The sequence below is a fragment of the Hemiscyllium ocellatum genome, chromosome 12, assembly GCF_020745735.1.
Source record: "Hemiscyllium ocellatum isolate sHemOce1 chromosome 12, sHemOce1.pat.X.cur, whole genome shotgun sequence".
Lineage (NCBI taxonomy): Eukaryota > Metazoa > Chordata > Chondrichthyes > Orectolobiformes > Hemiscylliidae > Hemiscyllium > Hemiscyllium ocellatum.
Genome location: NC_083412.1, coordinates 81,472,787 through 81,605,564, shown reverse-complemented (window position 1 = coordinate 81,605,564; position 132,778 = coordinate 81,472,787). Strand labels below are relative to the sequence as shown.

General features: G+C 40.6%; 1 protein-coding gene across 1 annotated transcript; it reads right to left on the bottom strand.

The window, feature by feature from the left end:
• Positions 1–11,262: 11,262 nt before the first annotated feature.
• sim2 (SIM bHLH transcription factor 2) lies at positions 11,263–109,380 on the bottom strand. The gene is made up of 11 exons (XM_060833207.1): positions 108,866–109,380; positions 69,817–69,899; positions 69,395–69,484; positions 60,238–60,346; positions 39,833–39,918; positions 35,104–35,303; positions 29,791–29,897; positions 28,012–28,159; positions 19,431–19,596; positions 14,465–14,873; positions 11,263–12,000 (listed from the first exon to the last, which is right to left on the bottom strand). The coding sequence occupies exons 1-11, from the start codon at positions 109,038–109,040 to the stop codon at positions 11,276–11,278; spliced, it is 2,298 nt and encodes a 765-aa protein (XP_060689190.1). The 5' UTR covers positions 109,041–109,380; the 3' UTR covers positions 11,263–11,275.
• Positions 109,381–132,778: the final 23,398 nt, after the last annotated feature.

Below are 132,778 nucleotides of genomic sequence, written 5' to 3'. Positions count from 1 at the left end.
GCTGGGTGTCTGAGATGGGCATTTTGTTATAGCTAATTGATTTACTCTATATTTATCTTTTCCAGGCCAGACCCTTGATTGTACTCCTGGGAATGGTATTACATATTTTTATCCCACTTATGGGTTAATGTTCTGATGTCCTGTTGTGCTCACTCACTTTGCAAGCTACTGCCAAAGTTACAGCTGCCATATTGCTCCAATAGACCCTGTCTTCGTGCAGCATACAGTCCTATACTTGCCTTCTCTTCTGCCTTTCACAAGCAATACATATACATTTAGCCATTTGCTGGAACTCTGTAAAAATCTTTCTCCCTTTTGGTTTGTCTTTTAAGGCAAAGGAAGCCACAACAACATCTAGGCATTTTGGTGACTGCTTAGATCTATACCCAGAAGGTTCTGTTACTAATAGAGCCAAACTAATACTGGAAACCTGAAACAAAATGCGGGAGAAACCCAATGGGTCTGGCAACATCTGTGGAGAGAGAAACAGAGTTAGCATTTTGAGCCTTTTGCTGCAAATACAACAGAATAATACAAACATTTCAGATTCAGGTGACGTTCCAGGTCCTGATGGCAAAGGAGAGTGGTCAGTTTTGTTATTTGGTCATGTTGCCAAGCGTAATGATCCTATGCAAAGTGGAGCCTTCAGAATGTACCTGTAGCATTCCCTTTGACAGCATATCCCAAACCTAGGCTCTCCTGAGAAGATATATCTTGATAAGGAAATATTGAACATTCCAGTTCAGTTCAGACTATCTCAGTATGATATGGAGACTTGACATGAGCTAACCACGACAGTGTTTGGTATTTGGTCCTGCCACATGACCTTCAGAAGCTTCTGAAGGTAGCTTAAGTAAAAGTGGTTGACCATCTTGGCATTAAGCTGACGTATGTTCCAAATCTTGTAAAATTACATTAGAATGGACAGGACTATTTCTCTATAACCTTTCAGCTTGGTGTGCATACTTACTCCTGATTGTTCCTAGATTAATATTCAAAATATGGCAAATGTTAAACTTGCTTTATAATTCTTCCATGTGTCTCAGTTTCAATGGACAGCTTGAGAGAGTGTGCTGCCGAGATAAATAAACTTGCACTGAGCTGATGAAGTCTGCTCAAAGATTGAATTCCTCAGGAAAGGGTTTTCTTGGAATAGGCTGGACATCAATTTTCTGCGTGCTGATCATAAGACCAAAGCTTTTGCATACATTCGATAACAAGTCCCTGCTACATTGCATGTCCAGCTCTGAACAGGCAACTAGTACACGATCATCAGCAAACAGGAAACAATTAAGGGCAGCATGGTGGCTCAATGGTTAACACTGCTGCCTCACAACATCAGGAACCCAGTTCGATTTCATCTTCTGGAGACTGTGTGGAGTTTGCACATTCTCCCCGTGTCTGTGCAGACTTCCTCCAGGTAGTCCAGTTTCATTCCACAGTCCATAGATGTACAGGTTAAGTGGATTGGCCATGCTAAATTGCCCACAGTGCCCAGGGATGTGCAGGCAAGATGGATTAGATATGGGAAATGCAGAGTTACAGGGATAGGGTAGGGGTGTGTGATGCTCTTTGGACGGTGTGTGCGGGCTTGATGGGACGAGTGGGATTCTATAAAGCTTATATCATTGGAAATCTTGGTAAACTTATTACTTTAGGATTCCTCATCTCTGGTCTGCTCTTACAGCCATATTGTGTATATGGCTAGTCCAGTTAAATTTTGAGTCAATGGTAAACCCCAGTGATGGTTATGACATTGAATGTCCAGGTGCAATGTTTGATTCTCTCTTATTTAAGGTATTCTTCTGCAACATGAACATTACCTATGACTCCGTCATTCCTGATGACGGGATTTTGCCCAAAACGTCAATTTTTCTGCTCCCCGGATGCTGCCTGACCTGCTGTGCTTTTCCAGCACCACTCTAATCTAGCCTCTTATCTCCAGCATCTGCGATCCTCACTTTTGCCGATTACCTATGACTTGTCAGCCTCAGCTTGGATATTATCCAGATCTTCCTGCATTTGAACATTGATTGCTTCAGTATCTCAGGAGTCGTGAATGGTGCTGAACATTGTGCATGGAGGTAGGCACCTGGCAAGTAGGCTGAAGATGGTTGTGCTTAGGACACTATCCTGAGGAACTCATGCAGAAATGTCTTGGAACTGAAATGACTGACATTGAATAACTGTAAGCATCGTTTATGTGCTGAGTTATGAAATCACCTAGCTCTGTCTAAATCTTGCTGTTATTGCTGTTTGGTATGCAAGTAGCCCTGTGCTATAGCTTCATCAGGTTGACACATCATTTTTTGGAATACCTTGTGCTGCTCTTGGCATGCCCTCCTGTATTCTTTATTGAACAGGACTGATCCCCTGGCTTGATGATGGAGGGATATGCCAGGCTGCAGATAGTATTGATGTACAAATCTGCTCTGTTTGTGATCAACTTCATTTCATTCTGTTCAAAATCTATCCCATTTAATATGGTGATACTTCCAAATAATACTACACCTCTTCCTATGCTCCTCCTGTAAAAACTACTCCTAATTCCTCTGCCGCATCTGCTCCCAGGAGGAACAAATCGATTCGAGGACATCCCAAATGGCCTCTTGCTTCATGGACCGCAATTTTCCCTCCCTCGTGATCGACAATACCCTCCAGCATATTTCCTCCACACCTCCGCCCTTGAACCCCCATCACGCCAACTGCAACAAGGGTAGAATATCCTGGTTCTCACTTTCCACTCCACCAATCTCCGGATGCAACACATCATCCTCCACCATTTCCACCACCTACAGTCAGACTCTACCACCAGAGATATATTTCCCTCTCCACCCCTATCAGCATTCTGCAGAGACCATTCCCTGCACGACACCTTCGTTAGGCCCACACACCCCACCAATCTACTGTCCAGTCCCATCACCTTCCTATGTCACCACAAGAGGTGCAAAACCTGCATCCACCCTTCACCTCCATCCAAAGCCCCAAAGGATCCTTCCACGTTCGGCAGACATTTTCCTGCACGTCCAAACACCTCACCTACTGTGTCCATTGTTCTCAATGTGGTCTCCTCTATATTGAGGAGACAGGACGCTAACTTGTGGAACTGTTCAGAGAACATCTCCGGGACACACGCACCAAACAAACCCACCGTCCTGTGGCAGACCATTTCAACTCCCCCTCCCACTCCACCAAGGACATGCAAGTCCTGGGCCTCCTCCACTGCCAAATCCAAGCCACCTGATGCTTGGAGGATGAATGCCTCATCTTCCGTCTTGGGACCCTCCAACCATACAGCATCATTGTCCATTTCACCAGTTTCCTCATCTCCCCTCTCCCCACCTTATCCCAGATCCAACCCTCCAACTAGGCACCACCCTCTTGAACTGTCCTACCTGTCCATCTTCCTTGCCATCTAAAAATTCCACCCTCCACTCCAACCTATCACCATTACGCCCACCTTCATCTACCTATCGCTTTCCAAGCTATCTTCCCCCATCTCTGCCCCTTCCGACTTATCTCTCCACCCCCCTGTTCCCCCACCCCCACCAGATTCCTGATGATAGGCTTATGCCTGAAACATCAACTCTCCTGCTCCTCGAATGCTGCCTGACTTGCTGTGCCTTTCCAGTGCCACCCTTTTTGACTCCATGCACCTTGATGTAAAGTATCCTCAATGTGAAGAACCACAAGAGCTATCTGGTGGTCACTCCTGCTGATAGTGCCAGATATATCTGCAGCAGACAGATTGGTAAGGATGGGGTTAAGTACGCTTTTCCCTCTTGCTGGTTCTCACACTACTGGCTGCAGACTGAGTCTAGCAGTTCTGTTCTTCAGGACTCGACCAGCTTGGTCCGTCATCCAGGGTACATTCTGCAGCCTACTTAGCCTCAGTGTTTCCTTCAAGTGGGTTTCCACATGTAAGAGTATTGATTCATCAGCTGAGGACAGGTTTGGGGGTTATGGTATGCTGTAATCAGCTGTAGGTTTCCTTGCCCATGTTTGATGCAATGACACGAGAATTCATGGGTTCCAGTAGCAATGCTGCAGACTCCCTCAAAAATATAATAATCGCAGAATCTCCGACTGTACATATCTCGAGAGCTACCAAAGGTCAGAAACTGATTAGGATTGGCATAAACATTGTGGCTATGACAGCAGGTCAGAGGCTCAGAACATTTCAGCGAGTCACTCACCTCCTGACTCTCCAAAGCCCGTCCACCATCTACAAATCAGGAATGTGATGGAACAGTGAACAATCTCTCCTCATCCCAGTCCTAAATGGCCTACCCCATATCGTTAAATTGTGACCCCTTATTCTGGGCTCTTCTGTCGCTGTGATTATTCTGTAGCAGCCTGCAACTGCTCAAATGAAATGAAAATCATTAAGAAGGGAGGCCAGAAATACACGCCCAGCAATTGAAATAAACAGGGCATCAAAACTGCCCAAAAAGCAAAGAATACCGGGAATGTCTGACCTAAGACAGACACAAGTGACAAATTCTGCCTGGGGACAGGTCCTTGCAAGATCTAAGCCAGGTCATTGAAACTAGAGAGGCACCAGTACACATTAGGAACTGTGAAAAGGCAACTCAACCCTTCCTGACAAACAAATATCGGGCAGACATGCCTTAATAGGACAAATACCAGGTGTATATTCTGGGATGAAACCAGACTTCCAGGCCCAAAAGCAGACAGATCAAAGGGGTTGCTATTATGCAAGCCATTGGAAGCCATTAGCAGCATTTCAAGGTGATAAAGCCAATTTATTTGATAACACTGATTGGTTAAGTTCTCAGAAAGTCCCAGAAGGTAGTGAGGACGGTATAAAATCTAGCCCGGCAGGACTCGGGGCACCCCACTCCCCAGCCTATCTGGAGTTATGTTGGGATACAGCAGTGACTACAGCAATACACCCTCTGACCAGAGAGATAATAATCCTGTGAAGAGAGGAACACACTGAACAAATTGCCATTTAGCAGAAGTCACAAGTATCTGGGAAGTATTTTAAGTTTCCAAAGAAACAAAGGTTTAGCTCTTAACCATTGTTGACTTCAAATAAAATTGCTGGTTCATTGACTGCAGACTCAAGCTATGTAGTCTTTATCTAATATATGCTAAGGTGTCTGGGTAAATTAACATTCTGTACATTGGTTGAGGAGTCTATGGTATCTTTGATTCACCCTGTTCCAGCCAACAATTCCTTCTGCATTTACTCTGTCTACTCATAGTCTTATAGGCAAAAATAAGTGCTATAGATGCTGGAAACCAGAGTCTAGATTAGAGTGGTGCTGGAAAAGTACAGCAGGTCAGGTGGCATCTGAGGAGCAGGAAAATCGATGTTTCAGGCAAAAGCCCTTCATCAGAAATGGAGGCTCATAGAGTCACATTGCATACATAGAAATGTTTAATTTGGTTCTATCACTTGTTCAGTGTTCCGACTGAACATGGTCTTCCATATGAATTCTTCCCCTGTCACTATTGTTATGAAGTTGAAGAAGTATACTGTACCTTTAAGAGAGAGTGAAAATTGTTTTGCATTGACAGCTTGCAGGCACCTGTCATGTGACTGACTAGCAGTCTCAGAGTGTACTGAAAAATTTAAAATATGTAACATTTGGCTGTGAAACAAATGTCTGACGTTTGGTTGCTATGTTGATAACCATTCAAATTTAAATTATGCCCCAGGATACTAAAACCAGAATTAATTTGAATTTATTGTTTTGCCAACATCAAACCATTGAGATGATCTGATGCTGGGGTATAAAGAAGCAGACATTTTGAGAGTTAGCCAGAGAGAGAGATCAACTGCCATCAACACATTCTCTATCAATGGTATCTTTTTCATATGAAACAACTTTGTAGCAAAGGACTGAAGCCAGAGGAAGACAGACACTGATGACACTGATGACAACAGCCACAGTGTAGTTTTGAAGTTATGTTGATGTAATTTTAATATGGATTTTTATCAGAACTGTATATTGTTACACGGTAGGAGGTAGACAACAAACATTGAAGAGAAAGGAGGCTCAGAGTTGTAAGTAGTTGTTGTTTAATGTTCATTTTTAGAGTTAAAAAATGAATTGATACTTGTTCCTTAAATAGTGGAATTTCGGAGTTCTCTGTCACTTATACTTTTACAGATTGTGGGGCAAGGTGAGCTTTTCTGGGTGTTTGGTTTAATTAGCAGAAGGGTTCACCGCTGTGTTGTAAAAGCCTTTTGTCCTATTTGATTCTATTAGGACATTCTGACAAGTGTGGATTATGGAATCATGGACTATAAGGTAAAATAACAAAGATGAATGGATAACATGCCTTGAATCGTATTTCTTTCTGAATATATTTTTGACAGAAATGATCAAGAGAGGCTACATATGTTCTGTAACAGGAGATCTGGAAGCTATGGGCTCTCATGAATTGAATTTTTCTCCTTTGGCTGATGAATCAGTATTCCTCCATACTCGACATCGTTTGAGGAAACTCTAAGGGCAGCAAGGCATCTGAATGTGCTCTGGTAGGGGATTTTAATGTACACCACCAAAAGCAGCTTAGCAGTACTACTGACTGAGCTGGTTACCTCCAAAGGACTTAGCTTCTACACTGGGTCTGGGTCAGGTGGTGAGAGAAACAACAAAAAGAAAGAAACGTACATTATCTCATCCTTGCCAATCTTCCATGACAGTATCAGTAAGAATGACCAATGCTCTGGGCCTTGTGGAGACAATGTCCTGCCTTCATATTGAGAATATCCTCTGTCATGTTCTGTGGTGCTATCACCATGATAAATGAGACAGGCCTAAAGCAGACTTAGCAACTGAAGACTGGGCATTGTGATGATATTGTGGCTTTAAGAATTATACTTTGTCCTGGGTTTTTTTTGAAGAGAGGATTTAAGGCAAAGGTGGGAGCAGTCTACCAGAGCCACGAGAGTAAACAGCTTGTGAGGTTTTGGGTCTTTTTCACATAGAAGCAGCCTGAATGGATGTGGTCAAACTCACAGAACCAGGATCTTTAGTATCAGTTTTCAGCAGTTGCTGTTGGGGTCTTGAAGAAGTGGAAGCTATTTTTCCCCTCTCAGTTACAGCCAAAAGCTAGGGGTTCTCTTCCTGCTGCTGGAGTTGCATTTGAGATAATCTGGTTTCTCTATCTGCCTTTTGCCAAGGGTATGTTTATATTGGAACACTTAGTTAGTAGTAGTTACTGCATCTATTATTCAGTTAAGTTTTCCAATAGAGTGAAGTTATTCCAATTCCTTCTTTCTTTTGTTGTATTTTAACTACAATACATGAGTAAAGTGTGTTTTGCTTTAAATCTGATAGTTCGGCCAATTGAATTGCATTTGGAATGCAACACCTTGTATTTACTTTTACACTGAGGAAAAGTTAGGATCTAGGATATCTTCTTAATACATTTTGACAGAGTTTGGTCTGATCCATAACAGCATCCAGAAGCACGGTGGGCCATTTACAACAGATTTGTACGCCAGCACAATCTGCAACCTTATGGACCTGCATAGCCCCCACTCAACCATTACTATCAAGCCATGGGATCAACCCTGGTTCAATGCAGAATGCAGGAGGGCAAGTCAGGAGCTGCACCAGACATACCTAAATATAAGATGTCAATCTGGTGAAGCTGCCAAACAGAACTACTTAAATACCAAACAACATATGCAACAAAGTGATAGACAGAGCTAAGCAATCCTATAGCTAATGAATCAGATCTAAACTCTGTAGTTCTGTCATATCCAGGCATGAATGATGGTGGACAACTGCTGCAAATGCTTCAGCTTTCAGCCAGAAATGCTGCATGGATGATCCATCTTGGCCTTCTTCAGTCATCCCCAGTATTACAGATATCAGTCTTCAACCAATTCAATTCACTCCACATGATATCAAGAAACAGTTGGAAGTACTGGAAGCTGCAAAGAGCTATGGGCCCTTACAATATTCCAGCAAAAGAACTGATGACTTGTGCTGCAGAACGTGCTGCCTCCCTCACCAAGCTCATCCAGTATGGTTACAACACTGGCATCTACCCACTATATCCTATACACAAAAAGGACAAATCCAATTACTGCCCCTTAAGCTACTTTCAACCAAAAGTGGTGGAATGTACCATCAATAGTGCTATCAAGCAGCACCTGCTCAGCAATAACCTGCTCAGTGACGCCCAGTTTGGGTTCCGCCTGGGTCACTCTGCTCCTGACATAATTACAGCCTTGGTTTAAACATGGACAAAAGAGCTGAATTCCAGAGGGGAGAATGACATCAAGGCAGCATTCTATCAAGTGTGGTATCAAGGAGCCCTTTCAAAAATGTAATCAATGGGTATCAGGGGGGCAAACTCTTTGGTTGTTGGTGTCATATCTGTTGTGGAAGATAGTTGTGGTTGTTGGAGGTCAGCTCAACTCCAGAACATCTTGCAAGAGTTCCTCAGGATAGTGCCCTAGGCCCAACCATCTTCAAGTGCTGTGTCAATAACTTTCCCTCCATCATAAGTCCAGAAGTAGGGATGTTTGCTGATGATTGCACCATGTTCAGCAGCATTTGAACTCCTCAGGTAGGATTACACCCGAAACGTTGACTTCTCCACCTCCTGATGCTCCTGGCTTGCTGTGTTCTTCTAGCCTCCTGCTTGTCTTCCTCAGATACTGAAGCAGTCACGCTCAAATGTAACAGGATATGGACAATGTCCAGGCTTTGGCTGACAAGTGTTAAGTAACTTTCACACCACACAAATGCCAGGCAATGACTATGTCCAATAAGAGACAATACAATCACTACTGCTTGATATTCAAAGGTGCTGTCATCATTGAACTCCCCCATTATCGACATTCTGGGGGTTACCATTGACTAGATACTGAATAGACTCAACACATAAACAATGTGGTTACAAGAGCAGGTCAGAAGCTAGGAATACTGCAGCGAGTAATTCACTTCCTGTCTGTCCACCATCCACAAGGCACAAGTCAGAAGTGTGGTGGAATGCTCCCCACTTGTCTTAATGAGTACAGCTCAAACAATACTTGAAGCTTAACAACATCTAGGACAAAGCAGCCCATGTTATTGTCACCACAACCACAAATATCCACTCCCTCCATCACCATCGTTCAGTAGCATCAGTGTACACGATCTACAAGATGCATTACAGAAAGGCCTGAAGATCCTCAGAGAGTACTTTCCAAAACTCACAACCACTTCCAGCTAGAAGGACAATGGCAGCAGATACATGGGAACACCATCACATTCAAGTTCCCCTCCAAGCCACTCACCATCGGGACTTGGAAATATATCGCTGTTCCTCCACTGTTGCTCAGTGAAAATCCTGTAATTCCCTCCCTCAGGGGATGGGGGTCAAACTACAGCATGTGGACTGCAACAGTTCAAGAAGACAGCTCACCATCACCTTCTGAAGGGTAACTAGGGATCGGCAATAATTGCTGGCCAGCCAGTGATGCCCATGTCCCACAAGTGAATAATAATTTTTAAAAACTCACCTTTACAGCCCTTTATGTTCATAAATTCCACAGATTGACTACAGTCTAAGAGAAGAAATTCCTCCTCAGCTCTGTTTTAAATGTGTAGCTCCTTATTCTGAGATTCTGCCTCTGGACCTAGACTCCCCCAAAGGGACACAACCTTTCAGCATCTACCCTGTCAAGTCTTGAGTGTTTCAAAAAGGTCATCTCTCACTATCCTAAACTCCAGTGAGCACAAGCCAAACCCATTCAACCTCTCCTCATAAGAAAATCCCTCTATAACTGGAATCAACCTAGTAAGCCTTCTCTGCACTGCCTCTAATGCCAATACATCTTCCCTTAGATAAGAGGACCAAAACTGTTCACATGTTCCAGCTCAGGTCTGTCTCGTGCCTTGTATACTTTTAGCAAGACCTTCCTATTTTCATACTCCATTCCATTTGAAATAAAGGCCAACAGTCTATTTGTCTTCCCTTTTTACCTGCTGAATGTGTAAGTAAGTTTTTATTTTAACAATTGATAGTCTTTTTCTATTTAAAACCAATGGAAGGAAGGTCAAGAGGTAATTATAGGAAAGAGCAAGTGCTATTTGCGTCACTTGTAGACAAATCCAGTTCAGTATGCTCAGGTTAAGAATTTTAATTATTTATACATAAGTATTAATAACTTAGTGGTCCCGAGTGACCAGAACAAAAATGACTATTTAACATTGCTATTTCACTTTTAAAATGTTCTGAGATGATTATCCACATTCCTGAATTAAATTGTTGGTGTGAATTGACATTAGCAAGGCAAATATTTGATAGCTAAAACTAAGCTTACCTTTTGTCATAAGTAGGGAAGTTAACTTGATCAGTACATGTTTAATTCTCATTTATTTATTGGAATTAACATGAAAATTCAGGGTTCTCTCTTCTTCTGTTCAGTCTGTGAATAAGTCCTTATCATTTATTTTTGAGTAATACTTGTGGAAAATACATCTGTATTTTAGACAGACAGCACATGTGCTGTATGTTTTTTTTAGGTTTTGGTCTACTGGAGACTTCACTGTGAAACTGCTCAGATGTGATATGGGTTAGCAGTGATCATTTAGCACAGCATCCTCAGCAAGTATTTTTCATACCTTGCACATACAAAGTTATTTTGTCAGGTTTATGATTTAGAAACAATTTAGCTTGACAAAGCAACTTGGATCTCATTGAATTTTGCAGAAGGAGCAGTTTGTTATTTAAAATTCTCAGTTATAACTACTGAGTAATGCATAGGTTGCGTTTATCAACTTGTACAAACTGCTGAGCAATAAAGAACCTTGCTTTTGATAATTCAAACCATTTAATAGATAATGTTATTCCTTCATGAATCTGAAATAAAACCTTACAATGCAGGCAAGAAATAATTTTCTGTTTGGCATTGATAATGTCCATTATATATAAGTCAATAAGATAATAGATTTTAGTGGGGGAAAGCATATTGTCAATAATGCAAGTGAGAAGTAATGCAACATTCTGTGAATGGTTCCATGTGCACACATTGCAGATATTGCACAAGTGATAACGATTTGTGTTTTTGACTTCTTGAGAAGATGAAGCTTCAGACTTTAAACTCCAGAAACAAAGAAAGACATCAGCAACTCAAGACACTAGAAAATGATTTTTGAACTTCAGAATGTGTTGTACATGAGTTTCCAATATAGCTGCAAGTCTGGAATATTGTTGTACCCTGAAATGCAACAGAAGTTCTTGTTTAGTTACTTAGTAACAAATGCGCTCTGTATCGACATGAATAAATCCCATGTCACCTCCCATTTGTTATTATGACAGATGTTCCTATGTAATGAGGAAGGACAGGTTCTTGGTGCATATCTGGTGAAGAGTTCAATGCTGGACTTGGGTTTCTGTAGCCAAAAGAATTCTTCTCATCAGCAGCATATCCTCGATGTTCCATGATATAGCCTGTAACAGCACAAGGTGATCCTTGGAAAGTGTGCTTTGCAAAGAACTGGCCGTAACTTAAGGATCCAAGCTGGGTTTGTCCTGAAGTCCCCATGCACAATGGCTCCTGCTGTTCACGTACTCTCCCTTCATTCAGTTTTGTTGTGCCCCGAACATTATTCACGCTGTCTGGGCTGGCTTTGTGAGGATTTCCACGTTCATACTGGAGCTCTTTCATACAAATCCTCCTAGTTTGTTCATATGGTGTTTGGACTGGTAAAAGCTGTTGGTTTACCCTTGCCACTGACTTGGCTGCATCACAGTCTGATTTAGCTAACAAAGAATTATTCAAAGAGGGTGAAAAACACTTCCCATCATTGCATAATTTCTCCTGAGAATTGTGTTTGAACAGTACCTTACACTCTTCCTTGACAACATGCTGTGTGGCCTGCAGTACTTCGATTTTGTTTTGCTTTACAGGATTAATGTAAGGTTCTTCCTTATATTTGTTGTTTGGTCTTGATGATGCACAATTTGAGAAGGTGGCAGATGTTCCTCCTTCACAATGCCGACTGTTAGTTAATGCACCTAAATGAAAAAGAAAGTATTAAGAAAGTGTTAAGCACAATGTGATGGGAATGCAATAGATGTTGAATGAGTACTAAATTGGTGACTGCTGTTTCTAATTAGCTTAGTTTGTTTGGTCAACGTTCAATTATTTTCAGCCTCCCATTTCGGTGCTAGCAAATCAATATTTCAAGAGTCCTAATAAGAATTCCACTTAATTTTGCAAAATGAGACGAGTGTTTGATTTATTATTAAAACAGAAACTGTACCATATGTTGTCTCTGGTATTTTGGAACACTGGGAATAATAAAGGGAACTACCATGCCCATTTAATTTTTATAGACAAATGTACCTTCCATCACTGTTTAGCCTAGCTTGTGAATTCCATTGACATATATAGGATAACAGATGATCTACAATCAGTTATAAGCTAGTAATTAAGCTGAGATGTTCTGACAATTGAAAGGAATGATGACTTTAGTAATCCATGTCAATACACGAGATTGAAAAGCAGCTATGGTATCAATTATTAGGCTTAAATTAGGCTACTGGTTTTGCAAAGTGATAGATAACATAAACAATCAGTTAACAAAGGTTATCAATTTAAATGTTTGTTGCATAATTTTTTAAAAGTGCTGTAATAGCTTGTTCTGCCACAAGGAGCTCAAGGGATTTTAAAAATATTTAAAATAAGTATCAAAATACTTTAAATAAATTAAATATTAAAACATTTCAAACAAATATTTTATGCATAAAATATTTTGGGAAAATTGCTTCATTTCTGAAAAGTGTCAGTTAGTTGTTAACATTAATAATACCAGAGAATGTCAGTGACACACAACACTCTGTTTAATGGCAAAGTACTTGGGCTATGCCCAGCAAGTCCGAGAATAGAGATTAATTATTGTAACTTTCTTTTACATTTGAATGGGAAGACTAAAATAGCCACTTGTAATTCTAGCAGTTATCACTTAACATTGTGTACAGTTATACAGTGGGATAATCAACAGCAGACAGCTAATTCAAATCATGACATAAACTATTTTTAAACTATATTTTGAATATAAACAGGGCTAGAACAGTAAGATGTATTTTAAACTGATATTTTGTTAAATGTTGTGCGTGAGCTATTGGGAGAAGTTGAATAGACTGGAGCTATTTTCTCAGAGTGTCGGAGGCTGAGGCGTGACCTGGTAGAGGTTTATAAAATCATGAGGGGCATGGATAGGATAAGTAGACAAGATCTATTCCGCAGGTTGGGGGAGTCCAAAACTTGAGGGCAGAGGTTTAGCTTGAGAAGGGAAAGATTTTAAAAAAAACTAAAGTGACAACTTTTTCATGCAGAGAATGGTGCTTGTATAGAATGAGCTGCCAGAGGAAATGGTGGAGGCTGGTACAATTACAGCATTTAAAAGGCATTTGGATGGGTATATGAGTAGGAAAAGTTTAGAGGGATATGGGCCAAGTGCTGGCAAATGGGACTAGATTTATATTAGGACAGCTGGTCGGCATGGATAAGTTAGACTACTGTGCTTTTCCAGCACCACACTCTCGACTTTAATCTCCAGCATCTGCAGTCCTCACTTTCGCTGAGTTGGACCGAAGGGTCTGTTTCTGTGCTGTATATCTTTATGACTCTATGGTGAGCAATTAGAGTTTTATTTAGGAATGTAGATAATCAGACATAAATTAACAGGAACATTTTGATTGTGAATCTTTTTTGACATTTCATTATCTGAACGTTTTAATGTTTTCCTTTAAAGCATTCTATTTTAATGATGTACAATGTGGCTTTAAAATAACACCATTTAATAACTTATAGAAACTGTGCTTAAGACTTTCATGAAAGCAAACTACTGACAGGAATTGGGCAGTGTAGCGACTCAGCAATTAGCACTGCAAAAGGGACCTGGGTTCAATTCCACCCTCGGGCAACTTTTTTTTATGGAATTTGCAAATTCTTCCCATGTCTGCATGGGTTTCCTCCGGGTGCTCCAGTTTCTTTCCACAGTCCAAAGTCCAAAGATGTGCAGTTTAGGTGAATTGGCCATGAGAAATACAGGGGTAGGATGGGTCTGGTTGGCATGCTGTTCAGAGGGTCAGTGTGGACTCAATGAGCCAAATAGTCTGCTTGCACACTGTCGGGATTCTAAATACAATATGCTCTGTCAGATAAGAGATTACAAAAAGGGTCCATTCACCTATGTATAATCCCTTGGCATTGTTCAAAGAGCAGAGTGGAATTCTCTTTGATGTCCGGATCAGTAATCTCTCTCAACTAGCACCACTAAAAATGAATTAACTTATTACACACTGCATTTGCTATTTGTGGGATCCAGCTATATATAAAAAAACTATATTAAAGCATTGCTATATTTGGCTGTACATCAGTGATTGCACCTAAAAGAAACGACTTGACAGCAAATGAAAACTCTGTGTAAAATATACATTCTTAAGTGGCTGTTAGTGGAACAGCATAACTTACACTGATAATTCTGTCCAGAGCTGTACTGGGATTCACTGATAAGATGATCTTGTAGATTCTTCGAGGGAGACTGACTGTGAACTGATGATGAGCTTGTCAGATGCCAGCAGTTATCACTAGTTGCCTGAAATGCACCCACATAGAACCTTGCTGTTTCACAAGGTGACCTTTGACTTTGAGCTATCCGACGAGGCGTCATCTGTTTTTTGCTGGCAAGCACTTGGGGGTCCAATGGGAAGTGTCCATAGGTATAGGTGAGGGGGTGTCCATGTGACGAGGTATAAAGCAGTTCATTGTTCTCCTGGTGAGAAGTGTCTTCCTGGGGTGATACAACGTTCAGCATACGGCTTCCTCCCCAACTACTAGTGTGGCCACAATCAGCTTTCTCAGTGTGGAATGAATTATATTGCTGAAAATATGAAGGAAAGAAAAGGAATGTCAATTTTAAAGGGGGTCAAAAGAGGAATTTAATTTCATTTTATAACCTCCTCTAAAGCTGTATAAAAAAAAGAGGATGCATACAGTTTTGTCAATATTTATATCATCCACATTCTCATTTCCATGAAGTTGATTATATTAGATTTTCTAGAGAATATTTTTAAATGGTTCCCAGAATATTAGCCAATCTTTGTAAATTCTAATACCTATGGGAGCTCATTTCCTTTCCCAAGTCCTGATGAAATCAGAGACATTTATAATTTTTCAACATTAGTACCACACAGAAGAAAGCTTTCTTTTCATTTGTGCAAGGATCCAACAAATCATTGACATAAATCAGCTCTGAGCTCTGCTAAAAAAAGACTTTAAAACCAGTTTCTGTGATTCTAATTATTTTACTTGATTTTAGAAAGCACAAAGGGAGTCTTCATGAAATTTTAACAAATGTCCTTATTCTCCTTGCAATTCCTTCTCATTGAATCATCCTTCTACATTACATCTTTTCATCTGATTTTTATTTCTTTAAAGCAGTCGGCAATCTGTTGCTATGTCATTTAATGTTAAACGTGTTGCCAATGGGAAACAGCCAACACTCAATTCAAAGGATGTATGGCGCTTAGCACAGTTCAACTCTCAAAACCTTCTCATTTGTATCCTTATGCAAAAATAGGCTTCTAGAGTATTCACAAAGTTGATTTAATTTTTAATTTTTTTATTGATACAATTTGATACTGTTATTCTGAGTAAGAAACATTAAGTCACATTTTGCTTCACTTGACTTCCACAGATATTTTAGGCCAAAACTTTGGTCCAAACATAGGGATGACCCCACAGTTGACAGAGGAGACATTACATTAAGCCTTATTGCCTGTATGCTGGGTCCAATAATTCTATAGGCAACATTAATATAACAGTTTAACTTGTTATTTATTTCATTGTTTTTTGGGCCTTGGCTGAGCACAAATTGGTTGTTGCTTATAATTATATTATAGCAGTGACTGTACTTCAGAAGGATATAAAGGGGTAGTGGTAGCATGGCAGTATTGTGGCGGACGAGCAAGCCAGAGCATTAATGATGACCAGATAACCACTATCAGTTGTCTCTCCTCACAATTTAGTTTTTGGAGTCCAGGACTGAAAAGTTGGGGTTGTTCTTGCTATTTTTTTGGATGCCTTTGGAGATCCAAAATGATGTCCATGATGTGCACTCACACTTAGGGTGAATTGGAACAAATGCCATGTTGGTAAGGACATTAGCACATACTCAGTGAATAGCTGTTGGAACTACCTGGGTCAGACAGGTTATGTTATTAATCAGCATGCAATGCTGATGTGTTGCCAGTGTCATCCTGGAGCTCAAAGCTCAAATAAACATCTTCTGTAACCTCAGACAGCTGAACACACATTCTACAGGAGGAAACTCCCCACCAAGTGCTATTGAAAGCAATCATTGACTACTTATATGTTAGCTGCCTGATTGATTTCTTCCGGCTGTTGCTACCATTCGAAAAATATTTGTGCTTTTGATAATTTTTAAAGTTGCTAAATCTGACAAGGATTGGTGTGACAAGTGTAAAAGGACATTTCACTAACTGTAAGTTTTTATGCAAACCAGTTGCCCCCAGACATGGCTGAATTATTTGACATTCTCATCGGTATAAAACATTATTTAGAGAATTTTTGTTTGTTTCAGTGACTGGGGAAGTAGTTACAGATCAATGTCAAGGTTAACAATCCATTCAATGGCTCCAGATACCACAGATTGAATGGCTGTGATCTCACTGGATTCTTCCTCATCCTCAATATCCTATTATTCTTCCATCACTACCTGAGTATCTTAAAGGAGAAACACATAAGGGTAAGATTAGGTTGTGGGATTGAGGTGCATAGTAGTAAAGATGGGGAAGAGTTGCAGACTTGCATCATCTACCACTTGTCAGTCTGAAGCGTGTGTGAAATGAACAAGGTTAGGATGAAAGAAATGAGCGAGGTATGAGGATGCTGTTATTCTTGATGGTCTCAGACCTTCCATAAGTCACATCAGAGTAGGGGAATGCACTGTCTCTTTCATAGGGTTTATGACATGCAGTCATTCCTGAATCTCCTGCTGCCACTGTTTCTATGTCATCTTGAACTGGAACGAAGAGGAAAGGGTGTCAGTGATTGTGGTGAAACATTTTAGGTGATGTGATGGCTATGATTGAATAGTTGGTTTCTAGTTGTACACAAGCTGTGAGAAATAGGTGTGAGGCTTGCAACAGTGCTGAGTCTATAAAGGTGAATGGAAAAATATGAATGTCAGGATTGAGCCCTGATGATTGGAAATGTTGGGAGGTGAGTGATGGAGTGGGAGCAAGGCAGTGGTGAATTGAGAAGTAGCAGAGGATTGTGGTGTATCTGGAAAGATACGTCATTTGAGAATGCATCTACTAACTTTAGTCACTGAACTTCTGGCTGTACTGTATCCAGCTCCCTTGACTTGATTCCTAACATTGATTTTGACATATATGTGTTCTTATTGCCTTTGGACAATTTATCTGGCCTGTGGGCGCAAAGTATTTGTCCATTCCACCTCCTTTACCAAGACCTCTAATTGCAAGGTCCATGAAGCTTTGAGCCAATGCTTTCTCATGACATTTTTTCAATGTCTCTTCAGTCAGATTCATTTATCACATGAGTGCCAATGCTTGGTGCAACCACAGTCTTATTTGCCCTTTCTAAGGTGTAAGCTAACTTTAAACAATGCAGGCTAACTTTAACTAGTGCTGGTTAATCATGATATTGAGCCCTGCTAACATACCCAGTGAATTAGTATTGTGGTTAACACTGGCTAGATGCAGTAATCACTGAAATGGGAGGCAGCATGACATTGGCATACTTCTTGGAATGCAATCAATAAGTTGGTTAATCATGCTTTCTGCTCATTTTCATGGGTTATTGACTTTAGTCTCCTCTAATGTTTTTGAAGCCTGATGAATTATTCCAATATGTAAAATTACTCACTATAAGATGACTTATGACATTATTCAAAGATTGTCATGTTATGCGGCTCTATTCAACTTACACAGTTTAACTGTTTTCTGTATTGCTTCCATCAATGTTAATTCACTGGTCCAATACAGTACCAAGTTGTAGAAGGATAATATAGTACAGGAGACCTTCAGCCACCATATCTGTGTTTGCCAACTAGCCTGACTTACCTGGTTTTCCTATAGCCTCGCATATGTTTCCCCTTCAAGTTGCTTATGCAATTTCATTTGAAAGTTATTACTGAATCAGCTTACACCATCCTTTCTGGTGGTACTTTCCAGATCATAACAGCTCACTAGTTAAAAAACAAACACCAGGAGTTTCACACTCTCCAGGTTTTACTTGGAAGTTTTCAGATGCAACACGAGTGGAGTGCTGCTAACTGCCTCCAGGACTGAGAAGAACAAATATCACCCAGGGTTCAAGTTCCTTTATACTATCCAATGAACTACATTGCAAAATGTAGTGCCTGCTCTTTCGATTAAAAAAAATCCAGTCTCTAATCTAATCTCTCTGTGGTTCAAAAGCCTGCAGCCTGCCAGTACACATTAGTAGACACCAGTAGACGATGGATATTTAGATGAAATAGAGTAGGACATTTGCTGTGAATGAGTTTACAGTCTTCTGGCAAGGAGCATAAAAATGGCAATAAATATCAGAAACTTAAAATGATCAGTTTGAAGAGTTACTGAAAAAGAACTAGGCTACTTTTCAGTTCAGTTCTCCAACCATTAAGTGTTTAATTTTACATTAAGTGGAAGTCCAATGTATGACTATAAATTGGAAATAGGTTTTCATTAAGAGATGCATATACAGTGCTCCCCTTATTTGACTCTCCGGAATTATTACTGAGCTGAAAAGCAATGAGGATTTAAAAGTAAACATGTAGCCCAAATCTTGCAGTTGCCATTTCCATCTCTAAATTCATGTTTGAATATGTAATAAAGAATTCAGTATGTGCTGGTTTGGATACCTTATGCTACTGTAAAACAGCACTGTGCATGGCAATAGCCCTTTGTGTATCATGTTCTAATATGTCAGATGTAGGTTTGGGCTTATTACTCTCCACAGTTCTTGCCCTCGGCCAGGCTGTCAGTGAGAAGTCGAAAATACAAGCCAAGTGCATCCCCATAGGGAGTAAGTAAAAGTCAAATGAGTCATCCTGGATGATTTTTGTACACTTCCTATTGCTTTAATCAAGAAAGGCTTTGCCAGAGAGGCCCACAATCAGCTCATCTGCTTTTTTTCATCACATCCTTCAATTTGCACCACACCACATTCCAGTGGGATATACTGCTAGGAAATGGGCCAGAGTAACTCATGGTGACCCTTCCTATAAGAAAACATCTGCCCTCTGTTTCAGGCTTCTCCTTCACAACTATGCTGTGAATACATGCAGACATTAATTTTCATACTTTATGCATAGCAAGCTCAATTCTTCAACATCCTACCATATCTGCACAAATGGGTCGGGGTCATAATATTCCATAATATGCACCTGCGGATAAGGAGATGTCTTTAGTTTTGATTTCAACTTGGCAATTTTGGGCTTCAGTTGCTTTTGGCTTTCATGTGAGGTAGGCAGCAGCATCTTATATGGGAATGAGGACTTGGTGGCTGTAGTCTGGTCCAGTGACAGTTGTAGCTCTTTGTATTCAATGTCCCTGCAACATAAGATTCAATAGCATTCTAATGTGTGGTGATAATTTTAAAACAGCATTAAATATTAGATTATCCAAAATAATCTTAAAAATCCAGTGACCATTTAATGCAAATTCATCGACTTTGTTTTTGAAAATAGCTCATGAAGGAAATTAAATCCACAAGTGTTCAAACAGCAGTATTAACTGTAAGTAATTGCCAGCTGTATATCCGCTTAATATCCCAATCTGTCTCTTTGTCAGGCACCAGCTGATAGACTTGTCGTGGTCATTTCCTTTTGACCAGGACTGCCTGTCAGACATCTGGAATGTGCCTGGTGTACTATTGATTTCATCAGATCACGAGTGCTCACAAAGCCCGTTTTTGCATATTAAAAAAAATTAAACTGAAAATTTATTGCACTTTGATGTTCAGCAGGAACTGCCTGTTGAGAAGATGACTTGTTTTATTTCCTGCTGCGTAAAATCACAAGACTGTGAATTCATAGAAGATAAAGCTTGATGAGTTGTATTATCTTATCAAGAAAAGCTTTTAATGGTTTTGTTTTACACTCATTATTTGTGATTCCACTTGATTTAAAATATTACATTTTGTTAAATGCAGTTTCATTTGCAGGAGTGGGAAATAACAACTTATCATGAAACATAATCTAACAACATTTCTCAAACACTAGGTACAACATTTAATTGGTATAGTTAATGAAAAGATAAGTAATACAGCTGCATAATAATAGTACTGTAGCCTGTTCAGACATACTATGACACATGCTATGGAGCTGGTGGGATGAGTCCAGGCCTTTCAGTGCAGGCATGCTGCAGTGGCCCAGTGAAACTCAGCAAAAGCTGGAAAAACAGCATCTCATTTACTTCTTGGGAACCCCCGCAGCATCAGGACTCAATATTAAGTTCAATAGTTTTCACGCCTGAACACCTTCTTCCCTGTCTTTTACCCAACCCTATACTCCATCCCTGTCATCACATGAGCTGTTTTCAGCATAGCCAACCCATTTTCACCCACTTATGGTTCCCATCATCAGTTTTTCTTTCTCCCTAGTACAATATCATCCAGCCTTTTGTCTCCCTGACTGTTGTCCTCTCTCTCTCCCTCCCCTCTGGGCTCCATCTCTGTCTATCCTTCATTCCTTACTCCCACCCTCCCATCTTGTCCTCAGCATATATGCCACCTTTTCTTAGCTACTGTCAGTTCTGAAGAAGGGTGACTGGACTCAAAAAACATTAACTCTGCTTTCTCTAAACAGATGATATCAGAACTGCTGAGTTTCTACAGCAATTTCTGATTTTATTTTATCTGCATAGAGTTGCAGGTGAGCAGAAAACTACCTTGGAGCTATTAGGTATATTATTATAATATTCAACCTGGTCTTTACCTATAGTGTTACCGAACTATTCTGCTTTAACAGCCAGTGCATTGGTTTCCTCAATGATCAACAACCCACTAGGGTCACTGAAACAAGTATATTGCTTCTGTGGAACTGGCAGGCTGGGAGGGCTTTGAATAGAAGATCTCCAGCCAAGTCTATACACAGCAGTCCTTCTCAAAAGATCATTTTTTAAATTCATTCATTCATGGATTATTGGCATCGGTGATTGGGCCAGTATTTATTCCCATTCCTAGTTCTCCTTGAGAAGATGATGGTGAGCTGCTTTTGTGAACCATTGCAATCCGCGTGTTGTAGGTAGACTCACCATGTTGTTAGCAAGAGAATTCCAGGATTTGACGTAGCAACAGTGAAGGAATGGTGATACATTTGCAAGTCAGGATGGTAAATGGCTTGGAAGGGAATTTACAGGTTGTGATGTTTCCATGCATCTGCTGCTCTTGTCCTTCCAGATAATAGTCATCATGTGTTTGGAAGGTGCTATCGAAGGAGCCTTGGTGAATGTCACCGGCTGGTCATTGCTAACTTCTTGGAACCTAATTAGTTGACTTGTCTTGTGCTTCATTCAACACTTCTCTGCTGTCATTCTTTAACAGAGTGGAGTAACTTGTGCAATTCAACCTTGTATCTCTGATGAAAAACAGGAGCTGCAAAAGCAGCATCGACCACTAAGTGTCAGCAGCACCAAGAACAACATCAATAGCTGTCACTGCCTTCTGATCATTGTGTGTTGAAAAGTGACTTGGGATATCTTGAGAACATCCATGGTTTGATTTGGTGCTACATAGATACAAGTGTCTAGTCCATCATTCTTTTTTACTTCTTGCTTTCAGAATCAGTAGGTGTAGGTCTAGGGAGCAGAGCCACACAATGGAACTCTGGTTTAGATTAGATTAGTTTAGATTAGATTCTCTACAGTGTGGAAACGGGCCCTTCGGCCCAACCAGTCCACACCAACCCTCCGAAGAGTAACCCACCCAGGCCCATTTCGCTCTGACTAATGCACCTAACACTATGGGCAATTTAGCATGGCCAATTCACCTGACCTGCGCATCTTTGTGACTGTGGGAGGAAACCAGAGCACCCGGAGGAAACCCATGCAGTCACAGGGAGAATGTGCAAAGTCCACACAGACAGTCGCCCAAAGCTGTCCTACACGAGGGACGTTTATGTACAGTGAGCTTCATGTATCCACAAGACAAGCCCCTGAACACACTAGAGATAGCGGAAAGCAGCATTTCCATTGTCTTGATAGTTGGGAGTTACTCAGGTTCATTAAAATATCACAGATCATTCTGCTGTAACTTTGTAGGACATCGAAGATCCCACATCTAAGTACCAGAGTTAAAGGTTTCAGAACATTGAGACATCACTGTGAAGGCTCCATCACTGATGGCTCCAGAGCTTCTACATGATCCAAGATAGCCAGCAGTTTCAGAACCAAAATATTGGAGTGCAGGTTGTGGAATATCTTGCTATAACCTATCAAATTATAAAAGCTGATAAATGAAGTAGCATTACAGCTGCTAATAATTTTGGTCCCAAAAGATCCATCACCTAAACACTGCTTGTGAGATCAGGACCCATACCTTCATTAATCTTACCTTCTCAATGTTTTTTCTGCCCCTCGCATGTCACTGTCTGTCACTGAAGCTATCTTGCTTCACCCGGTATGCTCTCCTCAAGTTCAACTTTTGAATGCCTCGGTTGGATGGTTTATTTCCAAGGTACACTTGAATGATGCAACATTCCAAGAGGCATATCATTGATCCTGATGGAAGGAGAAAATCTTCTTTTGTCACCCAGATGGTCTTCAAATATCCTAGTGACATGGACCTGAAGTTCAAAGTGTGCTTCACTGTCAGTGACCACATAATTCAGTCTGGTGGAAACTAAAAGGGGGATATGTGTGATTCTAAATGAGGGGCGAGTCACCTCTACTGTCCTATCTTGTGACTTCTCTTCAAACCATCCTTTCTGTATTTGGAGATCCAACTTCTCAAAAGTGCAGCTTATACAGTTCACTTCCTGTTCCCTTTCCTCCTGAAGTACTCTTGTGGCAGAAGCGGAGCAACTTTGTTTTTCATTCATGAGATTTGGCCATCACAGGCTGGGCCACAATTTCCTGTCTATCATTAATTGCCCTTGAGAAGGTCTTGGTGAGCTGTCTTCTTCAACCATTGCGTTTCATGTGATACAGACACACCAACAATACTGTTAGGGAGGAAGTTCCAGAATTCTGAACCAGCAACAATGAAGAAGTGATTATTCAGTGTCAAGTCGGGCCAGTATATGGCTTGGAGGGGAATTTGCAAGTTGTGGTGTTCCCATTTATCTGTTGCTCTTGTCTTTCTAAATGGTTAAGGTTGTAGATTTAGAACGGCTGCCTAAGAAATTTTGTAGAGTTGTTCCTGTGTGTCTTTTTGATGGCTTACTGTGCAGCTACTATGCACTGTGTTGGAGGGAATGAACGTTGATGATGTCAGATGGCACACTATCAAGCTGTTTATTCTGTCATAGGTTACAATGACTGTTGTTAGAGTTGCACTCATCCAAGCAACTGGAGAATAGTCCATCACACTCCTGACTTGTGCCTTGTAAATGGTGGACAGGCTTTGAGGAGTCAGGATGTGAATTATTCTCCTCAGAATATTTAACATCTGACCTGCCCTTATAGCCACAGTATTTACATGGTTGGTCCAGTTCAGTTCCTAATCAATGGTAACTGCCAGAATTGCAGAATGCAGTTATTGCATTATTCAGCAATGGTAATGACATTGAATGTTGAGGAACAATGTTTAGATTCTCTTGGTGGAACTAGCATTAAGCTGCGGGTGTTATTATTATTGTGTCTAGCAAAACCTTTATATCATAGCGCTAAACTTAAGTGTTGGGAAGATGTGAAAGTGCATCATGAAAGTGCTATATCTGAAGAAACAGAGTTCTACAGTTGAGGGTTTTAACTGAGTTTTACTAGCAATAGGAGATGACACACAATGAAAAGTTCAGTCGAATAGACAACTGTAAAAACCTAGTTAGACATTATAACAACTGGTCACTGGTAGAGAACAGTCCATAAGTTTAATAGATAGAGTGTTACATCAAATAGTTATGAAGTTACCCCATGGACCCTTACCTTGCCAGTCTATCATTCATAAAAAGACAGACCTTATGTTTATATAGCACCATTCACAACTCAAGACAATGAAGTGCAGACACTATTGTAATTCACATGAGCAGCCACCTCCTTCCAAAGATTGTGATCCACCTTTGACTTGATTGAATCATTGTTCAGGAGGGGAAGAAGCCAAACAGCATGGAAACAATTGTACTACATTTGCTCCAGCATATTTTGTGTGGCAATTCTTTGAAATGTGTGGCCTGAGGCTACCATAACTTGCTCAGTGATATTTTTCATGTTTTCGGGAAAAAAGTCTCCATTTTAATTCCGCTGTTTCCATAATTTCTGTTGTCCTTTCTGGGGTGGGTCATTTCTTTGGCTTTATTATAATACCAGCATTTCTTTGCTTTTAGATTTCCAGCACAATTGTTTGAAGGAAAGGCCATTATTATGTTGTCATGATACTACATATGTAATGGGACTCGAGTGGATTACTGTTTATTTCATGGTGATATGTACATCAGAGAGATACCTCCATTTCCGAAGCTCAACAGATATATCAATAACCTGACTAAAATTGCTCAGGTAATGTTGACTCCATTTTGAATCTAACTGATACTACCCAAGCTTTCTTTCTCGGAAAACAATTTCAATCAGTGTAGATTGAATTTTAATCCTTAATATTAAAAGATGAATTTCTAATCCACTTATATTATCCAACTCAACCATGTCTCTACTACCATCTTACCACCAACTCAGTGCAAGTTATCACTCTGTGAACGAATATTTTACATCCAAATAGAACCAGATGTTAACTAACATTGAGTTCAACTAATGTTTTACCTTATGTTTCCCTCAATACCTTTTGCATTGAACAGTCTGTGCCACCACTGAACATCAAGCTCTTAGTTCCTGGACTGTCACTGAACTCATCTCCTCTGGAGATCTCCATTCCATAACTTCCCATCTCACACTTCCCATAGCCCATTTCTAATTGCTTACCAAAATTCGCAAATGGGACTGCCCCAGTTTGTTCATATCCCACTCAACTAGTTCTTCCTATCTTGACTCTACATTTCTCTCTTTATTCAGTCTCTCCACTTACAAGAATGATTCTACAATTTCCAGTTTTCTGGCCCTAGCTACCTCCTCTTCAGCATGGATATGCAACCTCTCCATGCATCCATCCATCCTCAAAAAGGGATTTCAACAGCTCTGATCCACCCTCCTTCACCTGGCTGAGCTTGTTCTCACTTTCAGCAAATTTTCCTTTAACTCATATCACTTCCTTCAAGTCAAAGACTGTGGATACCCTTATGGTTTCCAGTTATGCCTGTCTCCTTGTGGGGTATGTGGAATATTCCTGAGACTCCTATACACAACTCTTTCTTTGATACATCGGTGTTGCTCCAAGCTATAATTCGTAATTAGAATAATCTGTCAGTTTTACTTTCAATTTCTATCCTTCTCTCACCTTCTCCTGGCCCAACTCTGAATTTTCCCTTCCCTTTCTTGTTTCCATTTCTGAGATAGATTACCCACCAATATCCATTACAAACCCACTGATTCCCACAGTTACCTTGACTATTCATCCTCACATCTGGCTTCCAGCAAGATTCCATTGCATTTCCCAGTTTCTCCAGCTTCATCATGTGTTCTGATGATGCTACCATCCGCTGGGGTCCTCCAACATAATCTCCTTTATCCTCAACTGAGGATTCCTCACCACTGTCGCTGACAGGTCCCTCACCTATGTCCCACCTATTTCCCGCATTTCTGTCCACATCTCCTCCCCTCACTTCCATAATAATTATAGGGTTCTCCTTCTCCTCGTTTACCATCCTACCAGTCTCCGCATTCAAAGAATTATCCTCACTCATTTCCGCCCCTTCCAGTGGGATGCCAGCACCAAACACATCTTTCCCTCTCTCCACTGTCAGCGTTCTCCAGAGACCTTTCTATTTGCAACACCCTCGTCACCCCTTCATCCCTCCAAACACTTCTTCAACACCCGTGCAATTGCATAATGTATAACACTTGATCATTCACCTCCTCATTGTCCAATGCCCCAAACACACATTCAAGGTGGTACAGTGCTTTACTTGTACTTCTTCCAAGGTAGTCTCCTGTACTTGCTGCTCACATTGCGGTCTCCTTTACGTTACACCAGGTTATAGTCCAACGGGTTTAATTGGAAGCACTAGCTTTCCGAGCACTGCTCCTTCAGCAGGTGGTTGTTGTTGTGGAGTACACAATTGTAAGACACAGAATTTATAGCAAACATTTACAGTGTGATGTAACTGAAATCATACATTGAAAAATACCTTGATTGTTTGTTAAGTCTCTCATCTGTTAGAATGACCATGTTAGTTTCACTTCTTTCATATGTAAATCACAAAACTCTTTTAAATATAAAAAAGGCTTTGTGATTTACATATGAAAGAAGTGAAGCTATCACGGTCATTCTAACAGATGAGAGACTTAACAAACAATCAAGGTATTTTTCAATGTATAATTTCAGTTACATCACACTGTGAACTTTTGCTATAAATTCTGTGTCTTGCAATTGTGTCCTCCACAACCACCTGCTGAAGGAGCAGTGATCGGAAAGCTAGTGCTTCCAATTAAACCTGTTGGACTATAATCTGGTGTTGTGTGATTTTTAACTTCGTATACCCCAGTCCAACACCGGCATTTCCAAATCCTTTACGTTATTGAGACTAAATGGAGACTGGTTGACTGCTTAGTAGAACACTTCCATTCTGTCCAGAGGAATAACCCCCACCTTCCAGTTTCAATTAACCATCTTGGTTTGCATCTTGCACCTACTACAGCAGATTTTCCAAAGCAAATTCCATTTCCGAGCAGTTCTGAGGCTTTTGATGCTTAAGGACCTAAACTTGTGCCCTTTCTCCTGCTAGACTCCTAGGTAGAGGTCAGCGAGCCAGTAAAAATACTTAACAGAGCTAGAGGTTAGAAAATTGGGCAAGGAAAGGGTTTGGATTTCTCTTATGTGCAGAAATCGTGTCACACTGAAGGCATACCAAATTCATACAATCATACAATGTTCATACAAGCTGGCAGCATAGGAGGAGATCATTTGGTCCACTATGTCTATTCCAGCTATTTGGAAGAGCTATTCAATTCATCCACTTCTCAATCTTTCTCTATGGCATGAAAATTGTTTGTTTATCTGTAAAGTGTTATTTGTCCAATTCTCTTTTGGAAGTTATTATTGAAGCTGCTCAACATTCTACACTGTAAGGAGAACAAACCTGATTTCCACAGTCTGTCTAGGATCTACAATCTACTCTAAGATTAAAACAGATGGTTTTCAGTAAAATGCCGCACCACTGATCATTTTTACCTGATGTTTTAGGATATGCTGATTGGAAATGCCTGTTTCCTTTTTCAAAAATTACATAATAGTATCGATTGATGTTATATGTCCAGAACGGAATTAAGAATTATAAAGACATTTAACAAGATTACATGAAAAACACTGCAGAACCTGGAAATCTGAAACAAACGCAGAGAAGTCTGGGGAAACAGAGCAAGTCTGGCAGCATCCGCGGAGGGAGAAACAGAGTTAACATTTCAAGTCTGGTATAATTTCTTCTGAATGTCTCACCCCACAGATGCTGCCAGACCTGCTGAATTTCTCCAGCATTCTCCATGTACGTTCAACAACAATAACTGGTGCTTTACAATGATGGGGCAAGTAAAAATATCAACAGATAGGTTAGGAAGGAATTCATGACAGAATCATCTAACAGGAAATTGTATATTGAGTGAATTTGATTGACCGTTTCAAGTTCTGGATTTTCTTACACATCTTACTTCTTTCATATGCTATTACAACTTTTTGTCAATGAACACATGTATGTGTATACTTACGTTAGGACATAATTGACGCTCACAATGCAATGGGGTCTGGATGAACGACTATTATGAACAATGGTAGCATAGCTCTGAACCCACACCCAGCCTCCATGTTTAGACAGCAGTCTGTAGTACTTTGTTGTGACTTGTCCTTTGACCAGCACTTCCAGAATAATTAAAAACAAAATTACTTGGTATTTTTCCAGCATTATTTCAGATAAATATTAAAACATTTTGCAACATTTCCTCAAATTGCACATTTTCAAACATATAACTACTTGAAACCATATTATTAATTTAAAAAATACTGTTACCAGTGTTAACTGATTTATGCTTTATATATTCATCAATCTTTCTTCTGTCAGTACATTGTGGGGTGGCATGGTGGCTCAGTGTTTAGCACTGCTGCCTCACAGCACCAGGGATGCAGGCTCAATTCCAGCCTTAGGCAACTGTCTGTGTAGAATTTGTACACTCTCCCTGTATCTGCTTGGGTTTCTTTCCACACTCCAAAGATATGCAGGCTATTTGGATCAGCCATGGGGTTACAGGCATAGGGTAGGAGTCTGGATGAGATGCTCTTTGGAGTATCAGTACAGACTTGATCGGCTGAATGGCCGGCTTCCACACTGCAGAGATTCTATGATTTAACAGAAATGCTAATCTTTCTAAAATAAAGTCACCCATTATTTAAAAGAACTCGTCCTTATCCGAGAAACATTTATAGCGTTGGTTTAAATACTCATGATTTGCTGTCTATTCTAATGCAATCATTTACAAGAGGGTGGTTTGCATGCCACAGAGGGTGTTTCGCGTGTGAAATAAACTTTCTGTGGAAGTGGTAGATGCAGGTATAATTACAACATTAAAAGACATTTCAATGGATATATGAATAGGAAAGGTTTGGAGGGATATGGGCTATGAGCAGACAGAAGGGACTAGTTTAGTTTGGGATTATAATCGGCATGGACTGGTTGGACTGAAGGGGTTGTATGATTCTAAGACCCCAAAATTGTGGAATTCCTTAACTGAATTAGGTTTTCTCAGTCCCACTGTTACATTCAAGAAGGCTCAGGAGGCAGAAGTGTTAACAGAGGGAGTTTTATTGTGGAGGTGTTCACTCTACAGGCAGCAAAATTAGAGGAGAGAGAGCTGTTTGTTCTCCTAAATTGCTGATAATGCAATAATTATGTCACATGATTAGACTCTTAAAGTGAGTCTACCATACAATCACAAATACACACCATCTACAAACTTCAGACTTTTAAATTGTAAGTTGAGCCAGTTCCAAAAACTACTTGCTGATTTGCCTCATACATTGTATTTTTTTCCAATGAGCTATTCTGTGTTATGAGGCTTAGCTTATTCTTTTGGTTTCTCACCAAAAGATAATTGGATTGGGGAGGAACTTGATATGTTTAGCATATGTTTTACGACACATGCCTGAAATGTTTTTTTTCATTACTTTATTTTCAGAACATATACTGTGAGAGTCATGATTATTTTGTTCAGACTTCATTTCTTAATGACAACGAACAATAATATGCCCAACATATCCACATTGCTAACTACTTCTGTTCTTGAAGAGTAATAATGTTGAATATCGATAGCTATGCCATGATTACTGTCAACAATTGAGTGATAATCCACAGTCAAATCGTCCTATCAGTTACAAATCTAGAAGCATAGACTAGATTAAATTAAGTAGTTTAACTGATATGCCATGTGTAATAATTGATCTGCATGAAGTGTTCTTGAATGAGTACCATTTCAGGTGAGCAGCTTGTTACTCACAGAGGTGATGTGCATATCTTAAATGGAAAACATCACACCCATGCACGTGATGATACAATGTCCTTTCTATCAGATCCTGAGGTTCATATCCAGTTAACTCCGCAACCCTGTTAATAAAGGCAAATAAAATTGGAAATTACTTGCAATGATGAAAGTAATGGTGTAGTGGTATAATCATTAGACTAACAATCCAGGCTAATATTCAGTGGCATAGGTTCAGATCCCGCCAGGATTGAGATTGAAATTTGAATTCAGTACAAAGCAGCAATAACGTGAATGGCAGCTATTGCAACCATTGTACAAACTTATCTGCTTCATTCATTTCCTTTTGGAGAAACAAATATGCTGTCTTTACCTGGCCTGATATGTGATTCCAGACATTGGACAACATATTGACACTTAACAGCCCTCTGTACAATTATGGCTGGCCAATACATGCTAGACTAGCCGGTGATGCCCATATCCCATGAATGAATTTTAAAAATGAAATAAAGTTGGCTGTTTCATATGGGCCAAGATTTTGAATTTACAGAAATAAAGTAGATAAAAGAAATGTATTGTTCAACAATTGGAGCAATTTATGATGGGAATTAGAATATTGTGTATCTTTTTTGGTGTCTTATTTCTTGAAGTGGTTTAGATTATAGTAGAAAAGAAACATGGACGAAACCAGATTTTTGTGGTTGGGGTCTTAGTGAGAAACAGCAGAGGAAAGTTTTGTTTCATTAGAGCAGAAAAAGAGCAAATCTGCTCAAAGTTCCCAAGAAATAGGACTAAGTGGTTAGCTTTTCTAAGAAGTTGCCTCCAGTGCTATGGAATAGATCCATTGTATGGGAATCCATGGACTTTTGCAATTACCACCATTAATAAACATAGTGTGTGATTCATATAAAGTTTTAATGTCATTCACTGTAAGTTTGGTTCTTGGATTCTAGGTTCATGAGAGATATGAGTTTTTCTGTGTGTCTGAAGTTAATAACTAACTTGTAAGTATTTCTGGCCATAGGTATTTCTTTTAAAACAGTTTTTGGAGCCTAGTTTTAGAATTAATGGATGTTACTATCAATCAAGAGAAAATAGCTCCAATTTTGAAAGTCAGGAGAGGATTTTTTTTTCAGCTTAAGGTAAACACTGATAGTTTAGAGGGATGTTTTACTGAGAAATTTGAGCAGTTCTTCAAAGGCCTTGGATTAAGATGTCAGTATAGACCAGATCTACCAATAAGGGACTGCTATAATGAAACCAGATTGCCCTACAGTAAAGAGTTAATGATAATTCCACCAGATGTATTGGGATACAACCCTGAAGATATTACTTAAAGATGCATAACATTTAGGTTCAGATTTATCATAACGCTAAGTAGAAGTTATCAGAAGTTCCAGACTATAGTTAAAGTCACAAGTGTCTTAAAACTACTAGGTGTTAGAGACAGGGATGAAGACAGTGCAGTGAGTGCTGTATGGCTGGTGTTTTGGGGTATTATGCAAGGTGTATATTGGGTAGTGTACAAAAGCTGTTGTTTTTCTTTTCAATTTATAAAGGATCCTTTGGGGGATTAATAGTATCATGCTTTACTGTGTGTTTAAAAATCTTTGAACTTGTGTTATAAGTAGATAGTTTAATTTATTCTATTTTACCTTCATTTTTCTGTTAATAAGCTTGTTATATCATTAAAAAAAACATGCTTATATTTCAGTGAAAGACCACTACACTAAAATCAAACCAAAATAAAGTATAATCTATCAAACCAAGTTTCAGTCTGATCTTGTCATATAATGACATCACCTAAGATCATTACAACAGCAAACACTTCAATAAAAGGCCATTATCCTCAATACACCCACTCTCTTAACACAGATCTCTTATATTTTTCTTTCTATCGAAGTGTATCCAACTGATCCAGCTGCAAAGATGATTTTGAATATCTTATTATTACAAATCTAGAGTTTGCATAATTGACAATGTTCTATGAATGGTGAACCTGATGTGTACTGCGAGCAAAAGGTGTTTATTGACAGGACCAATTGTGGTCTGGCCTGGCACTCTACACAAGGGAGTGTTATCACTGGGCTAGTAATACAGGGTATCACAGCTACAGAAGCTTCCATTGTCAAGGAAGCTCTGCCTACCGAGTCAGTATGGGTGGAAATTAGAAACAGCAAGGGAGCAGTCACCTCTTTAGGGGTTTACTACAGGCCCCCCAATAGCAGCAGGGAGATGGAAGAAAGCATAGGTCGGCAGATTTTGGAAAAGTGTGGACGTAGTAGGGTTGTTGTAATGGGTTACTTTAACTTTCTCAATATTGATTGGAACCTCCTTCGAGCAGAAGATTTGAATGGAGCTGTTTTTGTGTGTTCAGGAAGGTTTCCTAACTCAGTACGTTGACAGGCCGACGAGGGGAGAGGCCATTCTAGACTTAGTGCTCGGAAACGGGCCGGGGCAGGTATCAGATCTTGTGGTGGGAGAGCATTTTGGTGATAGTGACCACAACTGCCTCACATTCTACATAGCTATGCAGAAGGAGAGGATTAGGCCAAATGGGAGGATATTTAACTGGGGAAGAGGAAACTATGATGCAATTAGACTTGAGTTAGGAAGCATGGACTGGGAGCAATTGTTCCACGGTAAAGGCACTATAGACATGTTTAAGGAACAGTTGTTGCAAGTGATGAATAAATATGTCCCTCTGAGACAGGCAAGAAGTGGTAAGATAAACGAACCTTGGTTGACGAGAGCGGTGGAGCTTCTCGTCAAAAGGAAGAAGGTAGCTTACATAAGGTGGAGGAAGCTAGGGTCAAGCTCAGCTCTACAGGATTACAGGCAGGCAAGGAAGGAGCTTAAAAATGGTCTGAGGAGAGCCAGGAGGGGGCACGAGAAAGGCTTGGCAGAACGGATTAGGGAGAACACAAAGGCATTTTATACTTATGTGAGGAATAAGAGAATGGTCAAAGAAAAAGTAGGGCCGATCAGGGATAGCATAGGGAATTTGTGTGTGGAGTCTGAGGTGGTAGGGGAAGCCCGAAATGAGTTTTTTTGCTTCTGTCTTTGTACTGAATGAAACCTTTGAAGAGCAGGTGTGTATGCTGAAATGGATAGAGATAGAGGAAGCTGATGTGCTGAAAATTTTATCAAACATTAAGATTGACAAGTCGGCAGGCCCGGACCACATTTGTCCTCGGCTGCTTTGGGAAAAGGGAAATGTAATTGCTTCACCACTTGTGAAGATCTTTCATCCTCGGTCTCCACTGGAGTCGTACCTGAGGACTGGAGAGAGGCAAATGTAATTCCTCTCTTCAAGAAAGGAAATAGGGAAATCCCCAGCAATTACAGACCAGTAAGTCTAACGTCTGTCGTCTGCAAAGTGTTAGAAAGGATTCTGAGGGATAGGATTTATGACCATCTGGAAGAGCATGCCTTGATTAAATGCAGTCAGCACGGCTTTGAGAGGGGCAGGTCATGCCTCACAAACCTTATCGAGTTATTTGAGGATGTGACTAGAAAAGTTGATGAGGGTCGAGCTGTGGATGTGGTGTATATGGACTTCAGCAAGACATTTGATAAGGTTCCCCATGGTAGGCTCATTCAGAAGGTCAGGAGGAATGGGATTCAGGGGAACATAGCTGTCTGGATACAGAATTGGCTGGCCAACAGAAGATAGTGAGTGGTAGTAGAAGGAAAGTATTCTGCCTGGAAGTCAGTGGTGAGTGGTGTTCCACAGGGTTCTGTCCTTGGGCCTCTACTGTTTGTAATTTTTATTAATGACTTGGATGAGGGGATTGAAGGATGTGTCGGCAAATTTGCAGATGACACAAAGGTTGGTGGTGTTTCTGACAGTATAGAGGGCTGCAGCGGGACATTGACAGGATGCAGAGATGGGCTGAGAGGTGGCAGATGGAGTTCAACCTGGATAAATGCGAGGTGATGCATTTTGGAAGGCCGAATTTGAAAGGTGAGTACAGGATTAAGGATAGGATTCTTGGCAGTGTGGAGGAACAGAGGTATCTTGGGGTACAAATACATAGATCCCCTTAAAATGGACACCCAAGTGGACAGGGTTGTTAAGAAAGCATATGGTGTTTTGGCTTTCATTAACAGGGGGATTGAGTTTAAAAGTCGTGAGATCTTGTTGCAGCTCTATAAAACTTTGGTTAGACCGCACTTGGAATACTGCGTCCAGTTCTGGTCGCCCTACTATAAGAAAGATGTGGATGCTTTGGAGAGGGTTCAGAGGAGGTTTACCAGGATGCTGCCTGGACTAAAGGGCTTATCTTATGAGGAGAGGTTGACTGAGCTAAGACTTTTTTCATTGGAGAAAAGGAGAAGAAGAGGGGACCTAATTGAGGTATACAAGATAGTGAGAGGCATTGATAGAGTCAATAGCCAGAGACTATTTCCCAGGGCAGAAATGACCAACATGAGGGGTCATAGTTTTAAGCTGGTTGGAGGAAAGTATAGAGGGGATATCAGAGGTGGGTTCTTTACACAGAGAGTTGTGAGAGCATGGAATGCGTTGCCAGCAGCAGTTGTGGAGGCAGAGTCATTGGGGACATTTAAGAGACTCCTGGACATGCACATGGCCACAGAAATTTGAAGGTGCATACATGAGGATCAGTGGTCGGCACAGCATCGTGGGCTGAAGGGCCTGCTCTGTGCTGTACTGTTCTATGTTCTATTAATCCAGCCATGTGTTTTAGGGACATTGATTCAAATTGCACTGCCTGGAATTTGAATCAACGGGAAAATCTGAAATTAAAAATCTAGCCTAATAGTGACCAGGTAATTGCTATTAAAAGACTATCAGTTTCATTAAAGTCCTTTAGGGAAGGAAATCTGTAAACCTTATCTGGTCTGGCCTACATGTGACTGCAGCCCCACAGTAATGTGGGTTACTCTTAACTGTCCTCTGAAGCTCAAGGGCAATAAATGCTGGCCCCCAGACAACATCCAATCAATAAAGGAAACAAATTCTCAGGCTAAACCTATCAGCCAGGTCTGAGCAATTGATTTGCTGTTATGTTTCTTTTGGAGGACCTAAAACCTTTCTCAACAATTATCTTTTTCTCCTTGCATCAGTTTCCTTTAGTTGAGGGTAAGCTGGTCTCCGAAAATGCAATCTTCAGTTAGAGGCAAAATCTCAATAACCTTGTTTAATCTTCCCTTCTCCTGTGTAATTTAAAGGAAAGCATTAGAAACCAGGGACTCACTGAAGTGAAACCCCTTGGCACCTGTGCGATGGAAATTCTAACCCTTTAAGTGCTCAATCTCTGAAACTATCAGTTGCTGTTAAATCATTTTACCAGTTAAAGTTCTTACCTTGCGTCTAGGAAAATTAATTTGAGATCCAGACTGGCTCTGAACATGAACATGTTGCTGTGAAGTTTGATTTCTGTGATAGCACTGGGTGGTAATGAATGTCCCACTGCCACTAGTCCCACAATCTGGTAACAGCCATCATAGAGAGTGACATCAAATACATACTGCCGGATTTTCAAATAGCCACTGCAGTGGATTACCTATGGAGAAGGATAATTTCAGTTGATTTATGCATGGTGAAAATATTTTCTAAACACACAGAAGAGGCTAAGCAAATAAAACTGCTCAAGGAAGCTAAAAGTGAGAACTTTATTAAAGAATATTAAACTGTACACTTACTTTCACACTAACTTGTCCCACAATCTATTTAACAACAGAAAACTGCCAAAAAAAAGGGCAGTCCAGGTGCTGAAGTGCATTGTCGTGCCAATATGGTTCAGTACGGACAGAACGCAATGTACATTTACAATTATAATTGCCAGCCATGTCTTTGGGAGGAGATTTCTGTTCAACATTTGAGTTTACGATGATCTGTAGCAGGGAGATGGAGAGATACCAAAAAGACAGATATCTAACTCATGATCTTTATGTTGTTATTAGTGAAAAAATGTTGGTCCCTCCTACCGATTACTAGGGATTTCACTTATTTTGATCAACAGAAATTAGAAAAAAATTAAAAATGGATAAATGGTAAGCAAAAAGAATTTAGTGCATTAAATAATTTTCAGCTTACTTGTTGAATTAGGCTTTTAAAATATCTGATGCACCTTTGACTTAATGCAATTAAAAGTTGCTTGGGAAAGCCAGGCAAATGATTGGATGATACCTGCTGACTGACAGTTGCTGAGCTGCTCATGGTAGGGGAATGTCATGCTAAGGTCAGCAACCTGGTCAGGATCAATAATGTTGAACAGAAGTTAAATAGACACTTCGGAGTTCTGCCTTCTGAGAACAGAAGAAGATTAGCAGAAACTCTGCAGAAAATGGATTACATTGGCTCCATGGTAATGAACTTGCATTTATATGCTATTTTAACGCAGCTCTCAAATCATTTCAAAGTGTGTCATATAGAATGAATTATATTGTGTAGTTACTCTTGCTTTATGCCTAAAATAGATTGCACATGATCTGTGAAAGGAATAGACTTGATGGCTCAATGGCCTTCTCTCTTCCTTTCTTGTTTTATTCCATATTATTCTCAGATGTAATTGAACTTTTAAGGTAACATTTGTGCCTCATAGGTGCCAGGTGATGACCATCTCCATTAAGAGGGAATCTAGCAATCACCTCTCGATTTTCATTGGCACTACCATTGCTCAAAATCCTACTATAATCCTGGGTTACCATTGACTAGAACAGAACAGAACTGAACCAACCACATCAATGCTATAGCTACACAGCTTTTCACAGTCTAGGAATTGTGTGGTGAATAACACATCTCCTGTCTCCCCTGTGGCTTTCTATCATTGACAAGGCACAAGTCAGGAGTGTGATGGAATACTCTCCACTTCCCTGAATGAGTGGAGCTCCAATACTCAAGAGATTTAAAATCATCCAGGACAAAAAAAAACATGCTTGTTGGCACTCCATTCACCACCTTCACCATTCACTCTGTGCATCAGGATGTGTAGGAACAGCAGTGTACACCATCTACAAAATGCACTGCAGTTGACTCACCATAGCTACTCTGACACCAACTTCCCAACCCATAATCACTGCTATCTGGAAAGGCAAGAGCAGTACATGGGAACACCATCTCATGCAAGTTCTTTTCTAAGCCATTCACCATCCTTCAGTTTGACCAGCTCAAAATCATGGAACTTCCAAACAGAACTGTGGGTGTTTCTACACTCCAGGACTGCAGTGTTCCAAGGAGGCAGATCTCCATCATCTTCTCTGGTAGAATTCATATCCTGTGAATGAATTGTTTTAAAATATGCAGGGATTTTTGCATAAAATCAAATATTTAACCAAATGATCATCTTAGAATTGTCTGATTCTCAGTTAAGTTAATCTATTTTCTGAATAGCACAAGTCTAATGTCACATCTGATTTATTCTTTTGCGGCTTCCTGTTTCACCTCCACATACCTTTGAGACAGTATGTCCACAATAATTCCTTCTTAGTTATGTTAATTTTCTCCCTTCACTGTTTATTAATTTTCCTTCAAAATAACTTTGATTGGTCTTCTTTGTTATCTGTCAGTTTTCTTTATTTGTTTGTTCATCATGTTCTGTTTGGACATTGAGGTCAGCATGTTCCTGAGGAAAGATTTCTAGAATAGGTTTGAATTGCTTTCCTTGTAAATCAGACTTCCTGACTGACTTATTTTGCAGGATTCCACCTTCCTGCTATGGATGGAATGCTGACATTGAAAAATTAACTTACCCAAAAAGAAAAGTCAATAAAAGAGAACAATCCTTTAAGATACAAAAACTTCATTGTAACAGGAAGTCTAAGCCTGTACTATGGTGTAGTATAAAAACAATTTAAGTTGTCAGATGGTTTCCATTTAGCTATTGATATTCAAATGTATTTGTTTGAACTGTCAATTATTCCTATTCATAAGGGGAACTTTCCAAGATCCCTGTTGGCTCTGTTGTTTAATGCACTGCCTAAAGTGAAATTGAACCACACAAAGGATCAGTTTCTATCCTGACATTTACTGAGTTAACTAATTCAACTTGGGTGTTGGCAGGCATACTACAATCGGCATTCATTGCCTTTGCCTAAATTAGCCACAATACCAATTATTGATTGGCATTCAGTGATCCTTGATGGAAATTGTTTGTGGTCACAAAACAAAACTGCCACAGGCCATGTGGAGCTCTGCAACTTGAGGTTCAGTAAAAGTTATAGTCAGGTCCAATGCATAGCATCACTTCGTTTTGCAGCCCTATTTTGCATGCTGCAGTTACTCATCTCTGGCCACAAATAAAATTTGATGATAACATAAACTGAGTCATTGCCTGTTTCAATTCTATTCTCTCATTGAAGTTCAACCCAAAAGGCAGAGATGAAATTATAAACTACAAAAGCATAAAGCACATATCTCCCTTGTTATTGAATTTCTATGTTATTTTGAATAACATATAGAAATGTTATGATTTTGTTTTTTACTAACAGGAACATCATAGCAGTATCCATTGGCAGCTGTCTGTCATTGAGCTGCATAATATAACAAGCTGTGATCTTGGCATTTGTGTATTGACTGTTGCAAATATCACTGACCAACTTTATTAAACATATTTATGAAAAAGTCTGGGCAGATGGCATATGCTGGAGATTCCATCCATTCTGTAGCTAGAATAAAGACTGATGAACATGAGGAATGTAATAATTTTATCTCACAGCCATTATAGTGAACCATGAAAAAGAGTGCAAAGTCAAATTAAGTGACAGAGATCAAAGGTCTGACAAGTTCCATATTGGTAGGAAAAAAATTTTTTGGAAGTTAAGTTTTTTTTTAATACTTTCAAGGTAGGTGAGCAGCAATTTACTAAATTAAACAGATGTATGAAAACATCTTCATAATCTTTGCTGAAGTTGTGTCTGATAGGATATTCCATCACCATTAATCCTGTCAAGAATGGAAGAATGGTTCCCCTTAGATTAACCTTCAAGCTTCTATGTACTCATCCTTTCAGTGAATAGCCCAGGTTCTTAATTTTTCTTCTTATCAATAGTGATCAGTATGTTGTCATTAAATTTCATTGATATAGGTAAAAATCAGTATCAAGATTCAAAATGTGCTAAGCTTTCTGACTTCAGCAACAATATAACTGATGGAGGGGAGGCTGGAGAAATAATCCTTTTACATGTGTGAGGCTGGTGTGGTAATTCAGAAGGCTTTCTGGCATTTTCCTCTGATTTTCTGTTTCTTATTAACTTCCGAAGAGTCAAACATTTGCCATCATTTAAACTCAATAGTCCAACTTCACCTAAGTGGCAATTCTGCATGCATTCCCCATCCAGTCACTTTGAGAAGAGGAACCTTACAGCTGGACACAATCCTTTCCATACTTTCATTTTCAGACTGAATGGTAACAAGGTATATGACCCAAAGCTGATCTTCCACGGGCTCAAGATACTGGGTAAACAGCTAAAACCGTGCTGAGAAAAGAATCAAACCTGGGGCTTTCAATGGCTCAAGGTCACCTAAAAGGAGATATCACTCCACTGAAACATCCAGAGAGAAAATGGAGAAAAGTATCAGATTACATTACTGACCATGGCATTTACAATTCTTAAAATTCAACTGAAGGGTAAATTCACAATGAATATTCTTACTTATTTTGTATTAGCAGTTGTGCCTTCAAATGCTCTAGAAATTGTGAGACTTCTCTGCCTTTGTGTCTCTTTCCTCTTCTGAGACTCCTTAAATCTAACCCTTTATCATTCCTAATATCTTCTGATGTGACCCAATATAAAATGTTATTTACTGATGTTCATGTGATATGCCTCAGAGCATTTGAATACATGGAAAGCACCATACAAATGCAAGTTTATTGCTGTTGTAGCTTAAAGTACTAAGCAAAAATATTGTGATAATTCATTGCCTTATTCCTTGAAAAAAAATTTGTCCTTCTGGAGCTGCAGCATAAGACAGCCAAATTGTCATCTCAATTATCCCAAAAGGAAGACTCATATACTTATAAATTAGGCTATGAGAAGTCTGAGTGTCAGAATTCGAGTACAATTTTTTCAATGATTGTTTATGTTTTCTTACCTTGTAACCACCACAAGTCAAACCTGCATTTCTTTTGGCCAGAACACATTTCATCCGTAGAAAGAAAGAACGCTCAATTTCATATTCTGAAAAGAACATCAAACAATGTTATTGTACCTGAGCTCTAATAACCTCATAAACCATGCTGTGTTATTATAAAGATGCCCAGGATTATTGTAGCCAAGTGAAAAAAAAACCAAACTGTCTTTTAACATAATTTTCATTACTTGTTCTGGGATGTGACTGATGGCCAGATTTATTGCCCATTCTTAGTTCTGCTGAGAAGTGCTGCTGGGCTTCTTCTTGAAATATGCAACTGAAAAGAGTCTTCCTAGAGAAGGTATTCAAAATTGGGTTGCTCAGGGATTATATTCCACCTTTGGGAGAAACATTTTGATTTATTCTTTGATGTTGTAAATACACATTATGTTTTATTAGGTTCTGAATGCTTTACATATCTAAAATTAGATTAAATATTTTAAAAATTAAAACATTAGAACCACAAACCAAATAGAACGTAGCTGGAGTGTACGACTATGGTGTGTTGTGTGAAGGCTGAGTATTTGATATGTGCAGGAGATTGTGTCCATTCAGTAACTAGAAAAAGAAACTGTACTTATGTGGAAGGTGGTAATTTTATTTCATCGCCCTTACAGTGAACCATGGAACTGGGTACTGCAGGGATTGTAACAAGGGTGGCCAGGTGGACCTAGTAGAATATTAGTCCCCTGATTCGGACTATAAATCTGGAGCAATCAGGGACCCTTGGCTGACAGGAAAAAAACATATCTGTCCGACATCCTTACACTCTGAAAGCTGACTCTGAGGGAGCTGGGTCAATGTCACAGACTTTCCACATGTAAACAAAGGGCGCCTTGGTGACTGGATACTGGCATCTTTGGAGTTAGATTAGATTAGATTCCCTATAGTATGGAAACAGGCCCTTCAGTCCAACAAGTCCACACCGACCCTCCAAACAGCAACCCACCCAGACACATTCCCTATCCTATACATACCCCTGACTAATGCACCTAACACTATAGACAAATAAGCATGGCCAATTCACTTGACCTGCACATCTTTGGATTATGGGAGGAAACTGGAGTACCTGGAGGAAACCCACACAGACACAGGAAGAATGTGCAAACTCCATACAGTCACCTGATGTGGGAATCGAGCACGGGTCCCTGGCACTGTGAGGCTGTGGTGCTAACCACTGAGCCACCGTACTACCTTGTTACTTGAGGTACAAAGGGTCAATTAATTGATAGAGATTATTGAATTGAGCATGTTCAAAGGTTTGGTGCATTTTAGTAGGAGAGAAATTTGTTGGAAGTAAGTTTTTAAAAATTATTTCATGGCATGTCAGCATCACTGTCAAGGCAGGATTAGGTCCCTACCCCTAAATGCTCCTGAACTGAACTGGGAGGTGGTTAGTTCTGGATACAGAGTCAAAGAAACTGGTGACCATTCACGCTGATGAAAATGAACAGTTCTCAGTCATGCATTACTCACCAGGTAATCACCACTTTTAAATAGTTCACTAGAAGTTTATATTTAGCAAAGAAGAAATTATTTCAAAATCCTTTCACTGACTGGCGTAACTTCTCACAGCTTCAGGTTTATAGGTATGTAATAGGAAATTATTATCTTTGCTTTAATGGTGATTATTTTTTAAATGTTCTAGTTGATGTGCTAGAAGTAACTCATCACCACAGCACGGATCATGTTTTTCATTTTAGGTTATTGCTTTTTCAATTGGAAAACAAAACAAAATCTTGGCTTTTCAAAAAGAGGAAAGAAGAGATATCTGACACAAATTGGGTAGCTCAACAAAGATGTGATGGGTTTACTGATCTTAATTTTATATTGTGCCATTCTAGGATTGTTTTTGCTAAAATGAATTTCAAGGATTTAGCATATTTTCATCTCTTTTTTTCTTCTCCAAGGTCTTGGTCTCTGATTTTGGCAAGAATGGTGTTTTCTGAGCTATATTTTTTAGAATTTACATTACAGTTCTTTGTTTCTTTAACAAATTTGCTGTTGATTTATTTGTTGTTCTTTCTCACATCATGATAGTTTACCAATGATGTCAAACTATTCATATCATCAACTTCCCTATAGCTGCTGTGCAAATGGGTAACAAATGGCTGGCAAACAGTAATTCTGACGTAAGACCGTACGTCGTTTACAGCCCGACTGACCAAATTCCTTCAGGAAGGAGCAAGGAGTCTGATTATCAGCAAATGCAAGATATTCAGATATCTAGAATGCCTTGATTGGCAGTCACTTTGTTTTTAATTTTGTTCTTATTGGTTCGAAGACTACACCTTGATCCTCTGACTTGTGGCTCCAAATGGTTGTTAGCTCTTACTAAAGCTGCACTATTTGAATTTTCTGGTTCTTGTGTTTAAAGATGACCTTGTGTTTTTATCAATTTTTCTGTTCCCCATTTCAATTTCTAAGCAAATTCATATTTGTATTCCTGAGGTCGATTATTTTTATTTAGATAATTTCCTCTGGAGTTTGCATGTGAGAGATGTTAATGTAAATATGATAAAGGCTGAGAGAGGGAATTGGACAATTAATATTTAAATTACTTCAGCAAAATGTGTATTTACCTGCATCCTAATTAGATGTACTTTTTCTTGATTTCAATCAAAAATACAATTAGCATTACAGATGTTTAATGTTTGTCTTTGCTGATACAATCACAAGTGTACGTCAGGGCAAACAATCATATTTACGTCAGCATTACATCATTGACAATATTAAGTTTAAATCTGAATGACACATGGAAGTCATCAAAATATGGCATGGTAGGATTAAAAATAATCAAAACTGGTGAAGGATGATTTTTGTGATAGTAATATTTAACTGATATTCCTGTCCCGTTAGTAATGTCAACCAGTGACATTTTGTTCTATTTGAGTAGGACATTGTATTTTCTAACTGCACAGGCTTATTCCAATTTCATTATTAGTAATCCATTCTATTTTGTATTTTTATTTAGAGGGAAATTACTTAGCAATTGGCTCTCATGATAATTATATTTACATCTACACAGTTAATGAAAATGGCAGAAAATACAGCCGAGTCGGTAAACGCTCAGTAAGTTGCATTTAATGAAAGTTGAAACTGCATTGCAAGTTGTTTTTGTGTTACAATAGTAGTTTATTAAATTAGAGTGTAATGTGTAAAATCAGAGTGAGAGTAATGTTAGGAGCTAAGTAGGCCATTCAGCCCATTGAGCCTATGATTATGGCTGATCAAACACTTCAGTGTCTTTTATCCACACTATCCCTATAACTATTTACACCATTGATAACCAAAACTGTATCAACTGTTATTTTAAATATGTTCAAAGACTGAAACTTTCACAACATTCTGGGAAGAGCATTACAAATATTTACTGCCTTCTGGGTGAAGAAATGTCTCATTATCTCTGTCCTAATGACTTCCCACTTATTTTACAGAATTCTGTAAATACTCCTGTAATTACTTTGTAAGTTTGAATGAGATCACCTCTCATTCTTCAACACTGTAGAGAAGACAGGCCCAGTTTCTCAATCACTCTTCATAGGACAGTCATGCCATCCTGGGAACAAGTCTGGTGAACTTTTGTTGCACTCCCTCTCTGGCATTATATGTTTCGTGAGGTAGAGACCAAAACGGTATGCAGTACTCCAGGTGCAATCTAAATAGGCTCACCTACAATTGAAGCAAGACTTCACTACTCCTGTATTCAAATCCTCTTTTAATAACATTTAATTAGCCTTCGTAACAGATTACTGCATCTGCGTGTTAGCTCTCAGCCACTCATTGGTCAGAACACTAACATCTCTCACTTTTTAAGAAATATTTGGCACATAGTGGATAACTTCACATTTTTTCGCACTTTATTTCATTCGTCATGATCCTGCCAACTCACTAAACCTGTTGAAATCCTCCTGAAAACATTTTATATCTTCTTCCCAACAAGCATTCCTGCTTAGCTTTGTAATAGTTACAAATTTAGAAATGTTATATTTGGTCCCCTCATGACGTTATAGAGATTTATAAAATCATGAAGGACATGGATAGAGTAAATAAACTAGGTCTTTTCCTTGGGGTGGGGGAGTCCAGAACTAGAGGGCATAGGTTTAGGGTGAGAGGGGAAAGATATAAAAGAGGCATACTTTTTCACAAAGAGGGTAGTATGTCTATTGAGTGAGCTGCCAGAGAAAGTGGTGGAGCCTGATACAATTGTAACATTTAAAAGACATCTGGATGGGTATATGAATAGGAAGGGTTTGGAGCAAAACGGGTCAGGTGCTGGCAAGTGGGATTAGATTAGGTTGGGATATCTGGTTAGCGTGGATGAGTTGGACCGAAGGGCCTGTTTCCGTGCTGTACATCTCTATTGCTCTATGACTCTATGAATGACTTCCCACTATATTTCAAAAACAAATAGGAAATCCTGTTAGGTAACTGCTTTTAACTAATGGCCTATGATGTACCATCAAAAGCAGTAATCAGGGTACTGGAGTATCACATTTTAAGTTGAAGTATCAAGTACATTAATTTTACTAAACTATAGAAGCAAAAGAAGTCAATGTTCAAAAACATAGTTTAGTATTTAAAAGAGGGCCTTTTGCCTGTCATCATGATACTAATAAAAGGTTAAATTATGAGGACAAATTGAATAATTTTACTTGTTTGCCTTTAAATTTAGAAAGCTGACTGATGATTAAACTGAGAACTGAAAAATTATAGAAATACTTGTGTAGGTTTGCTCGCTGAGCTGGATGTTTCGTTTTCAGAAGGTTCATCACCATACTAGGTAACATCATTAGTGAGCCTCCGGATGAAGCACTGGTGGTATGGCCCGCTTTCTACTTATACGTTTAGTTTTCCTTGGGTTGGTGACATCATTTCCTGTGGTGATGTCATTTCCTGCTCTTTTTCTCAGTGGGTGGTAAATGAGATCCAATTCAATGTGTTAATAGAGTTCCAGTTGGAATGCCACACTTCTAGGAATTTTCGTGTGTGCCTCTGTTTGGCTTGTCCAAGGATGGGTGTGTGTCCCAGTCGAAATACTTCATATGGTGAAAATGAACAAACTAGATTTTATCAGGGGGTGATATCCAATACAAAGATTATAATCTCAAAGTTGGTGATAAGCCAGTTATGAGTGAAATCAAGAATCATTTTTGACCACAAAAGGTTAATATAAATGTTGGATACTTTGGTAAAAGATTGCAGATGCTGGAACTGAAATGGTTCATAATGAGATTTTTTTTATTGCATAAGTGTATAAAGAATATGGAACAAACATAGGCAAAAAGGAATTAAATATGGATCAACCAACCATACGATGTGATGATAACACAGGTTTGAGTGGTTGAATAGTCTGCATGTGTTTCTGATATGATTCCAACACTTTGAACTGAGCTTCCTTTCCATAAATAAATTTAAAAGTTTCTTAACGTTAAGTTATCTAACACAAAAGCAAAATACTGCAGATGTTGGAAATCTGAAATAGAAACAAAAAATGTTGGGAATATTCAGCAAGTCAGGCTGTGTCTGTGGAGAGAAAAACATGTTTAATGTTTAAGGTTGATGATCTTTCATCAGAACTGGGAAGGTAGTAAACAAGTCAAAAGGTGCAAGTGGGCGGCACGGTGGCACAGTGGTTAGCACTGCTGCCTCACAGCACCAGAGACCCAGGTTCAGTTCCCGACTCAGGGAGTTTGCAAGTTCTCCCCGTGTCTGCGTGGGTTTCCTCCGGGTGCTCCGGTTTTTTCCCACAGTCCAAAGATGTGCGAATCAGGTGAATTGGCCATGCTAAATTGCCCGTAGTGTTAGGTAAGGGGTAAATGTAGGGGTATGGGTGCGTTGCGCTTCAGCGGGTCGGTGTGGACTTGTTGGGCCGAAGGGCCTGTTTCCACGATGTAAGTAATCTAATCTAAAAGTCTAACGTGTGTATTCCTGTGACGAGTAAAGCAACAAAACATATGTGCAGAAGAAATATGAATGGCAAGATGGTGAAAGCAGCACAAAAAGCAGAAGAAAACATGAAAGTAAAATCAAAATGGGGTCAAAGGTTATGGTCTCAAATTATTGAACTCATTGCTTGAAAGATTGTAAAATACCTAATTGAAAGATAAAGTATATTACTTGCATTTGTAATGAACTTCATTGGAGCATTGCAGAAATCCATGGATTGAAGAGGTCATTATGATAGGAAGTTTGAGAATTAAAATGACAGGCCTGGATTCTTATGTTTTGTTTTTCTCTTCTTTTCTCTTTCTGCTGCCAACTGTTCATGACTGTGCCACGCACACTTCTTTTAGACTTTATATTTTTGCCGGTTTCGCTACCTGCACTGCCAACTAATTTGTCATTAATCACTCCTGTCTCCCACTCTATCTTAGGCCTTCTGTTTTGTCCATATCCCACCCTCCTCTTTTCACTTGCTTAAGATTTATTACAGTTCAAACTCTTCACAACTCTGATGAAAGGTTACTAAATTAAAAAGACTAACTGTTTTCCTTTTCACTGACCTGATCTACTACTTCCAGCATTTTCTGTTTTAACTTCTATTTTGTTTCCTGTAAAAACAGATTTTCTTAAAAAATCTCTCTTTTCAAGAATTTCAAGACCCTTTCCAGAGATATTCATACTAACACCAAATTCAGACTAAACCAGTTCTTTGAATATTCCATGAAGTTAGAAGTGTGTGTACACTTTTCAATCTCTTTAATGCTAATCTTTTTCATCACCTTTTTGACTGTGTCTATTCCTGAGGTTTTAGTTCCATTAACTTAGTGTGACTGTACTATTTTCATTACTATTAACACGAAGATTTGACCTGCAACAATATCATTGTTATAAAATGCCATCAGGTGATTGCCAGCATAAGTGCCATATAACGTATGAAAAATAACTTCAATGCGATTACAGTTTATTGTGCTTTTGTTGTGTTATAAATTTCATGCCTCAGAGATCATAAATATGGCAAGAAAATCAAAAGTTCCAATTTATAAGCATCAAAATCCAAGCTGTGCCCTGCTTATTCTGCTTTCATGGAATCATAAGATCCCTACAGTGTGAAAGCAGGCCATTCAACACATCGAGTTGACACTGACCCCCTGAACAGCACCCCACCCAGACCCACACCCCAACCCTATAATTCTGCATTTCCCATCACTAACCCACCAGTCTGCACATTCCTGGACACTCTGGGCAATATAGCATAGCCAATCCACCGAACCTGTACATTTTTACTGAAATAAAATCAAGATATTGTATTGGACATAACGATGGCTCCAATGTAGCCTAAGTTGGCTAAATGTCTTACAGGCCAATTTGTAAACTTGCATATAAGGCAGCACAAATTTATCTGTAAGTGTTCAACTTGACTGACACTATTAAGCTCCATTGAATAATAATAGTCTAATCAGTGGGACTTCTGCCAGTTACAAGAGCATTTGAAAAGCTTGAAATTTCATTGTGCTGAAATTTTGATTTTCCAATGCAAAGAGTTGTCTATCGCCAAGTGCAGGCTGACACTGTGTAACATCCCAGACTCTGCGTTGAGCAATACATTAAAGCTTGAGACAGCTGCTGCAGGGGCACAGTGGGGTAAGGCCACTGAATTAAACTATGATAAATCCCTCAAGTTATATGCTTGATGTGCATTGAACATTGTAAATATTGAATGAAATTGTATATGAGTACCATATAATATTGAATGAAAGTGATTTGTTTGGCATTTTATGTAAAATGGTCACGTAATGCATTTTTATGACTTTTATGAATAAATAATTATTTTTTAAAAAATGTACAATGTATTTATGTACAATGAAATAGTAAGCCAGTACTTTATAAGAAGATTTGCAATTTTATACTGTGGACCACGTACATTTTTTATTAAATATTGTTTATATAAACAGTATTTTTCTAAATTTTGAGGCAAGATGTATGTTGAATAAATAAGACAAATCTAGGCTGTATATAATCTGATGCAAAAGGCCAAAAAGGATTTGAAGGGATGCTAGATAAGTATCAGAGAATAAAAGGAATATTCTTTTAAGGTGAGATGAAATGGAGCTGGAGATGACTGGAAGCATAAATACCAGTGAGACTGAATGACCTGTTTCTATACAATACTCCGTATGTAATTATATTCATTCAATATCTACCTGACACAAGCAACTTGCAATTTGGTTACTTGGCTCATTCATAAAAGAATGTTAGAACATAGAACATATAGAACATAGAACAATACAACACAGAACAGGCCCTTCGGCCCACGATGTTGTGCCGAACATTTGTCCTAGCTTAAGCACCTATCCATGTACCTATCCAATTGCCGCTAAAGGTCACCAATGATTCTGATTCTGCCACTCCCACAGGCAGCGCATTCCATGCCCCCACCACTCTCTGGGTAAAGAACCTACCCCTGACATCCCCCCATACCTTCCACCCTTCACCTTAAATTTATGCCCCCTTGTAACACTCTGTTGTACCCAAGGAAAAAGTCTCTGACTGTCTACTCTATTTATTCCCCTGATTATCTTATAAACCTCTATTAAGTCATCCCTCATCCTTTGCCGTTCCAATGTGAAAAGGCCTAGCACTCTCAACCTATCCTCGTACGAGGTAAAAACAATGACTGCAGATGCTGGAAACCAGATTCTGGATCAGTGGTGCTGGAAGAGCACAGCAGTTCAGGCAGCATCCAAAGTGCAGCAAAATCGACGTTTCGGGCAAAAGCCCTTCATCAGGAATAAAGGCAGTGAGCCTGAAGCGTGGAGAGATAAGCTGGAGGACTGGTAAATCTCCTCTGCACCCTCTCCAAAGCTTCCACATCTTTCCTAAAGTGAGGTGACCAGAACTGCACACAGTACTCCAAATGTGGCCTTACCAAGGTACTGTACAGTTGCAACATCACCTCATGACTCTTGAATTCAATCCCTCTGCTAATGAACGCTAATACATCATAGGCCTTCTTACAAGCTCTATCCACCTGAGTGGCAACTTTCAAAGAGCTATGAACATAGACCCCAAGATCCCTCTGCTCCTCCACCTTACTAAGAACCCTACCGTTAACCCTGTATTCCGCATTCTTATTTGTCCTTCCAAAATGGACAACCTCACACTTGACAGGATTGAACTCCATCTGCCACTCCTCAGCCCAGCTCTGCATCATATTTAAGTCCCTTTGCAACCGACAACAGTCCTCCTCACTATCCACAACTCTACCAATCTTCGTATCGTTTGCAAATTTACTGACCCACCCTTCGACTCCCTCTTCCAAGTCATTAATAAAAATTACAAACAGCAGGGGACCCAGAACTGATCCCTGCGGAACTCCATTTGTAACTGGGCTCCAGGCTGAATATTTACCATCTACCACCGCTTTCTTACTTCGACCGGTTAGCCAGTTCTCTATCCAACTGGCCAAATTTCCCACTATCCCATGCCTCCTGACTTTCTGCATAAGCCTACCATGGGGAACCTTATCAAATGCCTTACTAAAATCCATGTACACTACATCCACTGCTCTACCCTCATCCACATGTCTGGTCACCTCCTCAAAGAATTCAATAAGACTTGTAAGGCAAGACCTACCCCTCACAAATCCGTGCTGCCTGTCCCTAATCATTCAGTGTCTTTCCAGATACTCATAAATCCTATCCCTCAGTACCCTTTCCATTACTTTGCCAACCACTGAAGTAAGACTAACTGGCCTGTAATTCCCGGGGTTATCCCTATTCCCATTTTTGAACAGGGGCACAACATTCGCCACTCTCCAGTCCCCTGGTACCACCCCCGTTGACAGTGAAGACAAAAAGATCATTGCCAATGGCTCTGCAATTTCCTCTCTTACTTCCCACATAATCCAAGGATATATCCCGTCAGGCTCGGGGGACTTGTCTATCCTCAAGTTTTTCAAAATGCCCAACACATCTTCCTTCCCATCAAGTATCTCCTCTAGCTTACCATCCGTTTCATACTCTCCTCTTCAACAATATGGTCCCTCTCATTTGTAAATACTGAAGAAAAGTACTCATTCAAGACCTCTCCTATCTCTTCCGACTCAATACACAGTTTCCCAATACTGTCCTTGATCGGACCTACCCTCGTTCTCATCATTCTCATGTTTCTCACATACGCATAAAAGGCCTTGGAGTTATCCTTGATCCTACCCGCCAAAGATTTTTCATGCCCTCTCTTTGCTCTCCTAATCCCTTTCTTCAGCTCTTTCCTGGCTATCCAGTATCTCTCCAACGCTCTGTCTGAACCTTGTTTCCTCAACCTTATGTAAGCCTCCTTCTTCCTCTTTACTAGACATTCAACCTCCCTCGTCAACCAAGGTTCCCTCACACGACCATCTCTTTCCTGCCTGACAGGTACATACATTTCAAGGACACGTCGTATCTGTTCCTTGAAAAGGTTCCACATTTCAACGACATTCTTGCCTGACAGCCTATGCTCCCAACTTATGCTCCTCAGATCCTGTCTTGCAGCAATGTAGCTACCCTTCCCCCAGTTGTAAAACCTATCCTGTTGCATGCACCTATCTCTCTCCATAACCAAGGTGAAAGTCACAGAATTGTGGTCACTATCACCAAAATGCTCACCCACTAACAAGCCCATCACTTGTCCCGGTTCCTTATCAAGTACCAAATTCAATATGGCCTCCCCTCTGGTCGGACAATCTACATACTGAGTTAGAAAAGCTTCCTGGACACACTGCACAAACACCGCCCCGTCCAATCTACTTGATCTAAAGAGCTTCCAAACAATATTTGGGAAGTTGAAATTGCCCATGACTACTACCCTGTGACTTCTGCACCTTTCCAAAACCTGTTTCCCAATCTGTTTCTCCACATCTCTGCTGCTATTGGGGGGCCTATAGTAAACACCCAACAAGGTGACTGCTCCTTTCCTATTTCTGACTTCAGCCCATACTACCTCCAAAGGCAGATCTCCCTCGAACTGCCTTTCTGCAGCCATTATACCATTTCTAATTACCAATGCCACATCCCCTCCTTTTTTACCACCCTCCCTAATCTTACTGAAACATCTGTAACCAGGAACCTCCAACAACCATTCCTGTCCCTCATCTATCCACGTTTCTGTGATGGCCACAACATCGTAGTCCCAGGTACCAATCCACGCCTTAAGTTCACCCACCTTATTTCTGATACTCCTGGCGTTGAAGTATATACACTTGAACCGATCTCTGTGTCTGCAAGTATTCCCTGTCAGTGCTACCTTCTCCACAGCCTCCCTACATTCTTGGACATCCTGAAAAACAGCTAACCTACTTGCTGGACTACAAGTCCGGATCCCATCCCCCTGCCAAATTAGTTAAAGCCCCCCCAAAGAGTGCTAGCAAACCTACCTCCCAGGATATTGGGGCCCTTCTGGTTCAGGTGCAACCCGTCCTGCTTGTACAGGTCCCACCTTCCCCAGAATGCAGTCCAATTGTCCAAATACCTGAAGCCCTCCCTCCTACGCCATCCTTGCAGCCACGTGTTCAACTGCATTCTCTTCCTATTCCTTGCCTCACTGTCACGTGGCACCGGCAACAACCCAGAGATGACGACTCTGTCTGTCCTAGCTTTTAGATTCCAACCTAACTCCTGAATGACCTCCCCACCCCTCTTCCTACCTATGTCATTGGTGGCAATGTGCACCATGACTTCTGGCTGCACACCCTCCCCCTTAAGGATTCTGAAGACACGGTCTGAGACGTCTCGGACCATAGATGTTGTTCATCTATGTTATGTATGACATGAATGTTGCCAAGGTGCAAGTATACCATTTCCTTGTTTAACATAAAGCCTCTTTTATAGAGTCATAGAGATGTACAGCACAGAAACCGACCCTTCGGTCCACCTCGCCTATGCCGACCAGATATCGCAACCCAATCTAGTCCCACCTGCCAGTACCTGGCCCAAATCCCTCCAAACCCTTCCTATTCATGTACTCATCCAGATGCCTTTTAAATGTTGCAATTGTACTAGCCTCCACCACTTCCTCTGGCAGCTCATTCCATACACATACCACCCTCCGAGTGAAAAAGTTGCCTCTTAGGTCTCTTTTATATCTTTCCCCTCTCACCCTAAACCTATGCTCTCGAGTTCTGGATTCTCCCACCCCAAGGAAAAGACTTTGTCTATTTACCCTATCCATGCCCTTCATGATTTTATAAACATCTATAAAGTCACCCCTCAGCCTCCGACACTCCAGGGGAAAACAGCCCAAGCCTATTCAACCTCTCCCTAAAGCTCAAATCCTCCAACCCTGGCAACATCCTTGTAAATCTTTTCTGAACCCTTTCATGTTTCACAACATCTTTCTAATAGGAAGGAGACCAGAATTGCATGCAATATTCAACAGTGGCCTAACCAATGTCCTGTACAGCCACAACATAACCTCCCAACTCTTGTACTCAATACTCTGACCAATAAAAGAAAGCTTACCAAACGCCTTCTTCACTATTCTATCTGCGACTCCACTTTCAATGAATTATGAACCTGCATTCCAAGGTCTCTTTGTTCAGCAACACTCCCTAGGACCTTACCATTAAGCATATAAATCCTGCTAAGATTTCCTTTCCCAAAATGCAGCACCTCGCACTTAGCTGAATTAAACTCCATCTGCCACTCCTCAGCCCATTGACCCATCTGATCAAGATCCCATTGTAATCTGAGGTAACCTTCTTCACTGTCCACTACACCTCCAAATTTGGTGTCATTAGCAAACTTATTAACTATACCTCTTATGCTCACATCCAAATCATTTATATAAATGATGAAAAGTAGTGGACCAGCACCGATCCTTGTGGCACTCCACTGGTCACAGGCCTCCAGTCTGAAAAACAACTTTCCACCACCACCCTCTGTCTTCTACCTTTGAGCCAGTTCTGTATCCAAATGGTGACATGGGCATCAAATTTGAGGGAGCTATACATTAGAGTTCTTTTGTTTTCTTAAGGCCTGCAAGTAACTGATTTTGTATGAGTTATATCTGTTTCTCTTAAATTTTATTCATGTCAGAATCATTTAGATTCCAATTTAACTTGGAAGAACACTAAAACACCATGGATGATTGAAATTAAAAATTGGAACAGAAAGTGCTGGAGAAACTCAGCAGGAATGGCAACATCTACAGAGAGAGAGAGAAAGAGAGAGAGAGAGAGAGAGACAGAAAGAAAGAGTTTATGATGTCCAATATGACTTCTTCAGAGGGTGGAAATGTGATAGGTTTTATACCATAGAAAAAGGTAGAAGGATTGAGTGGAACAGAAGGTAACATCATGAGAAGGTTAGAGGGTTAGAGATCACAGATGCCACAGAACAAAAAGCAAAGGGAATGGTAATGGTCTCCTCTACCTCCACTGTGGTGAGACACGATCTACAATTGTGTGTAACTCATTTCCTACACTTTTGCCTTTGTCTCCCAGGACAATAATATAGTTCCCTTTGTCCTCACTTTTCACCCAATCAGCACCCTAATTCAAAGCAGTCTGAGAGAGTTCCACCCGCGATCAAAGGATCATCTTTCATTTTTTCTGCCACTTTCAACAGGATACCATCTTCCTCCTCTTTCTCTGTCAGTCTTCCAAAGGGACATCCTAGTTCACTCTGATACCAACACATTATCCCCCTCCTTTTCCCATTTAACACTTGCCTTTCAACCTTCTATGACCTCTCTGTCCAAAAGCCCAAACATTCCTCCCAAATGAAGCAATGATTTACTTGTACTTCTTTAATCCAGTCTACTGTATTCACTGCTTACAACGTAGTCGCCTCTCCAATGGCAAGACCAAATACAGAATTAGTGACTGTTTTGTGGAACACCTCCACTCTACCTGCAACAATGACTTCAACCCTTCCAGTTGCTTGCCATTTTTATACATCATCTTGCCTGAATGCTAACATTTATATGATATATTTGTTGCAGTGTTTCTATGCAGCCCAACATAGGCTGGAGAAACACTTCATTTGTCAGTGAGGCACTTATAGCCTTTTGGACACAATATTGCATTCAACAACTTTAGAGACCATGAACTCAATCTCCATTTTATTTTTCCTATTACACACCCCAATCCTCACAAGAGTCTGATTTTCTTGGTTTTTGCTTCCAGCAGACCTGATCTATGTTCTTCTATTACCATCTACCCTAGACCTATCTCCCTTCTCTACAATCTTCACCACTCCTTTTGACTTTTGGCATGAGATGCCATTGATCTCTAATCTACCTCAATCTCTTCCATTCTGTTTCACTTGTTGCTTCCTACCCTTCTCCACAGTATACATCCCATCATGTTTTCACCTCTTCCTTGTAATTTTTAAAGAATAACCATTTCGGACTAGAAATTTTAACTCTGTTTTTCTCTCCACAGATGCTGCCAGACCTGCTGAGTTTCTCCAGCAATGTCTGTTTTTATTTGAATATAACTTTGTCTTTAGTCTCTCACATATCAGCCTCCATCCAATCTGCTTGTTTGAATAAAGTTATCTAAGTTGGCACAGGGTACAGCCTTTATGGGTTTGTTGGCTCATATTTAACCAAGACTTCACAAAGTTATTATTTTCAATGTTGCACAATTACAGTTAGATATGTTTAATCTCTTTAGTCTTTTCTGTTCTCCACTGCTTACGTAGAGCTGACTTGTGGAAGCACAGCTACATCAAAGAGTAAACTTACTGTTGCTTGTTTATTCAACTGTGTTTTTCTTATGGTCAATGATGGGGACTGCAATAAAACTTTAAATTAGACCCACAATGCCACAATATTAATATATTGGAATAAGCAGATACATGTGTTTATTGGTTGAGTTACCTAAGGGGACATTTTGTTGTTAATTTGATTGATTCTAATTGGCACTAAAAAGAGAAGGAACAGGTGCTGAAGATTGGCTCTGTTCACTGACCAAATTTGTTAACTGTTTCTGGCATTTTACTGTTTGGACTCCAATTGGAGACTTGTTACTCAAATGCTCAGGTCAATTTGACCCAGTTCTCACTTTCTCTTGCACCTTTTCCACAAGTATTTTCCCTTCTTTTCAAAGAACTTCTGTGAGAAAAACAATCAAAGTTGCTGCTGCATTAGGATTCAAAGTGACGAGAGCTGTGCTCCTTACTGAGTACATTTGTAAATCTAGGCGAAAGTGAGGACTGCAAATGCTGGAGATTAGAGTTGAGAGCATGGTGCTGGAAAAGCACAGCAGGTCAGGTAGCATCCGAGGAGCAGGAGAATCGATGTTTCAGGTAAAAGCCCTTCATCAGGAATGAGGCTGTGAGCTGAGGGGGTAGTGAGATAAATGGGAAGGGGTGAGGCCGGGGGCAAGGTAGCTGAGAGTGCACTAGCATTTCCCATAACCACAACTGCAAATGTGAAAAAGAGGACAATACTCAGGTTTGGTCTGATAAGTGGCAAGTAACATATATGCCACACAAGTACTGAGCAATAGTCACCTACAACCACAAAGAATCTAAACATCTCCCCTTGATGTTCAATGGCATTACCATCACTGAATCCCCCATTCTCAACAATCTTACTATTGACCAGAAACTGAACTAGACCAGCCATATCAATATTGTGCCTTCAAGCTCAGGTCAGATATTAGACTCCTTGTCATCCAAATGCCTATTGACCATCTATAAAGCACATCAGGCATGTGATGGAATACACTCTGTCATAAGATGCATCCTCACCACTGGTCATCATGTTGTATGAGCTATCGAGTACATTTGATTCTACCATTTTTTTGGGTAGAGGTTGATAGGGTCTTGTTGCTTTAGTGTGCTAAAGGAAAACTGCTCAGTATTCTGAGAAGAAGATCCTGTTTTAAACAAAATATTGTGCAAGTTACATTAACCTGAGTGACATCATTATAAAGTTTATAAGAAAAACCCAAATGGTAGGTCTTACTCCTTTGAGATTCTAAGCTGTTCTCCCGGCAAGTCTGTATGTATCATAATAGTGCAAGGTGCTTAAGGAACTCCTCAGTATTAACCCTTTCAGAACCCTCTGCCCTTAAAAAGAATCTCCCCCAAGTTGTTTTATTTTCAATATTAATATTGTACATTTGTTCATATAGTTGCATTTACCACTACTCCCTCTGAAGTCTCTGGCTTCAGAATCTGTGCAGTCTAAATGTTTCACTATTCTCCCAGAACGTGCTCTCTTCACACTTGGAATCTTGTACATCTGTGTTGAAGATTGTTGATTTTGATAGTGTTCCTTACAATGGGAGGGTTGAAAGTTCCTTTAGACTGGAGGATGCCTGATTACTTGGATTCCCTTCGCAAACTACTGCTGTCCTGTTGAAACTGGCACCTTATTTTTTGTTATATCCTGGATCACCAAATCAGACGATTTCTCCTTCACTGTGTCCTGAATCTGTGGACTTTGGTTAATCCATCTCAAGGGTGACTTCCACAGAATTGTATGCACAACATCTTCAACTGCCATGGAGGAAACCAGGCAATGGGACACTTGGGGCAGCAGTGCCCTAACTATGTTGCTGCTATTCCACAGCTTCTGTTTCAGGCCTAGTGCCCCTGACAAGCCAGTACGCTGTTGTTCCTGAGTTTGCTTGTACATTGGTTTGAAGTTATTAATTGCCAATGCCATGCGATCATCTCCTGCCTAGTGTTGAACAGATGTCTTGTCTTTGGCAGTCTTCCAAGCGGTTGAGATGAGAAGGGACTTCCTCACTTATAGAATGGCGAATCTTCGGAATTCTCTTCACAGTCATTAAGTATAAGTTTTAAATTAGAGACTGACAGATTTTTAGTTTCTAATTACATCAAGTGATATGGAGATAGTGTGGAAAATGGAATTGAGGTAAATGCTCAGCCATGATATGGAATGGTGGAGCAGCCTTGAGGGGCTAGATGTCCTAGTCCTGCTCCTACATTTCTATGATTCTGTGCTGCATCTCCATGCCCTAGATGGCCCAAATAATCAGTACGTTCTTTTCATGCTGAATAAATTGGTATCCCTTTTTTCCTGATGAAGAGCTTTTGCCCGAAACGTCGATTTTTCCTGCTCCTCAGATGTTGCCTGGCCTGCTGTGCTTTTCCAGCACCACTCTAATCTTGGTCCAAGTCTTAATGAGTGTAAGATGAAAGCTTCAACCTTGTGTCTCCTTTAAGCAATATTTTAAGAAAAGGCAGTAAGACAGAATTGTACAGAGATCTGAGTGTAGTGGACTATGGTGAGATTTGTGGCAGAATGGGATAAGAGGTCTAGGAAGGCTGCCCTCAACACTGGAACTAATTTGCTGCATCTTTTATGCTTTTCACAAGTGACTTGGTGAGTTTCTTATTCAGTAAGTGGTGACTTGTCACTTAAGGGGGATTATTGTTTGCTAAACGCCTCATTGACAGCACAACTTGCCTCATTATTATCCAGCTTCCTATAATACCAAACTTGCTAAATAAGCTAAACATTGAGAAAACTTGACATCAGTGTGGGTACCTGTTGAATTCAGCTTGCCACTTGCTTCAAAGTACCTTGTTTTTGGACACAGAGCATCAACATCTCAGAACACACTCCATGTGTATCCGTTACATGCTCCTGTCATCCACTGACATTAGCTTCCGATATGTGCCAGCCTCAAAGAACCATCATAACACATCACAATCCCTTCAGTGTGGAAACAGGCCATTTGGCACAACAAGTCCATACCGACCCTCTGAACAGTAACCAATCCAGAGCCAGTTCCAGAACCCTATTACTTTCCATTTACCCCTAACTAATACACCTAACCTGCACTATAGAATACTTCTGTAATTCAATGCTGCATCTCGGGCTACACTGGAAACTGTCTTTATAATGTTGGAACAAGGACACAGTGCATTCAGGGGGCACACAACCAGCCCAGTGATTGAATCAGGCTGCATCTCTGGGCTCTGCACATGCTGTCATAACACACACATACTCGAAGCCTACCTGAATGTTTGCAACAGCCCTGCCTTACTTTTTACACTTTGCCCCCTCAGGCAAAAATACAAGGTTCATATTACTTCTGTCTTGCCTTGCCTTGTCATATTCACTCACAGGAATCACTGACTAGGCCAGCATTTATTGCCTATCACTAATTGCCCAGAGGGCAGTTAAGAGTCAACCACATTGCTGTGAGTCTGGAGTGACATGTAGGCCAGACAGAGCAAGGACAATAGTTTCCTTCCCTCAAGGACATTAATGAACCAGATGTTTTTTCCCACCAGCAGCAGCAATGACTTCCTGGTCATCACTGGATTCTTAATTCCAGATTTTTATTGAATTCAAATTCCATCCTCTGCCATAGCAGGATTTGAACTTGGGTCCCCAGGACATTACCTGGGTCTGTGGGTTAACAGCTCATCGATAATACCACTAGGCCATTGCCCCCCACTGTGTAGCATGGACACAAAGGAAAGAAGCTTGTCATGGTTGTCAGCAGGCTTCAGTAAAGTGAAGGGAGATAGCTTTTGCACAGGGAGTCTCAGCACAAGTCAAAGACAGCCTCTGATTTCAATCTAAGGACTTGGACACTGTTAGTCTGTGACTCAGAGCAGTCACAGTCAGAAGGGTCTCCATGTAAGAATTGACAGGCTGAATGTCAGACAGCCCACCACTACTGTGACTCTCTCTTATTGTGAGCTGTTTTCCTCCTGGAATGAGAGACAGGGAGGTACTAATAGTGATGAAAGTGTGAGACAGATGTGTTAGTGTTGATGTAGGTGGGACGGAACCCTGATCAAATGAATAGACAGCACAGAGGGCATACAGGATGAGTATTATCAGAGGTTAGATTGTGTGGCAGTGAGTAAGAGATGTTGCAGCCATCATGAGAGTGGTGGAGCATGAGCCTTGGTGGGAGAAGGCAGAGACAAAGTAAGTGTGAGGTATCAGAGAGAATATAGTGGCATTTATGTTGGTGGAGTAGAGAAGATCATTGATCATATTCCTAAATTGCTGCACTTTCCTCCAGATGGCTGGGACTGGATGGGAACCTTGACCAGACTGGCATGATTTGAAGTCATTGCCTGAAATCTCAAATCTTACATCAGCCTTGAAAGCTCCAAAACTTGCAGTGTTCACATCCTTTTGTAACAAAGTAGCCCAGATTTTCTAGTAGGAAAAATACTTTCAGATTTCCCTCTTAAATAGCATAGATTATGTAATTTGGAAGAGCAGTAAACTCCTCACTGTGAGGAAGTTAGTCTTTCCATTCTTGAAGCATTCCTAGGTCAAGTCAAATGCAGGCTGATGCAGTAAACCTCCTTGTTGACAAAACCCCAACAATGTTGCTCATTTTCCCTGACTTGCACCCAGTGAAAAATCAAAATCAACACAATATTAGAAGAAAGTTTGCAATCTCACATGCAGCATTAGCAGAAATATAAAATAGCCAATTTGATTTGAATTGTGCTAAGTCATAAGTGGTATAGACCACAGAACAGTGCCAAAACTATTCTGAATCTTATTACCTGACAGCTATCTGGTTACCTTATTCTGACAATATGGGCCGAATTTGAATCTTAGGCTCAGATTTGAAAGATGTTATCTATCATTCTGAAATGTGTTGTATGGATATGTTTGCCTTCGCATGAAGCACATTTTCATGTGTGGAACTTTTATTCAATTTTTTAAATCAATTTTCTCAGCTTACAAATGCCTGAATTACTAAGGCATACTTTCCTTGTATATTTGATCTTTCAGAAGTGTCCAAAAATGCTTCATGTACAATTACTTTGAAACACAAAGGCTGTAATGTGTGGGAAAATAACGATTACTTACAAAATTGTTAATTTATGCAAATAACACTTGGATCTATACCTGGGGAAATTTCCTGACCACACCATGAGGAAAGCTCTCTGCTCTGCTTTGAGGAGTTTCACAAGGTCTTCAATTTATGTCGACAGCATTCAGGGGGCAGCAAGCCTATTAAAGCAGTCTGCACTCAGAATTATGCTGGAGTATCCACTTTGTTCGTGTGCCGATGTTTTGTAAGAGATTTAAAGTCACAAGTTTCTCAGACAAGAAAGCTACTGATTGAACCAAAGTAATTTATTCTGACAATAAGACCTCCTGATGGAAATTCATAAACATTTTTGATATTGTTGTAAAAAGAGAGCCTACTGAGTTTCAAGATGGTCGATCAAAGTTCAGCAATACCAGGTGCTAGTAAAAGTTTGAATATGGTACTAAAAAGGGAACACATGTTTGTTAAGCTTTGATTATATTGTTCCTACCAGTCTCTTTGATTTCTCTTAAAGCATTTGCAGAGTCTTTGATAAATAGATTAGAATCATGAGCAGCTGAAAACTGTGATTGTACCTCACCCTGTTTCGGCATTGATTTTAATTAAATACAGTTTATAGAGATTGTTGATGAGATGATACCTTGCAGTAGATGAGGATGGAGAGGCTGGTGAGCTGTGAGGACAGCTGTCATCTCATCGTGATCAGAGGGATGAATGTATTCATAAATGCTGTTTCCTGTTAGTTCCACCTGGTAATGAAAATATGCCAGACCTTATTAAACACACATAACAATATGTTGCATGTAATGCCCATCACTCTACCTACTTTAATTATAAAATAAAAATGGAAACCAGATGAACAAGCAGGTAAACTTTCTGAGGTCATTTACCCATCCTGGGGTCAGTCCCATTATTGACTATTTTTTGGACAGTAGCAGGACATCTGTCCAAAGTGGATAGATTTCCAGTTTAGCACATGTCCCTTCGGGACTTGACTCTAATTTCTATGACAACAATGCACAAGCAAAGTCCTGCGGATGCTGAAAATAGAACATAGAACATGGAACATTACAGCGCAATACAGGCCCTTCGTCCCTCAATGTTGTCCCGCCCTGTGAAACCAATCTGAAGCCCATCTAACCTACACTATTCCATTCTTGTCCATATCCCTATCCAATAAGCATTTAAATGCCTGTGCGTTCCACTCCCCAACTACTCTCTGAGGAAAAAAAAACTTCTGACATTTGAAGCTATGCCCCCTCGTGCTAGCCATCACCATCACCATTCTAGGCTCTCACTGTCCAACTGATCTAACCCTCTGATTATCTTTATGTCTCAATTAAGTCACCTTTCAACCTTCTTCTCTCTGATGAAAACAGCTTCAAATCCCTCAACCTTTCCTCGTAAGACCATCCCTCCAAACCAGGCAACATCCTAGTAAATCTCCTCCAAAGCCTTTCCAAAGCTTCTACATCCTTTCTATAATGTGGTGACCAGAACTGTACGCAATATTTCAAGTATGGCCGCACCAGAGTTTTGTACAGCTGCAACATGACCACATGGTTCAGAAACTTGATCCCTTTACTACTAAAAGTGAACACACTGTATGCCTTCTTAACAGCCCTATCAACCTGGGTGGCAACTTTCAAGGATCTATGCACCCGGACACCGAAATCTCTCTGCTCATTGACACTACCAAGAATCTTACCATTCGTCCGGTACTCTACACTCCTGTTACTCCTTCCGAAGTGAATCACTTCACACTTTTCTGCATTAAATTCCCTTTGCTACCTCTCAGCCCAGCTCTAAAGCTTATCTATGACCCTCTGTAACCTGAAACATCCTTTGGCACTGTCCACAACTCCACCAACCTCAGTGTCAGCCACAAATATACCAACCCATCCTTCTACACCCTCATTCAGGTCCTTGCGGTACACCACTAGTAACTGAACACCAGGATGAACATTTCCCATCAATCACCACAATCTGTCTTCTTTCAGCTAGCCAATTTTTGATCCAAACCACTAAATCACCCTTAATCCCGTACCTCCGTATTTTGTGCAGGAGTATTCCATGGGGAACCTTATCAAATGCCTGACTGAAATCAAAAGAAAAATGCTGGAAAACCTCAGCAGGTTAAAAAGCATTTTTGACAAGAACAGACATTCTGAAGAAAAATCACCCAAACTGAAGTGATTATTTTCTCTCTGCAAATGCAGTCTAACCTGTTGACTTCTTCCAGCATATTCTGCTGGCTGTTTGTAATTTCTCTTTAATAGCATCAGTGGGGCACAGAATGAGTTTCCTGACAGGCATTCTAGTGGGGGTGAGCCAGGAGCCGAAGAAGGTGAACAACAGGTCAGTTTAAATTGTTTTCTTCACTTGCCCTGTGAGTTAGGAAAAGTAGAATTTCTCCTCCAGGCTCAGTAGAAAGCATAGTCCATTCCTGTCACACTCTTATTGTCCCTAATCCAATGGCAGTAAAGCTGATGATGGTACGTGAATTGCAACAGCAGAGATCAGTTAGCTGAGCACACACAGAGAATGGAACCTTAAACTTTCAGCCAATTTCATAATCCATATTCATTATTTAGGGAACTTAAAACAATCCTTTTAATGAAGTTGAATGTATAATTCTCTTTCAAAATTATATATAGTTTCAAGTCTAGGATGGATCAGTTCCATACTGGGCATAATTACAATTAGCAATTCTGAAGAAAGGTCACTGGACTTGAAATGTTAACTTTGATTTCTCTTCACAGATGCTGCCAGACATGCTGAGCCTTTCCAGCAACTTCTGTTTTTGTTTATAATTTCTATCAGGCTTTGAAAAATATAAAATAGGTATGAGCCGAAGAAGGTTTGAATAGCAAATACAGGGTATTTCATCATAATGGATATTATAAAAATAAATCTATTAAGCTTATTCCATTTTTCTCATTAGATTATTTCAACCAATGGATATATGGGACTGTTACAATTTAGGGCTTATAACATGCTCAAGCAATCACAGAGTAATGTGTAAGACATTAAAATCTCAGCTTGTGTCACAATTTCTACAATTCATAGAAATAGCTCATTATATTCAGTTCAGCTAACACTATACTTATTTTAAATAATTGATGTAAACAACTTGTTTCCAAATATGTTTCATAGCATGGGAGTTGATCTAATAAATGGCCAAAGTTTGCAATCATAAGAAGATTAAATAGTTTTCCTGATATACTCATTTACCAGTCAATTTAACACATTCATTAACATATATTAAAATTATAATCTATAAAAATATATCTTCAAATTTAAAATATCTCACAATTTTACAGTCGGCTCAAAATCTTCTTGGAGCTATAACTTACTGTATAATATAAAGAGCTCTTTAGCTAATTTGTTGGCAAAACTTTCATCCATACCTTTGCCACCTCCATTATTTCAATCTTGTCAAGGCGGACCTCCCACTCTCCATAAATTTTAGATAGTCAACTGCTCATATCTGATGCAGCAGCAAATCCCATTCACTGATCTCACCAAGCCCATTGGTTCCCAGTCTCCAGCATGTCAAATTCAAACTTCATATACTAATGTTTAAATATCTGCACGCCCTCACCCTTTCATGTGACTGTAATTTTCATCAAATCTACCACACTCTGAGAATTCCATGTTCATGCAATTTTGGCTGCTTGTGTATCTATTATTTCCTTTGCTCCTGCATTAATAGTTGTGCCTGGAGAGTTTTAGACCCTAAGTTCAGGAATTAATGCAATAAATCACTTCTCTCCTTCCCCTCTAAATCTGATGTATTTGAGCAAGGTTTAGTGATGCCTCCTAATACCACCTTTGACTCAACATCAGTGTCTGGTTATGTCTCTGTGATAAACCTTTGGCTCAACAATGTGTCTCAACCATCTCAGATGAACATCTCTGATACAGCAGTAAATTTCTATTCCCAGAAGAATCATTATATTCTACTTTTGAGCAAGGTTACTTGAACAATAAATGTTCTGTGCCCTGAACGTGCATCACGATTAATAAAGCCTCTAAATAGGTTCAGTAGCTTTCTCTTGAAGTGAAAGAATATAATTTATCAAGGCCTCTTACAAATCAAAATAAATTGTCTTCCAGCTAACACATAAAGTTTGGTTTGATGATCTCCACAGTGATCAATAACTCCAAAAACAGGTTTTAAGTCCTAGTTAATAGCAGAAAGACTAACATTTCAAAATGACATATTTACTAAAACAAATAACTAAAAAAATTAATATTAACTAGACACTATCCTTGTAGGCAACTTGAAGTGTTTTATATCATAGAATATTTTTCCTTTCTTAGCCCAACGAATAAAAAATGTACTTTGAATTTATTTGTGTCCATTCAGTTTTCCCAGAACAATAAAAAAATATTTTTTTAGCTTTCAAGATTTTTGCCCTGTTCTTTCTTTACCAAACCTGGTAACTTGCAATCTTAAAATTTTATTTTGTATGAGATTTTCTGTTCTCGGATATATCCAGCCAGCTCAAAATAGGCAACTCTCAACCTCATTTTAACTCCCTGCAAATTTGTTTTTTAAATCTCCCTCCATAAGGCTCGTTTTGGTCTCTAGCAGCTCTCGCTCCTCTGATTCAAAAACAAAACAAACTGTCTCTGTTATTTGGTAGTATTCTAGCAAATATTGCAACCTGATCTTAAAATGGCTTCCACTACATCCATGGTAATATGAATCACCTGCATCCCACAATAGTTAGCCAACCTTGAGAGCCAAATGATCTTTCATCTTGAACTAAATTGACACTTTAAAGTGCAACTGTTCACAATTAGAAGTTCTCAACAGTTTTCTGGGACTTTGGAAAGTCAACTTCCACTGGTAACAGATAGCTTTCTGCCATTGTTTCTAAGCTTAAATGCATTGCACCTTCACTCAGTAAAACAATCTAAGCCTTTGATGGATTTCTAACAATCAAAACACCTAGGTATACTGTCAGGTAGACTTCAGAAGAGATAATACGATACACTTAGTTCCAAAATCATAACAATCTCATAAACAATTATAAACAAACTTTCAAATAATCATGTTATAATGTTTGGCAGATTGATATTGTTCAGAAGGTGACTGACAAGCAGCTTGTCATAATGCATTTACATCGAAATGGTGGATCCCCCAGGTTTAGAATTTAATCAGGCAAGTGTGTTGCACTGGGCCACCTAGACTATGGTTGAAGCTCTAATAATAATAAGTAAAATCATGAAAAATTTGTAATATATGGAATTTCAGTTAATTTCTGAAACATAAGTTCTAAGACAACATCATCTTCCAAATGAATAAATGTGCAGAGTATTAGAAATGTTGAAGTGTCAGCTCTCAGTTTCCAATGTGTTTACATTTCCCATTTTGCTGAGTAATGATTTTCAGTGAATGCCTTCCCTAGATAAATCCCCTGGAGTACCAAGATGGCTTTGCTCCCACATCCATCTATCGTCATTCACAATGTCTTCTGTCTGCTGACCACATAAAATTGCTGTCTGCTTTAGGGAAGTCTGTAACCTGATCTCAAAAATGACTTACCCTGCACTCTTCCCCATGGTCTCATGAAAGCTAATGGCCTTTCATCCAGGTAACACAACTATTCTTGACCACAACTCTCAACTTCAAGCTAACTGGGCCAATTATAGTGCAACTGTTTACACTTTAATAATTTCAGCACTTTTTGGAGACTTTGGGACTTTCGTCATTGTTAATACATAGACTGCTGTCATTCTCTTCAAATATAAATACCTTGCACCTCTTTCCCAGTGAAATAATCTAGGCTTTTCTTTAACCTTGGGAATCAAACCAGCCAAACTTCCTGTCACGTAGACTGAAGAAGAGGTTACATTACCTCCTCCCTTTCACCTTTAATTTCAGCTCATGGTCATGAAACACTGCAATCTAATAAACCTCTAAACTCTAACAATACCTTTTTTGTCTTATCTCAGTGCTGATATTTCTTGTTGCTCTAGCATTTTGGTGAAATGATTTGGAAGTTAACTATCCTTAGTGGGAACAATGCTTATTACTTTTTTTTCTGCAAGGCTGAAACTCTATTTTAAAATGTGTTCTTTATTCCCATGTCAGCGAAATTAGTTTCTCAGTGTCTAGAACATCACACCTTTTAAACATTTTACACCCTCGGGTCAGATCATCCTTAATCTTTTATAATCAAGGGGCTACCAAGCAAGACCTTGAAAACTGTCTCACAATGTAACTACCTAAGCTGTGGTATCGTTCTGGTCAATGGGCTGTGGTCATCCTTCAGACGAATATATCCTTCTGAGATGCACTCTATCAAAAGCTGAAAGCAGTTGTCCAGGTGGGGCCTATCAATGGTCTGTACAATGATTTTTGTGTATTAACTGGGATGAGAAGGGACGATATGGGGAACGATTTTAATGAATTCTGAGGGTGCGAAAATAATATGATGCGCTATAATTCAAATTTGCATGGGAACATGCCATCGGAAAGCGAATGATGAAACATGCGCGTTCCATTCCACCAGAGAGGGCCAGGTTATGTGAGTGAGGAACAAGTGCAAGTGTGACCGTCTGGCTGAAGACGGTTAGATTTCTCCCAGACAGAGGGGCTGAGAAAGGGTTGCGTTTGGAACTAAATTAACATCTGAAAAGTAAAGGAACACTTTGATCCTTCATTTCAAAATTTGAGGGTCAGAATAGAGATTGGGTAGGTCGCGGCTTAGCACCTAGTGTACAAATTGTTTTGTTCAGCGGGTCAACTGATCAGATTAGGAACCAACTTGTTTTTTAACGCGTAAAAATAATGAAGCCACAAGGACCGCGAAGGGGAAAACAATCTATATGCACTTCTGTAACTACATTGTACGTTTATAAGATATAACCTCGTAGGGTTCTTTTTGTAAAATATCAAGACACCGTTGGAGCGTGTAAACCGGCAGTGTGTTTAATGGTAAGTGAGCAGTACATCTAATGCAAAACATGCCATACTTGAGCGAAATTTGCACCATCTCAGAAATTTAGCGAAAGCTCACAATTAGGTCTAGTTAGGTGAACAGTGTGTTCCATCACATCATGGCCCTCAACGAGTTCATTCATATAATTTATAACCAACCCGAATAAATCTCAGTTCGTGTTCTGGGACCCATGCTTTAATTGGTTAATCTTAAAGGCTATTTTCATGCCCTTTTCCTCAAAGATTGAGGGTGAGATAAATGCAGACAATACCTGCCAGTGCGAGAAGGTGGGCGGGGGGGGGGGGGGAGGTGGAGGGGAGGGAAATTGATAACATGGGGATTGACAAAGCTAGAGACGGGGACTTCTTTCAAGGACAAAGCTGAATTAACGTTTTCCTTTCGTAAAAAAAAGGCCACATTCTCAAATTGCGGCGGTTCCAATTAACTTCCTCCTCACAGCGATCCGTTCCCCAACAAAAAGGGCAACTTGCATTTATATGGCACCGCCCAACTAGTAAACTGTCCAAAGCGCTTTGCAGAACATTACAAATAAAATTGATATCAGAAAATATGAGGGCAGATGACCAAAGCGGGTCTTAAATGATAGTAGAAAGATAGGCGGAGGTGAACCGAGTTTTGAGGGAAATCCAGAGAAAGAAAGTTGCTATCTTTCGATATTTTCTATTTTTCTTCTTTATGTCTCCTTTTCTTTTTCACACTGTCAACAATAACAAAAAAAAGCTTTTATGAGACATCACGGCGCTAGAAATTGACTTCTAACCATTGAACGATGTATAAGATAAGCCATCTGCTTCTCCACATTAACCTTTTTCCTTTTTGTCTGCTGCAATCTCTCAAACCAGTTGAAGGCTTCAGCCTTTTCCCTGGCGTTGTGATTTATTATCTTCTTAAGTGTGCTACAGTCACCTATCCTTGTCGGTTATCAAGCATTCAGCTACCCTAATCCCATGTACCAGTATTTGGCCGAAACCCTTGCACATTGTGGCATTTCAAGTATTCACCTAAATACTTCTTAAATGTTGTGGTGGTTTGCAGCTCCCCCACACTGTTGAGCAGTAAGCTTCAGGCACTCACCAACCTTTGGTTTAAAAAGAAAGCCTTCCTGAAATCGGATAAAAGCAAATTACTGCGGATGCTGGAATCTAAAACCAACAGAGAAAATGCTGGAAAATCTCAGCAGGTCTAGCAGCATCTGTAAGGAGTGAAAAGAACTGACGTTTCGAGTCTAATTGACCCTTGATCAAAGCTTTGACCAAAGGTCAATTAGACTCGAAACGTCAGCTCTTTTCTCTCCTTACAGATGCTGCCAGACCTGCTGAGATTTTCCAGCATTTTCTCTGTTGGCTTCCTGAAATCGTCTGTAAACCTTAATGCAGTGCCCCTTGGTTATGGACTCCTTGACCAAGGAGAAAGATCTAAACCCATCTAATCCTATTTCTGTTTCTCAATATTTCCTCCAACCAATCATTCCAATCCACTCCCCCCAACCCTTTCTCTGCTGTAAGGGAAACAGCCCCACCCTATCTTCAAACCCAAAGATTCAAAGATCCTTAGACAGCAGCTTCCAAACCTACGACCACATCTAACTAGAAGGACAGAGGCAGCAAATAAAGCACCATCGGCAAATTCCCCTCCAAGTCCCTCACCATCCTAACTTGAAATATATCTCTGTTCCTTCACCGTTGCTGAGTCAAAATTCTGGAATTCCCTCTCTACGGGATTGTGGGTCAACCCACAGCAGGTGGACTGCAGTGGTTCACAAAGGCAACTCACCTCCACCTTCTCAAGGGCATCTGGGGACAATAAATGCCGACCTAGTCAGCAAAACCCACTTCCTACCAGGGGTTTAAAAAAAAACGCTGCAGCCCAGGCAACCACCCAATGAAATAAAACTTTAAAATCTGCCAAAAATTGATATTGTTGGAAGAACTGAGCAGATCTGGCAGCATCTGTGGAGAAGAAACGGAGTTAAAGTGATCCTTCTTGATGAATCTCCTCTCCAGGTTGATCACACCCTTCCGATAGAGTGGCGGCCAGAACTGCACACAATACTCCAGCCGTGGCCCAACAGCAGTGCCTCAACTTTAAAGACAAGTTTCCCATATACTTTCTTAACTACCTTATCCTCCTGCTCTACTGACTTATACCAACTTTCCTCTGATGTTATAGCATCATAAAGTCATACAGCATGGAAACAGACCCTTCGGTCCAATCTGTCCATGCCGAACATAATCCCAAACTGGTCCCACAGTCTACACTTGGCCCATATCCCTCTAAACATTACTTATTCATGTACTTATCCAAATATCTTTTCAGCTGTGCCCGCATCAATTTCTCTGGCAACTCATCCCACACAAGAATCACTCTCTGTGTTAAAAAAAAAGTTGTCCTTCATTTCCTTTTTAAATCTTCTCTCGCCTTAAAAATATGCACGCTAGTCTTGAAATTCCCTACCCTATGGAAAAGTTACCTGACATTCACCTTATTTATACCGCTCATGATTTTAAAACAGAACCCCCAATGCTCCAGTGAAAAAGTTCTAGTTCAGCCAGCCTCCCCGTGGATCTCAAACCTTCTGTACTTCCCTATTGTTCACCTTACTCCCCTGTCTCACAAAAAAAGGTGGTTAATACGCTGACCCAAAACGATTTTCCACTTGCGGTTTGAACTTCTTTCAAAGTTCTTAATAAAAGCATGAATAGTGTCGTTGGAGGTCATGGAGTCATTACAGTCACAGATAGAGGCCACTCGACCTATCGAGTCCATGCTGGGCGTGTGTACTATACATTTCAAAGAGGTTCTGAAGATTTGACTCCTTACCTGAGACAAGCCCAAATGGACGGATGCAGTTTCCGAAATGTACATGATTTTACCGTCGGACGCGACTACAAAAACAAATCCGTCTAGAGTCTGAAAACGGAACAGAATAAAAAAAGAATATCCGTAAGTCCGTCTATTTTACGATAGTGGTAATTACTTCCGTTACTGCAACGGTACACAATTCCCTGAACTTTACGTTCACCAGGTTAACCAGACGTTGCAGTAATCCAAAACATTTCATTGCAGGAAAAAGGGATTTGAAACGAGAGAGGAGGGAACGCTGTATTGAATGGAGTTTGGGGGAGGGCGGGGGAGGCTGTGAACAAGCGATAGTGAAAACGATCTCTCCGTTACTCTGCTGCACGTCTAACCGCATCATTCTCTACCTAGACTCGGTATGCGTCTGCGTTAAGTTCCATTACCTGAAGTAAGTGGGATCCCAATTCTCTGGCCATATTGTCCAAAGGACTTAGGCGACTGGACTGTCCCCAGGCGTCTCCCAGACCTGAATAAGAAACACCAAGTACATGAGCAGATCCCAGAACCATGTCAGTTATTAACTGCTGATACGAACGATCGACTGCATTAACTTGACAACAAGACGATGGCTGATCTCTGACAATAACCAGTAAATTCCTCTCCGTCTTGAATGTAACAATTGTTTCTCCACCGGTTTATATTGTTTGCTGACCCCCCCCCCCCCCCCCTTCCAGCAGAACATTGGGTTTCGTTCTCTCCACAGTTTCTTTCCATTCCCAAACCACTGTCACTTTGCGGCTGTCTCTGAGCCTGCGGTACTGTGGCGAGGTTTGCGTTATATGTTTGTTGGTGTGGTCGCCGTGTGCACTATGTGTTCTCCCGGTGATTAGCATTCCTTGTTGGCAATGACTCAAGGGTAGCACTCACCTTTCAGAAGCTTGTGAATTCAAGTCTCTTTCCGGACACTTGGGCCAGAATATAACTTAAATTGACATTTCTATGCGGTTTTAGGAGACCATAAGACCATAAAACATAGGAGTGGAAGTAAGGCCATTCGGCCTATCGAGTCCATTCCGCCATTCAATCATGGCTGATGGGCATTTCAACTCCACTTACCCGCATTCTCCCTGTAGCCCTTAATTCCTCGAGACAACAAGAATCTATCAATCTCGGCCTTGAAGACATTTAGGGTCCCGGCCTCCACTGCACTCAGTGGCAATGAATTCCACAGGCCCACCACTCTCTGGCTGAACAAATGGAGGGAGTGTGCTGCATTGTCTGAGGCAAAAATGCCTCGTTGGTGTCGTCGGAAAGGTTCCTGTCACCGTATTCCGAATGATAGCACAGCAATTATTCCGTGGTGGCTGTGTTTTTATCCCTCAATCACTTTCACAGCAAATTATCTGATCGTTACCACACCGTTGTTTGAGAAAGCGTGTGGTGCAAACTCGCTGACTAGTTTCTTTAATTTACAACAAGTAAACTTATTTTGTGATAGAGGTGGTGACAGGCGCTACGCAAGGGCAAGTTTTTGTGAGTGCCGTATATATTTGATGGTGTGGAGGAGCTGGTGTTGGACTGAGGTGGACAAAGTTAAAAATCACGCAACAGGTTATAGTCCAACGGGTGGATTTGGAAGCACTAGTTTTCGGAGCGTCGCCCCTTCATCAGGTCATCTTCTTCTTCAGGAGCAGCGCTCCGAAAGCGAGTGCTTCCAAATCAACCTGCTGGACGATAACCTGGTGTGTGATTTTTAATTCCGCATCTGTTTGAGTTGGTGCCCTGCCTTACGCATTGCTGTGCACGCATGCATTTAAGCTTTTAGTACATATGTTGTATTTGTGTGAATATGGGTAGAAGCGATGTAACAAGCTGAATATATGTTATCTGCAGATATACACCATTCCGATGTAGTTGTGACGATGAGACGTGCTTATGTATATTTACATGATTTTATCACTACGCATGGAAGATAATTATATGCGTATGGGATGTACACGTGGGCCAAGAATTATAGTCACATCTGACACCAAATTCACTCTGATTTGTGAATAAAAATAGATGAGAGTTGACTGACGCGGAGCAGCGATAGAATGCCCCGTTTCACTTCCTTACACGGCTCTTTGCCGTTTGATACATTTCCACCAGAAATCCTACCACACTGATTGCAACATGTCATTCCGATCTCCAGGTTGGTCAGTCCCCTGAGCTGTGTGGTAGCGGAGAAAAATAAATCACACCTCAATCACCACCTCTCCTCCAAATAAGCTCCTAACTGATTAGCTTAGATTCCTAATCTAACTGATTTATTAGAGATGAATTCTATCAAAAATAGGCTTAGTCATACACGTGTGACTGCGACTACAGTAATGTATGGGAACATTGTGCGCTTCAGAGCAACTGAATAAGTGAAATTCTGAGGTGAAATCTTTCTTCAACACAGAGCGTCCGTCGCCTCTTAACCTCCGATACCAACTCCCTACCTCACACCCTTGCAATTTAGAAATATTAGCAGAGCTTCCTTTAATAATCACCTGATGAAGGAGCGTCGCTCCGAAAGCTAGTGCTTCCAATTAAACCTGTTGGACTATAACCTGGTGTTGTGTGATTTTTAACTTTATACACCCCAGCATTTCCAAATCATGTTTAATAATTTGAGCAGTCTTCTTTACTCTGAAAACATCCAGGTCCACACACAGTCCTCCAAGTGCCTAGTTTGTCTTTGTCAGAAGTCACACGACACGAGGTTATAGTCCAATGGGTTTATTTGAAATGTCAAGCTTTCGGACTGATTTCAAGTAAACCTGATGTCGTGTGACTTCTGACTTTTTCCATCCCAGACCAACCCTGACACCTCTACATCATATTCAAAAACCAAACCGTGTTGCTGGAAAAGCTCAGCATGTCTGGCAGCATCTGTGAAGAGATATCAAAGTTGAGGTTTCCGTTTCGGTTCCGGTGACCCTTCCTCAGAAGATCAGATTTGTCCTTTGCACTTGCTGTTCGGCGAAATGCTGATGTGTTCCCTGCTACAGCCCGATGAAGACCAGTGTCAATTCTCTGCGGGTTTCCGCGAGGTTTCTGGTAGGTGGAGAGAAGTTGTAAAGTGCAGGAAGATAATAGTCGGTATGCACTTGAAGAGGTTTTATATATGTAGACCCGTGGGTGCTATAGTGGTGTATGTTTACAGATGGGAAGGACAATCTCATCCATGTTTTTATGGAGTATATCCGTTTGGTTGCCCATTGATAGCACGGAATGTTTAATGGGCGTCTTCTGTTTAGCCTGGTGCTGTTTATCTGCATTTGTATGCAGTCTATGGTTTGTGCATCTTGCCGGTCACATTTACACAGACGATTGTGTGTGTGTGCGCGCGCGTATGTGTGTGCGTGTGTGTATGTGTTTGTATGTGTGTGTATATATGTATGTGCGCGTGTGTGCATACTCTAGGTTTACACATGTATGTGTGTATGTATGTGTGTGTATGTTTGTGTGTATGTATGCATATGTGCGTGTGTGTGCGTGTGTGTGCATACGTGTATGTGTATGTGTGTGTGTATGTGGGTGTGTGGGAGTGTATGTGGGTGTGTGTGTTTATGTGTGTGCATGTGTGCATGTATGTGTATGTGTGTGTTTATGTGTGTGTATGTGGGTGCGTGTTTGTATGTGTGTATGTGTATGTGTGTGTATTTGGGTGTGTGTGGGTGTGTGTGTTTATGTGTGTGTATGTGGGTGTGTGTGTATGTGCGTGTGTGTGTTTATGTGTGCGTATATGTATGTGTGTGTTTATGTGTGTGTGGGTGTGTGTGTATGTGGGTGTGTGTGTATGTGTGTGTGTATGTGTGTGTTTATGCGTGTGCATGTGGGTGTGTGTGTTTATGTGTGCGTATGTGTGTGTTTATGTGTGTGTGTGTGGGTGTGGGTGTGTGTATGTGGGTGCGTGTGTTTATGTGTGTGTATGTGGGTGTGTGTGGGTGTGTGTGTATGTGCGTGTATGTGGGTGTGTTTGTATGTGTATGTGTGTGTTTATGTGTGTGTATGTGTGTGTATGTGCGTGTGTGTGTTTATGTGTGCGTATGTGTATGTGTGTTTTTGTGTGTGTGGGTGTGTGTGTATGTGGGTGTGTGTGTATGTGTGTGTGTGTTTATGTGTGAGTATGTGTATGTGTATGTTTATGTGTGTGTGTATGTGGGTGTGTGTATGTGGGTGTGTGTGTATGTGTGTGTTTATGTGTGTATGTGTGTGTGTATGTGCGTGTGTGTGTTTATGTGTGCGTATGTGTATGTGTGTGTTTATGTGTGTGTATGTGGGTGTGTGTGTATGTGTGTGTATCTGTATGTGTGTTTATGTGTGTATATGTGGGTGTGTGTGGGTGTGTGTATGCGGGTGTGTATGTATGTGTGTGTGTATGTTTATGTGTGTGTATGTGGGTGTGTATGTATGCGGGTGTGTGTGTATGTGTGTGTATGTGGGTGTGTGTGTATGTGTGTATATGTGTGTGTGTGTGTGTACTCTAGGTTTACACATATTTCCCATCTCTTGTTCGATAGCGTCGATCTCTATTAGCTAACCCACAGCCAGGGAGCAGGCAACCCTCTTCACATAGGGCATTGAGCTTGATGACTGAAATGACTGCTCGACAGCCTTACTGCTTTACAAAAGATGCAGTGGCTCGCTCTACGTCAAGTTAATGAGTATTTATTTAAAAAGTTGATGTTTCTTCTTATCGTTACTGTGGGGTCCGAAGAATTCTCACCATCCAGACAGGTTAACCGTCCCCCCACCCCTCCCCCTCTGGAAATCTCCTGCCAGACATGCTGAGGAATGCCAGTATTTGCAGGTGCTCTTCCAGAACTTCAGTCTCTTGTTGCCACGAGATGTGTGTGTTTATTGGTGTTTTTCTAACTGTTTGGCTTTTGGGGATTCAGTTACATCCTGCTCATAATGCTTCTTCAGGATTGATGGGATTTCTTAGCAATAATAAAAGGTATATCTTTAGAAAGACCGTACGCTGTGTGGGGCTCTATCTGAATCTTAAATGGATTGGGATTCAAGATTTTATTTTGCAACAAAAACTAAGATTATCCAATGCAGGCTTTCCCCCGCAAGTCCTCCCTCTATCCAAGTTTAAAATAGACATATCTTTGAATTAAATGTAAAAATACAAGCCGAGAAAATTTAATGCGTGTAGGCGTCGGGTGCAGGGAGCATTTGCAGTCTGCCAAGAGACAAGATTTGTGATAGATGAAAATGTCAGCGATTTTCCTGTTATTGCTGCTTCTTCAGAATGAGTCCAGACTTATTACAAACTGGAAGGTGAGTAATTAATTTTGGGACATTCTATTCATAACGCTGTATGGATTATTGCTCCAATATAACCTCTGGGTCTTTCCATTACAGACGTCTAGATTAGCTGCATTTTGTGGTCCAATAATTTGAAACACTTCTCTGAAAAACTTCTCTGGCTAATAAGATTTTAAAATCGATCAGGATGCGAGTAGACTTTTAACAATTGATAGCTGCTTTGCGTGACACTTACAGCAATGTGGATTTTTCCACTGTTACAGGGACAGAGATGCTGTATTCTATACTGGGAGGTGGATCCGCGGCTTCAAGCCGCACTGCAACGCCAGAATTGTTTGTGGTTCATTGCCAACTCTCCTGTGCAAACGTGGGGCCTCCACTTGCATTATTGCGCATCACTAGCATTCAGTATGTTCCCATCAGAATGTTAAAACAAAATACAAACAAAGCCGAAAATAAAGAATTGAGCCTATGTATCATTACATACCTTCAAAGAATTATAAAACAACCACCTAATCTTACTTTACAGCTGATGATTATAAACCAGTGTAGTGGTTTGCATTTTGTAAGATCTGCTTCCCCCTACCCTCACCCGATGAACATTCACCATCCACCCTCACCAAGACCAATCAATTCTTTCTGAGGTGCAGTGTCCAGAATTGGATGCAGTTGTTTTGGCTTGACGTGGGCTTCATTGGGTAAGCAATTGTTGCCCATCTTTAGTTGCAGTTGAAATGATTAAATTCCCTGCAGTATGGAAACAGGCCCTTTGGCCCAACAAGTCCACACTGACCTTCCAAACAGTAACCCAGCCAGACCATTCCCCTACCCTATATTTACATCTGACTAATGCATCTATCACTACAGGTAATTTAGCATGGCCAATTCACCTGACCTGCACATCTTTGGATTGAGGGCGGAAACTGGAGTACCCAGACAAAACCCACACAGACATGGGGAGAATATGCAAACTCCACACAGAGAGTCACTCAAGGTGGGAATTGAATCCAGGTCCCCGGTGCTGCAATGCAGCAGTGCTAACCACTGAGTCACCATGTCACCATGGTGCTGGTGAGCTGCCTTCTTGAACTGCTATAGTCCATTTGATGTAGATAGAGCCACAGGGAGGAAGTTCCAGGATTTTGACCTAGGCACAGTGAAAGAACAAAAATATATTGTTCCCAGGATGGGAGTGGCAGGTGATAGTGTTCCCATTTACTTGTGCCCTTGTCCTTTTAGATAGTAGTGGTCATGGAACAAATACACAGAATGCTACAGAAACTCAGTAGGTCTGTTAGCATGTGCAGAAAGAGAAACAGATAACATTTCAAGTTTGACATGACTCTTCTTCAGAAGTTTTGCAGTTATGGATTTGAAAGGTGCTGTCAAAGACGCCTGGTGAGTTTCTGCAGTGCATCTTGTAGATGGTGTTCACTGTTGCTATCATGCGTGAATGAAGGAGGGAATGAATGTATTGTGTGTGGTTGAAGGAGGGAATGAATGTTTGAGATGTGTTGCCAATCAAGGTGCTTTGTCCAGGATGGTATGAAGTCTCTTGAGTGTTGTTGGAGTTGCACTCATTTAGGTAGGTGGGACTATTCCAGCACATTCCTGACATGTACCATGAAGGTTGTGAATATACTTTGGGAAGTCAAGAGTTGAGTTAGTTGCTGCATGATTCCAAGCTTATTACTAGCTTTTGCTAGACTTGCTGAGTTTCTCAAGAATATTTTGTTTTAATTTCATATTTCCAGCATCCATGCTACTTTGCTTTTATGTGTATTTTAGTGGACACACAAGGCCCAGATGCCAAATTGTCATTACATTGCTCCATTTATATTGTGCCATAGTTAACAGTCCGAGAAGGCTGATAATTATGACTGGCAGACAGAAACAGTAACTCCTCAATTATCCTGTGATAGAAGAATTACTAACAAATAATTACCAGTGAATAAAATTTGTATTGTTATATATTTTTATTAATAAGTCTTAATAGCTACATTTAAAAAATAATTTCTGTGCAAATCAACCAGACTCTGAGAATGAAAGAGAAAGGTTGCTTCCTATTATTTCTTGTCAGTCATGATTATCCTTGCATAGAGAATGCACAGATATGGTAATGATTGGGATACTGTATGTTTTAAATAAGGTGAAGATTGTGCAACACTATATTGTCTTAGAGTGAGAGGTCAAGCTTAGGAAAATCCAATCAAATTAAGCATTGCCACATTCATAGCATAACTTTTAACTTAAGAGAGGGTTACAGTAAGGGTTCCGGGAACCATGTTTTGAGAACTCCGGGTATCCTGAGGGGAGTTAAAGTAAGATATGAAGACCCCGACTGGGTTTAGAATGATGTGTAAAGGCTGTAGTTAGCCAGGGATTTCTGTGTGAGTTTTGTCAGTTTTCGGGGCTAGTTCACCAGTAACTTTGTCAGCATGAAAACTTGAGGTGTTTTGTTTTGAGAAATGAAGAGGTTTCCTGGCCAAAGATTAGGTTCTGGATTCAGTTTGAAGTCTATCTTGTATTTCAGTTAAGTATAATTTTTGTGTCTTTTGTTTGTTTCTTAATTAGTTTTTAGTTGTTAGATGATTAAACTTTTAAAGAGTATATATAATTAATTAACCCAGTCATCTTGCTGCTGGAACTGTTAAGTTTCTTGCAAAATTTCTGTTTTTATCAATATTCTTGCCTTGGCTGATGTCATATCTCTGTTGAACCTGGAATATTTAAACTATAGAATTTGAAGAGGTTACTTTGAAATTTGGTAATTCAGTGTATTTTAATGTATTTTTTGGATGCAACATCGGTGGTTACATGTTTTTCTACACCAAATCCATCTATTGCAGTTTTAGTCATTTGATTAATCTATCAAAGTTCATTGCAACTTTCTGCTCCTGTCCACTTTATTTACTGTGCCACCTAATTCAATGTCATCAATGAAGTTAGATTTTTGGCTCACTATTCCTCCATTCAAGTAAGTTGTAATTGCTGTGAAAAGCCACAACTCCAGAAACATCCTGTTATTTTGACAAATACACATTATGCTTATTCACTGTCCTCTAGCTCCAAATGAATTCCCCAGTTTAGCCAATTAATTGTCTCCAAATCCAGATGGTACACATCGAAATGTAAGTTTATGACATAGTAGGAAATCATTGGATGCACTGTGTCGGACAAGAAGTGCTATCCAGTCTAATCCCACCCTGCAGCTCTTGTCCATATCTTAGTGGACTATTCCACCTCAAGTATATATCAAACATTTTTTAAAAATCCAATGAGACTTTCTGTCTCTACTATAATTTCTGACCTCTACCACTGACTGGGTAATAAAAAAAAAATTACACCTCAATTCATATCCTGTCCTTTCACCAATTATTTGAATTCATTTCCTGGGTATTAATTTCTCTGCTAACTAAAATTAGTCCTTCCTATCTAGGCCCCTCATAAATATATCAGCCATTTTAAATCTCCCCTCAGCTTTCCCTGTTTTAAAGAAATCAAACACAGCCTACCCAAACTTTCCATCTGAACAAAAGCCATATTTCTGACAACATACTCACAAATCTCCTTTGTACCATCTCTTCTGTGTTCAGACCCTTCCCTGATGCAGTGAACCAAACTGTACAAAGTTTTCTAACTGTGTCGACACAAGAAGACACGGGATATATAGAACAGAAACAGTCCATTTTGAAGCAATAGATCCATGCTAGATTTGTGCTCCCATGTTACCTCATTTAAATATATCTAACTATATCATTGAAATGGCCCACGAAACCCTCAATTTTAGCTACCCCAGCAATATCTGCACAATGCTACTTAGAGATGAGAAATAAATTAGCCTTTTAAAAAAATCTATAAGCCTACTTGTCAATTCCCTTTTCTTTCATTTACTTGTTTGCATGTCACTTAAATACATCTATACTGTTTGCAACATCCACTCTTGATTGTAGCGATCTCTACATATTCAACATTCTTTTTATAAAAACGTTTCTCCTCAATTTGCAATTGGATTTTTTGTGAACTATTTTATTTTGGTTTTATCCAAACATTTCAGTGCCTTTCCTAATTTAAAACCCTCTATTAGGTCACCCATTTTTGAGAAAATTGACTTTAAAGAAAATTTTATTCCTTTCCTCATGCTTCTGTTACAATGACTTATATTTATATAGTTAATTTAACAAAATATGTCAAGGTGCATGGCAGCAGCAGTATAAAACAAATTATGAACCTAAGCTATGTACGGACCCATTGATTCAAATAAACTAAAAGCTTAGTCAGAGAGATAAATTATAAAGAATGTCTTAAAGGAAGTAAGTAAGGCAGACAGATGTAGCAATGGAGAGGTATAGGGAAGGAAAAAGCTGATACAAAAACTCTCTGAAGCTCTCTACTGACAGGAGCTTCTACAAATTGTTCAAATCGCTGCCAACACATCTTTTAAACTATTTGCTTTGAGTGTAAACACCTTAATGGTAAGGCACAAGGAGAGGAAAGGAAGAAAATTCTGCAGTCCAGGTCCCATCACCTTGTGAAGTGTCCTGCTCCATATGTCCAAATATCTGCAGGTCAAGAGCAACCTGTTCAGTCTCATGATGCCATAGTTCAGACCCATAACCCTGAATTGACTGGATGGACAGCAGATGACAGAAGGTAATCTAAAGCAGGAGGCCACACCAACTGAAGGCATGGCCAACAAGAGTGCAGCAATCACAAATGGAAATGCACAAGAGGCCAGAATTAGTGGAGAGCAAACAGGTTAGAGGTTTGTTGGGTTGGAGGAAATAGAGATAGGCAAGGGCAAAGACTAGGCCTGGGATGGAACTAAAAATAAGGATAAGAATTTGAAAAATCAAGAAATTGCTTTCCTACAAGCCATTGTAGGTCTTCAACCACAAGGCGATAGGTAAACATGACTTTCTGTGAGTCAAAACACAAGCACAATGACCTCACGTTTATGGATAGTCAAATATGGGAGGCCAGAGCTGAAAATGTGTTGCTGGAAAAGCACAGCAGGTCAGGCAGCATCCAAGGAACAGGAAATTCGACGTTTCGGGCATAAGCCCTTCTTCAGGAAGGGCTTATGTCCGAAACGTCGAATTTCCTGTTCCTTGGATGCTGCCTGACCTGCTGCGCTTTGCCAGCAACACATTTTCAGCTCTGATCTCCAGCATCTGCAGACCTCACTTTCTCCTCGAATATGGGAGCCAAGCCAATTATGCACTGGAATAGCTGAGCGTGAGGTAATGAAAGTATCTCTAGCATCATCTTTGGAAATCTTCCCTACACCCTCTCCAACTGCCTAGTGGTGACCAAATATGTGCATAGTACTCTAAATATAGTTTAACTAAAGCATAACTTACCTACTTTTCAATTCTTTTGCTCTTGAAAGGCTCTTCTATTGCTTGGCTTGCTCATGTACGGCCTCATTAACCTTGTTGTCGCATTTAGTAATTAGTGCCTTTATACTTCAAAATTCCTTTGTCCCACTAGACTCACAATTCACCATCTTCCTTCTCAAAATGCTATGCTACGCATTCATCTGCACTGAGCTCCATTTGCGAATTATTTGTCAATTTTTCATTTTTTACCTTCTTCCTGCAATTTGTTACTGTCCTCCTCAGTATTGACCAATGCTTCTAAATTGATAGTCATTCACACATTTAGAAATTCAATTTCTAATTCTAAAATTTTAAGTTACATCTACTGCATTGCCATCGTCCCTTTTCACTATCATCTCCTCTAAAATAAATAAGATTGGACACGTAAGATGCTTCCTTTTTGAAAACTGTGCTAATTGTTTTCTTGATTAGCTTCCTTAGCAGGGATTCAGGCATTTTACCTGTCACTGATTTTAAACTGACTAGTCATTATTCTATTAGTACATCCTGTTCTCCATCTTAGGTATAGGAATTATGTTAACTGTCAGTCCTCTGGCACTACAAATATTGTGTAATAATGCCTCTGTTATTGCTTGCCAAGATTATTTTAAAATGCATGGATATAATCCCTATAGACCAGCTGGTGATTTCTTGTGAAGTTTGATTAATTTCATATTTATTTCACATGCACTTATCTCATTATTCATCTCATCACCTAATGTCTACCTGTTCTATTGCCCTGGTAATTACCAAAGAAGAAGAAGAATTATTTAATATGCTTGCTATTTCTTTACCAAAATCTTCTGTGTTATTTTGATTATCTCTTAATGGTCGTGTCTTGCTTTATGATCCTTGGTAATTTAATTCCAGATTTCCTTTTTTTTGTTTTTAAAATTTCTTTGCTAATGTCTTTGCATTCTCTCTCATCATGCTCTTCCTATCTCGCTGTGTGTATCTCTTTCCTTAAGTAAAATTCTTTCATTATGTCTTTATTCATCCATGCAGTGTCTTTAATGTTTAGTGTTTTCTTCCCCTTTCAGTGAATACATTTTCCTGAACTCTATTAAATACCATTTTGTTTGCCATTGTCCTACATTATTGTTTGCTAATGCATTGCACATTTTATTTCCCAAGTTATATTCTCAGCCACTCAAAATCAGCTATTTTCCATTCTACTAATTTATATTTTTGCTGTGTTTATGTCCTTCCCTGGTATTATCTTAAAACATACTATGTTTTGGACAATAACTTCTAGGTGTTTAATTAGTTCTGAACTGTTCGAGCTAACCCTTGCAGACCTGGATTCAAATCTCCCCATGATAGATGGTGAGGTTTGAATTTATTCAAAATTTAAAAATCTAGATTCAAAACAAAACAGCTAGTATAATAATGACTATATAACCACTGTCAATTTCTGTTTTAAAAAAACCCATTTGGTTCACTTATGTCCTTTAGGGAAAGAAATCTGACATCTATAGCTGTCTATCCACTTTGATAAGAATAACGGCAAAATGGACCATTATTTAAAGGGTGAAAAATTGCAGCAAGCTATTCTGCAGAGGGACCTGGGCATCCTTGTACATGAATCACAAAAAGTTGGTTTTCTGGTGTGGCAGGTAATTAAGAAGGCAAATGGAATGTTGTTCTTCATTGCTAGAGGGATGGAGTTTAAACATAGAGAGCTTATCTGCAGCTGTATAGGGTGCTGATGAGTCCACACCTGTGTACCATTTTGGTCTCCTTACTTGAGAAAGGATGTACTGGCACTGGAGGGGGTGCAGAGGTGATTCACTGGATTGATTCCAGAGTTGAGAGTGTTGGTTTAGGAGGAGAGATTGAGTAGACTGGGACTATACTCAATAGAAGAATGAGGAGGGATCTTAAAGAAAAATATAAAATTATGTAGAGAAAAGATAAGATAGAAGCAGGGAGGTTGCTTCCACTGACAGATGAAACTAGACCTAGTGGACATATCCTTAAAATAAAGGGGAGCAAATTTGAGACTGAATTGAGGAGGAACTTCTTCACCCAAGGGTTTTGAATCTGTGGAATTTCCTGCCCTGTAAAGGAGTTGAAGCTACCTCATTGAATGTTTTTAAGGCAAAGATAGAGTTTTGAATAATAAAGGATTTAAGGGTTGCATTGAACGAGTGGCTAAGTGGAACTGAGTCCACAAAAAGTTCAGTCAAGTTCTTACTGAATGGCAGAGCAGGCTCGACAGGCCAGATGGCCTACTCCTGCTCCTGTTCCTTACATTCTTATGTCCCTATGTACTGATATAACCTCACAGAGGCAGGTATCCTGACACCTTTTACTTATATGTGTATAGCACTCGACACTGGTCTGGTTTCCTCAGAGCCAGCTCTCAATGTGAATAGAACCTCTGACACTCCTGTTTACATCTGTCAGTCATGGCTCCATGATTGGACCAGAACAACAGCCCCAATCAGGGACCTCATATTCTATATGAGCAACAAATATTCGCCCAACCAGTGCCACTGAATAAATGAAAAAAAACAACAAATCTTCTCTTGGTGACCTTTTTACATATTCTTTACATATCCCCTTATCCCCTTTACCCATCCCATCTATTCAATTATGACCAGGATATTTCAAATTCTCCATGATTATTATCCTGCAGGTTTTATTAAATTCATTAATATGGCATTATATTTCTTTCTCTGCCTTCCTTCTGCTATTAGGTGAACTTTAATGAGATTAATCTATTATGACAATTTATCCCTTCTTGAATGGATTATGCTTCTATGTTCCTGATTGTTGAGCCCCTTTTTACTATGACCGAAGTGAGTTAGTGAGAAAGTGGGAATTTCACTCGGCTAATAATCCAGAGACCTGGATTAATACTTCTGTGGACATGGGCTCAAGTTTCACCTTGGCAGTTGGAGATTTGCCTTTGGTTTAAAAAAGCATGCAGGAGGACAAACCAGGTAGACCAAAGCATATGGTCACAACCTGGTACAATACATGGAATGTCAAAGTGTAGAGATACGGGATCCCACAGCCAACAGTTCAGAACTAAATTCTGTAGTCCTGCCAATTCTAGTCATGAATGGTGGTGGACAACTAAACAATCCTCTGACAGAGAAGGCTCCACAAATATCCGCATCCTCAAACTTGGGGGACACAGAGCATCAGTGCAAAGAAACAAAGCATTTGCAACCATCTTCAGTCAGAAAGATCAAATGGATGTTTCATATCGCCCTTCTCTGGAGATTGTCAGCATCATATGTGCCTGTGTTCAAATAATTTAATTCACTCTACAAGATATTAGTAAAGAAGTGAAGGCACTGGACACTGCAAAGGCTCAGAGACCATGCTCCAGAACCAGCTAAAGCTCTCACCAGTTGTTCCAGTGTAGTTACAGTAATGGAATCTAACTGGAGTCTGGAAAATGCCCGGGTATTTCCAGCCCACAAAAAGGACAACAGATCCAACTCAACCAATTACTGCCTAATTGTTAACCTTTGATCATCAGCAAACTAATGGAAGGGATCAATGACGGTACCATTAAGTAGCACTTCCGCAGCCATAAGCAGCCCAATGAAACGCAGGGTGCTACAGTGCTACTAAACCCCTGACCTCATTACAGGCCTGTTCCAAACATAGATAAAATACCTGAACTCCCGAGATGAGGTAAAAGTGCAGATTGCAGCTTGCAGACCAAGAGCAGACTAACTACCAAAAAAAACCTCAATATTGTTTACATGCAGTTCAGAAATACATGAAGGGTGAGCTCCTTTAAATATGAGATACACATATAACATCTTCCTTTCCAAATAAAATTGGTCTGTGCATTATCAATTAAGCTTTACAGTCCCTACAATGTCTAGGTAATTTGTTGATACACTCAAATTTTGTAATGGTAACTTTATCTGGAAGTACAATTGATTTCCACAGTAATGAATGACATGATTTGTCATTTGTGTTATCAAGTTTTTCTTTCATGGACTGTAAATGCCATTCCACAATTATGCTTAACTTGAAGAACCACAGCTAAGATTTGCTTAAGATTAATCACTGACTGATTGCAGTTCTCAAGCTGTTCACATCTCCATGGAATGTATTGTTTTCCTTCTTAAGAGCTTTCAGTTAATTTTGAAGCTTCTGTTTTTACACTCTGGATTCTGCTAATTCAATCAAAATTTTCACCTTTTGTTGGTCCAGAATATTTATTTTTTACAACCTCCTTTAATAACTGTCCAACTTCTTTTTTCTCTTTAGTGTTTTTTAGTAAGCCTGGACCTCTTCCATTTGTTGTTTCAGTGGTTATTCAGTTTCCTCTTTGACCCTGCTTGAGTTTTTTTTCCCACTAGAACATCATTATTGGCATATATTCTAAGAGGACTGTCTCATAACTCACTTTCTGCTCCTTGATTTAAGTGCAGTCCACATCTACCTGTTTTTATTTCAGCCTGTCATCTTCTCCAGTATTGCTTTGAACTTAAGCTGATGTTTCTATTGCTGCTTCTGCTGAGTTTGATCTATTGTATGTGTGAGTCACTCAAGATCTTCCAGTAAACTGATATCATTTTGATTGGATTGTTGATACAGAGCTTGCGGTTAGTTCAGGTTACTTTCTTTCTCTTTCAGCTTTTCCTTCACCTTTGTGGACTGAGCAGAGTATCTCCTCGAGACTTCATCATCTCAGAGATATTATACTCAAGAATAAAAATCACACAACACCAGGTTATAATTCAATAAGTTTATTTGGAAGCACTAGCTTTCAGACCACTGCTCCTTCATCAGGTAGTCAACCACCTGATGAAGGAGCAATGCTCCGAAAGCTAATGCTTCCAAATAAACCAGTTGGACTATAACCTGGTGTCGTCTGATTTTGAACTTTGTCCAGCCCAGTCCAAAACCAGCACCTCCAGGTCATACTCAAGAATGGATTTATTCAGAGATGTTCAGCATTTCCTCTTGAACTTCCATTTTTCTCTCCACAGGAGAAAGCTGAGACTTTAACTCCACTAATTTAGAAGAAAGCCAAGTGTAATTGATGGTCAAGCAGTGTCAACGATCCATGAGATTTGCAAGGACCAAATGGATTGATTGTATTTGCACTCCAGTACCATTGATCCTGCAGATAAAATTGACAAACTGCTGTATGCCAAAAATCTTACATCTGTAGACTTTTTCATGACATCCCGTTTCTGTTGGAAACATGCATACTAGAACTTGGTTGGCTTGCATATTGGTATTTGACCCTGTGTGAAACATGTATTCACTACATGATGTACATTATCACTTTCTAGTTTGTTGATCACTTCATGTATATACCTCAGTGGGATACCAGATGGTCTTTACTGTAGCTTGATGTATTCCTTATAGGAAACCTGTGTGGATTAATGCTTGGCTTTTTGTGGTTGCATCAACCATTGGTCTTGTGCCTTGTCTGAAAGTGTTTTTTCTGCCACATGCCTTGTAAAATTGTTGAAAATTGCCTTGGTGCATGCAGAAGATTACACCTTCCACATGTTTTTTACTCCCCCCTCCCCACCCCCAATCTGGCATTCCAAACACAGCTTCCAGGTGAAGCTGTGGTTTACTTGTACTTCCTACAACCTCCTGTATTCACTTTTCACAATACAGTCTCCTCTACACTTGTAAGAACAAATGTAGATTGGGTAACCTCTTTATGTAACATTGCTGCTCTGTCTCTAAGAATGATTCTAATATTTTAGTTCCTTGCCATTTCAAAATAGTATCCTGTTGTCACACTGACATTTCTGTCCTAGGCCTGCTGCAGTGCTCCAGTGCAAATTAGAGGATCAGGACCTTATTTTCTGCTCAGGTACTTTGCAGTGTTCTGGACTTAACATTGGGCTCAACAATTTCAAACATTGAACACTGCCCTCCCTGTTCATTACACTCCACCTTCCCATCTAATTCAGCAAAGCTAACCTAATTTTTGTGATGAACACACCTATCATTAACATCAACTCTCCCCTGCTAACACGGCAGTACCCTTTATCTTTTGCTTTGGACACTCTCACCACCTGTTCTACTTGCTCCTTCTTCTTGTTGTTAACAGTTTAAAAAACATGATTTTCCAGCAGTTTTGGAAAAAGGAGTAATGTTGGCTTCAAACATTAACTCCAGCATTTTCTATATTTACTGCTTCCACATGTTTTGTGTACTTTCATGATTGTGTCAGTATTGTACTTAGGACTTGTAAGATTTGTTGATCTTCAAGAATGTTGACCTGACAATTTGTCGTTCAGTAACTCTTAGGCATGATAAGTTTCAAGTTTGTCCAGCAAATCTTTCTAGAAAGCTTTCATGGGAGTTGGATATGATCACAAACTCAACAATTTTGTTTACGAGTTCCCACCTGAAAAAAAATCACATGATTATCTCTTTTCTCTGCATCTGCTCAAGAGTATCTTGAAGCTTCTCTCTAAATTACATGAATCCTTTCCACTGAATATGGAAATTGAATCTAAGTCTGAATTGATCTCTTAATGTGGTCTATATCTTTTGGGGATATTTTGCTCTTTGACTGTTAATCCTGATGTGTTAGGCCTGTGTAGCTCTCCATTCTCAATTACTAAGCAAATCTTGACAGCTTGTTTTTCTGCATCACTTACGCCTGACTGGAGAAACAATACCTCTGAATGCTATATAAACATTCTGAATTTTGGGAGGAGGTGTGCTGTGTTCCAATAGGAACATTTTGTAGAAAATGTTCTGCCAATGCACCTTTGACCTTTCTTTGCTCGCTATTGATCTGACACACGCCCTGATTAATAGCCAATCTCAAATGAGTTAAACTGATCTTTTGATAAGGATTTGTCTATTTAGCAAAAGATATTTTTATCACTTTCCAATGCTGCAAAAAGAAATGTATTGAGGGTCATCTCATACACTTTAACAAAATTTATGATTTTCAACCAGGAGCGTTACCTAAAGATTAAAGTACTTGCTGTGTGTTCAAACATTATCGGCCATATCAACATGATATTTTGTTTGGAGCATCACCACTGTTCAGCATGACATGTTAATGACAATGGTCTAATGATTATTGTCTTGTTAGAAATTGGTTATCTGCATCAGTTGGTCTGTTTAAACAGTAAAAAGCATTATAAGCTATGAAGTATACATTATAGCAATACTAACTGATAGTATGTATGCAATTTGCAGATGTATAGCAGACTGACTGTCAGGAATTGTTGCAATATAAACAATACATAGTACAGGGAGTCCTTAAAGGTAAGCTTTCTTAAATACAAAGTACAAATATTACATTAACTATTGTTCCCTAGCATTCAATGGAATTACCATTGCTCAGTCCTCCATCTTCAGGGTTACCATTGAACAGGAACTGGACTGGTTCAGTCAGATAAATAGTGTGGTCACAAGAACAGGTCACAAGATAAAAAGTTACCCCCGATCTCCACAAAACCTGTCCACCACCTACAAGGCATTAATTAGAGTGTGACAACATATCCACTATTTTTTAAAATGAGTGCAGCACCAAAACATACAAGCAGCTCTCATTAACCAGAACAAAGCATCCCACTTGATTGGAATCCCATCCACCACATTCAATATTCATTCCCTCCACCACTGATGCACAGTGGTAACATTATATATCACACAGAGGATAGATTACGGCAACTCACCAAGGCTTCTTTGACAGCAACTTTCAAACACACACCTCTATTGTCCTGAAGCACATGGAAACATAGAATGATTCAAAATAAGAGCAGGATAGGTCCCCCATTCAGTATCATCATGGTTGATCATCCAGCTCAATATCCTGTTACCGCTTTTTCCCTACACTCTTTGCTCACTTCAGTCTAGGGTCTACATCTAAATTGTTCTTGAAAGCATTCAATGTTTTAGCCTCAAACACTTTCTGTGGCAGGGAATTCCACAGGCTAATTACTTATTGGGTGACGAAATTCCATCTCATCTCAGTCCTACATGGCCTATCCTGTATCATTAAACTGTGAGCCTTGGGTGTGGATTTTCCAGTCACTGGGAACATCCTTCTTGCATTTATCCTGTCTAGTACTGTTAGAACTTTATAGGTCTTTATAGGTCTGTCCCAGAAATTATTGCCCGTACCTAGTTGCCCTAAAGGGTGGTGAGCTGCCTACTTGAACTGCTGTGGTCCATGTACCGTAGATAATGCTGTTGGAGACAGAATTCCAGGATAACCCCATATTCTTCTGAACCAATGAAAATAGTCTTAACTGATCCAATCACTCTTCATTTGTCAGTCCTGCCATCTCAGGAATTAATCTGGTAAATCCTTGTTGCACTCTTTCCTCGGCTAGGACATCCTTCCTCAAAGAAGAAAAGCAAAACTGCACACAATACTCCAAGCATGGTCTCAGAAAGCCCTGTACAATGAGAACAAGTCACCTCTGTTCCTGTACACGAATCCACTCACTATGAAGGTTATTTCTCACTAGGAAGGTCCATCAGGGGTGGCACAGTGGCTCAGTGGTTAGCATTGTTGCCTCATAGCAGCAGGAACCTAGGTTCAATTCCAGCCTCGGGTGACTTCTCCCTATGTCTGTGTGGGTTTCTTCTGGGTGCTGCCCTTTCCTCCCACAGTCAAAGATATGCAGGTTAGTTTGATTGGCCATGCTAAAATGCCAAGACTGTCCAGGGATGTGTAGATTAGATGAATTAGCCATGGGAAATGCAGGGTTGCAAGGATTGGATAGGGGGTGGGTTGTTCTTCAGGTGTGGACTTGTTGGGCCGAATGTCCTGTTTCCAAACTGTAGGGATTTGATGATTTGCCTGCTTACTTTCAGCAACAGATGTATGAAAACATGCAGGTTTCAATGCACTTTCCTGTTTTTGTTAACAACGTGGATATTCTGACATTTATCAACATTATATCTACCAAGCATTTGCCAACTCACTCATCTTGTCCAAATCACACTGAAGCATCTTCACAATCCACCCTGCTAACCAGCTCTGTTTTGTTTGGAGATATTATATTTAGTTCCCTCATCTAAATCATTAATATGTATTGTGAATAGCTGGGGTCCAGTCTCATCCCTGTGGTCATACTGTACTAGTCATACTTTCCACTTGGAAAATGGTCTATGTATGCCTTTGTTTCCTGTCTGCAAAGCGGTTCTCTGTCCATGATAGTTCACTACCCCTAATCCTATGTGTTTTAATTTTACATGCTATCATCTTATCTAGTACCTTACTGATAGCTTTCAAAAAATCCAAATAAACTACCTTCACTGGCTACTCCTTATCAATGTAACTGGTTACTTCCTCAAAAAATTTGATTAGATTTGTCAAGCATAATTTCCCTTTTGTAAATCCGTGCTGACTACATCCAATCCTGAGTCAAAACGTGTGGTGCTGGAAAAGCACAGCAGATCAGGCAGCACCCGAGGAGCCGAAGAGTCAACATTTCGGCATTAGCCCTTCATCAGGAATGTGGGGGCAGCCCAAGGGGCCTCAGAGATAAATGTGAGGAGGTGGGGCTGGGGGGTAAGGGAGCTTGGAAGGCAATAGATGAAGGTCAGGGGTGATAGTGATAGTTCGGGGGGGGGGGGGTGGAGCAGACAGGTGGGAAGGAAGATGGATAGATAGCATAATTCAAGAGGGCAGTGCCAAGTTAGAAGGTTGGATCTGGGATAGGTTGGGGAGGAGAGAGATGAAGTAACGGGTGAAATCAGCATTGCTGCCATGTGATTGGAAGGTCCCATGGTGGAAGATGAGGCGTTCTTCTTTCAGGCAATGGGTGGCTTGGATTTGGCAGTGGAGGAGACCCAGGACTTGCATGTTCTTGTCAGAGTGGGAGGGGGAGTTGAATTGGTCGACCACAGGGTAGTGGGGTTGTTGGGTGTATGTGTCCCGGAATGGTCCCTGAACCATTCCACAAGTGATGGCCTGTCACCTCAATGTAGAGGAGACCACATCAAGTGCAACTGACACAGTAGATGAGAATTTTGGAGGAGCAGGAAAATCTGTGTTAGATGTGGAAGGATCCTTGGATGGAGGTGAGGGAGGAGTTGTGGGTGCAAGTTTTACACCTCTTGCAGTGGCAAAGGGCGGTGCCAGGAGTGGAGGATGGGTTGGTGGGGGTGGGTGGAGGGGGGGCAGTGTGGACCTAACAAGGGAATTATGGAGGGAATGATCTCTACAGAATGCTGAAAAAGATGGAGAGGGAAATATATCTCTGGTGGTGGGGTCTGACTGGAGGTGGCAGAAAGGGTGGATGATGATGTGTTGGATGCAGATGTTTGTGGGTGGAAGATGAGGATCATAGGGGCTCTATCCTTGTTACAGTTGGAGAGATGGGGTTCAGGGGTGGAGCTGTGTGAAATGCAGGAGATATGCTGGGGGGGCACTGTTGGCCATATGGCAGGGGAAATTGCAGTTCTCGAAATAGGCGGCCATCTGTTCTCAAGTGGGATTGCTCTCCTGGGAGCAGATAGGGCGGAGGCGGAGGAATTGGAAGTTAGGGATAGTGTTTTGGGGGGCGTGGTGAAGTGGAGGGTTTGGAGGAGGTATAGTCCAGGTAGTTGTGGGAGTTAGTGAGTTTGAATTAGATTCTGTGTTGAATCGGTTACCAGAAGTGGAAATGGAGAGGTCCACGAGAGGGGAGGGAGTTGTCCAAGATGGTCCAGGTGAACTTGAGGTCAGGTGAAGGTGATCATAAAGTTGATGAACTTCAGTCTGCAGTCCTCACTTTCTCCTATATCCAATCCTGACATTTTTCAAGTGCTCTGCTACAATATTTTTTAATATAATGGACTCTAGAAATTTCCCTATACTGATGTCAGACTCACTGGTCTATAATTCCCTGTTTTCTCTCTAAATAGTGGGGTTACATTAACTCCCTTCCAAACCATAATGGTCCCAGAATCTATAGATCTTGAATGATGTCCACCAACATATCCATTATTTCTAGGGCCATTTCCTTAAGTTACTTGGGATACAGATTATTCTGCTGTTGGGGTTTAACAGTCTTTAATGGCATCGATTTCCCCAAAAGCATTTCCCTATTGATACTGATTTCCTTCTGTTCCTCACTCTCAGACCCTGTGGTCACCATCTTTTATTTGTTTCCTCCCTTTGGAAGAGAGAACCAAAATATGCATTCAATCGGTCTTTGTTCTCCATTATAACTTCCCTTGTTTCTGATTATAAGGGATCTACATTGATCAAGGCAGCAGAAGCGCAGTCATACCACCATGTGTAAGTTTCTTTAAAGCCAAGCTGACCTGGAAGTACATTGCCATTCCTTCATTGTCACTGGTTTTAGGTCTTGCAACTTCCTTCCGAACAGTGCTGTGGGTGTCCCTGAACACCACCGGGTGCAGAGGTTCAAGGCGGCAGTGCGCCACCATCTTCTCAAGGACATTCAAGATTAGGCTGGTCTCATCAGTGATTCCCAAACCTCAAGAAAGAAGTGTTAAAAAAAAGCCCTTTTCAAATAAATGATGCCATTCCTCCTTTGCCTTTTCCTTTGCTACTTTTAAAATAAATGTTACAGACTTAAATGTTTAATTCTCAGTCCTCAATTTTCTGTCGCCAAGACTCATTAATCCCAATGAGTCCCTGCTCTACATCATTGCCTTTTGTTTTATTATCGACGTTTGCTGTCCAGTTTAATTCATTGTAAAATTGTCATCAGTTTAAGTTTCACCATCTTTTAAAACCAATATTTTTGATCAGTCCATTCCCATCAATGACCTCCATAGTTTTATTTCCTTTGCTTTATTTTCCTTTTGTTTGCATTCCGATTGTTAAAAATCTTCTTCCTAATTTCCCTCTAAGCCACTGGGCCCCTCCAAACTTCAAGTGGAGCCCCATCCTAGAACTGACGCCAGTGTCAGGGAGAACTCTCCATCACTTGCTATGGAACCACGTGTTGTTTCTTGAGCTGGCAGCTTCTCGGCCAAGCTCCAGTGGTTTGGACAATACTCCAGAGCCTTTTACCCCGAGGTTCTTGCTTTCTAGTCTGGTGACTAGATACTCTTACTTATTTCGAACTACTGTTTTGATCCTTCAGTGTGTCACATGCATGACATCTGTTCAATAGTGGAAACGGGCTGCGATATTAGAGCTGGTGGCAAGTAGGGTATAACAGTCGAACTAAAACAGAAATTGCTGGTGAAACTCAGCAGGTCTGGCAGCATCTGTGGAGAGAGAAACAGAGTTAACGTTTCGAGTCCAGTGACCATTCTTTAGTTCTGACACTACTCGAAATGTTAACTGTTCAACATTTCTCTCAAATACTGTATTAGTAGAGAAAGATGAGACGTTTGCATTGTTTAATGTAGCTCTATGAACTATTTGATTGGATGCCCGTGCATCCAATGTCCTCTCATACACATGAGATAAGGAATTTCCTTGAAAATAGGCTTCAGAGGTTTAATACATAGTAATTTAATACATGGTGTTGTCATTACAAAAACTCTTCAAAGTCATCAAGCGGTGCAAACTGAACGCCACTATGAATTACCAATAAAACTGATACCATTTGATGAGACCAAGACTGGAATTATTTTGCACGATTTCTGACCGATGTGCAATGATCCTAATACGGCGGATAGTCTGCCTTTCCTGTGCTGATGTGCGTCATATTTTTCTTTGTTTCGATGCGTGAGTATCAGTATAACTATAAGTATCAGTACAACTATAAAGTATCAATTTGTGGAACCAGATAATGAAGCAGTAGCAACCACCTTCAGTTTCAGCCTGGACTTTACGACAGTCGTAAACGAATTTTCTTAGGCCGTCCTCTGATCTTTGCGGTGAATTATCGTTTTACTAATCGCCAAACGTTCAGAGTGTGATGTAAACTTTACTCTTTCAGTAAAGGTGTCTGCTCTTCCCCGTGTAACTACGTCGAGCATTCAAAGAACTCTACAAAGAAAAGCATATACTTTGTGGATTGTTGGAGGGTAAGGTGATGTCGATACAATGGAGTTGGAACTGCAAAGTTTGACATTTATTTCACGTGTCGAGTTTCTGATCAGGAACGCTGTGAAAACAATATTATGGTCTGACAATGCCGAATGGATACGGCTAGCAGGCAGAGTTCAGCATACACCTGGTAACACTCCTTATTAAAGAATAGATATGGTGTTGTTTCCGACTGAGCAATTGTTTGTCATTTCCTTAATCATTTTCGAATAGATTGATTGTTGCAAAAGCTAGTGAACCAGCAACAAGCAATGAATGTCCAGTCTTTTGGGTAGAATTCATTCTTGTTTTATTGATGTACATTGAGATTCCATTAGGAAGTTAAGACAGAAATTGCACTCATCCGCGGAAGCTCGACCCGATGCAATAACGATAATTTACATATTTTTTTTCAAAAACGCTAAGCCTTAGACCTGGAAATATATTGCTGGTTGAAGGTTTGTGACCAGCATGGACAAGGATGCAGTTTATAGGTTGTGAAACTCGCAGCCACATCCCAAATGTGTGGTGAGAGACTTTAAACCCACCATTATTAACACGCTACAGGGTTCACAAATTCAAGATCAAACAGTAGCATCCCCCCCCCCTCCCCCTTTGCTTTCTGGAACAGGAGTCCCTTTCCTAACAACCATCCATCAGTTTCACATTCTAGTCGTAAATTGAAAAACTCCAAACAATGCATCTGAGCTGTAGGAACTGGAAGGTTGCCATTGGAATGAATTGTTTGAAACCGTAGCTGAATGATTTACATCCAGGAATCCATACCAAAGAACCTATTAATCTCCATATTGCGTTGAGCAGGTGTGGATTAGTGTTCAGACCACATTCGGTCCTGAGATAGGCTGAGATTGTGCTGCATATCCATTGCAAACTTAAGTCTATTTTAACTGAAAGAATTCAGATAGATTCTCAACATTGAAAGTAAGACCGTTGATTAAATACGCTCTGGTAGAAAGAACAAGAATTCTGCCCAAAAACATAATAATGTCAAATCAATTTGTTGCTAATTATCTTAAGTCTCCATTGTATGTTTTCTGGTACCAGACAATTTGTCAAGGGGGTGGGGGAATACTAAAGGGTATTTTCAATCGTGTCTAAAGAACAGATATGGAACTGAGTTTTACAATGGTATTGTCAAAACGCACATATGTATGCAAATAGGATGAAAGAACTAAATAAGTACATTGGAAATAAAGACGACAATGATCGGGGGCTAAGAATGGGAATCATTTAAATAGAAGAGGAGAAAGATGCAAGTTAAATGTTCCTACATTTCACGTTGTATGCAAAAGGAGAAGATAATTTATGGTGTGTAAAAAAATTAAAGTTACAATGGCATGTCAAGTCTACAAATAATAACTTAAAACAAATCTGAGTGCAGAGACTAAGGAGTACGAGCAAAATGAGATTAAAAAGCTAAGAAAGAATATAAAGAATGATAAGGAGGTGACATAAAGGGAAATAATGTAAAATAAAATCATTGCTTTGATTAGAGATGGCGAAGCAATAAAGAAGGGGTCTTCATGACTACATTATCTTTACAATTATGATTAATTATAATGCACAGGAACATAAAAAAAGGAGCAGGAGTAGCCAGTTGAGTTTACTCCACCAGTCAAACAGATTAAGGCTGATCATCTACTTTCAACTAGTTTTCCCATCATTCACATATCTCTTGATGTCATTTGTACCCAGAAATCTATCAATTTCTGTCTTAACATGTCCGGTGACTGAACTTCCATATGGTCAAGCTATGGTGAGAATGAAAATGAAACTATGGGAAAAAAAGGATGGCACTGTTAGATAGGACACTACAAGTAAAGAAGCAAGAAGAAAAATAATGGGGCTCAGTGAATGGGTCATGGGGACGTCTCAAGGTGTAGTGTACAGGCTGATGACATTCATCTCAGAATGCTGAAAAAAGTCAAAGAACTAATAGAACCCTTGCCTGTAAGCTTCTAAGTCCCTGTGCCAGAGAACTATAAGGTTATAAGAATATTTCCTCTAATGTGACAAAGGTATGAGCATGGAAACCATTTCTGAGTTTGTTACATAATAGACAGGCCAGTAAAATCATAATATAAAGCAAAGTTCTGTGCTCACCAAGAAACCCTAGATGGATGCGTAACAGCTAACTAAGAGCTCTCTGCCAAATTGGAAATATTTCTTGGAGAACTTAACAGAAAATGTTGATGAAGGAAAAAACAATGTATGCGAATATGTGAGTATTTAATTTTGAGAAAACATTTGGATATTATTCTGTAAGAATGGTTTGTTCTTAGTGTTAATGCACATTGTGTTAAATGAATATATCAGAATGAATAGAAACTTGATGAGAGAACAAAAATAGAGGGATAGGAAATGCTTTTTGTGACTGGAGTGATGTAACTAGCAGTGTTCCACAGGAGGAATATTAAAATAAATTTTTTTCACTACATGTATCATTTGTACTTGGATATAATATGAATGTTTGTTGATGATTTTATGAAGGAGCACAGTTAACTGTAAAAATGACTGCAAGCGACTTTGCAAAACCTTAGGTTAATGAAATAGGCTAAACAATATCCGTTAGAATTGGATGCAGAGAACTGAATTGTGTGAAAATATTTGAAAATGCTTGTACGGTTTTGTTAATAAGGACATTGGGTATAAAGGCAAATTTGATGCTAACTTTACACAAATGTGATCTCATCAATACCTCGTAAGAACATATATGGATTAATGGGCACAATAATTAAGGAATGATGTAAATACATCAAAACTAGTTCAGAGTTGATTTACTAGCCTATTACCTGGAATCAGTGGATTGACATATGAGGCAAAGTTGGACTGGCTAGGCTTGTAGACTATAAGACCATAAGATATAGGAGCAGAAATTAAGCCATTTGGCCCATAGAGACTGCTCTGCCATTCAATCATGGCTGATAACTTTCTCAGCCCCATTCTCCTGCTTTCTCCCCCTAGTCTTTGATCCCCTTGACAATCAAGAATTTATCTATCGCTGTCTTAAATATACTCAATTTCCTGGTCTCCACAGCCTTCTGTGGCAATGATTTACCACCATCTGGCTGAAGAAGTTTCTCTTCTTTGTTCTAAAGAGTCTTCCCTTTACTCTAAAGCTGAGCCCTTTGGTCCTAGTCTCTCCTGCTAATGGAAATATCTTCCCAATGTCCACTCTGTCCAGGCCATTCAGTACTCTATAAGTTTCAATTAGATGCCCTCTCATTTTTCTAAATTCCACTGAGTATTGACCAGAATCCTGAAATGGCCTTGAACCTTTGAAGTAAAAGGTTATGGAGGTGGGCATTAAGATGGCAATGTGGGGTAATCAGATCTGTTATGTTCTTATTGAGTGGTGGAGCAGGGTCCGGGGCCGAGTGGCCTATTCCTGATCCTAATTTGTGTGTTGGTATGCTCATTGCTCCTTCATGTAATACCGTGCCCACTTTGGATATTCAGCACATGAAATTTCAAGCAATGAAGAATGCTCAGAAGAGATTCACTAAAACATTGTCAGATGAGAAACTTTACCTATGGGATCAATAAAAAAAAGAGTTTTTTTGTGAAGAAAAAAATGAAAAGATCAAGATCTTCAAACACTATAAAAGTTTGACGAGATTGGCAACATCATTTCCAATTGGTTAATATCTAGAAGGTGTTTTGGGCAAAAAAAGGGGCATTACAATAGCACCTTCTATCCCCATGACTTGTATCAGCTAAAGACAAGCAGGGACATGAGGAATGCTACCACCTGCAAGTTCCCCTCCAAACCACTCACCATCCTGACTTGGAACAGATATATCACCATTCCTTCACGGTCACTGGGTCAAAATCCAGGAACTCCTTCCCCAGCAGCGTTGCACGTTCCACAGTGCTTCAAGAAAGCAACTCCACATCCCAGTTTATGGATGGTGGCACAGGGCGGCACGGTGGCACAGTGGTTAGCACTGCTGCCTCACAGCGCCTGTAGACCCGGGTTCATTTCCCGACTCAGGCGACTGACTGTGTGGAGTTTGCACGTTCTCCCCGTGTCTGCGTGGGTTTCCTCCGGGTGCTCCGGTTTCCTCCCACAGTCCAAAGATGAATTGGCCAAGCTAAATTGCCCGTAGTGTTAGGTAAGGGGTAAATGTAGGGGTATGGGTGGGTTGCGCTTCGGCGGGTCGGTGTGCACTTGTTGGGCCGAAGGGCCTGTTTCCACACTGTAAGTCTAATCTAAATGTTGGTCGGGCCAAAACTAATGCGCTTGAAAATCATCACCGAAAGAGCAAAGTTATTGTTTAAGGGGCAGGCTTATTAGAAGTGCAACGTCCTCAAAGCAACAATGGTTGAGCCAGAATCCATCATAGTTTTTTTAAAGGGAAGTGAATCAATGTTCAAGAATTTAAAATGCTGTGGGAATAGGACGGGGGAATGGAACTAAGTGGATCCCTCTTCCCGTTAACTCATAGTCAAGTGCTGAATGGCTTCCTTCTGCAGTGTAAAATTCTACACTCGACCCAGTAGAATCGGTGCTTTGTTGCGAAGTACTTTGAGTATCCTCGTCCTTGAGAAAATATTATTTGAACTCAACCTCATTAAAAATGAAACTCGACGCTGAGAGCTGGGGCTCCGCGGTACGTGTTTTCTAAGGGCTGGCATGACCCCTTACCCAGCACCTCCCAAAATCGGTTGGCATTGGCACAATAAGGAAATCCAATTTCAAAAGACGACAACCCACCACCGAGGTTCTCGAAAAACATAAAGTTTGAGACACATCAAATATTTAAAAGGAGCTTTGATCATTGTGGACAGTTTATTTTCTTTAGTTTAAATGCAGTAACGCTGCCGTGCACCTAAATCTCCGTTAGACTAAATTCGATTGGATTAGATTCTCTACAGTGTGGAAACAGGCCCTTCGGCCCAACAAGTCCACACCGACCCTCCGAAGAGCAACCCACCCAGACCCATTCCCCTAAACTTACCCTGACTAATTGACATGAAGCTTGCTCGAAAAACCATGGTTGATTTTTAAATAGCCTCGCTGTTCGAAATAATGCCTGGTTCTGTGCTTCAACTTGTGTTACTGTAACAAGTTCACATTTTTATGAGGATATTTCTCTCCAAAAGTATAAAGATTACTTCACCCTTATTTTGGAAGACGATAAAGGCGCGTTGGCTTTTGGGCATTCGGCCTTATTCGTTTTTTTGGAAAGGTCTTTTAATCTCGTGTCTATCGACAGAAGAAGAACTAGGAAATGGGCGAGGTTAGGTGTGTTTTCATTTGAACTGGATTGCAGTTTGGAGCCTAAGGATAGACACGTGATATCAGTAAGTATATCAAATTCGAATTCGGTGCGGAGTGTGAGGGGTACACTGGGATTTCATAAACATTGCCTGGAGAAGTCGTGCTTTAAATTGGCTTCAACTCAGTTGAAGTGTGATGGAGAGGAGGACAAACTGAACGTCACCTGTGCTAAGGCTGCAAATCTTTGGTTGCTAGGTCTTTTGGTCATGATTGATGGATTACCAGAGACCTGTCGAGATAGTCTTACTGAATTAAAGACGTGAATTATGATGAAAGGATTGCTAGATAGAAGAAAAAGTCCAGAAACAAAATCAAGGGTCGCTTTATACCAAGTTTCTATTAATTCCAACCCCCTTCCCTCCCATGGATGGCCTAAAAAGTTGTCGTTGTCTGATAAGCAGTTTGCTGTCATTGTCTTGACATGTTCGAATTGGTATTAAATCCCTTTGTCCTTCAGTCAGTAATGAAGTCCAATATCTAATCTGGCCGTATTCAGCATTCATTACACCTCCTGACAATATTGCAAGTGATAGGATGGGGCAGAACTAAGCGCAGTACAAATAAACTGTCCCGATCTTTCAGACAGGAATGAGACTTCCAGACAACACGTGTGAATATGTCAAAGGCCATCGCTGATGTATCGATGGGCTGTAACATAATAAATGACCGTATCGGATACTCAATCTATGTATGTACAGTGTTTGATTCTCTCACTTCGCCACTTATTTTATCTTATGCAAACAGTCTAGGAAGGTGTTGTAGGTAAACCGGGCGTTCAAACACTGCCGCCGTTGAGTCCCATATATGATTGAGCTGTTGTGTTTTTCTGGCCGTTCCCTTACTTCCTTTTTTCACGCTCCAAAGGTTAAAACGCAAGGCTGGTTGTCCCACCGCCCCCTCCCCCTCCCCCCTCCCCACCTTTCTGTTTTCCAAGTTCGCTTCAAGAGCTCTGTGCTGTGACATTGCCCCGAAGGAGTGAGCTTTAATTGTTCACTCCTGCAGCAACGGCTAAAGGTTCAGAGAAAGCGAGGACTCTCGGAAGGTGTAACATTCCTAAATCTGTCACTTAACTTCATCGACTATGACAATTTAATTCCAGGAAACACAGAAAGTAAAAGATTCGACATTTCCTTATATTTTCTTTGAAAACACCATAACGATCACACCCCCAACCTACTGTGGAAAGTGTCCACGGAAATAAAAAGCACGACTGTTTTTTAGGATCAGGAAATCTGCCACTTGACCTTTAGTTTGTTCCTATGTTTTTTCTCTGACGTTTAAACGCCATGGTAAAGAGTAGCGTGTATTTAAGCGTGTGTTAGGGCATGTGGATAAAGCGGCGACAGGAGTGAAAGGATCAGTTACTGTAGTCACCTCTGCCTCACCAATACCTCTTCGTTGAAGCGCCGTCTTTACCTCCCCCCACCCCCCGCCCGCGGTTAATCGAATGGGCTCTTCCCGTGCTGCCTACGAGAGTTGGTCAGTCATTAACACAGATCGATCTGAACGGAGCGGGGAGGGGTCTGCTGATGTGAAGTTGATGTCACGTGACCGATTACCGTTTCTCCCTCCCCCGTTTCCCCGAAACGAACAGAAAAATGCTCGGGGATTATTTGATCCTTAAACGTTGCATGGCTCAAGCTGATGTGAACGCCTGATTTCCAGAGAGTTGTGCACTCATAGTATCTGTCTAATTTTAAAGCCATTCAACACTGTCAGTGTGCTCACACATACTCAAACCCACATCCAGAACCACAACCTGAGCTACACATCTTCTCAAAGCTCGCTAAGATGTCATCTCTGTGAGAGTCCCACAGTGAATGCCATCGCCCACTGTTCAAACCATAAGCATAGAACGCTGCAATTCTGAAACAAAAATCACAAGTCAGCGAGGAAACAGCGTTGCATAAACTATCGCCCTGAGACTGCAGCAAACTTCAGCGGGTGCTGGCGATCTGAAATAGCAAAAGGCGCTGGAGAAGCTCAGCGATGCATCACTAGCGAGGGAAACCGAGTTAACGTTCCCACAGGCGAAAGTGAGGACTGCAGGTGCTGGAATCCAGAGTTTAGATCAGAGTGGTGCTGGAAAAGCAGAGCAGGTCAGGCAGCATCCGAGGAACAGGAAAATAGACGTTTCGGGCAAAAGCCCTTCATCAGGACTGCCCATGTCAATCGGTGCACGTTCGCTATTTCTCTCTCCACAGGCGCGACCTGACTTACTGAGTCCCCCGAACAGATTCCCCCTTGTACTTTTGACATTGCATAACCCACTCAGAATCTTACTACGAATAAACATTTTTTCTCATCATGTGACCTGTTAAAAATCACACAGCACCAGGCTTATTTGGAAGCACTAGCTTCGAAAGCTAACCTGGTATTGTGTGATTTTTAACTTTGCACACCCCAGTCCAACATCGGCACCTCCACATCATTTTAAATAATGTTGTTACTCATGTAACTCGCTCACAGGCACTCAGAACCTGGATCTCACTGCTTCTTGCTGCTAGTGTGATTATCATCATTCTCTCTTTTTGTTAACTTATACCCGGATTCATTCTTTTTAATCATGGCATAACAAAACCGGATTGTCCCATCGAATTGCAAGCTCACACACAGTGCAACGAGAAGGGCTCGCACCTTGCCGTTCATTATTGCTGAAGAAGGTTAAAGCCATGCAGCTAATAACACAGACCCAGAATATTCTAAACACGTCTCCCAATGTTACAAATACCACACTGCTCTGCACACCCACTCAGGCATCAATGGTGATCGCGCTGATCGTCACTTTGATTCATGAAGACAAAATTTAAATTTTAATAACTTACTTCAGGATATATCATCTTTCAAATGCCAAATAACCTGCAAAAAACAGCATTTTCTTTCAGTTCAGATTGCTGCATGTGCCCGTCCATTTCGCAGTTGTGTATATTTAACCCTTTCGGTATTATGTGGTTGCAACATAGAGTTTAAATCACATCAATTACGATTAAAATAACTGTCACAGCAGAGATTTTCTTCTTCTGAATATTGCCTCTAAGTTTGTATTAGTTTATAAAGATCTTATAAAGATAATTGCAGGTAGATCGGTAAATTGCAAAGGAATTCAATCAGGAAATTGGGTCTTTTTTTTCTTACTGCAGATGGATTATGTAACGTTCGGCACTTTTTTACTTCATATTTAAAAAACACCTTGGAAAAACGGGATTAGATTATTTCACGCTGGCCACATTATTTATCACTTCAATTCACAGCCAACCTACAGTTGGAGTTAGGAAACTATTCAAAATTCGCGAAAGCAAAGAACAAGGTTCTTTGCAATAAATACTTTGTGGAGAAAATTCGCGTTGTACTCTCACATTATAAACTTCTTGCTGCTTAACCAAAGCAGCGAACATCCTTTTGACCAACACTGTCTCACCATTAACCAGAATCTGCCTTTTAACAGGCTCCCTGACGAATCAGAAACCAGAGAAATAAATTTGTAAAATAATTATTCAATCTGCTAGATCATTGGAGGTACCCTTTGTGTGGAAAGTTTTCTGAAAGATTTTGTATTCAAGGAGTACATTGATTGTTGCCTTAATGAATTCGGCGGGAGTGAACTCGTGCGTAGACTCTCATACACTCATTCGTATCAATATAAACACAACCATCCCCTCCAGGCATTTCACATAATGGATTACGAACGCACTTTAAAGTAGTTAGGCAAATTTATCACTCAGTTAAATTCTGTACAGGATTCAATGTTGATAGGTCCGCGTCGGTGCAGAAAGGTATAATCCCAGATTTAGCGATAGTGTCTCTGTGCATTCGAAAGAGATTTACAATAAGAATTTATTGTATGTCGTTTTCTGCCTTGCAGGTTCATGCTGCACTTTCTATGACAGTGTTTCCATAAGGAATTCAGAGATGCCAATTTCCATCATCAACCAAAACAAAGAGCAGTAAAAATGAGACTTCATCTTAATGATCTGAATTCTGGCTTATAATTAACAGCTCTAAAAAGGGTTTCAGCTCATCATTTTAAAGCAATATTCTTTTTCGCGACTTTAAGATACACAGGACAGCGAAAAGATGTGATCATGATTAACCTATACGTATGTGTGGTCAGTACAGGCATTGGACGCAGATCTTTATTTAAGGATTGGATGGAAGGAGCGTGGAAGGGGAGGAGAAAGCAGGAAGGTAGTGGTGACATGACTGAATCTCTGTTGATATCTACAGACAAGCATTCGAATCCCACAATGGCCAATGGAATTGAATTCAATATTGCGGTGGATTATATAAACAAACTTTCATTGAAAACTTAATTTTAAAAATGGTCTGATGGCGATCAATGTAATCATTATCCGGTTAAATGTACCCTTTAGAGAAGGAAATCTATCCTCCTTGCCTGGTCTGGCCTACATGTGACTCTAGACACAGAGCAATGCGGTTGACTGTTACTACCCATTGAGCAACTAGAGATGAGCAATAAATACTGGCTTAGAGAGGTGCGCACATCCCATAAGCGGATTAAAGTAGTCTGGTGGCTGGTGTGTTTGTGCTTCAAAACATATGTACATATTTGTCCCTGCCTTCACGTGTGTAATTTTATGTGGCCAGCATTTAAAAAAATTCTTATATAAAAAAGCAAACCGCTGTATTAATAATTTTAAACATCATTTTCACGACACCACGATGTCCTTCAAAGTGAAATAAAATAAATAATTAATGTTAAAATCCAATCAATGTTGTGATGTTGCAACTACATCACAGTTTCTCACTGACAGCAATCACGCCAGAGCGGGTCACCTATTTATGCTGATGTTAACTCAGGGATAGATATTGACTACAACAGCGGGGACAACACCATGGATGTCCCGGTGCCAACAGATGACACTTTGTTCAATGCATCCCCTTTGTAGCTGGAGGCCTGTGTACATACGTGGGCCCAACAGGCACCGCTTGTAGCAATTCCTACACATTAAAGCAGCAGGCTTTACCCTATCGGGATTGTATCAAGGGTGCATTTGTACTGCAGTTTCGCGCTAATGCCAAGTATTTCCATTTTACTCTGCTGCTAATCTCGAATGCAAATCCAACGCAGTGTTAAACCTCATTTACCAAGCCCCCTGGGCACCATTAAATCTGCCTGGCCTAAACTTAAGTAGTTAATATTTACATTTTTAATAGTTGGGTAGGGCACTGGGCAAGATAAATATGATTCCCGTCATACAGAGGCCAAGAAATGTAAGCAATGTATTAAACGAACGGTTTTAGACTGGTTCGACTTCCGGAAGTAGGAATAAATTACTGGAGATGCTGGAATCTGTCCTGAAAGCAACAAATACTGGAGATCCCAGCGGGTCAGACAGCATCCAGGGAGAGAGAGCAAGCGAATGTTTAGAGTTTAGATACTCTTCTTCATCAGAGCTGATGATCAATGTTTGAGAGTGTCTGCAGAACTAATGTATCTTAGAAATTCAGCTTTTGTAAAGCCGAATGACTGTATGGGCACATCACACGGAGTCTGCAGTTATACCACACTTGGCAAATTCAAACAGAGAGGAGCCCAGTTAGCCCAGCTTTTCACTCCATTTAGTTTAAGTGCAGCGGAAAAGCAAACGGCGGCTGGAACGCCATTAAGACCCCCACTTCCCTACTCAGATGAAGGCCACCTGCAATTCCTTTATATGAATTGGAGGTTGGCAGTATTACTGCTCTTTGAGTACTCCCCGAAAAGTGGAATTAAACAACAAAATCAAATGTTTAGTATCATGTGAGATGTGACCACATCTCTTGTCAGCCTCCTCACCGGCCTGAGGGCTGTTAACTTTCATCGATGCCCACATGAACAGTCCCATGCAAAGGAGGTTTGAGACCTTCCATCTGATCGGGGCTTATGCATGGATAGGTGATTATTTGTCTACGTTGCGACCCATCAATCCATGCCACACTTATGGGTGAGTGGGAACTTGTCAACTGCATTCTGAAAGCAGCTCAAACCCAACCCCGGAAACCAGGGGCAATGAAGTGTTACATTGAAGTAATGAACACTGTATCCACACAACACACTAACTTCACGAAATAAAAACCAAAAGATCCGCGGATGCTGGAAATCAGAAACTGACGCAGGAATTGCTGAAGGAACTCAGCTGCTCTGGCAGCATCAGTGGAGAGAAATCAGAGTTAATGTTTCAAGTCCAGTGAGCTGCAAATGTGTTGCTGGTCAAAGCACAGCAGGCCAGGCAGCATCTCAGGAATAGAGAATTCGACGTTTCGAGCATAAGCCCCAGTGAGCCTACCTCAGAACTGTAACCGAAACGTTAATTCTCATTTCTCTCCACAGATGCTGCCAAACCTGCTGAGCTTTGCCAGAGATTTCTGATTTAGTACACTGACTTCACACCAGCTCCCTGGCACCATCATTGCAATGACCCACCGTGTTGTATTTTGCCAGAGAGTGCAGGGTATGCACCGCCATTGGCGAAGAACCCGCAAGCTGCCTGGAGTGAAAGTTGAGGGTGGTCCCACAGTCCCTGGGCGTCTAACCCTAAAAATTATATTGGAGTGACTTCATAGACACGTAACTGGAGTAGAAATTCTATTGATGCCAACTGTACTTCCAGGTTAAAACGGACGAAATGAACGTTTCAAAGACGCCAAACAATTTTAAATGATTTCACTCGACACTGCAATACAATGTATCCTGTCAAAATTGGCCTGGTCAGATCTGTTATAAATTCCAGTTACTAATTGAACAGAAGGAAACGAGCGAAGAGTTGATCGGAGCAGATGCTTCATCGCGCCTCCGAGAAATCTCACAGAGGCCACTTTCTGTGCGGTTACAGCTCCTTTGGAAAAGGTGGTTTCGAAAATTTGACACTGATCGTTTCAGATTCCTCCCTGAGTCATGGTGCAGTGTACTGCCTGGTTTTAAATGAAATGGTCTGATTAAAGTAGTGCTCGGTTGTGTTGTATTGTTTGCAACTTATATGTGGCCAATTATAAAAGCTAGCCTATCTCTATACAAACTATACTTGATATAGCTGCTGTATTGACTTATAGGGTTCTTCCGCGGCGCCTTTCTGTCACAAAAAGAGTGCATCAGAATGCAAATTGCAGCGGCACATTCGTCTCAAATAAACTGAGAATAGCTATCTTATAGATGTTACATCTCTCTTTAGATTACAAAGCGGGTTAAATATCTACATGAAATCGATGCAACTGCCGCTCTCTTTTTATTTTGCAAAACTGTACGTTTTGTAGCGGTTTAACGAAGGTATGTGAAGAATAGGCTCGGCTAATGAAACAGACTGCTGGGAATGGAGTGGAGGAATTGCTTTCTTAACAAAGGACTGCAGCAATAGCAGACCGCTGTTCTGGCCGTACAGTTTTGTGGGTCGAAATATCGCTGGTTTAATCATTTAATAATCTACCTGTGAATCTAGCCACAGACCTTCGATGTTTAATGAAATAAGGAAGAATACGAATAGCCCTACAAAAGGCGGAAATATGGTTTCACTCTGAGATAATCAATCAAATGATCTGAGACGAAGATGAGCTATTTTTGGTCGGTGTTCATACCTTAGGAAAGATGCATTTGATCTGTCTTGTTTTTTGCATTAGACTTTGCAGTGCCTGGTGCAAGGTGCTATTTCACAATAAATATTTGGTATTGTTGCTCCACATTTTAAGGGGAAAGGCTTTCAGACAGAAAGGGTACTCCAGAAGGGACATTGTCGATTGTTAAAACCTATATAAAGAGGTATTGTTAGGAATGATACACTTAACGTCAAACCTAAACAAAATTATTTTACGTTATTCTTCTGTCATGGAAACCGACATTAAATATGGGTTATTTTAAAGACTAAATCGCAGTTATAGATTAGTAGATAGTTTAGAAATGGACTTGTAAACACTCTTTTAGTCATTAAGGTGATCTCACCTCCATGTTGCCCCCAAGATAAACAATTACTGTCGACGACACGACTCTCTGAATTATGTTTTCCCCTTTAAAAAAATCTTTAAAGGGATATGAGCGTCGGTGGCGAGGCCAGAGTTTGTTGCCGATCTCGAATTGCGCTTAAGTATGGGGAAATTGTGTGTGTAAAGGCGATCAGTTGAAACGCTGCACACGAAGTTACCCTGGCCGCGCCCAGCTGTTAGACTGCACCTCTCTGGAAAGGCGAGGGCAAGATTTAACGGAGTTCCAACACAACGCCGTTTTACATCTTAATTTAGCAGGAAATCCGATAGAATACATACAAAGTGCGGTTTGTGTAAAATCATGTTGTAAAACACATATAAATGTGTCATCATCTCATGTTAAACACAGCTTTACATAACAGACATGCCGACAGAATTGCGTCTAAATACGCAACAAGCGCTTGTACAAAAATGAGCTTGAATGTTTGAGAACAATGCTGGCTTTTAATAATTGCTCAACATGCAACCTATAACTCAGATTAAATAACTGCTTTTAGTAATGTTGGGATTGTCTATAATGTTTTGTCCGGCCTATAAAGATGTTTAATTCATCTTAAATATCACGATGGTTGCAAAATAAACTCAGAATAATGATTCTTTCTGACACTGTGCTGGTGTGATGGAGGTCTCCCAATCTCTATTGTGTATCTGAAATGACGGCTGTGGTTTTACCTTGACTTGGTCCACTGCATCCTGTCATTTAGGAGCCTCTATTTCACACTGAGCAAAATCGGTCACATATATCACCGAGCGGGCCCTGTCAGTTTATTTAGTTATTCATCGAACATTAACCAGGATTTAATGAAAATTTTAGGGCGCAGGATTTTATTGCGATGTCAGTGTACACAATGACTCGGTAACAAATCAGCACCTGATCCTATTTGAGATTAGCTGTATCCGACCTCTGATTCCTATATATTGCAAAATGTTGAGCTTCTATATCATGATGTGGCGATTCTAACTATAGAATTCCAAGTGCATGGGAGACATATAGAGACAAACTTGATTCTATTTAAATCAGGGCATAATTCCAGGGTTTTCTCCCTTGGTGCTTTGCAGAATATTTTTTTTAACGGAAGAATAGCACATGCTTTCTGATATGAAATAGGTCACCGGTATTTTCCATAGAAATATCATTCAGTCTGGGGAAAGATATAAAGATATAAAGAAACTTATATATGTATAACTGCATATGTAACATATATAAGTACATATACATATATACACATACTTGTATACATATATTAGTTGTTATTTATATCTTTCCCCAGACTGAACGACATTTCTTCGGAAAATACCGGTGACATATTTCACGTTGCTTAAATCGTAATTCTGAACGGTGTTCACAATCTCGCCGAGCTCGCTACATTCTCCTCCGGTAAAGAATGCTATTTCGTGTTTGGTTAGTGCATGTTTCCCGTTGAAGGAAGTGCACCTGTGTGGTGTGGTTGCTCAGAGACTGCGGGACCTAACTCTGCAGGCCGAGAGCAAAGCATCTGTTCTGGGGCGGTGTGGAGGTCGGCGATGCTCGCTCGTTCTGACCATGGTAAGGGCTTTCAAAAGGAATACTGAATCACGTGCATTCTTTTATACAAACATCTGAGCGAACAAAGCAATTCACCTCCACGGCGCGTTTGCGTGACCCAAGTGCTTAATTTGTATCTGCCCCAATATGTACCTCTATTAAAGTGCTGTAGGTGATTTCTGGAAGAATTTGAAATATTTACTTGGGGAGAAAATTTAAAATCTAAGCGGACGAATATATGCAGGAACACACACAGACGCAATTCGCCCATCATCAAGAATCCTTCAGGTTTCACTCTGCAGCCCCAAAATAAAATTGAAACCCAAATGAGTCCGAGATTGGAAGCCGAGATCTTCCTGGATACGGAGACATCCTGAGAGTTGTCCATCTTTCTCTATTTCAGGCCCATTCACACACGACACTCACGCGGGCTCTGTGCACAGCCCATGAATTGTTTGCAAGCTGAATTCCACGCAGCATTCACACCCGCACACACAGACACACGCAGTGAGAGCGATCGCAAAAAATTAGATTTGGTTAGATAAAGCACAATCATTAATGACACACTACGGTAGCCATCACGTTAAGGGATGAGAATGGTGCAGAATATATTGAAAGACTGTTTCACTATGAAATTACACATGACATTATTCATGTGCCGTCAGCACATAATATGAACTTGGAAAATATTGGAATAAACTCAGGCATAGTATACAGAAAAAAATGACTTTTAAGTAGAAAGTGATTCATAATCTATAACAATCGCAATACGGTAGTACTTCGACCTCTAGTACATAATTAGAAGAGGTCGATGTTTTTATATTCTCATTTTAAAAATATTAATTCCTAGATTGTCCTTGACAGCTTTAATGTATCCTGAAACACAGCTGTAGAACATGCTCAACTTCCGCTGTAAATTGAACTTTTGCAACAGTTAATTTTAAAACAAAATGAGTTCCTTTTTAACAGAAAGGCCGTGGTTTCAATTAGAAAAGTCACTTTAAAGCATAATACACCGGCAAGCAAGGTGAGCAGGCAGACCCTCTGACAAACTGTTTGCTTTCCTGTTCTCTCAGCCATTACTTACCCTCGGGGAAGACAGCTCTCATCTTGAGGTAGCTGGTGGTCAGTCTGATGATTGAGGCTTTGTCCAGTTGGGAGGTGATGGCCGACGGTAGAGGCAGCAACTTAGCCAGCTCGTAAAATTCCCCATTTTCCTTTTCTCTTCTCGTCTTCGCGGCATTTTTGGACTTTTCCTTCATCTCGCCTATTTGACTGGACTGTTACTGACATAATAAATACACTTGCCCTGTCGCCCCGAAAACATCCGTTAGGGTCTCTTTTATTGTTGCTTTTTTAAAAAAAATGTGTGTCTGAGAAAGTTTGTCTTCCTCTCTCTATGCGTTGGTTAAAAATAACACTTTAGACGTTTCAAAGTCTTTCTGTAAATAATGGTCTTTGAGACCTGCACACTTCTTCCTTCTGGGAGAGCTGGAGTTTTCAATCTTGTCTGTTCTCTCCCTCAGACTCAGTTTCCGGGCTCATTCCCAGTGAAATTGTAGCGTTCACTTCCCACTCAGGTTGGGCGAGTACTGACTGCCCCTTTCGTCCTGCTGTGACTTCCTTTCACGGTGATTTCCCACACCCCACCACACCGCCCCCCCCCTCCCCTTTCCCCTCCTGATTCAACCTGCCCTTAGCTCCGAGCGATTGCCTCGGGGGCAGATCGAGCGGGCGGGTGCCGCTGCCTGTCGGCTGATTCCGGGCGGCGGGGACGGAGGGTGAGTCGCCGGAGCCGCGGGGCCAGCTCCGACCATCCGACGCTGAGCATGAGAGCACGGTAGGGGAAGGCGGCAGCGCTCAGAGGGGAGCTCTGGGTCCGCTGAGCGAACTGGTCGAGATGAGATGCCAGACTGCGCTGCGCTTGTCTCCGGTCACCATCCCCAATGGGCAGCTTCCTGCTGCGTAACACGCGGAGGATGTTGCTGCTGGATTTGGGGGTGGGTGCTATCTGTGCTCTGCTCAGTTCTCTGGCTGAATGAATAAGTTGTCATCCGCGCTGACCCTGTCCTGTTGCTGAGCGTGTGGGATCTAGAGAGGAATCTTGCTCTTTCCCGGTTCCGTTGCCGACAGTCAGGATAGACAAATTCAGTTACCACCCTGGGAGATTCTCGTTGAGTTCCTATGACCTTATTTTCGCTTGGGATTCTCAGACAGTTCTTCCTGCTGACCCTCAGATCTGGATTGCAATCCTGTCCTCCCTTTCCGTGTGATCTCAACTCTCATAAATAACGCGTTTTTAATGTTGTGGACAGCGTTTCAGAAGTTTCTGATTGAGTGGGCGCAGGAGAGGGGTTAGACCCCCACCCCAGCTCCCCGGGTTCAACAGATGCTCCCCATGTCCCCACGCTTCTTAGAAACAGTCAGCGACTCCAAGAGCATCTGCAGAGAGAGAAGTAGAGTGAGCATTTCTGACCAATCTTTAAATCTGCTCGCCTCTCCACGGGTACTCAGATCTCCTTTATCTTCGTTCATGGGATATGGCAGTCACTGGCTAGACCAGTTGCCCATCGCTAATTGCCCAGAGGGCAGTTAAGAGTCAATCAGATTGCTGCAGGTCTGAAGTCACATGTAAGCCAGACCCGGTAAGGATGGCAGATTTCCTCCCTAAAGGACAAAAGTGAATATGGTGGTTTTTCTTCAATGAAAATCGGCATTGATTGCATGGTCAACATTATTACTGAATTCAAATTCTGCAATGTGCCGCTGTGGGCTTTGGACTCAAGTCCCCAGAACATTACCTGATTAATAGTCTCACCACAATACCACAAGGCCATCACCCACCGCCTACTTGATGACTGTTTTTACCTTCCGTTTTTACCCTCTGTTTTTCCCGTGGTACTTGGCATTCGCATCACATTCTCACCTGGCCATAATCTCCCTCAGTACCAAGTATCTCCCTGCTCCCTTCACTCCTTCTCACTGATTCAGAGCCTTTCCCTCCCAGTCAGATTATTACACGTCTCGCTCACTCGCGGCCTCACCTACTCACTGCCTCCTTTATTAAATCGCAGCATCACTCACTCACTCACTCACTTATTTCACGATCACACTCAGAGCCCCACTCACGGTCCTCCTCACTCAGTCTGACGTCACCCAATCACACTCACTCTGTCTCATTCAAACACACCTTCACTCATTCACAACAGCCTTCCCTCTCTCACACACTCACAGCCTCATTCACCAAGTCTCACTCACCTACATCATCACTCAATGCCAATCACACCCTCATTCATCCACTCAGAAGTTCACTCATCCCTCACTCACGTTACTTCATTCACTGATGGTGTCATGAATCTAATAATTTGCTGTTTGGTCTATTCAGAATTTCACATCCAAGATTCAATGCTTTTATCAGTAGTCTCATTGTCTCATTCCAATAATCTCTCTTTTTCTCGGTGCCTCATTCATTTTATCATCCTCCTGATCTAATGCACTCTGTCTCATTCACAGACTGGTTTTTACACGGCCCACAGATTTATTTGCCAGCTCACTTTCACACTCCTTGTCTCATTCACTGACTCGTTTCCACACTCATTCGTTACAAAATAATCACAAGTGTGAAGCCAGTGATTGAAATCAGCGCAGCCCCCGCAGTATGGGCCATGTGGCTTTCCAGTAAAGAGCCCAGATTACAACAGCCCTACCCACGGAAGAATGTAGTTTCTTCATGTCACTGCCTCATACTGTACGTTCAGTTTAAAACTCAATTTTTGTTGGACTCCTTCTTTTAATCTGTTAACATAATTGATCGACAGACAGTAAGATATGGAGAATTTATTTCTTGACCATGTAATAAAAAGGAAGATATTGTGCAAGCATGCAAGTCCTATCTGTGCGAAATAAAGCGATTAGCGAACCATTGAGTGAGTGGAATACCGACAGAACAGCATTATGTGACTGAAATTACTCTATGTAGACCATGCAACCCTGGTCTCCATCTGAAAGAAATATAACACATTGATCATCACTATTGAAATTCCAAAATCCAATATTTGATCATATATGACTAACATAATTTTAACAATAAATGATGATTCAATCTTTTTTCATTACAATGTAAGTCATTATTTATTATACTGAATTTAGCTGATTAGCATCATGAACCTGCCGTTCGAGCTGATACACCGTGGTTACGTAACATTCTATTTCCATTATGAGGCTGACATTATTTTGCTGAATTATATTATCTTGTAATCATATCTGACGTATTTATGTGTGCTTACATACTGTGGCGATGTAAACATGTAGCTGTGTGGCTCATACATTCGCGTTATGGGACTGACGCTACTTTGATGATGTGATAGGCATAGTTCAGTTACCTTAGGGTTGCTCCCTCTATAGAGAGATGACTGGCTGTGGTGCTACCATGCCATTGGTAGGGAAAAGATCAAGAGCGAGAGTCCCTTCATGGGGAGCTCAGTTGGAACTGAACCTACACTGTTGGTATCATTCCGCATTACTAATGAGCAGTCCAGTCAGCTGAACCGCCGATTATGTAGTGAGACTAGAAAATCCTTATTGTAGAGAAGATCAAAGGGAGGTTTAATAGTAGAATTCAAAATCATGAGGGTTTGATGGACAGCATTTAAACAGCATTTTTCATATAGGAGAATATCCAAATGTGCTTCACAGGAGAACTATCGTGTTCTCTTTAACTAAAGAGACAGATTTTGATGAGCTTCTTAGAGGAGGAGACAAAGGTAGAAATACAGTATGGCACTGGGAGACAATTTGTGAACCTCGGCCCAGTCAACTGCAGGCGCAGCCGTTAATGTTGGATTGAAGAAAACTGGGGACGTTTAAGTGGCCAATTTAGAACAGCACAGATATCTCAGATAGTCTAGTTCTGCATCTATATGTTATGGTCTTATGGCCATTGCCTCCATGTTTGCTAGAGCTCATTGATACCTCACTTGTTCAAATGTTATCTGATGTTAAGGGCAGACACCCTTCCCTTTTGTATTACGATCCTTTGTTCTAAGGATCAGGTTCAGAGTTGAGTGACCCTGGTATTACACAAAGTGAGCATCAATGAGTAGGTTAACGTTGATTAAATGCTGCTTACCAATAACAGTTTTCATCACTTTGCTGATTGTTTAGGGTAGCCTGAAAGGATGGTCATTGGCTGAATTTAGATTGTCCTGCTTTTTGTGAACAAGATAAAGCTGAATAGTTTTCCATAATGCTAGCTTAATGACAGTATGGCTCTTGCCTAGGGATGGGGCTAGTTCTGGAGCACGTTTTTGGATTTGTTCACCTAAAAAGCATGATGAGGGAATGATCTCCTTGTGCACTGTAACAATCCTGTGATTCCGAGGACAAAAAGGTGGGAAGTCGTCAGCGCCCATAACGTTTTCTGCATCCAGAGCCCTGAGCCATTTTGTTTTCCTTTGTTGTTTCCTGGGCTGTTGATGTTAATATTGATGGTAAGGCTAGCATTTAATCTCCTTTGATAAACGCCCTTGAGAGCAGTTAAGATTCAATTATGTTGATATGACTTTGCACTCAAAAATCAACCAGACCAGGTAAGGATGGCAGCTTTCTTTCTCCAAAGAATATTAATGTACTGGATGGGTTTTGATAACAATCAATGATGGTTTCATGATCACAATTACGAACACTAGGTTTTCAGCTCCAGACAAGCAGATTTAATTTAATTTCCATCATCTGTCATGGTGGAAGTTGAACCTATTTATCCAAAGAATAACCTGGGCCTCTGAATTCTTTCTCCAATGCAATTGCAACCATAACACTGTCTCCCTCATTTATTGATAAATGAACTAGCTGATGCCTAGCAATTTTGTTGCTGGGGACTTCAGGAGGTGGCTGAGATTACTCTTCTACTTAGCACTCCTTGCTAAAGATGGTTGCAAATGTTTCAACCATGTCTTCTTCGTTGGCTTGCTGGACCACACTAAAAGTAAGGGGTGTCAACTCCTCTTGATTGTTCTGTTGCTTACAGCAATTCACAATTGGGTGTGACAAGACTGCAGAGTTTTGATCTCATCTGTTGGCATGGAACTATTTTGTTTTGTCGATTACATGCTGCGCTGACTGTCTAGTAGAAGTATATTCCTGTGTTTGTGGTTCATTGTTAGATATCAGATCCCTGATGAAGGGCTTTTGCCCGAAACATAGACTTTACTGCTCCTCGGATGCAGCTTGACCCGCAGTGCTTTTCCAGCACCACTAATCCAGAATCTGGTTTCCAGCATCTGCAGTCATTGTTTTTACCTCAATGTTAGATATACCTGGTGCTGCTCCTGGTATGCTGTCATGAAATTTATAGAACCAAGAATGGAAATGACAGAGTAATTGAAAAAGTAGATAATGGTAGAGTTGTAGATGTAATATATTTAGGTTTAGACAGAGAGTGTAGATTTAGGAGGCAAATACTACAATGAATTATAAGTTCGATGCAAACTAGAAAAGGGAGGGCAAGATTAAATATGATATTAACTGAAATTAGTAAAAAAGGGGCAAGAAATATTCCATTTGGGTCATTGCTGGGATCATTTAAGTACATGACTTTGACTTGAGAATTGTAAATGCAACTACAAAATTTGCAGACAACACAAAATTTGAAGAACTGTCAATTAGAAAATCCTAATAAACTTTCAAAACAGGTTGGTGATTCATAAGTGATTTGCAACGTAGAGATGTGAAAGATGACATATTTTATTTGGAAAAATAATAAGACCACATACTCTGTGCAAGTATTTAAAAGAATAGATGAGCAAAGAAGTGCTGCTGAACAAAGAGACCTTGGACTGCAGGTTCACAGTTCCTTGAAAATAAAGTCACAGGTTGACAAGATAGTGAAGAAGTTGTTTGGTATGCTTGCTTTTATTAGTCAGTGCATTAAGTATAGGAGTTGAGGGGTCATGTTGCAGCTGTACATGACATTGGTTTGGCCACGTTTGGAATACTGCATTCAGTTATGGTCTTCCTGCTATTAGAAGGCTGTTGTGAAATTTGAAAGGGTTCAGAAAAGATTTACAAAGATGTTACCAGCGTTGGAGGATTTGAGTTATAGGGAGAGGCTAAATAGGCTGAGGCTGTTTTCCCTAATGCTTTGGAAATGCCAATATCTTTTTTCCAGGATAGCAAACTCCAAAACTTGAGGGCATAGGTTTAGGATAATAAGGGAAAGTTTTAAAAGAGGTCTAAGGGGCAACTTATTTACACAGAAGTTGATGTGTGTATGGAATGAGTGGCTAGAGGATGTGATAGAGGCTGGTATGTTACAACATTTGAAAAGATACCTGGACAGGTACATGAATAGGAATGGTTTAGAGGGATCTGAGCCAAATGCTGGCAAATGAGACTTGATTAATTTAGGATATCTGGTTGGTATGGATGAGTTAGACTGAAGTGTCTGTTTCCATGCTGAACAGCTCTATGACTCTATGACTGTGCAGTTACAGATACATGAATCAATGAAAAACAATGATGTAGGTAAATCCATTAGGATAAAATAAACAAAATATTTGCATTTATTTCTAAAGGGTAGGACTGGAAAGCAGAGAAGTCATGTTAAAGTTTTATTACTTCGACTACATTTGGTAGAGGTGTGGTCAGCTCTGGTCTTCATTTTATAAGAAAGATGCAGAGGCACTGGAGGAGCTGCACTTCTGTTGTGCACTTTTTGTTGGAAGAATAGAGGAGTTTGCTAGTTTCTTAAGTGAAGGAAAGTTTCAGAAATCTGGAGCACAAAGGAATTATAGTTTAGGATTCTCTCAAGATATTCATGCAGGTTCAGTTGACAATTAAGAAGGCAAATGCAATGTTAGCATTCATTTTGAGGGGGCTAGGATGTAAGAGCAGAAATGTACTGCTAACGCAGTACAACTGTAATGTAGAAGTGCCAGTGTTGGACAAAGTCAAAATTCACACAACATCAGATTATGGCCCAACAGTTTTATTTGAAACCATAAGCTTTCAGAGCCCCTGCTCCTTCCTGATGAGGGAGCAAGTTCTCTGAAAGCTTGTGGTTTCAGATAAAGCTAGTAGACTATAACCTGGCATTGTGTGATTTTTGATGCTGTATATGGCTCTGATCAGACCGGATTTGGAATATTGCATGTAATTTTATGCTCTGTACCTAAGGAAGGATGTGTTGGCCTTGAAAGGGGTCCAGAGGAGGTTTACAGAATGATCCCAGGGATAAAAGGCTTGTCACATGAGGAGCAGTTCAGGACTCTGTGTCTGTACTCAATGGAGTTTAGAAGGATGCGGTATGAGTGGGAGGTGATCTGATTGAAGCTTACAGAATACTGAGAGGCCTGGACAGCGTGAACATGAAGATGTTTCCACTTGTAAGAGAGATTAGGACCCAAGGGCACATGAGGAGGAATTTCTTCAGTCAGAAGGTGGTTAATCTTTTGAACTCATTCCTCAGCGGGCTGTAGAGGCCAAATAATTTAGTATATTTAATGCAGAGGTAGGTATGTTCTTGCTGAATATGGAGATCACTGGTTATGGGGAGAAAGTGGGAGAATGGAGTTGAGAAGCATATCAACCATGATTGAATGGCAGACCAGACTTAATCAGCCAAATGGTCATATATTTAATAATGACCTGATAGAAGACTATGTCTAAGGGTTTGTTAGAAGACATTTAGGAGGCATATTTCTAAATGCAGAGATGCCCAGAATTAGGGTTACAAAATTGAAAATAAACTTATGCGTCTAGTAGGAAATTTAGAAGTAATTTATTTGAAAGCAGTAGCTAGTGCATGGAGCCACTGTAACAACTAGAGTAGTTAACTGAGATAGATGCATTGAAGGGAAACTAGAAAAGCTCACAGGGAAAAAAAAGAATTGAAGAATTGTATATTAAGGAGATTGATGAAAAATGTGTAGGTGGAGGCTGATATGCAGCATGATCATTTGAATGGATAGTTGGGTGAATGGCCTATTCCTGTGCCCTAAATACTTACTAAGATAACACAAGCTGTTGTGTCATTTCGAGTACTGCATTCTATAATGTGCTTTACATTATATTTGAATAACTGGCAATAACATATTGCTCAAAGATTGCATTCCTGCCTGTATTTTTGCTAAAGTTATCTGTTCGGTTTTAAGAAAGGATTGTTCAGGTGATTTCTAAAAAAAAACCAGGTTAATCCATTTGTGCTGTAGTAAAGTGAGCCTCTCTGCTTAGTACATACATGAACGATAAGTTGATTTGTAATACGAATGCAAAGGATGGTTTTGGGGGAATTTTATGACAAGCAGGACAGTTTCTGCTGTGAACGCGGGACATCTGCAGAATCGCTTGCTCATTGAAGGGAGAAAGATGCCGTGTGAGTGTCCTTTTGATTTTGAGTTGTGTGCAGGCCGACTTCATCCTTTTTAATAATTTTACCTAAAAACCATGCAATCATCTCACATCAGCAGCACATTGTCCCGGAATTAAACAACTTTCGATTGGTGCCCTTCAGACTATTTTTCTAAACGATGGTATTCGATAACAGAGAAGGACAGTTCTAGTATAAAAGGTACATCGAGTGGAATAAATTTGTGTCCGCCTAATATGTAATAACCATGCCCTGGTTCAGTTATGTTCTAGGCTGAAGTGTACAGTAGACTGAATTTTAAAATGCGAGAAGTTCCATTAAGTGGTCTGAAAATTAAAATGAGTAGCTGCAGGAAATTCGAAATTCAAGCAGAACATTTTGAAATCGCCACCCGGCGTCGGAAATAGCCGGACGGAACTAATACCAAGTCCCGTTTGAAACATTAGAGCATCTTTGTGGATCAGATGGTAAGCTGACGTTCTGCTCCTCTCTGCTCTGTTCTGACTTTAAGCCGAGACCTGGGTGTTGGATATTGAGTGAAATGCATATCGTCGCGACTTGTTACCCAATCTGTTTAACCGCTGGCACCTCGGTTGCGCGAAGATAACTAACGGATTATTTTCACATCTATCATTTCGAAGACGTGACTCAAAATCCAATGTCTTGAGGAAATACTGATGGCATAATGCCATTTATTAAATCTGAACATAAAAAGGACCGCGATAACTCTATAATAAGTGCCAACATTTGTGTCCACATTTGAAAACTGTAATTATAATTATCACTAATATAATGCTTATGCTACTGAGCCGCCCACTTGAGTAAACACAAAAGTATCGCCTTGAATGAACACTTGGGTTTTATTTCCCACTCCTTATTGTTTCCATGAATTAATTCTAGAGGGTGCTGCAAATTAAATAATGCCACAATGATCTCCAAGTTTCTGTTTGTTTTATTAAATCAAACGTAGCAGTTTTATTTAGTTACAGTAAACACCAAAATGCGTTGATAGAATATAATCATTTTGCAATATTTATTAATCATTAATATATAGCGTTGAATAAACACCGCGGGAACGAGATTTACGAATGATGAAAATGACCAGTTTCCTGGCTCGTTATCCTGCTGGAATTTATATTGTCCGGAATTCTTCAGTTATCCGAGAATTCTTGATGTGGATCAGATGGTTTCTTGATGTGTGTAGGCGATAACCTACAAACAGCTAAAGCTTATATTTGTCTAACAATAATTTATTTCTACCTGCACATCTATATCTAAAAGTATTAATGAAAAGCACTTTTCACACTTACCTTAATTGTGATTTCCCCCCCAGAATACATAGCCCCTCAGCAGTAAGGCAGGACCTCGAGCTGCTTTCTTGAATTGCGGGACATTGTTGAGTTCATGTTTGGACCAGGCCTGAACGACTAAATGGTCTAATTTCTGACTATAGCTGGAGAGTTCCCCTCTCTGCATATTTCTACATTTACCGGTTCACTTTTCTTATTTTTTATCAAACTAAAAAACCCAATGGTATATACATTGTTGGGGCCTCTTTGGAAAAGGGAAATTCCAGCTGATCTAATGCAGCCTCAAGGGTAATAGTGAATGCGCCGCTCTAATCCAAAGAATCACTGCCCATGTTGCAAAATGAAGAACCCCTTTGATCGACATTCGATCATTTTAAACCAGACTTCAATTGATACATACCCCAGTGTGGAGATTAATCGGCGAAATTGCTGGGGATTACCCTTGGTGGAGTTTTAAACGTTAGCTGTAATGTCAATTACCCCTTCATTCTCACTAATGCACAACCTGCATTCACATCCTTCGGTCTATTGCAGCGTCCCGTGGTTCAGTGGTCAGCACTGCTGCCTCGCAGTACTAGGGTTGGGTTCGATTCCAGACCTTGGGCAACTGTCTGTGTGGAGTTTGCACATTCTCGCCGTGTCTGCTCGGGGTTCCTCCCACAGTCCAACGATGTGCAGCTTTGGTGAAATTGCCGATGGGGTTCAGGGATGAACAGTGGTCAAGATAAATGTAGAATAATAGGTTGCTCTTCGGAGGGTCGGTGTGGATTTGTTGGACCGAATGGCGTGTTTCCACACTATTCTATTCTATGATGATGGGAATTTGTGAATTAATTAATTGTCCCTTCTGCAGATGGATTCCCACGTTGAGTGAAAGCTAGCTAGATATGAACTTTTCCACATCAGTCACCCATTTTATTCCTTGACAAATGCAAGGCGTATATTACGAAGGAAAGTTTCCCCCTAAATATTAATGATTCCTCTGATGATACACGGGGGTGGGGGGGGGGGGGGGGGGGTTGAGATATGCTGTGGAGATCTGGAAGGAGTTATCTCTGAAATACAACATGCACTTTGCAGCAAAAGACGTGAATTGAGTGGGAGACTGCGTGATTTGATGATGTTTTTGACACAGAGGGGAAGGCTATTTCCAGCTGCATTGCTGCTTGAGATTTATTTTGCCTAAACTAGTCAGCAGGATGAGAGTACAGAGGACTGGAATGGAATATTCTGAAAATATGACATGTCTGCGGCACTTTTGTCAGGTTATATAACTAGGTCAGAAGTCACGCGGTACCAGGCTATAATCCAATCGGTTTATTTGGAATCACCGCGTTGCTTCGAAAGGTTTTGATTTCCAATAACCCGGTGACGTGTGATTCCTGACTTTAGTCCACCTCTGACCAACACTGGCACCTCCACATTGGTTATATAACTAGCAAATAATTGATTATGTGGATCTCTTTGTGAACGTTTCTTAAAAGTTTGAGAAAATTATCGAAATGCAAATTACAGGAGTTAATCTGATTTTGTCAGTTTCACATTAACTAGGCCCGATAGAGCGAAAGAAATCGGCAAAAAACTTAACCGAGTTGGAGTATTATATTAGCAAGACTAATTTAAAATTAATTCGGATAATCGAGTTAAAAAAAACTGTTGTTGCATAATTGTCAGGGATTTGTCCAGTGTATTTACTGATTGGAATTGTGAATAGCGTGTTGCAGTCCATTACTTCGGGGTTGCCTACAGCGAGTGCTGTGAGGGAATGATAGACAGTGAGTGACTGATGGAGAATACCTGAATTGCGGAAGGAGCGCTCTTGTGATCTGATCAGTTCATGTATTCTTTAGTTTCACTTGCTGCAATACCCGCCATCACTTTCGCCCAGCCTGCCATCTCTGATGGATTAATGCTCGTGGCCGAAATAAAATAGTTTAAATAAAAGGTCACTAGCAGATGCTGACTGGAGCAGCTCTGTGCATGCACTCATTTCCCGGAGCTGGTTAGAAATTCGGCGCGGATCACATTTAGCTCACTTTCAGAAAGTTACAAACACACAGTCAACATTGAAACGGATTCCCCATAAACATGTCATCTTTGTCGGTAATTAACTTGGACGTGGTCAATATCCAAGCGCAGAGCCTCCACTTTGGGACTGGTTAATTTACAGCTATTCTAGTTTGTTAATTCTTAGTTTTCAAAAGTTACACTTAACGATCATTTGAAAGCACGCGCCTTGCACTTTCCTGTCTCACTCCCGGGTTCTGCACCTTCGCTTTCACTTCGAGGATTAGCAATTGGTGACAAATACATTTGCGTTTAGAAATGACATTACATCTGAATGAATCAAACACTTGTCTCTTTGAGAGATCAGGCGGCCGAGAGGAATTCCAGGAGTGTGTACAAGTGGCTGATCGATTCTTGTGAGTTAAAATCAGAACCTTCCCGTTGCTTTTCCCTCTCTGGTGCCGGGATAAAAAAAACCCCTGTGCCTGAGGGATATTCCCACACGCTGTGCGCGTGTTTGGTGGACATTTTGTTGAAGGGTGAAAGTTTACAATATGCTGTGCACACGGCGGAGTTCCGACTCGCTGAGAACTGTCAAATCGCGATCGAAAAGAGTTTGTTACAAATCTGTTATAAAAGAATAAGCTCGGGACGATAGCAAATGGTCAAGAAGGTTTTTAAATGGACTGCGGTTGCCTGTTTATAATTTGCAGGGAGATGCGGAAGTATCCCCTCCCACCCCATAATATTCACCTTGTGAAGAGATTGGGATCAAACTCATGGCTAGACTTGGGTAACATCACCACAACAACATGAAGGCAAGCATTGAGCGACTCAGCTTTCAGGCTTTACACTCACTGACCTGAATTGGGGTTTAAGAAGGAATCCGTCATTAACAGGGTGAGTGAGGCTGACATTAATGAAACCTCACGATTTCCAGTGCATGGCATTTTGCCAGGTCTGTGTGCAAGTCCATATGGACCATGTGATGATCAGGTAGGACGGTCTTGTGATTCAGCCGGGGGTGACTGGCTCAGTAATCAGAGATGCAATTGGGCAAGGCTGGGGTTTTTTTCCCCCAGGTAATTCTGTAGAATATTTACTATTTAACTCCCCCTTCCTTCCACAAGAAGTTTCCTTCCAACACATGTTTCACCCCTGACTTGGAAACAGATCACCCGTCTTGCTCTGTCCTTGGATGAATGGATGAAAATCCATGAATTCCTCCCCCCAAGTCGCTGTACCCACACCACAATAACTGCCCCGGTTCAGAAGGTACCGTCTGTGTGCCAATTAATGATGGTAACCAGCCACACCCACATCCCATGGAAAAAACAAAATAAAAAAAACCGAAAAGGTGACTCAATGCAGTGTTTCTGAGAATTTAGGATGGATGCATCTGATTTCATAGCAGTTGAAAAAAGAAATCTGAATTTGAAAAAAAAAGTTAATACAGGAGCCCACACTGAAACATCAAGCAACCCTCACCATGTGGGAGCTCCTGGTGGTGGGATGCTGCCTCTAGGAAGCGCTCTACAAAAAAAAACTCCAGGGATCCCGAGCAAGTCAAATGTGTGCTAATGCAAAGGGATACAAATGCAAATAAATGATTTATGTAATTGAACTCAGCCGCATGTTGCTGTTTCGCATTGTTTTTCTGAAGTTGTCGGCAGACCCGCTCATTGTGAATCTTGTCCCCATTCAATAAAGTGAAGCAAACAAAACCAAACCTAAAGTTATAGGCCAGCAATATTTCATTGTGCTGACCCAAGTGTTTGCAGGTTAGTATACCGTCTCCATTGGTGCTGGACTACATACAGGTGTCGAATCTGAATGTCATCGATGGTTATAGTAGGCGGCACTGATGTCAGAAACAAAATCGCACTTTTACAGACAAGGGGCCTTCTTGAGACGAGCATGTAACGTGAGCAAAAACCAGAAATGGCTGGTGCAACTCAAGAGGCCTGACGAGAAGGCAGAGTTAAGTTTTCATGTCCAGTGACCGTTCTTGGTTTTATTTTAAGGTGAGCGTGCATTTGGACAGCTTTAAAACATTGGGAACTAAGTTTGGAAAACGCTAACCTGTTGCAAAGGATCTCTGGAGACCTTCTAAGATAGGTTGAGCTAGACTTTGCAAATGATTCAAATCCATGGCAAACAAGCCCCGCAGGGAGACCTTTCAAAATACAGTATTGATCTTGTGGTGGTACAAGTCCCTGAACTCCCAGATCAGTTTGCTGTTGCTACGTGTCCAAAGCCATTTCCCAGCAATCTGCCCGTGGCAGCAGACAGGCTGCTCAAACACAGAGCGAGTCCTTTTGGAAGGGTTATTCTGTGATTTGGAATATTTGGTTAACTAAATCAAATTAGATTGAGTGAAACTGTCAGGGCAGTGTTCCACTGGTTCTGCTTCACATCGGTTGTTATATAACGACAGCGATACAAAGAGAAGTTTTATACGTTTCTCGGTGGTCGAAACTACTGTTTCGAAAATTAACATTTCATTTTAATACTAATATTAAATAATAGTGGAAGTAGGATTCAATTAGCCCTGACTGGAGCTCATAGCACAATGCAGATCTATATTTTTCCTTGCTTTATGTGGCAGAGTTGGCAGTGTACAGCTTGCCTCTGTACAAATGTGTGGAAATGCAGTATAACTGTGTTCATGTAAATTGATAAAAAGGATCATGGAACAGTTCAGATATTGATGCAGTACTGAAGAAGGATTAAGTGGGTAGGAAATATGACAATCCGCTTTTGAGATGTCCTGAGTTTTTAATTTGTACCATGATACAATGTAATTTTCTAGAATTGTATTTTCCTGAAGTACTTTCAGGATATAGGGTATATCATTTTACATTCTAATTACTGGATCTATTTTTCTTTCACAATTTGAAGAGGATATTCATAATGTAAACATTCTAATGCACATTACCAGACCATCGCTCAATTAGTATTCTCAATGATTCCAGCTGTACCAGGACAAAATTGCAAAGGAATTTCATGCTCCATTTGATACAATTTCTCTGACCTCTTTGTCCAATGAAGTTTGTTTTTAAAAAAAAATTGTACAAACATTATGAAACCCATTGGCAATGGTTTATATTTAAGTCATTGTGGTGCTGGTCATAACTTATCCATATTGTCATGTTTACCAGCTCCATTTCCATCAAAGGTGGGGATGTTCACTGATTGCAAAATATTCAGTATCATTTATAACTCTGAAAGTAATGAAGTAGTTTGTCAATATGCAGCAAGACCTAAGCATCAGTTAGGTTTATGTCCAGTCCCACATAAGTGCCAGGCAATGAGTAGCTCTGACAACAGAGAATTGAACTATCTTTTCTTGACATCAAATGGCCCTGGCATCACTGAATCTCTCACTATCAATGTCCAGGGGCTCACCACTAATTAAAATCTGAAATGAACCATAAAGAGTGAGACAATGAGAGTAGGGAATTCTGAAGTGAGCAACTGACGTCCTGACTACCCACCATGTAAATGAGACAAGTGAAAAGAAATTCCTGATGAAGGGCTTATGCTCGAAACGTCGAATTCTCTATTCCTGAGATGCTGCCTGGCCTGCTGTGCTTTGACCAGCAACACATTTGCAGCTGTGATCTCCAGCATCTGCAGACCTCATTTTTTACTCGAATATTTTAACCTACTGCGAATCCTCTTACAAGGATGCCTTCCTTGAAGAAGCTCTCTTCCTCCCTTATTCCTGATGAAGGGCTTATGCTCGAAACGTCGAATTCTCTATTCCTGAGATGCTGCCTGGCCTGCTGTGCTTTGACCAGCAACACATTTGCATACTGTTTTCTTACCTTGTTGAATACAGCTCTAATAACACTCAAGCTCTTCGTTATCCAACACAAGGCAGCTTGCTTGGTTGGCACCCCATCTACACCCCGTGTAGATATTCACCCCCTCCGCCATTGACACATAATAGTAGTAGTCTATTCTATACACCAGTTGTACTGCAGCAACTCACCAAGGTTCTTTCAAACACATCGACTAATTTTGCAATCTCCACCACCTAGAAGGACAAGGACATATGAGAACACTATCACCTGAAAATTGCCAAATGCTTTCATATTGAAGATTGTTGTGACCCCCCCCTCCCAGTAAGAACTGAGAATTGAGTAGGGGGTCTGAGAGAGCCAAAGCACAGATGTTAAAACTCCGTTTGAGCTCTTACCTGCAATTGTTGATTCAGAGCTCAGAACCTGAAATTCTCACTTGTCACCTCACTAGGGGCCCCATCCCTACGTTGGGAAGCCCTGTCCAATTGTTTTCTGCATTCATTTGTTGAATCAAAATGATGAATCATATCACTATAAAGCTATAATTAGCCAGTACTTAAAAGGCAAATATATTTTATATAAATGTTTTGGAATTCATTTTCTTTCTATGTTCTTCAATATCGGTAGAGAAAATCAAACTGAGAACATTTAATTTCAATAGATCATTATAGAAAAATCCAATGTGCAGTTTTAAAATGGTCAAAATTGTACAACAGAAGAATGTTGATGAATTCTATCTGATACATTATTACATATTTTTATTGCTGCAATAGAAAAATTGCAAAATAATGCATTTCATCTTGTACAAAATACTTTTTGTTTAGATACAGATTCTCATTTCAGGTTGACTGTTACCTTTATATAACTCTCCTTGCTTGTATGAAGCAAGAAATCAAATTATATTGAGATAAAATGCACAGAAAACAAAATAAAATTTGTGAAATGTAAATGGGCTTATCGAAGAGAGAGAAATAAATGACGACACTGGACAGAAAGTAGGCACGGTGGCACAGTGGTTAGCACTGCTGTCTCACAGTGCCTGAGACCTGGGTACAGTTCCCGACTCAGGCGACTGACTGTGTGGAGTTTGCACGTTCTCCCCGTGTCTGCGTGGGTTTCCTCCCACAGTCCAAAGATGTGCGGGTCAGGTGAATTGGCCATGCTAAATTGCCCGTAGTGTTAGGTAAGGGGTAAATGTAGGGGTATGGGTGGGTTGCGCTTCGGCGGGTCGGTGTGGACTTGTTGGGCCGAAGGGCCTGTTTCCACACTATAAGTAATCCAGTGAAAAAAGCATATGTTTTAAATGTTTTTATCACTAAGTTTTCTCTGAGGGAATAGACTCTCCAATTATAAAATTAACTTTCCAGAGCCTGAGATTTTGTTTATGGATAATTATTATGTATCTCATTAATAAAGATTCACTTATTTCAGTATTTGCCCTACCTTTTTCAACTACTTTTACTGAGGAACTATTGGATGAGTCACTACATTCATGCAGTTGAGACCATTTTAGTGCTGAGGCAGTAGGAATTGATTACTCCCCAAGTATAGCAGCAGGTATCTTTCATAATAACGTTTGGACTTCTCCCTATAATCAGATTTCTTCCATAATGATGATGAGCGCCAATGCCTCAACATTATGATCGTTGTAAAATTTGGGGTTTTTGACTTCAATTAAGTTCCCTTGCATCAGGCATAGATGTAAATGTGGAATTTAGAATATGAACAGATCAGCCATAATCTTATTGAATGGGGGAGCAGGTTTGAAAGGCTGAAGGACCAATGTTTCCTTTTAACCTACATGTAGACAAGCAGGTGGTTGGAAGAAAACAGCAAGCCAGGCAGCATCAGGAGTTGGAGAAGTCAGTGTTTCAGGCTTCTTCAGGACAACATGCTCATACATTGATTATAGCTTTAAGTCTCACTTTCAGCTGTTCAATATCTGTTACAGTAGTCAAAACAAAGAGTATATTTTGGCAAATAGAATTAAGGAGAATCCAAAGGGCTTTCACAAATATATTAAGGACAAAAGGGTAACTAGGGAGAGAATAGGGCCCCTCAAAGATCAGCAAGGCGGCCTTTATGGGCAGCCACAGAAAATGGGGGAGATACTAAATGAATATTTTGCATCAGTATTTACTGTCGAAAAGGATATGGAAGATGTACACTGTAGGGAAATAAATGGTGACATCTTGCAAAATGTCCAGATTACAGAGGAGGAAGTGCTGGATGTCATGAAACAGTTAAAAGTGGATAAATCCCCAGGACCTGATCAGGTGTACCCGAGAACTCTGTGGGAATCTAGAGAAGTGATTGCTGGGCCTCTTGCTGAGATATTTGAATCATCGATAGTCACAGGTGAGGTGCCGGAAGACTGGAGGTTGGCAAACATGGTGCCACTGTTTAAGAAGGGTGGTAAGGGCAATCCAGGGAACTATAGACCAGTGAGCCTGACCTTGGTGGTGGGCAAGTTGTTGGAGGGAATCCTAAGGGACAGGATGTACATGTATTTGATTCGGGATAGTCAACATGGCTTTGTGCATGGGAAATCATGTCTCACAAACTTGATTGAGCTTGTTGAAGAAGTAACAAAGAAGATTGATAAGGGCAGAGCAGTAGATATGATTTATATGGACCTCAGTAAGGCAAGCGACAAGGTTTCCCATGGGAGACTGATTAGCAAGGTTAGATCTCATGGAATACAGGGAGAACTAGCCATTTAGATACAGAACTGGCTCAAAGGTAGAAGACAGAGGGTGGTGGTGGAGAGTTGTTTTTTTCAGACTGGAGGACTGTGACCAGTGGAATGCCACAAGGATTGGTGCTGGGCCCTCTACTTTTTGTCATTTACATAAATGATTTGGATGCGAGCATTAGGGGTACAGTTAGTAAGTTTGCAGATGACACCAAAATTGGAGGTGTAGTGGACAGCGAAGAGGGTTACCTCAGATTACAAAGGGATCTGGACCAGATTGGCCAATGGGCTGAGAAGTGGCAGATGGAGTTTAATTCAGATAAATGCGAGGTGCTGCATTTTGGGAAAGCAAATCTTAGCAGGACTTATACACTTAATGGTAAGGTCCTAGGGAGTGTTGTTGAACAAAGAGACCTTGGAGTGTAGGTTCATAGCTCCTTGAAAGTGGAGTCACAGGTAGATAGGATACTGAAGAAGGCATTTGGTATGCTTTCCTTTATTGGTCAGAGTGTTGAGTACAGGAGTTGGGAGGTCATGTTGCGGCTGTACAGGACATTGGTTAGGCCACTGTTGGAATATTGCATGTAATTCTGGTTTCCTTCCTATCGGAAAGATGTTGTGAAACTTGAAAGGGTTCAGAAAAGATTGACAAGGATGTTGCCAGGGTTGGAGGATCTGAACTACAGGGAGAGGCTGAATAGGCTGGGGCTGTTTTCCCTGGAGCGTTGGAGGCTGAGGGGTGACCTTATAGAGGTTTACAAAATTATGAGGGGCATGGATAGGATAAATAGACAAAGTATTTTCCCTGGGGTCAGGGAGTCCAGAACTAGAGGACATAGGTTTAGGGTGAGAGGGGAAAGATATTAAAGAGAACTAAGGGGCAAATTTTTCATGCAGAGGGTGGTACATGTATGAAATGAGCTGCCAGAGGATGTGGTGGAGGCTGGTACAATTGCAACATTTAAGAGGCATTTGGATGGGTATATGAATAGGAAGGGTTTGAATGGACGGAGTTGGACTGAAGGGTCTGTTTCCATGCTGTACATCTCTATGACTCTATGACACAGAAGCCATACAAAAATTACTAATGATTACTTTTGTTTATGAGGCGAAGTACTAAAAGCAATTGTGTCTTGTATTAATTTAGGTGACTTGGTTTCTTGCACTATAACTGAATTGGTATCTTAGTTGGCTTTCTGATTTTTAAATTTTGACACAAGACTGTCAATTGGTAATAAAGTAAAGTGCAACTACTAAGGGACAAACTTCAGGCACGGAGCCTGTCCCCGTTGCTCAGAAGGGAAGGGCGGAGAAAGGTAGAGCGATAGTTATTGGGGACTCAATAGTGAGGGGCACAGATAGGTGGTTTTGCGGGGGCGACAGAGACTCACGATTGGTATGTTGCCTCCCAGGTGCAAGGGTACGTGATGTCTCTGATCGTGTTTTCCAGGTCCTTAAGGGGGAGGGGGAGCAGCCCCAGGTCATGGTCCACGTTGGCACCAACGACATAGGTAGGAAGAGGGGTGAGGATGTTAGGCAGGCTTTCAGGGAGCTAGGTTGGAAGCTCAGAGCTAGAACGAACAGAGTTGTTGTCTCTGGTTTGTTACCCGTGCCACGTGGTAGAGAGTCGAGGAATAGGGAGAGAGAACAGTTAAATGCGTGGCTACAGGGATGGTGCAGGAGGGAGGGATTCCGGTTTCTGGATAACTGGGGTTCTTTCTGGGGAAGGTGGGACCTCTATAAACCGGATGGTCTCCACGTGAACCTGAGGGGCACCAGCATCCTTGGGGGGAGGTTTGCTAGTGCTCTTTGGGAGGGTTTAAACTAACTCTGCAGGGGCATGGGAACCTGGACTGTAGCTTTAGGGTACAGGACCTTGAGTGTAGGGAGGTTAGGAACAAGGCATCAATCTCGAAGGAGGGTGCTGGTAAACAGGAAAGTGGCTTGAAGTGTGTATACTTCAATGCCAGAAGTATAAGAAATAAGGTAGGTGAACTTGCAGTGTGGGTTGGTACCTGGGACTTTGATGTTGTGGCCATTACAGAGATGTAGGTAGAACAGGGACAGGAATGGCTATTGCAGGTTCCAGGGTTTAAATGTTTTAGTAGGGTCAGAGGTGGGGGTAAAAGAGGGGGAGGTGTGGCATTGCTTGTCAAGGATAGTATTACAGCGGTGGAAAGGACGATGGAGGAAGACTTGCCATCTGAGGTAGTTTGGGCTGAGGTTAGAAATAGGAAAGGTGAGGTCACCCTGTTAGGAGTTTTCTACAGGCCTCCTAATAGTCCGAGAGATGTAGAGGAAAGTATTGCAAGGACGATTCAGGAGAAGAGTGAAAGTAGTAGGGTCGTTGTTATGGGGGACTTTAACTTCCCAGATATTGACTGGGAAAGCTATAGCTCGAGTTCGTTAGATGGGTCGGTGTTTGTCCAATGTGTGCAGGAGGGTTTCCTGACACAATATGTAGACAGGCCAACAAGAGGTGAGGCTATACTGGATTTGGTTCTAGGTAATGAACCAGGCCAGGTGTTAGACTTGGAGGTAGGTGAGCACTTCGGGGACAGTGACCACAACTCGGTGACTTTTACTCTAGTGATGGAGAGAGATAAGTATGCGCTGCAGGGCAGGAGTTATAGCTGGGGGCAGGGAAATTATGATGCAGTGAGGCATGACTTAGGATGTGTGGATTGGAAAAATAGGCTTCAAGGGAAGAACACAAATGATATGTGGAGCCTGTTCAAGGAGCAGCTATTGAGTGTCCTTGATAAGTATGCAACCAGTCAGGCAGGGAGGAAAGGGTCTTGTGACAGAGCCATGGTTTAATAAGGAATTGGAATCCCTTGTAAAAGGGAAGAGGGGGGCCTATGTAAAGATGAGGCGTGAAGGTTCATTTGGGGCGATTGAGAGTTATAAGGTAGCCAGGAAGGATCTAAAGAGAGAGCTAAGAGCAGCGAGAAGGGAACATGAAAAGTCCTTGGTTGGTAGGATTAGGGAAAACCCAAAGGCTTTCTATAGGTATGTCAGGAATAAAAGGATGACTAGGGTAGGTATCGATCCAGTCAAGGATAGTAGTGGGAAGTTGTGCGTGGAGGCGGAGGAGATTGGAGAGACACTAAATCAATACTTTTCATCAGTATTCACTCAGGAACAGGACATTGTTGCTGATGTGAATATTGAGTCACAAGTGATTAGAATGGATGGCATTGAGGTATGTAGGGAAGAGGTCTGGGGAATACTGGAAAGGTTGAAAATAGATAAATCCCCTGGGCCTGATGGCATTTATCCTAGGATCCTCTGGGAAGCTAGGGAGGAGATAGCAGAACCATTGGTCTTGATTTTTATGTCGTCGTTGTTTACAGGAATAGTGCCAGAAGACTGGAGGATAGCGAATGTGGTCCCCTTGTTCAAGAAGGGGAGTAGGGATAGCCCTAGCAACTATAGGCCAGTGAGTCTCACTTCTGTTGTGGGCAAAGTCTTAGAGAGAATTGTAAGGGATAGGATTTATGAACATCTGGATAAAAATAATGTGATCAAGGATAGTCAGCATGGTTTTGTGAAGGGCAGGTCATGCCTCACAAACCTTATTGAGTTCTTTGAGAAGGTGACCAAGGAAGTGGACGAGGGTAAAGCAGTAGATGTGGTGTATATGGATTTTAGCAAGGCGTTCGATAAGGTACCCCATGGTGGGCTACTGCAAAAATTACAGAGGTATGGCATTGAGGGTGCATTAGAGGTTTGGATTAGGAATTGGCTGGCTGGAAGGAGACAGAGGTAGTAGTTGATGGTAAAGGTTCATCTTGGAGTGCAGTTACTAGCGGTGTTCCACAAGGATCTGTTTTGGGACCATTGCTGTTTGTCATTTTTATAAATGACCTGAAGGAGGGGCTTGAAGGCTGGGTGAGCAAGTTTGTGGATGATACGAAAGTCGGTGGAGTGGTGGACAGCGAAGAAGGATGTGGCAGGTTACAGCAGGATATAGATAAGTTGCAGAGCTGGGCAGAAAGGTGGCAAATGGAGTTCAATGTAGCTAAGTGTGAAGTCATTCACTTTGGTAGGAGTAACAAGAAGATGGATTACTGGGCTAATGGTAGGCTACTTGGTAGTGTGGATGAGCAGAGGGATCTTGGTGTCCATGTACACAGATCTCTGAAAGTTGCCACCCAGGTAAATAGTGCTGTGAAGAAGGCGTATGGCTGTACTGGCTTTTATTGGTAGAGGAATTGAGTTCCGGAGTCCTGAGGTCATGTTGCAGTTGTATAAGACTCTGGTGCGGCCTTATCTGGAGAATTGTGTGCAGTTTTGGTCGCCATACTATAGGAAGGATGTGGAGGCACTGGAACGGGTGCAGAGGAGGTTTACCAGGATGTTGCCTGGCATGGTAGGAAGATCGTATGAGGAAAGGCTGAGGCAATTGGGGCTGTTCTCATTGGAGAAAAGAAGGTTTAGGGGAGATTTGATAAAGGTGTACAAGATGATTAGGGGTTTAGATAGGGTTGACAGTGAGAAGCTTTTTCCGTGTATGGAGTCAGCTGTTACTAGGGGACACAGCTTTAAATTAAGGGGAGGTTGGTATAGGACAGATGTTAGGGGTAGATTCTTTACTCAGTGGGTTGTGAGTTCATGGAATGCCCTGCCAGTATCAGTGGTGGACTCTCCCTCTTTATGGTCATTCAAGTGGCATTGGATAAGCATATGGAGGTTATTGGGCTAGTGTAGGTTAGGTAGGCTTCGGTCGGCGCAACATCGAGGGCTGAAGGGCCTGTACTGCGCTGTATTTTTCTATGTTCTATGTTCTATATTAGGACAAAGCCTAATTGATAAAATGCAAGGCTTTATCAATGACACAATTGAGAACAATATCACTGACTAGAACCAAATTAAAAATAAAGTAGCATGAAGCTTTCAAACAGCTTGAGGGAGGAATTGTACAGTAAAGATAAAGGAAGGCCAAGTCCTTATTCCTGGCATCTTAAGGGAAAACTGGAAATATACTTTCCCCTTTAATCTATAAATGAAGTGCTATGTATGTTCAACAGCAGTTTTATTTATTAAGGTGCATTTAGAGAAACAAAATCTGTTGTCCTAATTCTTCACAAGCAGTTCAGCAGCTATTAACAGATTTGTGTTAAATGTAATAATTCCCCTTTGATACTGTTATGGACCAGACCATAGCTCCTGCAAAAATATCAAGGGGATGGCCCAGACCTTAACTTTGATCTTATTTAAAGGCAAGTGTAAAATGCTGTGTTCCAGATGGAATTCGATTGATCAAACTACTCGGCTTTAAACAAAACACACTTCATTCTTACCCCCAGTTAAAATATAAACAATAGAAAGGAGAATTGGTATAACTTTAACGCCAGTGGAAAACTTAACAGAATAAGTATGAAACAGTCACTTTTCCAATACCAACATCCCATAAACACACCTCTGGCAAACACAAATTCAGTAAAATAGGTTATCTCACATATGATTCTGGCAGCAGAAAGGGAACCCAATCTTTTGGCTGTAACAGATGGAAGAATAATAGTTTCCACAGCCAACTTCAAACCTTAATACCTGCTGAAAGCTAAACTAAAACTCTGATTCTGTGGGAGCCTGACTCCACACATTCATGCTGCTTCTATTAGTGCAAGCTTTAAAAAAAAAACCAAGGCCTCACAAGCTATTTACTTTATTGGCCTTGACCAGGCCACTGTCGCCCATGGCTCAAAACCTCTTTTCAGAAAAATGGACAAAATATACCTCTTAAAGCAAGCATAGTATGCATGGTTGCTGAGTGGGAATTTTCACATCTATGTTCATGGTTCTGCATACA

Excerpts from the sequence above, each read along its gene's own strand:
- sim2 (XM_060833207.1), bottom strand. The coding sequence starts at position 109,040 with ATGAAGGAAAAGTCCAAAAATGCCGCGAAGACGAGAAGAGAAAAGGAA. Across the intron at positions 19,597-28,011 it reads AGCGTCAATTATGTCCTAAC|GGACATTGAATACAAAGAGC; the intron begins GTAAGTATACAC and ends CTTATGTTGCAG. Across the intron at positions 12,001-14,464 it reads CTCTGGACAGAATTATCAGT|GTGCATTAACTAACAGTCGG; the intron begins GTAAGTTATGCT and ends TTTTTCATTTAG.